General features: G+C 66.3%; 5 protein-coding genes, 1 long non-coding RNA gene and 1 pseudogene across 7 annotated transcripts; 2 read left to right on the top strand and 5 right to left on the bottom strand.

The window, feature by feature from the left end:
- The first annotated feature begins 24,699 nt into the window (after positions 1-24,699).
- On the top strand, positions 24,700-48,588 carry FOXK1 (forkhead box K1). The gene is given in 10 exon segments (XM_036423453.2): positions 24,700-25,253; positions 40,102-40,287; positions 43,225-43,381; positions 43,716-43,862; positions 44,536-44,729; positions 44,857-45,023; positions 45,449-45,486; positions 45,488-45,737; positions 47,441-47,665; positions 48,107-48,588. Coding segments are annotated over 10 exon segments (2,199 nt in total). The 5' UTR covers positions 24,700-24,720; the 3' UTR covers positions 48,409-48,588.
- Positions 48,589-48,695: 107 nt separating this feature from the next.
- Positions 48,696-63,548, top strand: AP5Z1 (adaptor related protein complex 5 subunit zeta 1). Of its 2 annotated transcripts, XM_036423452.2 has the most exons (18): positions 52,425-52,443; positions 55,021-55,074; positions 55,547-55,684; positions 55,850-56,036; positions 56,390-56,531; positions 56,717-56,823; positions 57,099-57,258; positions 57,358-57,495; positions 57,772-57,809; positions 57,906-58,068; positions 58,732-58,910; positions 59,272-59,414; positions 59,717-59,857; positions 60,528-60,639; positions 62,021-62,118; positions 62,432-62,564; positions 62,632-62,846; positions 63,018-63,548. In XM_036423452.2, exons 2-18 carry the CDS (start codon positions 55,034-55,036, stop codon positions 63,301-63,303), a joined length of 2,421 nt encoding a protein of 806 aa, XP_036279345.1. In that variant the 5' UTR covers positions 52,425-52,443; positions 55,021-55,033; the 3' UTR covers positions 63,304-63,548. The 2 variants fall into 2 exon arrangements, with proteins under 2 accessions (XP_045432728.1, XP_036279345.1); XM_045576772.1 differs by lacking the exons at positions 62,432-62,564; positions 63,018-63,548 and having other exon boundaries at positions 48,696-52,443; positions 62,632-62,813.
- LOC123651793 lies at positions 52,391-53,653 on the bottom strand. The gene is made up of 2 exons (XR_006740715.1): positions 52,695-53,653; positions 52,391-52,664 (listed from the first exon to the last, which is right to left on the bottom strand). It is a non-coding gene; the product is annotated as an uncharacterized LOC123651793 (long non-coding RNA).
- A 1,270-nt stretch (positions 63,549-64,818) lies between the features above and the next one.
- On the bottom strand, positions 64,819-101,369 carry RADIL (Rap associating with DIL domain). Its single transcript, XM_036423447.2, has 15 exons — positions 101,259-101,369; positions 97,006-97,597; positions 77,485-77,705; positions 76,562-77,167; positions 75,849-75,886; positions 73,903-74,063; positions 71,677-71,789; positions 71,216-71,453; positions 70,459-70,631; positions 67,356-67,506; positions 66,352-66,521; positions 65,900-66,212; positions 65,606-65,745; positions 65,248-65,387; positions 64,819-65,034 (listed from the first exon to the last, which is right to left on the bottom strand). Exons 2-15 carry the CDS (start codon positions 97,538-97,540, stop codon positions 64,929-64,931), a joined length of 3,105 nt encoding a protein of 1,034 aa, XP_036279340.1. The 5' UTR covers positions 97,541-97,597; positions 101,259-101,369; the 3' UTR covers positions 64,819-64,928.
- On the bottom strand, positions 91,333-94,282 carry PAPOLB (poly(A) polymerase beta). The gene has a single exon (XM_036423456.2). It carries the CDS (start codon positions 93,473-93,475, stop codon positions 91,550-91,552), a length of 1,926 nt encoding a protein of 641 aa, XP_036279349.1. The 5' UTR covers positions 93,476-94,282; the 3' UTR covers positions 91,333-91,549.
- Positions 101,370-108,427: 7,058 nt separating the features above from the next.
- MMD2 (monocyte to macrophage differentiation associated 2) lies at positions 108,428-112,505 on the bottom strand. The gene is given in 4 exon segments (XM_036424229.1): positions 108,428-108,761; positions 108,763-108,848; positions 111,732-111,801; positions 112,318-112,505. Coding segments are annotated over 4 exon segments (678 nt in total).
- A 10,903-nt stretch (positions 112,506-123,408) lies between these two features.
- Positions 123,409-124,794, bottom strand: LOC123651792 (annotated as a pseudogene).
- Between the last annotated feature and the right edge of the window lie 7,505 nt (positions 124,795-132,299).

Below are 132,299 nucleotides of genomic sequence, written 5' to 3' on the forward strand. Positions count from 1 at the left end.
TTTGTGCTCCACCAGGTTGCTCCTTGCACACCTGGCGCCGGTGCTTCCTCCGGGAAGGCGGCCGGGCCCAGGCTGCCTCCCCGCTGAGCTGTGCCTCCTGCCCAGGCCCCCTCCCAGGGGCGGCTGGCCCGGCTCTCAGCACTGTCCCCCGGCGGTCCCCCTCCCCCACCCCGCTGCCCAGGTCCCCTCCTGGGTGGGGCTGAGCTCAGGGACCAGCAGTCCGGCAGTGTGAGCGGGCAGCGTGGAACCGAGTGGACAGCACCCTTCTCAGCTCCCCTCCTCCCTGCCCCCGCAGGCCTCCCGGGCGCCCTCCCCTGGCAGCCCGAGGGGGCAGGGCCGGGCAGGTTCCTCCCCCCTAAGACGCCCCCTGCCCTGCAGGCCTCAGGGCGAAGGAGGCTGAGGGCAGGGCCTGGGGACGGACGTGGCCGACGAGGGCCAGGGCCACGGGGAGGGCGCCGGGCCGCCCAGGCCCCGTGGGCTCAGCTGCGCTGCGTCTGGGATCACGGGCGGCCTTTCAGCTGCGCCCGGCGCCCGTCAGCCTCCGCCCAGGCGCCGCGGGCAGTGGGGCCGGAGGCTCCGGGCGGCGCGGGGGGCGCGGGAGGGGGCGCGGGGCCTGGGGTGGCGCTCCGGACGCGGTGGCGCAGCGGCCAGGTAAGACCTGTCTGTCTCCCTCACTAGCTGAGCGTCAGTCTGCACCCCCCCACCTGGCGTGGCCCTGCGGGCGCCGAGGCCGAGAGCGGAGCCCGTGCCGGGGCCTCCGGGCGAGGAGCAGGTGCCGGAGGCGGCGGCCGGGCCCAGCCCGGAGTGGCCTCTGCACCGGCCTCCCCACTCAGCCGGCTCTGCCCTGGGCTCCGGCCGGCTCGCCGCCCGGTCTCCGCGTTCACGGGAGCCAGTGTGGTCCCCTGGCCGGGGCGTGCGCCCCGCATCGCCGGGACCGCCTGTGCTGGGAGGTTAACGGGGAGCCCCCTGCGCTGAGGCATGTACCCCGAAAAGAGGCCGCCCTGCCGCCCTGAGGCCGTTAGGTTTCCCCCCCTCCCCCCCGAAACACTCCCCCACCCCCCCCTCCCCCAGCTGTGCGGCTCCTCCTCTGGCTCCGCCCTGAGGCCCGGCAGGTGCTGCTGTGGCGCTGGCTGCGTTTTCAGCACCGGGGACAGCGCCCGGCGCCCGCTGTGCTCAGTGACCGTCCCCCTGAGGACAGGCCCCTGGTGGCCCCTCCTGTGACCGTCCCCCTGAGGACAGGCCCCTGGTGGCCCCTCCTGTGACCGTCCCCCTGAGGACAGGCCCCTGGTGGCCCCTCCTGTGACCGTCCCCCTGAGGACAGGCCCCTGGTGGCCCCTCCTGTGACCGTCCCCCTGAGGACAGGCCCCTGGTGGCCCCTCCTGTGACCGTCCCCCTGAGGACAGGCTCCTGGTGGCCCCTCCTGTGACCGTCCCCCTGAGGACAGGCCCCTGGTGGCCCCTCCTGTGACCGTCCCCCTGAGGACAGGCCCCTGGTGGCCCCTCCTGTGACCGCCCCCCTGAGGACAGGCCCCTGGTGGCCCCTCCTGTGACCGTCCCCCTGAGGACAGGCCCCTGGTGGCCCCTCCTGTGACTGTCCGCCCCCTGAGGACAGGCCCCTGGTGGCCACTCCTGTGACTGTCCGCCCCCTGAGGACAGGCCCCTGGTGGCCCCTCCTGTGACTGTCCCCCCCCCCTGAGGACAGGCCCCTGGTGGCCCCTCCTGTGACCGTCCCCCTGAGGACAGGCCCCTGGTGGCCCCTCCTGTGACCGTCCCCCTGAGGACAGGCCCCTGGTGGCCACTCCTGTGACCGTCCCCCTGAGGACAGGCCCCTGGTGGCCCCTCCTGTGACCGTCCCCCCTGAGGACAGGCTCCTGGTGGCCCCTCCTGTGACCGTCCCCCCCTGAGGACAGGCCCCTGGTGGCCCCTCCTGTGACCGCCCCCCTGAGGACAGGCCCCTGGTGGCCCCTCCTGTGACCGTCCCCCTGAGGACAGGCCCCTGGTGGCCCCTCCTGTGACCGTCCCCCTGAGGACAGGCCCCTGGTGGCCCCTCCTGTGACCGTCCCCCCCTGAGGACAGGCCCCTGGTGGCCCCTCCTGTGACCGTCCCCCTGAGGACAGGCCCCTGGTGGCCCCTCCTGTGACCGTCCCCCTGAGGACAGGCTCCTGGTGGCCCCTCCTGTGACCGTCCCCCTGAGGACAGGCCCCTGGTGGCCCCTCCTGTGACTGTCCCCCTGAGGACAGGCTCCTGGTGGCCCCTCGCTGGGGCGCACGATGCCTGGGTTCCTGGGTGCTGCGCTGGGTGCTCTGCCCTGTGCGTTTCCAGGCGGGGCCGTCGGGATTCGCTGGGGGTGGTGACAGTCTTGCTTCCTGCTCCCCGTGCGGGTGTCTCCCTGCGGGTCTGGGGGCTGTGGTGCCGTGTGCGGGTGGGCGGGGAAGTGGCCGCAGGCATCCTGGTTCTAAGGGGAATGGGTTCCCCCGTGGAGCGCCATGTTGGCTGGGGGTGGGTCACCAGGTGAGAAGGTGAAGGATTAGCCAAGACAACCTGCAGACAAACCACAGGACCCAGAGCGCGATGCAGGGACAGCGGGGAGGGGCCGGTGAGCGGGCACCGGGCGGGGGACGGGCACAGCGGGGAGGGGCCGGTGAGCGGGCACCGGGCGGGGGGCGGGCACAGCGGGGAGGGGCCGGTGAGCGGGCACCGGGCGGGGGGCGGGCACAGCGGGGAGGGGCCGGTGAGCGGGCACCGGGTGGGGACAGCGGGGAGGGGCCGGTGAGCGGGCGCCGGGCGGGCACAGCGGGGAGGGGCCGGTGAGCGGGCACCGGGCGGGCACAGCGGGGAGGGCCCGGTGAGCGGGCACCGGGCGGGCACAGCGGGGAGGGCCCGGTGAGCGGGCACCGGGCGGGCACAGCGGGGAGGGGCCGGTGAGCGGGTGCCGGGCGGGGGGCGGGCACAGCGGGGAGGGGCCGGTGAGCGGGCACCGGGCGGGGGACGGGCACAGTGGGGAGGGGCCGGTGAGCGGGCACTGGGCGGGGGACGGGCACAGCGGGGAGGGGCCGGTGAGCGGGTGCCGGGCGGGGGGCGGGGACAGCGGGGAGGGGCCGGTGAGCGGGCACTGGGCGGGGGACAGCGGGGAGAGGCCGGTGAGCGGGCGCCGGGCGGGGACGTGGACGAAGAGGCCCCGTGGGGCTGGGCGGGACGGTGCGGGTGATGTTCTCCGAGCGGCACTGGGCCTGCCGTCTTGGAGAGCCAGTGTCGCCCGCGCCCTCGCTGGGGGGCGAGCAGGCCCGCGGCCGGAGAAGCCGGAGCGGAACCGCGCGGCGTGAGGCGTGTGCGCTGCCCCCTGCCCCGTCCCCCCGGGAGGCGCTGGGGGAGGGCACCGCCCGGGGGGACGGCCCGGCAGCCTCTGAGACACGCGGGTCCGGCCTCCGGGCCAGGCCGCCGGCTCTCCAGGTCGGCGCCTCCTCTGGGCAAGAAGGCCCGGCCGGGCGCTCACGCGGCTTGTGTGTGAGAAATGAAAGCAGCTCGGCCTCCATCAGCCGTCTGCCCCTGGGCCTTGCCACGCGCACAGGCCCGGGACAAGCCCTCACTCCTGTCCGGCGTCTCCACACCGGCCGCCTGCGCGGGACCGCCGTCATCCACCACAACCGGCTTCCACGGCTCACAGCTCAGGGGCGGCCTGCGTCTGAGCGCCCCCCGCACACACACCCGCCTGCGTGGACGGGCCGGCCCGCACGGCCAGCGCTGGGCCGGCCGCCAGAGCGGCCACGGGCGGCCGGCTCGGCGGTGGGGCGTCGGGCATTTGTGCCGAGGACCCGGAGGGGCCGGGACGGGACGCCTGTGCGGCCTCAGGCAGCGGCGGGGGAGCCAGCTTTCCCGGGGGGCTCGGCCTCGGCGTCTCCGTCCGGAGTCCGTCCGCCATCTGTGCGCGCCCAGTCCCGCACTCGCTGTCCTCGCACAGCTCGTCCGGCGGCCGCAGGATTCAATCTGCACGTCAGCTGTAGGCGTCACTTTAAATGTCCTCGTGGCCACATTTCATTTTTTTCTGTGCTTTTTTTTTTTCTTTTTAATCCTCCCCCGAGGATATTTTCCCATTGATTTTTAGGGAGAGTGGAAGAGAGGGAAAGACAGAAACATCGATGTGAGAGAAACACATCCCTTGGTGCCTCCTGCATGGGCCCCGACCAGGCCTCAGGCCGGGGAGGAGCCTGCAGTTGAGGTATGTGCCCTTGACTGGAATCGAACCCAGGACCCTTTGGTCCGCAAGCCAATGCTCTGTCCACCGAGCCACACCGGCCAGGGCTGGGCCCACATTTTAGAAGGTGGACAGCAATTGGACTATCAATCCGTAGCTTAGTTGGCCATGAATGCAGACCCACCGGGTATTTGTATAATGAGCGGACACAGGGTGCTCCATCCTGAAACGTGGGTCACTAAAATGAAACACTGTAATTGTTCTCTGGCCACGTGGCGGAGCCAGCTGCTGCGGCATAAATAACACTGCCATTACCGCCTCCGTCCCTGGCTGCAGCCGGATCTGCCTTAGGAGCTGCCTTCTGGGCCGTTTCTCTTTGAATAAAGTGGGGCGTCCTGGCTTCACAGCAGGAGCAGCCCAGTGCGGGCGCCCAACCGGCTGTGTGAGCTCCCTACGCGCCTCCGGCCTGTCTGCTGAGCTCCTCAGTCCCTTTTTTGGGAATCGAGTGAGTCTGATGCGGCTTCAGTTTCATGTGACTCTCAAGATTGCGAACTGGACCTTTGAAAGGAGTTATTGTTTTTAAAATACACTGAGGGGCCAGATTCTGATGATCTTTGAATGCATAATAACCTGGCCACTCAGTGTGTGTGTGTGTGTGTGTGTGTGTGTGTGTGTAGGCTCGGTGCGTGGATTAGTACATGGGTGGGGTCTACCAGCCTGGCCGGGGGGAGGGGACATGGGCAGTTGGCCGGCTGCCTACTGGTCGAACTCTTGGTCAAGGGGACCATTTGCATATTAGCCTTTTATTATATAGGATGTACACTGAGTGGCCAGGTTATTGTGCGTTCAGAGATCATAATGATCTGGCCACTCAGAGTAGCATCCCTTCTGGCTGTTACTGTGTGTGTGTGTGTGTGTCTTCACCAAGGTTAAGGTCCACCGTGATTGCCTAGTTTTCCAGCTCTCTGAAATTCTGGGTAACAGACAGGTTCCTGTTTTCCACAAGGTATTTTGTTGCCGCAGATAAAGCAGTGCCTAGGCGGGGGTGGGGAACAGCCGGCCCATGGGCCATATGAGACCCGCAAACCCATTTGGCCTGTCCCTGCCGAGGCCTCTGGGGTGAGTTTATGAGATGTTGATCACATACAGCAGGCTGGTTTTCCAGTCGATAATTTTGTTCGGCCCTCAAATGTTCAGATGGCCCTCAGCAGAAAAGATTCCCCACCCCTGGCCTAGAGTGACCCCAGGAAATACGGGGAAGGGGCGTGAATGAAGAAAAAGGACCGAGGAACGACTCAGAAATTTAAACTATGAGGGTTTCAATTTAAAACTCAACAGATGGATACATGGCCGATAGAAGCAGCTAAACATGAACTATTTCCTGAAAAAGCAAGCCAGTCCACAGGCCATCCAGCATGAATTTCACACTAGAGAACTGAGCGGATAGAGGAGAGAAAAGCAATCTGAGAGTGAATTGCCCTGATTGAAGCAGAGACCCAGTATTGGGCGGATGAGCTCACTGAGAATTGGTCCGAAGGGATGCAACGGACCAGCACATACAGACACCACTGGGAAATTCCCAGTCGAGGATGAAGGGGGAATCCTAAAAGATTGCAAAGTGGGGGGGGGGGGGGGGGGGTGAGAACACATTTGCCCACAAAGAGACAAAAGCCTCACACCCTCGTCACTGGCAGCAGTGTTGCTAGGAATAATTTGGAACGTAGCTAACCTGTAAGTGTGAGGTCAAAACGAAGACACTTTCAGACTTTCATTTGAACAACTCAGTTAAAGGCTTATTCTAGCAAAACAAGCCAAAGTGATGAATCTGCCGAAACCGGTGTGGCTCAGTGGGTAGAGCTTTGGCCTGTGGACTGAAGGGTCCCGGGTTTGATTCCAGTCAAGGGCATGTACCTTGGTTGTGGGCACATCCCTGGTGGGGGGTGTGCAGGAGGCAGCTGATCGATGTTTCTAACTCTCTATCCCTCCCCCTTCCTCTCTGTAAAAAAATAAAAAAATGTATATTTTTAAAAAGTGACGAACCTAAGTAGACAACATGAGATGCAAGTGATCCCAATGTGGGGAAATGCAGTGGAGTCGTCATCTCACGAGTTTAGCGTGTAGAACACTGAGAATAGAGGGGAGGAAAACCGTGTCTAATAAATCAGGCTGCAGACTGTCTAACAACGGTTCCCGGGAGCCCGAAGCTAAAAAACCCGCGGCCCCAGCCTCGGGGTGCGGCCGGAAGCGGGAGTGACGTTAATCGGCCTCACCGTCCTCGTCCTTGGAGAAAATAAAGAGAAGGAAGAATTCCAGACATTGCAAAAAAAAAGGAAGGGTAATTTCTAGAAAAATACAAATAGGAGTATAACTTCCTGCTCGCAAACTGCTGGAGGGAAAAGCCGTAAAATGATAAAACGCTCAGTCCCGGGAGGGCGGGAGGAGCTGTAACCCGAGGCGAGGCCCGGTGTTAAAACACCCGATGATCGATCGGGTAAGCGTCCTGAGGGGCGGGAATGCAGCCTCTCTCCGCCCCTGCAGCTGCTCCTCTGGAACCGAAGCGGGAGTCTGAGCGTCAGGACGACGGAGGTGGCCCTGCTCGCCCGGAGGAGACGGAGGAGACGGGTGGGTGCGATGGGGTTCGAGGAGCCGGGCAGGGAGAGGCCGTCCATTACGTGGCGCCCTCAGTGTCTCCCCCAGAGCCCGTGGGACCCTGGCACGCCCTTTAAAAACCAAGCTCCTTCAGCTCTAAAGTAATTACAGACAAGGCGATGGATCTGGAAGGCAGAGCACACGGAGAGGGGGTGAAGGAAGGGAGAGTGGCCTCTAGGCAGAGGCCGGCGGCCGCTCCGCCCACCAGTCCCGTCCACGTCCACGTCCACGTCCATGTCCACGTCGGGCAGTGGCCGCGCCCACCAGGGTCCTCCTTGTGAACTCCAGCATCGCTCGCGGGGGAATGGTCCCTGCAACCTCAGAGCTCTGCTGGCTCTGCAAACATGAAGACAGAGCCCAGCCCGGAATCCCACGGCCCCACCCCACCCACCCCCACCCGCCCCCCCTTGCACACCTACCACCCCGCTGCACTCATAGCCCCGCCCACCCCCTCGCGCCTGCCCACCGCTGCCTGGAACCCAGACCCGCCGCGGCCACAGGACCATCAGTACATCTCCCGGTGACCGGTTGTTCGGCCGTCCTGGCATCCGGCCACGGCATCACTGCAAAGTGAGAACAGCTGGAGACACTGGGGCACTCTGACCGGTGCGGGAGAGGCAGCTGGGCTGCGGGAGCACATGTCCCCGTCGGGGGGCGGGTGGGAGCTCAGCTCCAGGAGCAGGAAGCACGGCCTCCCCGAGCCTCCATCAGCCACCTTTCCCGCAAACTGACCGGCTCAGTGGTTGTGTGTCGACCTATGATCCAGGAGGTCAGGGTTCGATTCCCGGTCAGGGCACAGGCCCAGGTTGTGGGCTCCGTCCACAGTGGAGGGTGTGCAGGAGGCAGCCCATCGATGATTCTCTCTCCTCTTGCATGTCTCTCTCCCCCTCTCCCTTCCTCTCTGGAATCAATAAAAATACGTTTTAAGAGTTGCAGCTGCCGTGAGAACTAAAGGCGGGAGGACTTGGGAACAGGCCCGGGGCAGAGGGAATGCACGAGAGACGGTCCCCGAACCAGAAAAACGGCCGCTCGCACGGCGGCCGCGGCTATAAAAGCCGACGTTGAGGGAGAGTGTTTACGATGCGAGGAGACTCCTGATGTATCGCCGAGAGAGGAGGAGGCCAGATTATGCTGATGAGCCTGCCACTAATTTTGTAAATCCGTGCGTTTTGTAATTTTACACAGCGATGTAATTTTAGAGCCGTCCATAAATCAGTGGCAGCCAGTAAGTGTGTGTAATTTATGGGCGTGTGGGTGTGGGCGTATTTCTTAAAACCGCAAGATGGTTATCAAGAAATTAGCAGCAGTTGTGTATCCCGAGAGCAGAGGCGGGAGGGGCAGTGCATCTATTTCCGAGGGCGGTTCTGGGTGTATTTTCCTTCCAGTCTCTGCATCGGGCGTGTGCGTGTGCGTGTGCGTGTGCGTGGGTGAGCGGCGAGGCGCGGGTGCCCGAGGTCGTGGGGCGGGGTGGGGCACCTGTCTTTGCCAGGGGCCGAGGGGAAGGTGGCCCTGCCTCCTCGCTCCGCTGTGAGCGTACAGAAACTCGGCGATCTGCTTTAATCCGAGCCAGGAGCTCCCGGACGCCGGGCTGCTGGACAGGGTGACAGGCGGCCGCCAGGCGGGACGCGGGCCGGGCCTGAGGCCGAGGGGAGGGGGCAGGTTGCGGGCGCAGCAGGCGGCTGTGTGGCTCTCGGGCTAGGCTCAGCCTGGCCTGGTGTGAAGGAGGCCCTGAGGGCCGGCTCCGCCTTGACGGGGTCTCGGAGTCCATGCCCCTGACTCCGCGGCCGCTTCCTGTGGAAACACGGGGGAGGGAGCGAGAGTGGCCCACAGCGTCCAGACTCCACGCGGCCAGATCCCGGTGCCCCCACTCCGCGGGCGAGCTACGGCCCAGCCCCCCGGGATCCCGAGGCCTCGGGCCCTGCCTGTGCTGTTCCCCCACCGAACACGCCTGCCCCCGTCTCGTCGGGCCCTTAGGACCCGTTTCCGGAAAAGTCCTGGCCCCGCCCGTCCCGGAAGCAGCGCTGGCTCTGCCCAGGTCTTTGTCCGGGCCTGGGTGCCACTCGGCCGCAGGGCCCCGGCCGGACCTTCCACGGACACGGCGGGCGCTCAGCAAACCATTCTGATGGGAGACCGGCCCGGGCAGCGCCCTCCGTCTTGTGCGAGGACACTGCCTCGTTCTCATGGCGCTGCTCCCACAGCCTCACCCTCCGTGGCCGGGGAGGAGCCACCCAGCCAGAGCCGAGCGGCGGAGCGGGTGGTCCCGGGAGCAGCAGGGTCAGCTCAGCGGGAGGAGCGGGAGGCCTGGGCGCGGGGCCCCAGGGGAGAGCAGCGCCCTCCCCCCGCCCCCCTCAGCTTCACCCGCAGCAGGTTCCCTGCCCGAGCCTTGCTTCTTTCTGAGCCCTTTCACACCGTCTTCCCTCTGAGCCTCACCACCGCGCCCTGGGGGCATGCACTGGGCTCCCCGAGCAGCAGGACACACGGGAAACCACGGGTGGACAAGCACTGCCAACCCCACACCCTGAGACGGCGTCTGCAGGGCGGCCTGGGGGCTCGCCTCTGTGGGGCTCTGCTCTGGCTGCTGGCCCGGCCTCTGAGCTCTATGGGCCTTCTGGGCCCCGCCCTCCCGTCGCCCCGTGTGTGCGTGGGGGCAGGTGGAGCGCCCTGGGCGCGGCTGCCAGGCTGGGTTGGAGGGGGACGCCCACCGGGGCACCAGCCTCAGCTCTGACTGTGTCATGCGCTTCCATGATCGCCCACCAGAGGGCAGTCACGTGTCACATGCCAACCAAGTCCGGTGTCTCAGACTCCCCGGGGGCAGGGCAGATCCCCAGTGGGGGGTGTGCAAGAGGCAGCTGATGGATGTTTCTCTCTCATCGATGTTTCTAACTCTCTATCCCTCTCTCGTCCTCTCCGTAAAAAGTCAATGAAATATATTTTAAAAAATAAAAATACATGTGACCAAATGACTGCATGAACATTCTCCCCAAAAAGGAACCGCCTGGGGGAAGACCGCCGGGGAGAGCTGCTGGGCGGCTCACACTCCCCCTTCCCCGGAGCCTGGGGGACCCCCGGGCAGGGAGGGCAGCTGCGTGTCCACCGCCGTCAACTCCCGTCCTGCGCTGCCCCCTCCAGGGCGCCCGCGCTCCAGGCGCAGACTCCGCCGCCCTCCGGCGGGGATCCGGATCCCACAAAGGCCAGCGCCGGAGCAGCTCTCACCGCTGACCCCCCAGCGGTGCGGGGGCGCCACCTGCTGCCCGTCCAGCTGGAGCTGCGGGACCAGGGAGCGCCCTGGCCGCCGGTGCCTGGGGGGAGGTGGCTACAGCCCCGCAGGCTGGGCCGGGCCTGGGGGTGCAGCTGGGCTGGTGCCGCGCAGGGCGGTGCTGGCATTCTGGGTGTGGCCACAGCTCCAGAGGAGGTTGTGCCCACGACACTCAGGTGGCAGCCCCGGCATCGCCTGCCTTCTGAAAGGTACAGGCTCAGCCGCCACCTCCCAGCCTAGGGTCTGTGCTTAAACCCTTTTCCCAGGGATGCGAGGCCCAGGAACAGCCGGTCCTCAGCCCGACGCCCACGTCCAAACACCTGCGGGCTTTAAAACTGCTGCCCTGGGGTCCCTGGGGGCCCCGTTTCCCTGCACTGCGTGCGACCTGCAGATCGGGGTGTCTGCTCCCCAGGCGAGCCCATCAACAGCTGGAGAGCTTGCTCATCAACATTCTATCGCGTTTTACTCGTCTCTATTAACATTTACTAGAGTTCTTTTCTCTGGGGAAGATATACAAACAGCCAGGAGCCTGTGAGCAGCGTCATTCGTCACCGGGGAAACGCAGACCCGACCTCGGGGAGCCCCGCCCGGATGGCACAATTGTAGAAACGGAGCCAAACTGGGGGTGGCACAGAGGGAACCCCAAGGTGCACATCCTCACACCGCTGCCCCTCACAGCCCGGGGGCTCCGCCATCTCCCAGCTCCAGGCAGGGCACGAGTCCCAGGAATTCCGGGACCAGGGGCTTGACCTGTCCGGTCCTCAGCACCCACGTCCCAACTGGACCTCCCAACCTGCCGCTGCGCTGAGGACACCTGTGGACACCCCCCTCACCTCCCCCAAAGGGCTCCGTCCTAAAGCCAGGTCCAGAAGGGGACGGGGCGCCACTCAAGGGCGGGCCCGCTGGTCCAGGCCACGGCCCCTCGGACCCGGGCAGGGCTCCATCCCCTCCTCGGCCCAGGAGTGGCCCCGGTGCCATCAGTGCTCTGGCCGTCGCCCTGGAGACGAGGTGAGGTGGACCAGCCGTTCCCCGAGGGCTCCTCACAGCTGGGGGCACCGACGGCGCCGGAGCCTGGCACTTCTCTCACCCTCGCCCCCGACGAGACGGGAGACCGTGGGAGGCACGGGCCGTGGACAACTCTGTCTGCAGCTCTGCGTCCACCTGAGACGTGGGCCTGGCGCCGTGAGGGCCGTGCTCACGTCCACGTGTATAAGGGTGTCACAGGGCTCAGCGAGCAGCAGGTGGGGAGACCGAGGTCACCCTGCCCAGTGAGCGCTGAGAAGGCCCACCGCCGCCCCCTGTGGGCTCGGCCCAGACAGGGCATTGAGGAGAGGAGCCCGGCTGGGTGTGGGCGAGGCCACCATGGGCGCAGCGGAGCGGAGGGCGAGCCAGCGGGAGGCCTGCAGGGTCTGGAGCAGAGGCTGGCGGTGCTTTAGGGAGCAGCGCCCCCTGGGCCTCTCTGAGGGGCTCTGGGCACCTCGAGCCCTCGGCGGGCCGGGCCGGGCTGGACAGGGGAGGGGAGGAAGGCCGTGGGCCGGGCTCTGGGCCACTCGGTCCCTCTCTGCCCGGACCCGGGGGCCATCCCTGGCCTTCACGCACCACCGTCTCCCTCTGCACCAAGACCCAGGTCCCTGCAGCGATTCTCACACACGGCTCCCCCCGAGGGCGGCCTGTGTCCCGTGTCCTTCACCTGCTGCTCACAAACATGGGTGTGGGACCGTGTGACCTTGAGGTGCGGTCCAAGGACCACGTAGTTTCTGCCTGGAGCCTCCGGCAGGTCCGCCCAGCGAGGCCATGGTGGGCGCTTCCCGCTGAGGGAGCATCGCCTGCCTGCCCAGTGCACGAGCCAACCGGGCGTCCAGCCCCCACCGGCCTCCGAGCGGCCGCCCCAGACCCCAGCTTGGCCGCGGAGCCTAAGCGGACCCTGGTGCACTGACGGCAGGCCAGCCCTGACTGTTGGCGCGAGGGCCCGTCTCTGCCCTCACCTTAAACCCGCCCGGACTTTTCTGCTCCTCAAACACCCCCTGCCCCTGGCCTCTGCCTGGTTCCCCGCTCCGTCCGCCTCCCAGTCTGCATGGCCGCTGGCTCCAGGGCCCTCAGCGCCCTCGGGGGTCGCCTGGGGTCAGACCCCCATCCCCACCGCCCAGGCCCCGTGGCTGGTTTGTGGCTCTGCCTATGCCAGACACGGAGCCTGGAGAGGGTCTCCGCCTGCCTGTCTCCCTTCCCCTTCCCCTGCGGAGCCTGGCGTGACGTCAGCGTGGGCACCCCCTGACCGCCTGCCCAGCCTGGCGTGACGTCAGCGGACGAAACCGCGCGGGACCCCTCAGGAAACGGAGGGACAGCAAGGGCCCCGCTGGTGCGCTCGGGGCCCAAGGGCAGGTCAGTGGAGAGTTCGGGGAGGCCGGCAGGGCGAGGGGCCGGCAGGGCCGGGCCTTCTGGGGGACCCTGCGGGGCCTCATTTCCGGGAGACGGCGTCCCCCCGGGCACTTCTGCTCCCCGCCTTCCAGGGCCAGGAGAAGGCCGCGCCCAGCGGACCCCCGCGCCCACTGCGGGTGCCCCGCCGGCACCGGGCTCAGGGCCTCCCGGGCAGGGGCGCGGCGGTCCCCGGGGACAGGGACAGGGACGGGGCGGCAGCTGGGGCGGGCCCCGGGGTCACAGGCCGGGAAGGGGAGGCCGGGCGGGCGGGCGGGCGGGCGGCGGGCCCACCGCATCCTGCCTTCGCGGCCGCCGCCCTTCCCGGCCCCTCCCGGCCGCGGCCCCGCCCTGGCCGCTGTGCGCACGCGCCGGAGCCGGCGGGGCGGGGCGCATGCGCGTTGGGAACCGGGCGCGGAAGACTCCGCTCCGACCGGGTGTGAGTCCGCGATCCGGGGTTTGGGCCCCGCCGGGGGTTCTGTTTATAAACACACAGCGAGGTCGCGGCGGCCTGAGGTAAACCCTAAGGTAGGGGGGTCGGAGGTCAGAGGTCAGCGGGGCCGCCGGCGGGGGGACCGAGCCCTTCGCCTTCGCGGCTGCTGACGGCGCGGCCAGGCCGGCCTGGCGGTCCCGCCGCGGTCCGGGCTGCCGGGCGCCACGTGGTGCGCACGTGGTCCGGCCCGGGCGGGCGGCCTCCCCTCCCCCACGGCCCCGGCGCCCCCTGGCGGCTCCCGGGCGCCGCGCCGCCCAGCGCGCCTGCGCACAGCGCGCCCGCCGGTCTTCCGGTCCGGGCGGCGCGGGCGGGGGGCGGGCGTCCTCGGGAAGCGGCGCCTCCGGGGTCCCGGCGGGCGGGGGGCCGGGCGGGCGGGCGGGCGGGCGGGGGTCCGGGCGGGCGGGCGGGGCCGGCGGGGCGGAGAGGGCGGGCAGGATGGGGGGCGGCCCGGGGCCTCCGGGCCCGAGGCCAGTTCCGGTTCCCGGTCCGCGCACGACGCTCGGCCGTTTCCGAGCGGCGGAGGGCGGCGGAGAGCCCGCCGGGCCGCTCCCCGGCTCTCGCCCCGCCCGCTCGGGCTGAGTCGCTGAGGTTCCGCCGGGAAACGGCGGAGCGCGGGGCGGGGGCCTGTGCGCCGCGCTCCTCCCTCTGCCCCGGCCGTTCCTGGAAGGACGGGGGCCTCCGCCCGGCCTGCCCTGCGGCCGCCCCGCGGGAGTGCGTGTCCGGGAAGCCGCGCTCCGGCCCCAGCGCTTCATCCGGTGGTCGGCAAACTGCGGCTCGCGGGTCACATGCGGCTCTTTGGCCCCTTGAGTTTTTAGCAAAGGCCAGCTTAGGAGGGCCCTAGTTACGTTAATAACAATGTACCTACCTACGTAGTTTAAGTTTACAAAGTTTGACTCTCCAAAGAAACTTCAGTCGTCCTGTTGATATTTGGCTCTGCTGATGATTGAGTTCGCCGACCACTGGCCTAAACCCCTGCAGGCCCGCGCTCGGGAACCCTGGAAGGGGTGACATCTTACATCGTCGGGGAAACCCCGGGGGCACCGACCTAAACCCCGGGCCGGCACCCAGACAGGCGTGTGCCCGCGGCAGACAGACCAGGCACCGCAGCTGTCCCAGGCCTTGCCTCCCGCGCACTGCGGTCAGTGGGTGGGTGTGTGATGAGAGAGGGAACCAAAGACAGATCTTCACTCTCAGGCCCCGCACAGGGAAAGGTTCCCCCGGGGCTGCTGGCTGTTTTCCTCCCATCCAACCCCCTGCGCCCCGGAGCCTGAGCCCAGCCCGTCACAGGCCAGCATCCTCCTCCCGGTCAGGGTCTCGGAGGCCCAGCGCCCTGGCGCCTGCTGGGAGGAGCCCTCCCTGGGGAGCCGTGTCCCCGTGCCTCAGCTCTTGTCTGCGACTTCTCAGAGGAAGACCGGGTCTCCGGGCCCCAGCCCAGCCCGGGCGCCTGCAGCCCCCGTCCCGGGATCTTCCCAGGCCCCTCCGGTGGGAGGGTGGCGGGCGAAGACCAGGCCCCGCAGGCCTGAGGGCTGGGTGCCGGCCAGCGGCCGGCGCTGTTAGGCTCCGTGTGCAGAACAGCCCGGCCGCCCGGCTCCCGCTGCTGCTGGACCTGGAGGCGGCGCCCATTACTCACTCCCCGTGGTGACTCGGAGGCCAGAACAGGAGTCAGACCAACCCTCTCCTCAGCAGGAAGGGGGGCCCGGGGCCGAGCAGAGAGCCCCCACCCCTGGCCAGTGTGACACTCAGGACGCTCGCCTCCCAGACTCAGTGAGAGCAGCTGCCGCCGCCCAGCGCCCAGCGGGCGAGCTGGGAGGGGCCCGGGGCCGTGAGCCCCAACGGGTTTACTTTAGACACCAAAGACCCAGGTGAGCGTGTGTGAAGGAGATGCTCACCAGGAGGCTGGGGGAGAAAGCAAAAAGCCCATTTCTCGTCCTCCTCAGACATAACCTTGAACCACAACCCCTTTGTCTCTTTCCCCCGTGTCGCTGCTGTGCATTAACCTGTGATACTGCGTTATCACTCATCTTCAAGGATGAGGTTTCTCTTTTCAAACAGAAGAGCCAGCCATCACTTCCCCGAAGACCTGTGCCCCGGGGCCCGCCGCTGTGGGCGGCCTGCTGGGATCCTTCAGGCACAAGGCTCGGTCTAGGTGGTTACAGCTCCACGTGGAAGCACATTCTCTTCCATGAACCCTTAATTTTTTTTAAACATTTTATTGATTTTTTACAGAGAGGAAGGGAGAGCTAGAAGCATCAATGAGAGAGAAACATTGATCGGCTGCCTCCTGCACCCCCCCCACTGGGGATGTGCCCACAGCCAAGGTACATGCCCTTGACTGGAATCGAACCTGGGACCTTTCAGTCCAGAGGCCGACCCTCTATCCAGTGAGCCACACTGGTTTCGCCGAACCCGTAATTTTTAACACAAGTAAGCAGGACATCCAAACCTGGGCAAAGCCTGAGCTTAGAGAGCAAGTGGACCCAGACCCGAGATTCGTCAAGAAGGCATCGTCCTTGGCCCAGCTGGAGGGGACGGCGGGAGGGCCTGTGCTCGGGTGCCTGGGGACACGGACGGGCACAGACACAGGAGGACGGGGCAGCAGCGTGTGTGTGTGTGTGTGTGTGTGTGTGTGTGTCCCCGGTGTCAGCGCGGTGCTCCAGCCCCAGAGCGCGCACTCGCCTCCCACCGAGAAGCAAACCCAAGGCACGAGCTTCAGGGCCTGACGTGAGGTTGGCACTGCCCGCTGCCCTCACGGGTTCGCAGAACTAAGTGCCTGGACTCGGCTTCAGGGGCAGGTATGCCCGCCCCTCACCCTGGTCAGACTGTCCCGCCCTGGCAGCCAGGAAGCACTCTGCAGGTGGGAGCTAGGTTTCTAAGTAAAATGGCGCTGGTGCCAGAGAGGACTCTAATCACAGCAGGGCTGCTTCCTGAGGTCTGTCACCGGGGAGGTAGGCAACTTGGGCACCGCTGCAGCCGCCCACTGCTGTTCCCGGAGTGCCAGGCAGCGGGCCAGGCTCGACCAAAAGGCCACCGAGAACTGCACTGCTGTGCCGTTTGCCTTACGGCCCATGTGTCAAACACAAGGCCCGCGGGCCAAATCTGTCCCGCCAGGCCTTGCAATGTGGCCCGCACCGCACTGTCATCACTGCACTCCGCTGCGTTTCCATCACAATGACAGTTTATGACTGTTCAGTAAACCATTCGGCCCGCGATTTAGGCTGGATTTTAGATTTTGGCCCCTTCTCTGATTGAGTTCGACACCCCTACTTACGGTTTGCAGCACAGGTCCGTGCGCAGGGCCCCCCAAAACAGTTCAGAGACACCCCCCCTTCCCACACGCACACCCCTCCCGCCACCACCCTCGTCTCTGCACGGACTTCCGTTCCCCGAGGATGCTGACCTCTGAGCCCACCCAGGACTCGGCCATGGGGTGTGAGGAAGGTGGGCCCGGGGGCTTGACGCCCCTGCCCGGAGCCCCCCGGAGCCGAAGCGCCAGTTCTGCCGGAGCAGCTGACACGGTGCCGCGTGCAGTGCTGTCCGCCCGGCTGTGACAGGACACACGTGTCACGGTGCCGTGTGTGCAGTGCTGTCCGCCCGGCTGTGACAGGACACACGTGTCACGGTGCCGTGTGTGCAGTGCTGTCCGCCCGGCTGTGACAGGACACACGTGTCACGGTGCCGTGTGTGCAGTGCTGTCCGCCCGGCTGTGACAGGACACACGTGTCACGGTGCCGTGTGCAGTGCTGTCCGCCCGGCTGTGACAGGACACACGTGTCACGGTGCTGTGTGCAGTGCTGTCCGCCCGGCTTTGACAGGACACACGTGTCACGGTGCCGTGTGCAGTGCTGTCCGCCCGGCTGTGACAGGACACACGTGTCACAGTGCCATGTGCAGTGCTGTCCGCCCGGCTGTGACAGGACACACGTGTCACGGAGCGGAGACGGGACACGAGCGGTGGCACCGGGCTAGTGGGAGCAGCTGGCGGGGATTCTGTGTGGATTCGATCCTTTCACTCGTTTCCTTCCTGGTTTCCTGCGCGGAGTGTGTGTGGCATTTCTAACCAAAAGTGTCCTTTTCAAAATGAACTTTAACAAATTGGAACCACCTCCGACACTCCCCCGTGCCACCGTTTTCTTTGTGATTTTGTGTCCAAATCCCAGTCGGGTGCATGCAGGAGGCAACCAGTGGATGAGTCCACACTGGTTTTTCTGTCTCTCCCCCTCCTTTCCTCTCTAAGGATCAGTGGGGAAATAGGATTAGAAAAAAAAGAAAAACAGCACCAGAGTTGGCCTCGGTTTCCCCCTGGGAGGGAATGATGGGGGCAGGGAAGGTGGTCCCTAAGGGGTTAGGGCCTCGGGCTCCCCACCCCCTCCAAAGCGGCTCTATGGTGTCAGGCTGGGCTTAGGAAGTGCCAGGAGGTGGCGCTAGACCCAGCCTGCGAGGCGGGAGGGGACTAGGGCTCCCCCAGTTCCTCCCCTTGGGGTCCCCACCTGCTCCAGTTCCTGTGAGCTCTCCCAGCCAGCATGGTCCCTGCGCCCGCCCGACAGCTGCTTTCCTAACAGACACGGCTCCCAGGCCCTCCAGCCCCGGCCGGCCAGCCCGGTCCTGTCCACAGGCCTCTCCTGTTGCTATGGCTCCAGCCTCACTGCCCCCTCCCAGCCCCAGGGTTCGCACCCACTTCATGTAGTTGCTGCCCCTACAGCTACCAGCTGACAGCTCGCTCAGTCCTTTCTGCTGAAATCTGCGGGCGGTGGTTGAGCGTTGGCCTCTGAACCAGGAGGTCACGGTTGGATTCCCGGTCAGGGCACAGGCCTGGGTTGCAGGTTCCATCCCCAGCGTGGGGCCTGCAGGGGGCAGCCGATCGATGCTTCTCATCACTGATGCTCTTCTCTCTCCCTCCTTCCTCCCTCTGCAATCAGTAAAAATACAAAGTGGAAAAGAAAAGGAGACCCAACTGGGAGTTCCCCGGGAATGGTCAGCGCCCCAGGGAACTCCCGGGGCAGGGCTGTCTCCCTTCTGCTCTAGTGTCAGCCAGCCCAGCCCAGCCCAGCCCAGCCCTGTCTCCAAGAGGGAGAGGGGAGCAGGCTCCCACTCGGTGGGAATCTGTATCCGGGGGAGGACGTGGGGTTTGAGGGGCGCTTGCAGCCGCCCCAGGCCGGGGGCGGGGGGTGGTCTCCAGCACACACGGGCTGCCCAGCGGACGCGGTGTGGGGGCCGCAGTATGCAGCCCACCCCCCTGCACAGCGGTGTTAACTCCTCACGGGAAAAGCTGGCTGGCCCGTCTTACAAGCTGTTAATCAAGAAGAGAAAAACCCAGAAGACATCATGTTACCTCTCTCTTTAAAAAAAAAAAATCCTTATCTAAGGATTGAGGATATTTTCCCCTTGATTTTAATTTTATTTTTATGTGCTTTTTATTGATGGCCGAGAGGAGGGAGAGAGGGATAGAAACATCAATGATGAGAGAGAACCATGGGTTGGCTGCCTCCTGCACGACCCACACTAGGAATGAGCCTGCACCCCGGGCCTGTGCCCAACCAGGAATTGAACCGTGAGCTCCTGGTTCGTAGGTCGACGCTCAGCCCCTGAGCCAAGCTGGCAGGGCCTCCCTTGGTTTTTACAGGGGGAGGAGGGGCGGGAGAATGAATGAGGGAAGAGAGAGACATTGATTGGTTGTCTCCCACATGTATCTCGGGTAGGGGCGGGATCGAGCCTGCAGCCAGGTGCGTGTCCTGGAGCATGGCTGGCGCTCACGGCTGAGCCACGGTGGCCTCTGCTCACGTGTCTCATGTCCATAAAGGGAGCAGCGAGCTGGGGGTTAGCGAGTCGGCATCCCAGCTTCGGGATTGGAAATCCTGCCTAGCCAGCGTTTGCCTAGCAGGCCGGTGGCAGAGGCAGCACCTAAGGGCAGGACCCCAGCAGCCTCCCCTGTCCACGCTGCTCCCCCATTCACTCAGCCCACCCCCCCTGCCCCCCATTCACTCAGCCTACCCACCCCTGCCCCCCATTCATTCAGCCCACCCCCCTGCCCCCCATTCACTCAGCCCACCCCCCCTGCCCCCCATTCACTCAGCCCATCCCCCTGCCCCCCATTCACTCAGCCCACCCCCCCCATTCACTCAGCCTACCCCCCTGCCCCCCATTCACTCAGCCTACCCACCCCTGCCCCCCATTCATTCAGCCCACCCCCCTGCCCCCCATTCACTCAGCCCATCCCCCTGCCCCCCATTCACTCAGCCTACCCCCCCGCCCCCCATTCACTCAGCCTACCCCCCCTGCCCCCCATTCACTCAGCCCACCCCCCCCGCCCCCCATTCACTCAGCCCCCCCACCCCCCCATTCACTCAGCCCACCCCCCCCGCCCCCCATTCACTCAGCCTACCCACCCCTGCCCCCCATTCACTCAGCCCACCCCCCCCGCCCCCCATTCACTCAGCCTACCCCCCTGCCCCCCATTCACTCAGCCCACCCCCCCTGCCTGGGAGGCGTTGAGCCTAGAGGACACTTCCAACAGGGGCTGTTTGTCCGCCTCCCGTGAGGTCACGGTGGCCGCGCCGTGACTGCTCCCCCCCCCCCCCCCCCGTGTGTGAGCGGAGGCCGCAGCTCAGGGTGACCACCCTCCCCGTTCGCCTGGACTTCCTGGGGCTCAGCCATGACGTCCTGCGTCCCGGGAGGCTCCTAGTCCCCAAGCACTGGGGACGCTGGCACGCTGGGAGAGGGCCCCGGCGGGGCACACGCGGCCGGCAGCGGCATGGCTGTGGGCTCAGGGTGAGGTGCCCATGAGCAGGCACGGAGACAGAGCCACCAGCGTGTTTTTAAAAATACACATTTTTTATTAATGTCGAAGAGGGAGAGGGAGAGAGAACCATGGATTGGCTGCCTCTGCACTCCCACACGGGATCGAACCCACAACCGGGGCATCCAGCTGGCCTCCTGGTCCGTGGGCCAGCGCTCAGCCGCGGAGCCACACGGGGTGGGCTGGTGGTACTTTAGGTTTTGGTCCTAAGTTAAGGTTAAATCTTCCGACCTCCGTGACCTTTGACCATCTGTGAGTGGCAGGGGGCGGAGCCAACGCAGCACCCAGTGTCCCGAGGTGGGGCCTGGCTCTCACCACGCCCTTCACGCCCACAGGCACGGTGCGTGCTGGGTAAACGTGGACTCGCACGGATGATGACACAGCAAACTGGGCAGAGGAGCGGCCTGGCTAATGTTTCACCAGCAGCTTCCGTGAGCTCAGACCCACACCGAGCCGCTGCGCCCACGGCAGCGCCGAACCAGGAGCGAGGCTCCCGAAAGTCATAAAGCCAGGCCTCGGGAGTGCGAGCCACCAGGCCACACCCTGCTGCCTGCCTGCCTGCCCGGGTGCGCTCCGTCCTCCCCGTCGGGGTTTCTGGAAGTGGGGGGGCTGAGGCTGCCGGCCTGAAGGCATTGTTTTCAGTGTGTGTGGGGGGTACCCCAGGGCCTCCGAGGGAAGGGGTGGCCCCGGCAGCCCCACGTGCCTTCTCCCCCCTGGCTCCCCTTTTCTGCCCTGGTCTCATGCCCCGAACGAGGGGCACCGGGTCCTGTGTGTCTGGCGCCTCTGGCCACGCACAGGCGTGGATTCATCTGTGCTGTGTCTGTCAGCAGGCCTTCCCCCGGCATCGCTGAGCGGGCTGCCCAGCCGGTGGGGCGCAGTGGTTGAGTGTCGACCTATGAACCAGGAAGACACGGTTCGATTCCCTGTTAGGACACATGCCCGTTTTGGGGTCCATCCCCCACAGAGAGCGTGCAGGAGGCAGCCGATCCGTGATTCTCTTCATAGATGTTTCTATGATATCTCTCCTCTCCCTTCCTCTTTGAAATCAATAAAGTACATTTAAACAAAATAAAATGTATATGTTTAAGAGAGAGAGAGCGCTTGACTGTGTGACTGTAACTCGGCTTTTTAAAATCAGTTTCACTAACCGACAGACGCGCAGATTGCTTCCCGCCCGGGTTTTGTGAATGAGTCTGCTGTCAACACACACGACGTGTCGTTGACGTGTGCTTTCATGTCTGGAGCAGATTCCTAGGGGCGCGATTGTTGGATCACACGGCCGGGAAGTGGAGCTCTAAGAAGTTCCTGGACTGTTTTCCCCGGTGAGGACCCACTAGCTGACAGGAGGGAACCCGGGGCGATGGGTGTTCTGAGTTATTCTACATCAGTAACTCTCTAACGCTGGCCGCGGTGACCGCTGAGCAGCTGTGTACACTAGGAAGCTGCGCGCTAGCGTCGTGTGAGTGTCAGGTACATCCCTCAGCAGAGCTGTTCGCAAGAAATATGTCAACTCCGGCCGGAAGCCTGACCGCTTAGGGCCTGTTAGGGTCTCACCGGGTGCCACGCGGCTGTGTTCTCCGATGCGCACTGAGTGGTGGGAGATGGGGAGGAGGGCTGAGATGTGCTTCGGGGGGCACCTGGACGGCCTCCAGATGGCCTGGCCTTGACCACCCTCGGCCGTCGCTCCAGCGGGCTGATGGGAACACGGAGGCTGCTGCCTTTTGTGTGTGTCCGCGCTCCGCGATGTGAAAGGGCTGAACGTCAGTCTTTCTGGGAAAGCTGAGCTGGCGTCCCCGCTGCTGCCTGCGGGAACCGGGCTGGACCGAGGGGCCTCTCTCTCCTGCCTGCCCCCTCCTCCCCTCCCCCACGGCCGCCACAGCCAGGCCTCTGCAGCCGCTTCCTGCCGCAAGCCCGGGCCTGGGCCTGGGCAGAGCCCTGCTGAGCCCATCGCTGCGCTCTCCTGGGGACCCAGCCTCGCGGGGAGCGGTGCACGGAGGGGAAAGCTGGAGTTTATTATTCCGGGGCGGGGGGGGGGGGGGGGGGGCACCCCAGCCGCCGCCCTGACGTTCCTCTCTGAAACCTGAGCCTCATGCCAGCGCGTCCCCGCGAGGGGCCAGGGGCGGTGCCTCTCCCTCCGGCTGGTGCAGCTCTCCGACCAGGCGACCATGGCCGTGACACCGCCCAAGGCCAAGTGCCGGCTGGAGGGGAGGGTGCACAGGGCCGAGGCTGCACCCTGAACATGCAGAGCCGCCCCGAGGCGGCCCTCGGCGCAGACACTCGGTGGGCGGGGCTGGGGGGACCAGTCCGGGATGAGGGCCGGGGAGCCCTCCAGGGTCCCACAGTCTGTGATTCACCCTGAGAAGCCCCCAGTGCTCAGGGTAAAGACTGGAAAAACGGTCCTGGCCTCCACCAGGAGGGAGCAGCCTCCTGCCACCGTCCAGGGCGTCTGCCCGGAGCCACGCTGAGCAGCCCGGTGGGGGCCTCTGGGGGGGCCCTCTGTGGGGAGTCCCTCTCTGGGGGGCCTTCGGGCTGACTCCTGTGTCCCTTACCCCAAGGCTGTCCTCACAAAACGGCCTCCAGAGGGGACAGAACGAGCTTCTCCGTGTCCAGGGCCCACGGCGTCTCTGCTGAGCCCTCGGCCCCGCCGGCTCTGCAGCCAGGAAACGGCCCGCCACGCCCCAGCCCCCCAGGGTCACCCCACCGGGCACCATGGCGCTGGAGGGCCCCGTCCACTGCACCTCATTCTGTTTTGACGGGCCCTTGGGGCTCAGAGAACTTTCCAGAAGACACAGTCTGCCGACATCTTGATGTGACTGCACAAGACTCCCCGGGGCCAGAAGCAGCAGCTGTCACCCCGAGGTGCATCTCACTGCAGCCGGTGCCCGAGCCACTCCGTGTGGAGCCGTTTGTCACCAGCACCGGAGGACTAACACACAATTTTTAAAATGTTTTTATTGATTTCCAAGAGGAAGGGAGGGGGAGAGAGAGAAACATCCATGAGAGAGAATCACAGATTGGCTGCCTCCTGGACACCCCACACAGTGGATGGAGCCCGAAACCCGGGCCTTTGTCCTGACCGGGAATCGAACCCTGACCTCCTGGGTCATAGGTCCACTATCAACCACTGAGGAGCCTGGGCGGGGAGTCTGCCTGTTGGTGGAGCACCCGGGGCAGCCCCACGGCTCCACGCTCAGGGTGACAGTGTCCGTGGCGGCGGAGACTTCCTGGCGTGACCGAGCTCTGAAGGCAGAGGCCGAGGCTGGGACGGAGGGCAAGCCGCCTGCCCCGGCCGCGCCCAGGGCCCACCCCTCCCGGTGCCTGGGGTCTCCCAGGCGGGCAGTGCTTCCGCGGCATCAGCCTGCCTGCCTGTCCTCGGCAGCGGTGACAGGCAGGCCTCTCGGGAAGGTCCCAGGCCCGGTCCCTGTGCGTGGGAACCCGGGACCCAGCAGGAAGGGGCCACAGGAAGGACCCGGGGAGGAGGCAGCAGCAGCAGCAGGAAGTGACGCTGTGACAGGAAAAGGAAGCTCGTGGTCCAATGCAGGGTGTCCCCAAACGTGCACACACCGACGGCTGCTGGCTGTTTTGAAAATGAGGTCCATTTTAATAGAGCCCGCCAGTACGGTTACTCAGAGTGTGCGGACATTTTGGGGGACAGCCTGCATCTTTTACCTCTAGGCCCTCAAGGTGCTCTGTGCGTGGACGCCCATGTGCGTGGACGCCCAGAGGCTCTCAGACATGGAGCTCCCCTCCTGGGCCCCTCACTCAGCCAGGACCAGGCTGGGGGTGTCCAGGAGGATCCTGTCCACAGGGCCCTCCCCGCCGCCACCGCCTTGAACGTCCCCACGGGGAATGAGTCCAGGCGAGGGCCCAGTCCGAAGGCCAACGCTCTATCCACTGAGCAACACAAGCCAGGGCTCGCCGCTCCTTTCTAACGGGCCTAAACGGGCATCTCCCAGGACAGCCCAGCGCCGGGCACCTGGAGCTAATTCTGTCCCTGTCGCTTCTGCACCAGCTTCAGGGGCTCCAGCCAGGCAGGAGCCATGCGGAGGCTCCTCCCAGCTTTCCCTTTCCTGTCCGGCGCCCTGGGAAGCAGCTCGGCTCGCCCTCCGGGCCTGCGGAGCGGGAAAATTCAGATTCTCCGGTCTTTGGTCCTCACCGCTGTCACTGCCCCTTCCCAGCCCTGTCTGGTGGAGCCGTCGCTGTGACCCACGATGGCTGCTTAGGAGCCAGGACTTGCAGACGGCCGGTGGGTGTCTACGTGTGGCCACCCTGTGTGCATCTGTGCACTCCAAGGGACAAGAACATGGAGGCCTGTGGTTTGGGCAGAAGCTTTCCCATTTCTGCTAAGGGAGGCCCGGGCCCGGCGCACACTGTGCGGGTCTGGAGGGCACAGTGGAGGGTAGGCGCCTCTGCCTCTGCTCTGCCTCACCCGGCCTGGCGCCCGCACGGCTCCGGGGGACTGGTTGGGTGAAGGGAATGCTCCAAAGGAACCCAGGGCACCGGGGTGGCCAGCACCTTCAGGCCAACACCATCTCAGCGGACAGCTCCCTGTGGGTGCTCTGTGCCCCCCACCGGGGGCTGAGGACGGGGTCAGGCCCAAGAGGGTCCAGGCCCAGCGACCGCTGAGGCCACCTGTTCCCGGACCCACACTTTCCAGTTAGACATCCGGGGGCGGGCGGGTTCGCCCTCCTGTCCCCGCGGACCGAGGACGGGGCGGCCCTGGGGCAGGCGCGGCGCCGGCCGGGTGCGCACAGCGCCTCCCGCTCCCCGCGAGCCCCGCGAGCCCCGGCGGACGGGTGGGCGTGCGGGCCGTGGCTCCGCTCCGCCGCGGCGCGATCCAGGCCGGGATTCCGCGCCCGCCGCCGCCCGCGGAGCCCCGCCCCCCGCGCCGCGCCGCCGCCGGAGGCCGCCCGGAGCTGCGCGAACATGGCCGAAGTCGGCGAGGACAGCGGGGCCCGCGCCCTGCTGGCGCTGCGCTCGGCGCCCTGCAGCCCCGCGCGGTGCGCCGCCGCCGCCGCCGCCGCCTTCCCGGCCGCCGCGGGCCCCGCCGCCCCCGCCCCCGCGCCGGCCGCCCCGTCGCCGCCGCCGCCCGCCCAGCCCCCGCCGCCGCCGCCGCCGGGCGCCGCCGCGGGGGGCGCGGGGGGCGCGGGCGCGCCGGGCGAGGCCCTGGTGGCCGCGGCGGCCGCCTCGGTGCGCCGGAGCCCGGGGCCGGTGCTGGCGCGCCTCGAGGGCCGCGAGTTCGAGTTCCTCATGCGGCAGCCGAGCGTCACCATCGGCCGCAACTCGTCGCAGGGCTCGGTGGACGTGAGCATGGGCCTGTCGAGCTTCATCTCGCGGCGCCACCTGCAGCTCACCTTCCAGGAGCCGCACTTCCTGCTGCGCTGCCTCGGCAAGAACGGCGTCTTCGTGGACGGGGCCTTCCAGCGGCGCGGCGCGCCCGCCCTGCAGCTGCCCCGGCAGTGAGTGCGCGACCCCGCCCGCCCGCCCCGCCCGGGGCCCCGACCCCACCGGCCTGGCCTCTGGCCCCGAGGGTCGCTCCGCCCGGCGTGGGTCCTGGCGGCCGCCCCCGGCCCCGCCCCGGTCCGGACGCCGGGTCGCCCCGCTCGCTCGGGTGGTGGCAGGAGGTGCGGGCCCCCTCCCCGCGGGAGGGATAGGTCACCGGCGGCGCCTTGGGCGGGAGGGGCCGCCCCGCCCGGGAGGACGGGGTGCCCTGGATGTGCGCGGAGAGGCGGCTCCGGACGCCCCGGGACGGACGGCCAGGGCCCGGCGGGGAGGGAGGCCGCGGGCTTGGGGCGCGGGCTCCGCCACCTCCCGGTATTCTTTCCTTCCGCCCCGGCTCACTTTCCCCGCTTCCGGTTCCCACGCGCGCCCGCCCCGGGGAGCCCCGCTCCGGGAGGAGAAGGCCGGTTACCGCCCATTCCCCCGCGCTCTCTCCGCTGCGGGGCTGGCGGCCGCCCGCCTGTGTGCCTCCTCTCCGCAGCCCGCCAGCTCTTCCCGGCCTTTCCCGGCGGAGCCGCCTCCGGCCGCGTGCTCGGCGGTAAACACGCTGCTGGACCGCCTGCGAGCGCAGCATCAGTGACTCACTGCGCTTTGCAAACACGAAAGGCATGCGCCGGGGAAGCCGGGCTGGGCGAATGGCTGGCGGGGCCGGGCCGGGCCGGGCCGGGATCGCGGCCCCTCTCTCCGGGAACCGGCGGGCCCGCTCCCGGGCCATTAGCCCCATCGGGGCGGCCACGCCTGTGGGAACCAGGTGAACAGCCCCGCCCTCCCCTGCGGCTCCTGCTGCGGCTCCGCGCTCTGACTCAGGCTGCCCAGGCGGCGGTCCTGGTTCCAGCTCCCGCCTGGCTGTGGGCAGGGCCTCGCACCTGGGTTTCGGGGTTTCCCTAGCCCAGGGGAGGACACGGTAGCCAGGGGGACCACGTCTGTGTCTGAGGTGGGCTTGGTGCTCACCTTGCTCTGCTGGGCTTCTCCGCGGGCGCATCCCTGGGCCTGTGGCCGCTGCGTGCCCCGCCCAGCCTGTGGCTGCTGGCCTGCCATCCTGCAGGCAGGGCGGGGACGGAGGGGCGTGAGGGACGCCTGTGTGTGCTCCTGGAGAGGGCTGTTCGCTCTGGAAGCCTCGCGGCTGATGGCAGTCTGCCGGCCGCAGTCTGGCAGTCTCTCCTCTTCAGAAACTCAGCCTGAGGCTCCTGGTACCCTCTGGGCTGTCAGAGCTCCTTCCCAGGGAAGTCCAGCCTCGGCCTGGAGGCGACCAGGGCGTTTTCGTGACTTGAGAGCCGGGGAGTGATGTGCACAGTTTCCTCTGAAACGAAAGCTTGTGACGACTTCCACGCGGGGTCTATGGCGCCGGTGCACAGCTTTGATGTCATGCGTGTCCTCATCACACGTTAGGGCCCTGACTGTGGGGAGTGTTCACTGCCCGTGGGCTGAGGTTGCATGAGACTCGGGCTCACCCCCACACACCGCCCCCCACATATGCCCCGGCTGCAGCAACTGGTGGGTTCCGGCCGAACTTGGTTTATCTTTGCCCCCACTCACCTTGTTCCCACCCGTCATTTGGGAGCAAATCACAGATGTCGTGGCGCCCTGCCTCAGAGATAAAGCTGCTCTCTCAGCCTAACCACAGGGTCACTATCGCACTCACAGCGGAGGATTTCTTCTGTCCCTGACGCCCAGGCAGGGTTTGGGCTCCCTTCCTGCCGGGGAAGGTTTGAAGGGTTTGGGTTGAACCTGGAAGGTCGGGTGGGCACTCGATTGGCTGGTGCCCACCGTCCGCCCGCTCCATCTGCCTCCTTTCCGCTGCGGCGAGGTCCCGGCCTGTAAGCGTCCGTCACCGTTGGGCTCCTGGTGCCCGTCACTCCTGTAAGTTGGCGGCTGGGCCTGGAGGCTGGGTCAGACGGGGTGTGACGTTTGGGCCAGACTTGCCTCAGAGGCAGTGGGTAGTGGCGTGCCTGTCAGGAAGCTGCTGCCGAGGTCGGCCTCGTATTGTCACCTGCGCGGCATAGCTCCTCTGCCTCCGCTCCCGGGGCTGGCACCCCCCCCCCCAGCATGCGGTGACTGGCGTGCTACGGATCACGGCCTCTGCACGTGTGCCGTGACGAGCAGTCGTTAATTGTAACCGCCAAAGCACGTTACTACATAAGTGTGACTGCGTAAGTGAAAACAGAACGTAGTTCGCGTTGCTGTTCCATCGCGCCGTTTGAAGATCACATTAGTCACTGGCCTTACCCGGCAGTTACTACAGCGGAGTTCACTGGAACGCGCCCAGACTGAGTGAAGACGGCAGGTGTCAGCCAGTGCCGGCACCCCAGGGACAGGGAGTGTATTCCGGCCCCCGCCCCTGTCAGGTGGCCGCCCCCGGGCCTTTCACACGTGTGGACATGGGTCACGGCCTGGGCGGTGCTGCCCAGGACTGGGCCTGTGTGCCTAGTTGGGTTTGTGCTTGGGACAAGAGAGGGAGTCGGGTCAGGGTAGCATGTTTGGGGGATAGCGTGTCGGTGGATGGCGTGTTTGGGAGTGGCGTGTCAGATGGGTAGCATGTTTGGGGTGGCATGTTGGACGGGTAGCATGTTTGGGGTGGCATGTTGGAAGGTGGCATGTTCAGGAGTGGCGTCTCGATGGGTGGCGTGTCAGTGGGTGGCGTGTTCAGACAGGTGGTGGTTGGGTAGAGGAGATGGTTTGAGGCTGCAGAACAGAGAGGCTGGTGCTGTGCCCGGACTGCTGGGACAAGACATGCAATGGCCTGGCCAGCAGCTGGGTTGGAGCATCATCCCATTGCCACCCCCCTTTGGGGCCTGTACGGGAGTCTGCCAGCTTGTGTCTGTCTCTCGTCCCCTCTCTCGTCAATAAAAATGTATTCTCAGATGAGTACTTTTTTTTAAAATCCTCACTCGAGGATATTTTCCATTGATTTTTAGAGAGAGGAGGAGAAAGGGAAAGACAGAAACATCGACGTGAGAGAGACACATCAACTGGCTGCCTCCTGCACAAGCCGGCCAGGGCCCGGGCAGGGGAGGGGCCTGTACCCGAGGCATGTGCCCTCGGCCAGAATCGAACCCGAGACCCTTCAGTCCATAGGCCTGGGCTCTATCCACTGAGCCAAATGGGCCAGGGCAGTTTTTTAAAACATAGAAATGTGGCGCCCACTCTGAATAACGGCTTTTCTGGCTTTCCTGCCGGTTAGGTGTCACTGTGTTGTAAACGTTTGCTCAGAGTCAGGCTGCCGTCTCCTTCGGACTCTGGAGGGCTCCCGGGCCGGGCAGGCGGGGCCAGCCGCCACCTCGGGGGGTTTAGAGAGGCACCCCTCTCTCCAGCCGCAGTTCCCCTGCAGCTGGGGCTGTCCCCTCAAGGACAGCATATTGTGTGTCAGAAATCAGTGCTGTCTGTCGGGTGTGTGCAGCGGTCCAGGAGCCTCTGTCACTGCGGGCGCAGACAGCCGTGCGGACAGGGTGTGGGGCTCTGCGTGTCCCGTTTGCCTTCGGAAAGGACGGCCACGTGGCCGCATGTGCGGGAGGAGAGGCACGGGGTCTGGGCGGGCAGCGTCCACTCTGCTGCCCGCAGGTCTCCTGAGCTCGGGCCAGACAACGCCAGCGACAGCGGCCTCGTTGCCATGGCACCTCCATCCTGGCGCCTCAGGGAGGGGCCGCTGGCCGGCTTCCTGGAAGCAGCCCTGGCGCTGGCTCCCGCGGCTGCGGGCGGAGCTCCTGCCTCCTGGCAGGGCGGGCGGAGGAACAGGCCACAGTGAGAGCGGCGTGTCCCTGTTTGCTGGGCGCCCGTGGTCAGGCCCTCAGGCTCCCGTGCGCGCTCTGCCCGTGGCCCGGGGCTGTTCGTGGCCGTGGTGGGTGAGCTGGGTGGCCCCCGGAGGCGGCGTGCCCAGGCCGTGTGAGGGTGTACCCGGCTCTGACCAGGAGCTTTGCCCGCTGTCCCCTGGGACCTGTCAGCCACACCGTCCTCTGTGTCCCCAGGACGCTCCTCCCGAGGCCCCTGTGCAGCACACGCTGCCCTGCCCGCAGCCCGGCGCGGTCCCCATGTGGTTCCCCAGCTCCAGGGGTTCGGGCCGGAGCGGGGCCCGAAGAGCCGGGCCGGGTGGGGTGTCTGTTCCTGTCAGCCTGGGAGCCCAGAGGCCGAGGTGTGTGAGCTGGTCCCGTTCGGGAACAGCAGTCACTGCGCCGATCCAGGCGGCTTCTTGTGAGCTAATGGCTGTGCCCCCAACAGAAGTGTCTGAGGGAGGTGGTCGCTTCCTGCTGGTCTGTGCGGCTGCACCTCGTCACTGCGCTGTCGTGTGTGTGTGTGTGTGTGTGTGTGTGTGTGTGTGTGTGTGTGTAGGGGGAGTCCCACCGGGGTAAGCATGTGTGTGTGTGTGTGTGTGTGTGTGTGTAGGGGGAGTCCCACCGGGGTAAGCATGTGTGTGTGTGTGTGTGTGTGTGTGTGTGGAGGGGGAGTCCCGCCCTGGTAAGCGTGCGTGTGTGTGTGTGTGTGTGTGTGTGTGCGTGCGTGTGTGGAGGGGGGAGAAGCCTGCCCGAGGACAACATCGCTGCTGCCGCCGGCCGCCCGCCTCCCTGTCCGCTGCTCACAGACCAGGGCTCCGGCCGGGACCACCGCTGTCTCAGAGCGGCCCTTTCTCTGTAGATGGGGGGACAGAGCTCCACCTGCCCCCCGGTCAGCCAGCCGGTCCGTGGAGAGCCGAGAGCCTGCGCCGTGGCGGGTGCTGCCAGCGCGGCCGGTCCGGGTCAGCCTGGGCGTGTGGATGGACTGAAGAACCCATCTTCCTTCAGTTTTCCGTTATCTGGTTTGGATAGCACGTGTGCTGCCCTGCGTGACTTTGGAGAGGGGCACGCATGTGGTTCCGGGCACACGTGTGGCCACCGCCTCGGATGACCCCGCCCCCTGGTGAGCACTGCTGCTGCAGCGTCCTGTCCCTCCAGTGAGGGAGACCGCGCGGCCGGTCTGGCCTGGGCCCGGCTGCCCACCCAGTGAGGTGGCTGCGGGTCCAGGCGCGGGAGGCACTGTGCCCGCCCTGGGACCAGTCAGGCCCTCGGCTGCTGCCGCGCCGGACGCAGGATGGGACTGCACGCCCGTGTGCTCCAGCACGGAGCTCCGGAGCCCGGGGACGTGGGCCTGGGAGTCCTGGGCGGCAGGGAGAGACGGCACCGGCTGGCGGGCCTGGGCCGCCGGTTACACGCGTGATGGTGCGGCTGCGGGAGCCAGCCCCTCGCAGGGTTGGTTTGTGTCCTTTCTAAGTGTGGCGTGCTGGTGTGCAGGGACGCTGTTCGCACCGGGGCCTTGCCAGCGTGCTGTCGCCGTCCGTGACTGGAGTGGTGTCGGCCCCTCGGGAAGCTGACTCCCGCGAGGACGCATCAGCTCCGAGCCAGCGCAGTGCCCGCGCTTGGAGCCTGCGGCTGCTGTGCAGCGGAAGTGCCAGCGCCAGGTCTCGCTCACGGGAGTTCCAGGAGGCATTGGTGTCGGTGTAGAGGGCGTCGGGACCAGCAGCACCAGCTGGTGACGGCGCCGGCGGCTGCACCGGGCCATGGCAGGGCCCAGAGGGCAGTGCTGGTGGGCGGACCCCGAGGTTGAGGCTCTCCCCCCACTCTTGTGCCAGCAGCCAGAGCTGGGTCCAGGCCACTGGGGCGGGGGTGGGGGGGCACGTGCCCAGGGAGAAGGGGGAACGTCTGGTGAACAGCTTGTCCAGCTCGGCCACGTTTAGATTCAGTCAGCAAACTACCGTCTGTGAGCCAAATGGTGCCAGATTCTTGTTTGTATAAATAAAGTTTTATTGGAACACAGCCATGTTTACATGCTGTTTGGCTGCTTCATTGAGAAATACCATGTGGCGTGAAAACAAAATATTTACAGGAACGGCGTCGTGTCCCCCCCCCCCCCGATCTGTACACCCTTTCTTTTCTGTCGACACTTCTGGCTGAGGTTGGTCAAGGCCTTCGTCTCCTTTTTGTCTAGTGCAGTGGTCGGCAAACTGCGGCTCCCCAGCCACATGCGGCTCTTTGGCCCCTTGAGCTTTTAGCAAAGGCCAGCTTAGGAGCGCCCTAATTAAGTTAATAACAATGTACCTACCTATGTAGTTTAAGTTTAAAAAATTTGATTCTCAAGAGAAATTTCCATCGTTGTCCTGCTGCTGTTTGGTCTGTTGACGAATGAGTTTGTCGACCACGGGTTTTGAAATGTGTTCTGTGTCACCCTGGGTTGTTTACATGTCGATTTGGGGGTGGCTACATGAGGGGTGTTCCCGTTTCTGAAGCTCAGAGCTCACGGGCAGGAGAGAGGGGCGGTGTGGGCTCACGCCCGTTTCCTTCCTTTTTTTGTTGTGATTTTTTTTTTTTTTTTTTTGGTCTGGACTTAGTAATTCTAATTATTTTTTAAACTTTCCATTTTGGAAAAATGTTAAGCTTCTAAAAAAAGTTGCAAGGCGAGTATGTACAAGGAACTCCTGTGCTTCCTCTGGCCAGACCCCGGTGCCCACTGTCCGCCACAGGGCTCTGCTGTCTGTGCTACTCCGGGGGGAGGGTGTTAGCCTCCCGCACCCCCTCCTGTCCCCGGCGGCTTCTGAGAGGACGTGTCCCCGCCCGCATCCCTCAGGACACCAGACAGTGCCCGCCGCCGCCGTGCTCCGCTGCCCACCCGTCCGGCACGGCGCCCGGCCCACTCCCACCCGCTCCGCACCGCGCGGCTCCTCCGCCTGCCTGTCCCGCTGACCGGCCCTGGAGAGAAAGGGTGTCGTCTTATCCGCATCACTCAGCGTGACCCGTCTTATGTGACAATCCCGGTCACGTCCGGGGTGCGCGGCGGCCAGGCCCTGGGAGGGGCCGCCCCGGGCCCGGGGGACCGCTCCGCTGCATCGGGCACAGGCTGTGTCCTGGCCGCGCGCTCCGCACGCGGGGGGCTTGTCTCGCTCCCACTGCCGCGTCGCATTCGTGTGGTTGTGGCTGCATCGCCGAGAGCCGCCCGGTGCCGCCCGGTGCCACCGGCTGGACCGGAGGGCTGCTGAGGCTCAGCACGGCGGCCTGAGCGCTCTCTTCGGGCCTCCGGAGCCTCTCGCGGTCCCGGCTCCCCTCTGGCGGGGGATTGCCGTGGGCACCGCGAACTGCTGGCGGGTCAGTCCACAGCAGATGGAAAGCAGTCCATTCAGCCCCGGGCGGCCTGGCCTCACCGCCTCCGGCCGGTGCCCTGAGCACAGCGGGCCTTCGAGCCCTGCCTCCTCATCTGGGGCCGGGGCACTGCCCGCCGGGGTAGCAGGAGAGACGGACACACTGCCCGCCGGGGTAGCCGGGAGAGACGGACACACTGCCCGCCGGGGTAGCCCGGAGAGATGGACACACTGCCCTCCGGGGTAGCCCGGAGAGACGGACACACTGCCCGCCGGGGTAGCAGGAGAGACGGACACACTGCCCGCCGGGGTAGCAGGAGAGACGGACACACTGCCCGCCGGGGTAGCCCGGAGAGACGGACACACTGCCCGCCGGGGTAGCAGGAGAGACGGACACACTGCCCGCCGGGGTAGCCCGGAGAGACGGACACACTGCCCGCCGGGGTAGCCCGGAGAGACGGACACACTGCCCTCCGGGGTAGCCCGGAGAGACGGACACACTGCCCTCCGGGGTAGCCGGGAGAGACGGACACACTGCCCGCCGGGGTAGCCGGGAGAGACGGACGCACTGCCCGCCGGGGTAGCAGGAGAGACGGACACACTGCCCGCCGGGGTAGCAGGAGAGACGGACACACTGCCCGCCGGGGTAGCCCGGAGAGAGACGGACACACTGCCCGCCGGGGTAGCCCGGAGAGATGGACACACTGCTCTCCGGGGTAGCCCGGAGAGACGGACACACTGCCCTCCGGGGTAGCCCGGAGAGATGGACACACTGCTCTCCGGGGTAGCAGGAGAGACGGACACACTGCCCGCCGGGGTAGCCCGGAGAGACGGACACACTGCCCGCCGGGGTAGCCGGGAGAGACGGACACACTGCCCGCCCGGATAGTGCGGAGAGACAGACACACTGCCCTCCGGGGTAGCAGGAGAAACGGACACACTGCCCCCCGGGGTAGCCCGGAGAGACGGACACACTGCCCGCCGGGGTAGCCCGGAGAGATGGACACACTGCCCGCCGGGGTAGCCGGGAGAGACGGACACACTGCCCGCCGGGGTAGCCGGGAGAGACGGACACACTGCCCGCCGGGGTAGCCGGGAGAGAGACGGACACACTGCCCGCCGGGGTAGCCCGGAGAGACGGACACACTGCCCGCCGGGGTAGCAGGAGAGACGGACACACTGCCCGCCGGGGTAGCAGGAGAGACGGACACACTGCCCGCCGGGGTAGCAGGAGAGACGGACACACTGCCCGCCGGGGTAGCCCGGAGAGATGGACACACTGCCCACCGGGGTAGCAGGAGAGACGGACACACTGCCCGCCGGGGTAGCAGGAGAGACGGACACACTGCCCGCCGGGGTAGCAGGAGAGACGGACACACTGCCCGCCGGGGTAGCAGGAGAGACGGACACACTGCCCGCCGGGGTAGCCCGGAGAGACGGACACACTGCCCGCCGGGGTAGTGCGGAGAGATGGACACACTGCCCGCCGGGGTAGCCCGGAGAGACGGACACACTGCCCGCCGGGGTAGCCCGGAGAGACGGACACACTGTGTGTGGGGTCAGCACTGCCTCAGAGCCGGGCGCAGAGGGACTCGCCAGCTCCCGTCGCCATCACTGCTGCCACGGGGCTTGGCGGAGAGGAACCCTGAGTGGGAGGGAAGCTGAGCCGGCGGGAGGCTTCGGTGCCGGGAGTGGTGAGCGGGAGGTGGCAGCGCAGCGCTGGGTGCGGAGCTCAGATGCGCCGGGCTGGCCCGGCACGGACACGCCCCGCAGGGATGAGCGTAGGTTCGCCCCTGGGACGCGCCGCGGGTCTGTGTGGATGGTGTCCGTGTGTCAGGAACACATGCCGCCATCTCCCGGCCCCCAGGGGGCTTCCCGCTGCTTCACGCAGGCGGCCACGCGGACGCTTGTCCACTGGCGTGGTGGGGGCGCAGCTCACACACAGGGCGTGGCGTGCAGTCTCCGTCTCACTGCGTGTGCTCCCACTTCCCGGGAAGGGCTTCGTGGCGCACCCCCAGACGGTCACCGACCGTCTTCACGGCCACACGGCCGTCCCACCTGCCCCGTCCTGACCGAGTGTCCCCTCGCGGTCCCAGCTGCAGCGTCGCCGAGTGCCCCGGCTTTGTGGGCCTGGAGGGAGCGGGCGGCGGCTCTCAGACCTGGGCCAGCCCAGGGGTCTGCGTGTGGGCGCCTCCCGCGTGCTGCTCCTCTGCGTCTGTCTGGGCCCGGCCCCCTCCTGCACACCTGCCCGGGCTGGGCCCCCGCCATGCCTGCAGCCGGCCGGCGGAGGGAGTGGACTGTGGTTCCGCATTGGGGGCTTGGTGCTTGTGTTTGCTTTTCCTTGTTCTTTGTTTGTTTGTCTTAATCCCCCCCCCCCCCCGACATTTCTTCCATTGGTTACTAGAGAGCCCCTGGGGAGGAAGGGAGGAGAGAGAGAAACATCAGCGATGAGAGAGAACCACCTTCCTTGGCAGGAGCACTCAGTGGACAAAGCCCGCTTCTCGGCACCGACCCTCCTGCCACATGGAAGTGGCCACGCCTGTCTGACGTGCTGTGCGCCGCCCGCCTCCTCCGCACAGCCTCCGTCCTCACTGCTCCCAGCTCCTCCCGCCCGTCCGTCCACTCAGGGTCTGTCCTCACTGCTCCCGGCTCCTCCCGCCCCATCCGCACTGCTCCCGGCGCCGCCCGCCCCGTCCGCACTGCTCCCGGCTCCTCCCGCCCGTCCGCTCAGGGTCTGTCCTCACTGCTCCCGGCTCCTCCCGCCCGTCCGTCCACTCAGGGTCTGTCCTCACTGCTGCCGGCTCCTCCCGCCCCATCCGCACTGCTCCCGGCGCCGCCCGCCCCGTCTGCACTGCTCCCGGTTCCTCCCGCCCATCCGCTCCGGGTCTGTCCTCACTGCTGCCGGCGCTGACCAGCGTGCAGGGCTGTGACGGGCTGAGGCCGCTGCTGACTCATCCCCGTGCTGAAGCTCCACTTGACGGACGGGAGGGCGCTTATTTTAAATTGTGCTCAGAGCTGTGACTTCGGCAGACGGAGCAGGATTTTATCTTAAAATTAGGCTAAAGCCCACCCCGGTCCTTCGCCTGGTAGCCGCCACCTGTTCGGTGCCGCATCCAAGGAGGCTGGCTTTCCCAGTCCCTCCCTGCGCGTTCGTGTGCTGGTCACTGAGCTCTAAGTAACCAACAGCGACGGCTCACCGGCCGGCAGCGTGGTGGAAGCTGCACTGGAGGAGACGGCCCGTCTGCGATGGCAGCTCTGTGTGCGGCCAGGAGGACCCCGCCGGGCTGGTGGCCTGCCCTTTGACCTCTTGCTCACCTGGAGGACGCTGGCACGGCTCCGTCCTGTCCCTTCCCGTGGGCGGGGCTCTGAGGGCCTGAGCCCGCTGGGACAGGGTCTGGGGGGGGCTCCTCCTGCTGGCTGCTCCGTTAAATGTCTCCCGGGGAGCGGCAGCTCCTCACGGTTCAGAACTCACCGGTGGGAGGGCGACCGCTGTTCCTGCCATGGCCGGCCCAGGCAGCCCCGTGTCTCATGCAGGAAGCGCATCGATGCAGTGACCCCACACGGCCTGCGTCGGGCTGCGGGCCTCGGGCTGCGGGCGCCCTGGCAGGTGCAGGCGGAGCAGGGCCAGCTGAGCGGGCGCAGAGGGCGCTGGGAGGCGCTGCTGCCGGGAGACCGGCTGTGGGGCCGACGGGACGCACGGGTCTTGCTGGTGGCCGTGTGGCCCGAGACCGGGCGAGGACTGGCCGCTGGCGCAGCGTTCCTCCAGGCGGCCCCTGGCGCTGCTCAGTGATCCTGGGGCAAGGCAGTGCCGCAGCGGGAGGCGGGGGACCCCTCCTGGCCCGTCGCCTGGGGCCGGGGACAGAGGGCCAGGTGGCTCTCGGCAGAGGTTGTGGGAACCGTGGTCCTCCTTCCCAGAGGGACAGACGGTGGGGGCCCAGCGGCCGGACCAGGGCGGGAGGAGGAGGGGCACCGTGTTCCTCCCGGACCAGGCCCCGGCCCCGGCCACACACTCCCTGCCAGGGCTGGCAGCCCGCACTGCTCCCAGAGGCCACGCTCACTCACCTGGGATTCGCTGGGATTGATGAATCGTTCTGAGCTCGTGGCTTGATTATTTATTTATTTACTTAAATACGTTTTTACTGATTTCAGAGAGGGAGGGAGAGATAGAAACATCAACGATGAGAGGAAATCATTAATCAGCTACTCCTGCATGCCCCCTAATGGGGATCCAGCCCGAAACCTGGGCACGTGCCCTTGACTGGAATGGAACCTGGGACCCTCCAGTCCGCAGGCCGATGCACTACCCACTGAGCCACCCCGGCCAGGGCATGGCTTGATTTTTTTTTAGTAAAAGTTAACGCTGGTTGCTGGCTGTGGGGGTGTTTGCAGCGAAGCACCCGTCCGGGCGAAGGGCGGTGAGCGCTGTGAGGGGGCACCTGGCTCCGAGCGCGGGGTCCTGGCCCACATCTGACCCCCGCCTGCCGGGCTGGCAGCCGCTTCCCCCAGGAACCTGGTCTTCGCTATAAAAGGAAGCTCTTCCTCCTGGGGCGTCCCGGCGGGTATTTTTAGCTGCGGCAGCAGTCCGTGCTCCGGGGCAGGCTGGCATTCCTCCGTGTGAGGACCCAGGCCTGGCGTTGGGGTCTGAGCCGTGAGCGCGCCTGGCCGAGCCGGGCAGCCGGGCCTGTGTGGGCGCGCCACCGGCGTCTTCTCCTCACCGCTGGTCCTGCCGCCTGCAGTCCTGCTGGGGGGTCACCGCAGGTCCCCTTCCCCGCCCCCTCACTGGGACAGCTCAGTGACCCTGGGGCCACGTCCAGACCAGGGCACTGCGTGTGGCTGCCCGTGACACCTGCAGACCTGCATTGCCACCCCCCGCTGCACCCGCCCCCTCCGCTGTCACACCAGCCGCCCCAGCCCTGACTGTCGTCCTGAGTGTTATCACGTGGACCAGCGTTCCTCTGAGTCTGCTCTTTCATTTTTTTTAAATATATTTTTGTGTGTGTGTGTGTGTGTGTGTTTGTGTTTACAGAGAGGAAGAGAGAGGGATAGAGTGAGAAGCATCGATGAGAGAGAATCATCGATCAGCTGCCTCCTGCACACCCCCCACTGGGGATGTGCCCACAACCAAGGTACATGCCCTTGACTAGAATCAAACCCCAGACCTTTTAGTCCGCAGGCCGACACTCTATCCACTGAGCCACACCGGCTTCGGCTGAGCTTGGCTCTTTCAGACGCCGCTTCCCGCCGCCTCTGCTGCGAGCTTGGTTGTCCGCGGGCGGGCGGGGCTCCACCGGGCTCTGCTCCTCTCGGGCTGTTCACATAGGGCTGCTGGGACCACGGGGCGGGTTCTGGTGGACACGGGGTGTCCCTTCTCTGGGACGCGCAGGGGACAGTGCGGAGCCGCGTCGGCCTCGTGCCGTCCATTCCCGCTCCGGCGCACGCGGACCGTCCTCGTTCCCTCGCACCGGGCCCTCCCGACAGGGCGGCAGCCTCGGGGCACCCTGGGGATGGGCGACGTGGCGTGTCTGGTGTGCGAGGCCGTGTCCTCGACTGTTCAACCCGAGTGCTCTTTGCCGTGGAGCTCTGAGTCCTCCGTGCTCCCGTGTGTGGTTTGGCAGACCCTCAGTGGGTCTGCGGCCTCTCGGCTCCCGGTGAAACGCGGTGAGCCCTCTGCGGCCCCACCGCTCCTAGCAGGATGGGCCGCCCTCACCTCTCTGGCCGCCTGCCCGCCCGCCCGGATGACTGTCGTCGGTTTCGGGGGGCGGTCTTGGGCCGTCCTGGGCCCTCCGCGCCTTCCTTCCTGCAGGGTTGCCTTGCTGCCAGGCCTGGACGTGGCAGCGAGTCCTTCCGGAGTGTTCTCACCCTCACTCGTGTCCTGGGCCACGGAGGGACAGGCCGCAGGCGGCCATGGAGCCGCCGCCTCACATGCAGCTCGTCCTGCCCGTCGGGGGGCGGCGCTGCACAGCGGCCAGGGGTTCGGAGCCCGCGTGCCTGGGGTGCCCGCGCTGCTCTCGTGTCTGAGACGGTTCCTGTGCCCAGGACACGCGGTTCCATGTTGGAAGCCTTTGGTCTGACTTCAGTCTTGTCCCATTAGCGCTTCCTGACACGGCCTGCTGGGCGGGGAGGGGACACCAGTGCGTCCTGGTGGCCGCCAGGTGCGGCCCGTGCCCTGTCCTCCTTGGGAAGGCCTTGGGGGCACACTGCGCTCTCGGGGGCTTGTCTGTGCCACAGCCCGGCCTCCCTGTCCGAGCCGTCCCTCCCGTGTGTGCCTGCTTCCTGAGGGCGACGGGCCGGTCACAGACGGTCTCACTGCGCTTCCCGCGTGAGATGGCGGCGTGTGTCTCCTTAGAGGCCGGGAGCGCCTCTGGGATGGTCTGTGTCTGTTTGGTTTTGTTTTGTTTTGTTTTGTTTTTGCCTTGTTGCCATCTCCATTGCGAAGAGCATTCCCGCTCAGAGAGCCCGTGCAGTGCGTGCCTGTGCTCGGAGGCCCCTCCGGTTAGAAGCCGTGCGGTGGGGGCGGGGGACGGCCTCAGAGGCTCGGCCGGGCCGCTTGCTCCGGCTGGAACCCGAGCTCAGATCCCCAGGCGCCAGCTCCGCCTTCACCGACACCGGCTCCCGCTGCCTGTGCCGCCGCAGCCGCCCCCGCCCCCGCCCCCTCTGGGCGGCCATGGGGAGTCACTCAGCACAGACTGCGGCGCGCCCTGGCAGGCCGGCAGGCACCGGGCTTGTTGGTTCCTCTGGAGCGGCCGAAGGAGAGACAAGCACATGGGACTGTCCTCAGGTGTTTGTCATTACGCTGCCTTCCTGTCTCACGCTGTGGGACAGGTGTGTGCGTGTGCGTGTGTGAGCGTGTGCGTGTGCATGTGCACGTGTGTGGAGGAGGTGGAGGGCGTCGGTGTGGCTTTAGCCGCGGCTAAAGGAGAAGCAGGCAGGATGGGTCCAGAGCCCGGGCGGCTCCAGGCAGAGCCGTGGGTGGTGCTGACCGTGACAGGCACCCCAGCCTGACCTCTGGGGTGCAGGTCAGCAGCGGGCGCGTCAGGGCCTTTGTCCGGTTTGGTTTGGAGCTAGAAACGCAGGGCCTGGGGTCGGCGGCGTCTGGGCCCCCTGCCGGCCCGGCGCCCCTCTGGGACCCTGCGGCCGTGCGCTCGGCCCCGGGAGAATCGGCGCCGGCCGGGCGAGCCCGGGGTCCCGGCTTTGTGCACGCAGAGCAGTGCCCGTCCGCGCCTCACGGCGTGGGAGCGGGTCTCCGGGCGGCCGGTTCCGTAGAACGGCTCTCCCAGAGCCAAGGGGACGGTGAGGGCCGTCTGCGTGCCCGGGTGCGGGGTGGCGGCTGCTCGGCTGCTGGAGCAGGGAGCGCGGGCGCGGCGGCAGCGGCTGGCGGCCCAGGCCGTGGCCGGAGGTGGCGCGTGCGTCCTCGGGCCACCGGTCACAGGAGCCGCTGGCCGGTCGCTGTGGGGCGGCCGCTTCGCCGGGTTCCCTTCACCACGCCGTGCCCGGCAGCTTGTGGGCAGCGTGTCGGCTGGACATGAGGGCCGCGGGGCCTCCGGGGGATGGGTCACCGGTGCCACCAGAGGAGCCGTGATGTCGGCATAGGAGGCCCCGCGGAGCACAGGACCGCTCCAAGGCTGTGCCTGCGGGGGCGGGGGGACAGGGCTCCCCTCCTGAGCAGGCTCGCTCCCCGGCTGCTCCCAGCTGACGCCCTCCCCCTCCCGCAGGTGCACCCTGCGCTTCCCCAGCACGGCCATCAAGATCCAGTTCACGGCGCTCTACCACCAGGAGGAGGCGCCCGCCTCGCCGCTGCGGCCGCTCTACCCCCAGATCTCCCCGCTGAGGATCCACATCCCGGAGCCGGACCTCCGGAGCCTGGTCAGCCCCATCCCCTCCCCGACCGGCACCATCAGGTGAGCTCACCGGAGGGGGCCGGGCCCAGGGGTGCTGGGGGGGCGGGCGGCGCAGCTGGAGGTGCCCCGGGCGGCGTGCTGAGGCTGCGGAGCCCCGGGCCTGGCTCCTGGCACAGCCTCTGAGATTCCCTCAAAGCCAAGACCGCCCAGCGCGTCACGCTGCAGCCTGAAGCGCCTTCGGGAGCAGCGCAGGCTTTCTGGAGACAGCGCGTTCGCACAGCCTCCCCCGGCCCAGCCTCTCCCGGCCCAGCCCCTCCCGGCCCAGCCCCTCCCGGCCCAGCCTCTCCCCGACCCCCAGCCTATCCCGGCCCAGCCTCTCCCCGACCCAGCCTCTCCCCGACCCAGCCTCTCCCCGACCCAGCCTCTCCCCGGCCCAGCCTCTCCCCGACCCCCAGCCTCTCCCGGCCCAGCCCCTCCCGGCCCAGCCTCTCCCCGACCCCCAGCCTACCCCGGCCCAGCCCCTCCCGGCCCAGCCTCTCCCGGCCCAGCCCCTCCCGGCCCAGCCTCTCCCGGCCCAGCCTCTCCCCGACCCCCAGCCTATCCCGGCCCAGCCTCTCCCCGACCCAGCCTCTCCCGGCCCAGCCTCTCCCCGACCCAGCCTCTCCCCGGCCCAGCCTCTCCCCGGCCCCAGCCTCTCCCGACCCCCAGCCTCTCCCCGATCCAAGCCTCTCCTGGCCCAGCCTCTCCCCGGCCCCCAGCCTCTCCCGGCCCAGCCTCTCCCGACCCAGCCTCTCCCCGGCCCAGCCTCTCCCTGACCCCCAGCCTCTCCCTGACCCCCAGCCTCTCCTGACCCCCAGCCTCTCCCGACCCCCAGCTTCTCCCGACCCCCAGCCTCTCCCCGGCCCAGCCTCTCCCCGGCCCAGCCTCTCCCCGACCCCCAGCCTCTCCCCGGCCCCAGCCTCTCCCCAACCCAGCCTCTCCCCGACCCCCAGCCTCTCCCCGGCCCAGCCTCTCCCCGACCCCCAGCCTCTCCCGACCCCCAGCCTCTCCCCGGCCCAGCCTCTCCCCGACCCCCAGCCTCTCCCGACCCCCAGCCTCTCCCGACCCCCAGCCTCTCCCGACCCCCAGCCTCTCCCCGACCCCCAGCCTCTCCCCAACCCCCAGCCTCTCCCGACCCCCAGCCTCTCCCGACCCCCAGCCTCTCCCCGGCCCCAGCCTCTCCCGACCCCCAGCCTCTCCCCGACCTCAGCCTCTCCCCGATCCAAGCCTCTCCCCGACCCCAGCCTCACCCCATTCCCAGCTTCACCCCAGTCCCAGCCTCTCCCTGGACGGCATGATTAACAACTAGAGGCCTGGTGCATGAAATCTGTGCATAGCAGGGTCCCTAGGCTTGGCCGGCAGTCAGGGCTGATCAGGGCCTTCCTTCCCTGGCTACAGGCTGCTGGCTGGAGCCTTTCTTTGTTCTGGTGGTCAGTGCAGGTCATAGCGAGCGATCGATCAGTCTCCCGGTTGCACTCCCGTGGGGACACATTGGGCTTTTAGAGAGAGATGAGTTTATAATCCGCCATTCGTCTGGGTTCGTACCTGGAGAGTTTTGTAGTAAACGTACTCCCAGTCCTGCTCCCAGTAACGGCGTCTGGGGAGAGACTGGGAGCTGTGGGAGCTGCTGTTGGGCAGAGGCCAGGCCTGGGCGGGGGGCAGGGGCGGGCAGGGGGCAGGCCCTGTCGCTGGGCCGTGTCCTGGGACCGCTGCTCTGAGCGTCAGGCGGCGTCTGTCCCCGCGGCGTCATTTATATGTAACTGAGTTTAGGGTCCAAGTCGGTCAGGGGCTGCGTCTCCATCCCGCTTGTCCCCACTCGGTCCTCTTATCTGCGCCGCACCCAGGCCCAGCTTCCTGTCTTCACTGGTGAAACGTGAGCAGGGAGCGGAACCGGGACTGGGACGGTTTGTGTTGTGTGACACCGTCTGTCTATGTGGCTCTGGAAGGCAGCTGAGCGGCTGAGGCCTCGGAGGCTCTGCGGGAGGCGCCGTGTTTACAAACAGCCTGGGCCCTCCCCTCCCGGGCTCCTCCCCTTCTCTCCCTGCTGGAACCGGCCTCCCGGAGGAAGTGGCCGGGGAGCTGGCAGCCCAGCCCTTTCTAGGAAGCAGCCTGCCCGGCCCCTCCCCTCGCCGTCTCCTAATTTGGTGAGGCCGCCGCCCGCCCGCCCCATTGGCTGCTGGCCCTGCCGTGTGGGGCCTCCTGTTCCGTTTAGGTTTGAACAGCCCCCGCTGCTCTGGGATTTGGGGCGTGGCGGTACCTGTGAGGACTCGGGTAAACAGCCGGCCCGCCCTCTGGCTTCCCCCGGTTTCCAGGGTTTTGCTGAGGCTGCCAGGCTACAGGGAGTGGCTGCCAGGCTGGGGGAGTGCCGGCGGTTGGTGTTTGTCTCCGCCAGAAGGTGAAGCAGCGCCCCCTGAAGGAAGCTGCTGTGAAGCGGCGGCCTCTGTGTGGAGCAGAGGGTTTGAGAAAAGGGAAGTGGCCTTGTTCGCGGGCCCACAGACACGCGGTCGGGGAGCTCCTGTGATCGGGTCTGGGGGACACGGCCGTCATGCCCAGAACACATCACCGGCCCCTCCGTGCGCTCGGAGCCGGGGGCGGCCGCGGAGGAGGGCACAGCCTGCGCACACTGGCTGTCCCCGCGGCCAGGAGGGAGCCGGTGGCTGCGGCCGCAGGCGGTGGCCCTCCTGGAACGGCGAGCAGCAGCACCGCCCCGACCTCACTGAGTGCCACCGTGTGGACAGCGGGCCCCGCGGCCACCCTGCCCGGCCGGCCGCCTCCCGGAGCCAGTGTGTGCTGAGGACATGACGGTGCTCCGTGGCCTCGGTCCGCCTTCACCGGTGGGCGCGATGCCATCTGATCGCGGAGCAGGAAGCGCGGGCGCTGTGTCCCCGTGCCGTCAGGGCCCCGGCCGCTCCTGCACCGAGGCCTCCAGGACGTGACCAGAGCGTCCTCTCTCCGCAGTGTTCCCAACTCCTGCCCCGCCAGCCCCCGCGGGGCCGGCTCCTCCGGCTACCGGTTCGTCCAGAACGTGACCTCGGACCTGCAGCTGGCCGCGGAGTTCGCCGCCAAGGCCGCCTCGGAGCAGCAGGCCGACGCGTCCGGAGGGGACAGCCCCAAGGTGCCCGCCCGCCCGCCCCTCCTCCGCACCCGCCCCTCCTCCGCACCCGCCCCGCCTCTGGGGCCGGCCTCGGTGTCAGTCAGTCCTGAGAGCAGGAAGGGTTAGCCTTGCAGCTTCCTCTGGGTCCCCCGCCCCCCAGCCGGAGGAGAGGAGGGCGGGGTCAGCAAATCGTGGCGAGAGCCCTCCCCGCCGGGCCGAGGGCGCTTCCTGGAGGAGCCGGTGGCCGGGCGGGCGGCCGGTCCGGCTGGAGGAGACACAGGACCTGTCCCGCGGGCGCTGCTGCGGGGAGGGCGTGGGCGGGAGGGGGCCGCACTCACACCCCCTCCGCTCCCAGGACGAGTCGAAGCCGCCCTACTCGTACGCGCAGCTCATCGTGCAGGCCATCTCGTCGGCCCAGGACCGGCAGCTGACGCTGAGCGGCATCTACGCCCACATCACCAAGCATTACCCCTACTACCGCACGGCCGACAAGGGCTGGCAGGTGAGGCGCCGCTGGGACGGCCCGCCTCGGAGGGGAGCTGAGGAGGGCTCCGAGTCACTCCACGTGGCCGTCACGGGCGCTTCCTCCACGCGGGCTCTGAGACGGGTCTGCGCCGGGCGTAACCAGCGTGTCCCCTCACCGTGTCTCCTGGTTTCTTTCCTTTGCCAGCGACTCACGCAGGCTTTTCTTGGTTTGTCTGTCTTATAGATCCTCACCAGAGGACGTTTTTCCATGGGTTCTTTGAGAGCGTGCAAGTGGGGGAAGAGAGAGAGAGAGAGAGCGAGAGAGAGAGAGCGCGCGCGCACACCCAATTGGTTGCCTCCTGCACACACCTCGACCAGGGATTGGGCCTGCACCGGTGGCATGTGCCCTTGCCTGGAATTGAGACTGGTGCTCTAACCACTGAGCACCCCGCCGGGCTCCGTGCTGGCTTAGCCTGGACACCTTTTCCTGCCTCACGCTTGCACTAAAGAATGGGGGCGATGGGGCCCTGGGTTTTGACCGGAAAAACCCCCCGCGCCTTTGCCCTGTCCCATAAAACAGCCTGCCAGCCCGCAGGAGCTGCCACCGGTGTGACCCCTGAGCTCGCCCCGTCACCTCGTCCCGTGTCCCTGCGTGGGGGGGGGGCCGTGTGGCTTCCCGATTGGCCAGCGCGGTGCCATCTCTGCCGCAGAACTCCATCCGCCACAACCTGTCCCTGAACCGCTACTTCATCAAAGTGCCGCGCTCGCAGGAGGAGCCGGGCAAGGGGTCCTTCTGGCGCATCGACCCGGCCTCCGAGGCCAAGCTGGTGGAGCAGGCCTTCCGGAAGCGCCGGCAGAGGGGCGTGTCCTGCTTCCGCACGCCCTTCGGGCCGCTGTCCTCCAGGTGAGCCGCCCGCTCCCCGCCCCTCGCGCCGCTCCGAGAGGCTGCGCCAGGGAAGGGGCAGGCCCGCGGGCCGCGTCCTGGCGCCTCCGCTGTGCTCAGTGGCTCCCGCGTGGCCCTCCCTCCTCAGGAGCGCTCCGGCCTCGCCCACCCACCCCGGGCTGATGTCCCCTCGCTCCAGCGGCCTGCAGACCCCGGAGTGCCTGTCCCGGGAGGGCTCCCCCATCCCACACGACCCGGACTTTGGGTCGAAGCTGGCGTCTGTCCCCGAGTACCGCTACTCGCAGAGCGCGCCCGGTAAGAGCGGCCCTGCCGGCCGGGGGGGGGGCCGCGGCGGAGGACGCAGACCGGGGGGGGGGGGGGCCGCGGCGGAGGACGCAGACCCGGGGGGCGGGGGGGGCCGCGGCGGAGGACGCAGACCCGGGGGGGGGGGGGCCGCGGCGGAGGACGCAGACCCGGGGGGGGGGGGGGGCCGCGGCGGAGGACGCAGACCCGGGGGGGGGGGGGGGGGCCGCGGCGGAGGACGCAGACCCGGGGGGGGGGGGGGCCCGCGGCGGAGGACGCAGACCCGGGGCGGGGGGGGGGCCGCGGCGGAGGACGCAGACCCGGGGGGCGGGGGGGCCGCGGCGGAGGACGCAGACCGGGGGGGGGGGGGGGGGGGCCGCGGCGGAGGACGCAGACCGGGGGGGGGGGGCCCACTGACCTCGCGTCCTTCTCTGCAGGCTCTCCGGTCAGCGCCCAGCCCGTGATCATGGCCGTGCCCCCCCCGGCCTCCTAGTCTAGTGGCCAAGCCCGTGGCCTACATGCCTGCGTCCATCGTGGCGGCACAGCAGCCCCCGGGCCACGCCATCCACGTGGTGCAGCAGGCGCCCCCTGTCACCATGCTCCGAGTGGTCACCTCCTCTGCCAGCTCCGCCAACGGCTACATCCTCACCACCAACCAGGCCTCGGCAGGGGGCACCCATGAAGCAGCAGGCACTGCGGTGCTGGACCTGGGCAGCGAGGCAAGAGGTGAGAGCATGGGGTCCTTCTGGGGCTCCAGGGCGTAGAGCTGTCAGCCTTGGCCTCGGGGCACAGCACACAGGGGTCAGGGGCACAGAGCACAGGGGTCAGGGGCACAGAGCACAGGGGTCAGGGGCACAGAGCACAGGGGTCAGGCACAGAGCACAGGGGTCAGGCACAGAGCACAGGGGTCAGGGGCACAGAGCACAGGGGTCAGGGGCTCAGAGCACAGGGGTCAGGGGCACAGAGCACAGGGGTCAGGCACAGAGCACAGGGGTCAGGGGCACAGAGCACAGGGGTCAGGGGCTCAGAGCACAGGGGTCGGGCTCAGAGCACAGGGGTCAGGGGCACAGAGCACAGGGGTCGGGCTCAGAGCACAGGGGTCAGGGGCACAGAGCACAGGGGTCAGGGGCTCAGAGCACAGGGGTCGGGCTCAGAGCACAGGGGTCAGGGGCACAGAGCACAGGGGTCGGGCTCAGAGCACAGGGGTCAGGAGCACAGAGCACAGGGGTCAGGGGCTCAGAGCACAGGTCAGGGGCACAGAGCACAGGGGTCAGGGGCACAGAGCACAGGGGTCAGGGGCACAGGGCACAGGGGTCAGGGGCACAGAGCACAGGGGTCAGGGGCACAGAGCACAGGGGTCAGGGGCACAGAGCACAGGGGTCAGGGGCACAGGGCACAGGGGTCAGGGGCACAGAGCACAGGGGTCAGGCACAGGGCACAGGGGTCAGGGGCACAGGGCACAGGGGTCAGGGGCACAGAGCACAGGGGTCAGGGGCACAGAGCACAGGGGTCAGGCACAGAGCACAGGGGTCAGGCACAGGCAGTCTCTGAGCCAATCACTATCGGCCTCCTGCCCCCACTCCCTGCTACCTGTGTTTTGGGGAGCCCACCCTGTGCAGTCAGCAGGGTCACCCCAGAGCACGCCCTCCCGTGAGGAGCAGCCAGGCCACCCTGTTCGGGGGGCCGGGACCAAGGACGAGGAGTCCTTAGAGGCCGTCTAAAGTGAACACGCGTTACACGGGCCTGGCTGGCCCGGGGCCCCGTCTCTAACGGTGATCCCAGCAGTGGGTCCGGGGGTCTGCATGGAGGTCAGCCATTCCCAGGAGCAGTCCTGCTCCTCGGTCACGCTGGCTGTCAGTGTGACCATTACACACGTGTTTAACGGTCCTGTTACACACGTGTTGATCGGTCCCATTCCTCAGTCACCTGGCTGTGTGACCATTACACACGTGTTTAACAATCCTGTTACACATGTGTTTAATGGTCCTGTTACACACGTGCTGAACAGTCCCATTTCTCAGTCACCTGGCTGTGTGACCATTACACGTGTGTTAAACGGTCCTATTACACACATGCTGAACGGTCCCATTCCTCGGTCACCTGGCTGTAAGTCTGACTGTTACACGCGTGTTTAACGGTGCTGTTACACACATGTTGATTGGTCCCATTCCTCGGTCACTGGCTGTAAGTCTGACTGTTACATGCGTGTTTAACGGTGCTGTTACACACATGTTGATCGGTCCCATTCCTCGGTCACCTGGCTGTAAGTGTGACCTTTACACGTGTGTTGAACGTCCTGCTCCTCGGTCACCTGGCTGCGCCTCCCCGGTGCCGTGTTTTTTGAGAAGCGGTGGTTTCCCAGCATGGCACAGAACACGCAGCTCAGGGCGGCGCCCGGCGAGGGGTCGCTGACGCGCACTCTCCCCTAGGCCTGGAGGAGAAGCCCACCATCGCCTTCGCCACCATCCCCGCCGCCACCCGCGTCATCCAGACGGTGGCCAGCCAGATGGCCCCCGGCGTCCCTGGGCACACGGTCACCATCCTGCAGCCGGCCACGCCCGTGAGCATCGGGCAGCACCCCCTCCCGGTCCGGGCCGTCACGCAGAACGGAAGGCACGCGGTCCCCACCAACAGTGTAGCCAGCAGCGCTTACGGTGAGTGCCGCACAGTCAGGGCCCGGGGGACCGTCTGCCAGGCCGTCGGCAGCCGGTCAGGCATCCACCGGCTGAGCAGTGCTAAGCGCCAGGCACTGTGACCCCGAGCCATCTGGGCAGGGCGTCGGACGGCACACGGCCTGGGACCCCACACGTCCTGGGACCGCCATGTCCTAGGACCAGGGCTGAGGCTGAGGGCACATCCGGGGCTGGGGCTGAGGCTGAGGGCTTTGGCACTCAGCCAGGTGCTCGGGAGGGCAGCGGAGGGGGCAGGGCAGGCGCTGGGGCAGACAGGGACAGTGCACCCCTTGGGTGGAGAGGGAACCAGGTCACGGTGGGTGGCTCACGGGAAAGCGGGTCCAGATGAGGTGGGAGCAGGTGGGTGGCTGGCCGCGGGGCTGCTGGGAGCGGGTCCCTCGTAACCTCGCTCCCTCCCTGCAGCCCTCACAAGCCCCCTGCAGCTCCTGGCGGCCCAGGCCAGCTCGTCCACGCCCGTGGTGGTCGCCCGGGTGTGCGAGGTGGGGCCCGAGGAGCCGGCAGCTGCCACCACCATGCCCACCACCACCACACCAGCCACAGCCACGCCCGCCACCACCACGCCGGCCACCGCCGTCCCCTCTGCGGCAGCCTCCGGGGAGCCGGAGGCGAAGAGGTCGCGGCTGGAGGAGCCCAGTGGGACTGTGAGTGCGCAGGCCGGGGTCATCGCGGCCGCCGGCCCGCAGGGGCCCGGGACGGGGGAGTGACGCCCGGGAGGCGGAGTGGACGCACGCCAGAGGGAACGGGCTGGACACGACGCCCACATTGCCGCCTGGGACCGAGCACGCCGCACGGACAGGCCGCCCACCGCCTGCTCCTGCCACACGTCCCCCACCGGCACCTGCCCCTGCCATCGTCGAAACCAAACATAAACGCGTTCAGACAGCGTATGGTTCTGGGATTCTTTGTTTTCCTCCGAGCACGGCTTGTCCGCAGGCCCGTCGGGGCGTGGGGAGGCCGCGCCCGAGGACCAGACCCCAGGCCCGGCCGCTAGCAGAGCAGGCCCGGCAGCCTTCGAGGAGGACGGCACTCCGCTCCGCGCCCGCATCGGAACCGCGAGAAGGCGGCCGTCCGACTTCCAGCTGCTCTGACGTCTGCCGCCGGACCTGGCCCGGAGCTCCGCTGGCATTAACGGGGGGTTCGGGGGGCTGTGGACTGAGGAGTCCATGTCCGCGTGCAGCGTGGAAACCGGGCTCCCCACATCTGAGGCCAGAGGGATCGTCTGGTTCCGAGTCCCACCTGCAGACGCCGTGGCCACCCTGGGAGTGACCCCTCACCTCTGCCCCTTCGGGGGGCGTCCGCGGCGAGAGCCACGTGGACGACCCCAGCGCGGCCCGCAGCGGCAGCACGGCGTGCTCGGGAGGCTCCTGCGGACCAGCCGGGAGCCAACGCCACGAGACCCATTTCGACAGCCAGCTCGATGGGGTGCTCCCACCCCAAGCGCCAGGACAGTGCGGGGCCTGGGCCCTCCCGTGCACGAACCTCGCGAGGGGATGCCCCTCCTGGGAGGGGACGCCAGAGAAGCGGGCGGTGAGCGCTGGCGCCGCCCCCGGGCCCCCCGAACCCCTCCGAGCCGATCTGCCGTGGTGGCGGGCGCGGACGACGGGCTGGCGGAGGCCTGGCTGCGGGTCTGAGCGGGTCCCTGCGCTGCTTCCCTCCTTCGGGACGTGCCACCCGACACGCCACCTCTGGCGACAGGACCCACGGGCGTGCCTCTGGGCCCGGCGCCGCAGCCACAGGCACGGCCGGCTCGCCTGACCGGTCTGCTCCAACCCTTTCTCATGGCTTTTGAGATGTCTGGTTTTTCCGTCCATTTCCAGTGAGGATCCTCCTCGGCAGCCAGAGGTGGAGGGGGTGGAGGGGGGCGAGGGGGGACAAGGTCCGCCGGTGACCTGTGCCCCGTGAGGGCCGAGGAAGGACCGAGCGGCCAGCGCGGCGCGGGGAGCGGAGGCCGGGGCTGGAGGGGCTGCCCCTCGGGCACGGACCTGCGTCCGGGCCTGACCAGAGTGCCTGGCTCGGGCGGCAGGTGTCCGAGGCCCGTCAGCCAGGGGCCCGGGCATGGCTGCCCGGTGCCCTCAGAGCTGGCCGAGCGCACCGAGTCGGTGGCCTGTGGCCTGTGTCCGTGCAGGGTGGGCCGGCGCCAGCCCAGGCTGGGAAAGCGAGAAGTCTGCTGGCCGATCGCCGTGCCCCTGCAGCCTCGGACGGAGACCCTTCGCTGTGGTCACCAGGGGCCAGGGCACCGGCTTCGGGCACTCGGGCCCCTGCTGCTGCTGCTGCTGCTGCTGCTGCTGCTGCTGAGAGCCCCGCGCGGGGAGGCGTCACGGGAGTAGCCAGGCCGAGGGGCGCGTCCCTGAGGCGGAAAGCGAGGAGTGGGGAGTGACCGTGTCCCCACGGAGCTCTCCCGGGACGCTGCGTGAAGGCAGTCTGCAAGGCCTGGGGGGCTCGGCCAGGCCCCCTCACCCCCTCCGACCGCAGGCGCAGGCATCACGGCCCATGCAAGCCTTGTCCCTGCCGGGCTGCTCGGCTCACACTTGCGGGTGGCTGGCTCTGGGTGTTTCCTTTTCCTGTTTCAGAGCCAAGCCCGGGGAAAGTGAGTTCCTGAGACGCCAGAGGAGGGTCTGCTGGTCATTCTGTGCCCCCGGCCCCAGCCCCAGAGGGTGTGAGGCCCTGGTGTCGCTCAGCCACGCTGCTGCTTCCTCTGCGCAGGTCTCCAGCTCCAGGGGGCGCGCTGCCCTCGCCGTGCCTCAGGCCCAGGGGGAAGGCACTGGCTCTGGGCTAGGGGGCTCATGTGACAGACAGTGCAGCCTCACAGGACGACGCTCGGTGGGAGGGTGGGCGGAGGAGGGCCCGGAGCCGCCGTGCAGGCGGCCTCAGCTCTGCTCTGCCCTGGAGGCCGTCACCGTCTCTGGGCTCACACCCTCATGGGCCTAGAGCACAGCCTCCCCAGACGGGCTTCGGGGCGCGGCGCACACTGCCCCTGCCCCACGCTGGACAGCACACTACTCGTTCTCAATAAGTCACCAAGCGACCAGGCTCTGCTGGAGAGCCGGGGCGCCGCAGCCCGGCCCTGTGGACCGGACACACCTGGCCCTCCATGGCTCCGCCAGGGCCACGCATGTCCTCACGGCCCACGCGCTACCTCTGCCCGGGTGCACCCCCTGAGGACAGTCCCGCACACGTGCTGCTGGGCGAGTGGGCGGGCAGCCTGCAGACCGGCCCGCGGGCGGGAGGGAGGACGCAGCCCACGGCCCTCGCTGCCTCTGCCGTCTCTCTCGGTGGGTTCCTGTGTTTTGCAAATTCCCGTCGTGACGGTGTCGTCCTCCAGGCCTGGCTCCCACGTCAGGGCCTCGGTGTCAGCCGGCCCTGCCTTCGCCGCCCGCCTCTCCTCGCACCAAAGCTGCTACCCTGGCCCAGGGAGGTCTGGGCGGCCCTGCGGGCAGCGGTCCCCTCGGCCCTGGTCCAGGCCGCCGGCTGTGCAGGCGCGGGTGCGAGCCGGCACCACCGTGTCTCCACCCCCTGCCCCCTCTGGCCCGTCACCCACTCGTTACTGCTTCAGAGAACATGGGGCACCCGAGCGCCTCGGGACTGAAGTGAGAAACAGGCCCTTTGACTAAGTGAAAAGGAGAAAGGCCGCCTGCTGGGCTGTTCACCGCGGGCTTCCGGCCTGTCGGGCGTCCCTGGGAGGGTTGTCCTTTCCGGCCTGGCCCGGCCCCTCCCCCGCGGGGCCACACGCAGCTCGTCAGCCAGCTGAGCGGTTCCGGGGCAGTGAGGGGGTCCTGGGGTCGGAGGTTATCGGCGGGAGAGGTCAGCAGGCCCAGCGCCCTGGGGGACGCCTCCCTGTAAGGCCGCGGCAGCTGTGGGGAGCTAGCCTGGCTGGGGGTGCCCGCCTCTGCCCACAGGGCCTGCCCGGAGCTGAGTGGACGCATGGAGGCCTGGCTCACGCTCTGCCGGCCAGGCCTGCAGGTCTGCACTCCCAGTGGCAGCTTTGGCTGATCGTGTCAGAAGACAGTGAGGGGCCGTGGCTCTGTGCCAGGCACCTCGCTCCCCAGGGCACCCCTCCCAGGACCCTCTCCCTGCGCCTCTGCTCCCTGTGGCAGCGGAGAAACGGGGAGCTGCAAGCTCGGTTCTTCACCAGGTTCGCGGGCGATGCCGGCACAGCCCCGGCCGCTCGGCCCTGCACCAGCGCCTGCAGGGCAGCGGGAAGCCGGTCACCGGCTGGCCGGCCGCAGAGAGGAGGGTGCTCGGCCTCTGCAGCTCGCTGGTTCGATCCAGACGCTCACTGGCATTTACTCTCCGTCAGAAACAAAGGGAGGTCGGAGGTGGCGCCGGGAGCCGTGGTCCACGCTGTAACCTGAACCTGGCTGAGCTGGGTCCCCAGGAGCGTGCCCGGCTGGAGCGGTCCCTCGCGGCCTGAAGGCTGTGAGACAGCCCGCGGCCTCGTAAGCCCCGCCTCTGAGGCCGGGTCACCTGGCCCAGGTCTTTTTTAACCTGTAAAATGAGTTTTAAATCCGACAAGTTCAGCTTGGCTCTCCCTTCTCCTGGTCCCGGTTACTGGGCTCGCGTTCTAACAGGACGGTGGGGTGGGGGGCGGCGATGGGGACAGGGTCCCAAAGCCTCACTCAGATCTGCCGAGTGCTGACCCCGCAGCTGGGCCCAGGAGGGAGCGTTGAGCCTATACTGAGGTGTTTTAATCTGACGGATGATTCTGTAACGGCGGGGCGGGGCGGGGCGGGGCGGGCGCCGTTAGGGCTGGGTGTGTGTGTGTGTGAGCGTGTTTTTACGGTGGCTGTCTAAAGTATTTTTACAACATGTTTAACAATCAGTGCTTTAAAAGCAGTGGTTTCCTACAAGGTGGAAATTAAGGCCTAAGCCTGGGAGAGGCAGAGGTCACGTGGCGGTGCCCCTGCCTGCGGGTGAAGTCTGGCCTGGGGAGCCGGGGCGGCTTGCGGTGCCGGGGCGCCCGCTGTGGGGGCGGGCCAGGCCTGGGAGGGACCCTGCGCCGCGGCCGGCCTGCCTCCATTTCTAATGGGATACAGTACTTTTTTAAAAAGGAGCCATACTTTTTTTTTTAAAGTTTGAGAAATGAATGTGATTTCTAATTGTATCAGACATTAATGTTTTAAAGCTATAACAAAGTTTAAAATTTCTACATTTGGTTTTTCATTTATTGTAACTGTTCTTTTATCTATTAAATTGTATGTGGATGGAGAAGTCCTGTTTCTCCTCTTAGCATTTGTTTCTATAACCAGAAATAAAGTTATATATTAAAGAAGCGACCCTGGCCCCGGGGTGGTCCGTGAGTGGCCTGAGGGACATGGGGGGCAGGCGGCCGGGCCCCCGACCGGAGGGCCCTCCAGACGTGCTGCCTCTGCCCTCACGCTGCTCCGGGAGGAGCACACTGGGAGGGCCTCGGTCTGGGAGGTGCCCAGGCCCGGGGAGTCCCCGGAGGGGCTGTCTCTGCAGCTTCAGGGACGAGGATGAGCGGGAGCCGCCCCACTCCCAGCCCACAGTGCCCACAACGGCCCCCTGGGTGCGCGCCCGCCCCTCTGCCTGTTGTCATCGGGGCTGAGCGGGGCGCGGGCTCTGCGGTCAGACCGGCTGGGTGCCGTCCGGCGGGCACCCGGCCTCAGGGAGCACCTCACCGTGGGGAGGCCCCCCGCAGGCCGCCTGGGCCAGGGGAGTGAGTCACAGACACTCAGGGCTCGGACAGCCCCCTCCACCACAGCGTCACCGCGCCCCCGGCCTTGGCGCCCTGCAGTCCATCCTCCAAATCCTGGGGTGTCTGCCTGGCTGGGTGAGTCCTCCAGCCCGGTGCTGCCGCCGCCCGGCCGGGGGACTGTCACCCGGATTGTCCCAGCTGTCGCCGGGCCGGCCTGCGGGAGGACGGAGCCGGCTCGCCTGCCGGCGGCGCTGGAGGCGGCGTCAGGGAACCGGGCAGCCCGCTCCGCCCGCCCGCACCTCCCGCTCAGCCCGCCCGCCCGCCCGCCCGCCCGCCCCGCGGGGCTTGTGCGGTGTTTCCGGGCCCCGGCCCGCCGCGCCCGACACATCACCGCGTCCTCCGAACCCCACATCAGGCTGGGTCCACCGGGAGCCGGCAGTGCGGGGCGCGAGGTGCCGGGGTGTCCGGGTGTCAGGATGCTGGGTGCCGGGGTGTCGGGGTGCCGGGGAATCCGGGAAGTCCAGGTGCCGGGGTGTCCGGGTGCCGGGGTGTCCGGGTGTCAGGATGCTGGGTGCCGGGGTGTCCGGGTGCCGGGGAGTCTGGGTGTCGGGGTGCCGGGGTGTCCAGGTGCCGGGGTGCCGGGGTGCCGGGGAGTCCGGGTGTCGGGGTGCCGGGGTGTCCGGGTGCCGGGGTGTCGGGGAGTCCGGGTGTCCGGGTGCCGGGGTGTCGGGGAGTCTGGGTGCCGGGGTGTCGGGGTGCCAGGGAGTCCGGGTGTCGGGGTGCCGGGGTGTCCGGGTGCCGGGGTGCCGAGGTGTCGGGGAGTCCGGGTGTCGGGGTGTCGGGGAGTCCGGGTGTCCGGGTGCCGGGGTGTCCGGGGTGTCGGGGAGTCCGGGTGTCCGGGTGTCGGGGAGTCCGGGTGTCCGGGTGCCGGGGTGCCGGGGTGTCGGGGAGTCCGGGTGCCCGGGTGTCCGGGTGTCCGGGTGCCGGGGTGTCCGGGGTGTCGGGGAGTCCGGGTGTCCGGGTGCCGGGGTGTCCGGGTGCCGGGGTGTCCGGTTGTCCGGGTGTCCGGGTGTCCGGGTGTCGGGGAGTCCGGGAGTCCGGGTGTCCGGGTGTCCGGGTGCCGGGGTGTCCGGTTGTCCGGGTGTCCGGGTGTCCGGGTGCCGGGGAGTCCGGGTGTCCGGGTGCCGGGGTGCCGGGGTGCCGGGGTGTCGGGGAGTCCGGTGTCCGGGTGCCGGGGTGTCGGGGAGTCCGGGTGTCCGGGTGCCGGGGTGTCGGGGAGTCCGGGTGTCCGGGTGTCCGGGTGCCGGGGTGCCGGGGTGTCGGGGAGTCCGGGTGTCCGGGTGTCCGGGTGCCGGGGTGTCCGGGTGCCGGGGTGCCGGGGAGTCCGGGTGTCCGGGTGCCGGGGTGCCGGGGTGTCCGGGTGTCCGGGTGTCCGTGTGTCCGGGTGTCCGGGTGTCAGGGTGCGGGGAGCTGAGGTGCTGAGAGCCAGGACTCGAATCAAAGGCGCCCACGAACCAACCAGGCCCCGCGGCCGGCGCACAGGCCCCGCCCCGCGAAGCTCCGCCAAAGCCCATTGGCCAGCGGCTTGTCCGCCTCGTCACGTGACGTAGCACGTGCCGCCACCCGGAAGCCGGCGGGGCTGGGACCGGCGGAGGGCGAGCGGCGGCGGCGGGATGGCGGCGGCGGGGACGGAGCGCCTGCTCCGCCAGGCCAGGTGCCGCCTCCCTCGGGGCGGGGGCGGGGGCCGGCGCGAGGGCGGGGCGGGGCGGGCGCGGAGGCGGCGGCGGGGACGCTGCTCGGCGGAGGGGCCGGAGGGGCCGGCAGAGGCGCGGGGGTCTCCGCTGCTCCGGGGTCCAAAGCGCAGCCCGGAGCCCGGCCCCGTCCGAGGCCTGGGTGTCCCCCCGGGCCGGCCGGTGTGTTCCCCTTGCAGCGCCCGGCCAGTGTGTCCCCCGGGCAGCACCCAGGCCGGCCGGCGTGTCCCCCGGGCAGCACCCAGGCCGGCCGGCGTGTCCCCGGGCAGCACCCAGGCTGGCCGGCGTGTCCCCGGGCAGCACCCAGGCCGGCCGGTGTGTGTCCCCGGGCAGCACCCAGGCCGGCCGGTGTGTGTCCCCGGCAGCGCCCAGGCCGGCCGGCGTGTCCCCGGGCAGCGCCCGGCCCGGCTCGGCAGTGCTGCCGCCGCTCCGCAGGGAGGTGCGGGACGAGGAGCTGGGGCAGTTCTGCGCCCGGGCCAGCGCGCTGCTGCGTACCGAGGAGCCGGGACCCGAGGCCGTGGACGCCCTGCGCAGGCTCTTCCTCATCGTGGCGGCCACCAAGTACGGCAGGAAGTGAGTGCCGGGGGGTGGGGGGGCCTCTGGAGTCTGTCCGCTTACACCGGCTCGGGGGCCTCCCGTGTAAGGGCCTCTCCCTGCCCCGGCCTCTTGGCGGGGGGCCCCAGAGCCGTGCTCTGCGCGGTGTGACCCGCTGCCCGTGGTGTGACCCCCCTCCCCCAGGCTGGAGGACGAGTGCGTGGACCTGCTGCAGACCGCCCTGGGCCCGCCCCCGCGCCCGGAGCCGCTGCAGCTGCTCTGCGCCGCCATCCTGCGGGAGACCGCGCCCCGCCCGGGCCTCAGCCTGTCCTGCGACTGCGTCCAGAGCCCGCGGCAGCTGAGCCTGGTGGCCTCGGTGCTCCTGGCCCAGGTAGCGCGGCTCCCGCGGGCTGGCCGCCGCCCCCGGTGCCCTGGGCCCCCCTCCGTTCACCGGTCCTCCCAGGGCCTCGGGCGGGGAGGTGGGGAGGTGGGGAGGTGGGGAGGTGGGGAGGGGCAGCACGTGGATGCTGGGCCGGCAGAACGCCTGCCCTGCCTCCCCAGCTCCCCGTCCCCGTGTCCCTCTCCCGGTTCCTGGACGGGGCGTGGCCGGCCGTGGTGGAGGCTGACTCTGGCCAGGGCTGCCATGGGGACGTGGAGAGTCCCTGGGAGGCGGCCTCCAGCGAGACGCTGCCCACGTGGCCGCCTGCGGAGTGGACGGTCATGCCCACCTGGTCTGCTCGGCAGGGCGACAGGAGGCAGGTCCGAAGCGTGGGCCAGCGTGTCTTCCAAGTCCTGGAGAGCCGGCAGCCCGAGGGGCCGAGTGCGAGGCCTCTCCTCCCCGTCGTGTCCAAGGTCGCCAGCCTGGCCCCGGGCAGCTTCCGTGAAGGTAGCTTCCTGGACAAGCACCTTCTGCCCCCCGCCCCTGCCCTCCAGGCCCAGAGCAGAGGACAGGGGTGAGCCCAGGCGGGGAGGGAGGGGGTGGGCTAGGGCTGCTCGCCTTCCAGCAAGACCAGCAGCGCCCTGGGCCTGAGTGGGGTTCACCTGCTCCCCTCGCCTGTCCCCGCCCCGCAGACCAGGCCAACCTGCTCAGCAAGAGGCTGGCGGACTGGCTGCGCTACGCCAGTGTCCCGCAGGGCCCCGCCCCCTCCGGGGGCTTCTTCACGCCCCGGGCCCGGCAGGTGAGTGCGGGCTGAGCCCCCGGCCCCGGCCCCCCCCCGCCCGCCGGGTCCCGCCTTCCCGCCCTCCACTGCCCCGGCTCCGCGGGGGGGGGGGGGGGGGGAGCGGGGGTCACAGGGCACAGCCCCGGCCACGGCGCTGGCGAGGGTCACGTGCCTGATGGAGGCCGTGGCCCTGGCTCCAAGCCGGCGGGTGCCCCGGCAGAGGGGTGCGCCAGGGGCCCGGAGGCGGGTGTGTGGGCCGGCCTCGGCCTCAGCGCCCCCCCTCGCACCCGCAGCCGGGTCCTGTCACCGAGGTCGACGGGGCGGTGGCCACGGACTTCTTCACGGTGCTGTCCACGGCGCAGCGCGCCACGGAGGACCAGTGGCTGAACGTGCAGGCCTTCTCCATGCTGCGGGCCTGGCTGCAGCTCGGAGGCCCGGGCGCCCCGGACACAGGTGGGCCTGCAGGGCCGAGCCCCGGGGGCGGCCGGCTGCCCCGGGCGCGGGAGTCCGGTGCCCTCTGGGCCTCGCCCCTGAGCGCCTCGTCCCCTCCAGATGACCGGTCGGAGCAGGAGGGCTCCTCCCTGTCCGTGCTGTCGGCCGCCGCCTCCACCGGCCGCCTGCTGCCGCCGGAGCGCCTGCGGGAGAAGGCCTTCCAGTACTGCCAGCGCCTCGTCGAGCAGAGCACCCGGCGTGAGTTGGGGAGCGGCCCCCCCGCCGGGCCCTACGTGGCTCACGGGCGGCCGGCCCAGCCGCCGTGTCCAGGGGCACGGACCCGGGGCTGGGCCCTTCACAGGCCCCGGCCCGGCTCTCGGGCTGCGTCCCCAGCACCCACCACGCCTCCCCTGGGTGGCTCTCTGCCGAGCTCCGCCTGCTCCTCACTCCCGGGGGAACCGAGCTTCCGGGACACGTGCGCCTCCTGCTGGGCGCCCGATGCTGGTGCAGAGGCCAGCGCCTTTCTCCCCCCAGGAGCCCTGCGGAGGGCGGACGCGGACCTGCAGAAAGCGGTGAGTGCCGCGGCGGGGGCGGGGGCGGGGGCGGTCTCCCCTCCCCCCCCCCTCCCCCCTCCCCCCTCCCCCTCTGACGGCGGCCCCGGCCCGCAGTGCCTGGTGGAGGCCGTGCTGGTGCTGGACGTGCTATGCAGGCAGGACCCCTCCTTCCTGTACCGCACGCTCTCCTGCCTGAAGGCGCTGCAGGCGCGGCTGAACGGGGACCCGGCCTGCGTGCGGGTGCTGCTGCCCCTCGCCCAGTTCTTCCTCGGCCACGGTGAGCGGGGTCCGCACGCAAGGCTGCCCGGCTCCCGGAGAAAGGGCCGGTGTGCTCAGTGGATAGACCGTCGGCCTGTGGGCCGAAGGGTCTCGGGTTCGAGTCCAGTCAAGGGCACGTACCTCGGTTGTGGGCTCCTCCCTGGTCAGGGCTCCTGCAGGAGGCCGCCCGTCCATGTCTCTCTGTCCCCCTCTCCCCCCTGCTCCCTAAAAGCCAACGGGAAACGCCCTCGGATGAGGACTCAGGAGGAAGGGCAGGACGGGGTGGTGGTTCCCCTCGCTCCCCCGCCTGTGGTCCCCCGCCTGTGGGAGCGTCGCAGCGGCGGCCGGAGTCAGGGGCCGTGTGGGGGTTCAGAGGGGCCAGCTCCACGGGCGGGCGGGGTCAGGGGCCGTGTGGGGGTTCAGAGCGGCCGGCCCTCGGGGGCGGGGTCGGGCCGTGTGGGGGTTCAGAGCGGCCGGCCCAGGGGCGGGGTCAGGGGCCGTGTGGGGGTTCAGAGCGGCCGGCCCTCGGGGGCGGGGTCAGGGGCCGTGTGGGGGTTCAGAGGGCCGGCCCTCGGGGGCGGGGGCGGGCCGTGTGGGGGTTCAGAGCGGCCATCCCTTGGGGGCGGGGGTGTCTCTGAAGGGGCGGCGGCCTCTGTCCGTCCCCCTGACCCGGTGCCCGCAGGGGAGGCGGCCGCCGTGGACGCCGAGGCCGTGTGCCGGCAGGTGTTCGGCAGGGTCCCGGCCGAGCACTTCCACAGCCCGATGCTGGCCTTCGAGTTTGTGCAGTTCTGCAGGGACAGCCTGCCCCTGCTGGGCCGCCACCTCGGCCTCCTCCGCCGCAGCTTCCCCGGCCTCCTCCAGGCACGTGCGGGCCGGGCGGGGCGGGCGGGGCGGGGCGGGCGGGCCCAGGGGAGGCCTGTCCCAGGCCTGGAATGCAGGGCGGGGGGCGGGGGGCGGGGGCGGCGGGGCCCCGGGTGTCTGGGCCCCTCGGGAGGGGAAGGCCAGCGGGAGGGGAAGGCCAGCGGGCGGGTTTAGCTCTCGTAGAATCTGGCCAGCCCTGTGGGGCCAATGGTACAGAGTGACTGCAGAAGCCGGGAATAGTGACAGACTGTGGGAGTATTTCCAGATGCCGGGTCCCAGGGAAGCGAGGGTGGGGGTGGGGGTTGCACTCCTGCCCTGCGCAGCGCCCACGACAGCAGTGACGAGGGCCCGCCCCCCTCAGCTGCTGGCCTGGAACAGCCCGGCCCTCACGGCCGAGTTCGTGGCGCTCCTGCCCGCGCTGGTGGACGCCAGCACGGCCGTGGAGCTGCTGCACGCGCTGCTGGACCTGCCGTGTCTGACCGCGGCCCTGGACCTGCAGCTCCGGTGAGCCTGCCCCGCCCGTCCGCGGGCCGTCCCTCCCCGCCCCGGCCCCCCTGCTGCCTGCTGCTCTGTTCTGCCCTGAGCCCCTCCCACACACAGTGCCTCCTGCTCCTGGCAGCCCTGCCTGCAGGCTCCCCCCCTCCACGTGCTGGGTCCCCCAGACCTTTCTCGTCACCCCAAGGCTGCGCACTGGGCCGGGGTGCTGTGATGTCACAGCGGCCTCTGCGTCTCTCCCCGGCCAGTGGGTGCCCGTGAGGGTGTGCCCAGAGCCACACCCGATCCCGCCTCGGGCGTCTGTCCCTCAGGTTGTCACCTGCTGCGTCCGAGAGGCCACTCTGGGACGCCTCCCTCCGGACCGCCAGCTGCCCCGACGCCTCCCAGGACCCGCAGCTCCAGGGCCGCCTCCAGCACCTGCTGCGCACCGAGGCCAGCGGGGCCCCCGAGAGGTAGGGCCAGGCCGGGGGGTAGGGCCAGGCCGGGGGCCCCCGAGAGGTAGGGCCAGGCCGGGAGGTAGAGCCAGGCCGGGGGGCCCGGAGGTAGGGCCAGGCCGGGGGGTAGGGCCAGGCCGGGGGGCCCGGAGGTAGGGCCAGGCCGGGGGCCCCGGAGGTAGGGCCAGGCCGGGGGCCCCGGAGGTAGGGCCAGGCCGGGGGCCCCGGAGGTAGGGACCTCGGGCCAGGAGCGCCGGGCCGGCCCGGAAAGCACTGTGTGGCCCTCCCAGCAGGCGGCAGCCACGAGGCCGGGCTGGGCTGTTACCACGTGCCAGTTCTGCGCGGTGGGCACTCTGGTGACGCCATTACACAGATGGAGAAACTGAGGCTTAGGGCCCAGGCGGGGAGCCCTAGAGCGGTGCGGGGCCTCTTACCCAGACGCCAGCTTCCCGGGTCCGGGGGCCGGTGCCAGGCGGAGCTGGGCACAGGCAGCGTGGTGACGGGTGAGCTCCCAGTGAGCCGGGGAGTGGTTTCTGACGCGGTCCACGCACCCGGACCCCTGCCTTCCAGCCGCACCGGCGGGGGGGGGGGGGGGGGGGTCGTCTCATGGGCTCCCGTGCTCAGAGCCTGTCCCTGGGCACCAGGCGGTGGGGCCTGGGCGGGCACCCAGCGGCTGTCCCGTCCCCAGGCTGGCGCCACTCTACCCGCTGCTGCAGCCCATGGCCGGCTGCGCCCGGGTGCTGCAGTGCGCGGAGGCGGTGCCCACCCTGCTGCGGGCCTTCTTCTCGGCGGTGACCCAGGTGAGCCCCTGCCCGCCCCCTGCCCGGCCTCTGTCCCCCCGGAGGGCCCCCTGCCCGGCCTCTGTCCCCCCGGAGGGCCCCCTGCCCGCCCCCTGCCCGGCCTCTGTCCCCCTGAGGGCCCCCTGCCCGGCCTCTGTCCCCCCGGAGGGCCCTGCCCGGCCTCTGTCCCCCCGGAGGGCCCTGCCCGGCCTCTGTCCCCCCGGAGGGCCCTGCCCGGCCTCTGTCCCCCCGGAGGGCCCTTCCCGGCCTCTGTCCCCCCGGAGGGCCCTGCCCGGCCTCTGTCCCCCCGGAGGGCCCCCTGCCCGCCCCCTGCCCGGCCTCTGTCCCCCCAGAGGGCCCTGCCCGCCCCCTGCCCGGCCTCTGTCCCCCCGGAGGGCCCCCTGCCCGCCCCCTGCCCGGCCTCTGTCCCCCGGAGGGCCCCCTGCCCGGCCTCTGTCCCCCCGGAGGGCCCTGCCCGGCCTCTGTCCCCCCGGAGGGCCCTGCCCGGCCTCTGCCCCCCCGGAGGGCCCTTCCCGGCCTCTGTCCCCCCGGAGGGCCCCCTGCCCGCCCCCTGCCCGGCCTCTGTCCCCCCGGAGGGCCCTGCCCGGCCTCTGTCCCCCCGGAGGGCCCTGCCCGGCCTCTGTCCCCCCGGAGGGCCCTGCCCGGCCTCTGTCCCCCCGCAGGGTCCTTCCCGGCCTCTGTCCCCCGGAGGGCCCCCTGCCCGGCCTCTGTCCCCCCGGAGGGCCCCCTGCCCGCCCCCTGCCCGGCCTCTGTCCCCCGGAGGGCCCCCTGCCCGGCCTCTGTCCCCCCGGAGGGCCCTGCCCGGCCTCTGTCCCCCCGGAGGGCCCTGCCCGGCCTCTGTCCCCCCGGAGGGTCCTTCCCGGCCTCTGTCCCCCCGGAGGGCCCCCTGCCCGCCCCCTGCCCGGCCTCTGTCCCCCCGGAGGGCCCTGCCCGGCCTCTGTCCCCCCGGAGGGCCCCCTGCCCGGCCTCTGTCCCCCCGGAGGGCCCCCTGCCCGGCCTCTGTCCCCCCGGAGGGCCCCCTGCCCGGCCTCTGTCCCCCCGGAGGGCCCCCTGCCCGGCCTCTGTCCCCCCGGAGGGCCCTGCCCGGCCTCTGTCCCCCCGGAGGGCCCTGCCCGGCCTCTGTCCCCCCGGAGGGCCCCCTGCCCGGCCTCTGTCCCCCCGGAGGGCCCTGCCCGGCCTCTGTCCCCCCGGAGGGCCCTGCCCGGCCTCTGTCCCCCCGGAGGGCCCTGCCCGGCCTCTGTCCCCCCGGAGGGCCCCCTGCAGCAGGGACCGAGGTCAGCCAGAGGCCCCGCCAGCCCCCCCGGCCGTCCCTCGCCCGGCCCCTCCTGGACGGGGCTGGGACCCGGGGACACAGCCGCCTGCCTCTCGCTCTCGACCTCAGTTCGCTGACGGGGCCCTGACCAACCAGCTGGCACGGCTGCTCCTGGAGAGAAGCGACTCGCTTTACCCGGTGCCAGGCTACGAGGCCCGCGTGCACCAGTGAGTCTTCCTGCAGCCAGGCTCCACCCGCCCGCCCCACCGGCCCCCCAGTCCCCTCCCCCCGGCTGCTGCAGCGGCCCGGCCCGGCCCCCAGACCTCAGCCTCCCGCCTCCCACACATCTGTCACCCTCGCCGGAGGCCTGACCCTGCGCTGCACTCAGCACCGAGGACAGCTGTCCGGCTCCTCCCGGGGCGAGAGGTTCTTCAGGGGCCCGAGCTGCTGTCCCGCCCGCCTCCCGGCCGCCTGGGTGGGCTGGGGCTGGGCTGGGCTGGGCTGCGCGGCGTCTGAGCCACGGAGCCCTGTGCCCTGCAGGGTGCTGAGCGCCCAGTTCCTGGGCCTGTGCCAGCAGAGGCCCTGCCTGGTGGTGGAGCTGGCGAAGGAGCTGCTGGCGTTGGTGGGCAGCGGGGGCGGCCTGCGCAGCGGCGGGAGCGTGCTCACCTCCGCGGTAAGGCGCCGGCGGCCCCCCCCCCCCAGCGCGGGGGCCTGGCCGGGGCTGAGCGTGCTCCCCGCAGGTGTGGGCTGTCGGCGAGTACCTGGCGGTGAGCTGGGACCGGCGCTGCACCGCGGACCAGATCAACAAGTTCTTCGAGGTCCTGGAGGCCCTGCTGTTCGAGGTCACCCAGTCCCGCCCCTCAGCCACCCTCCCCCAGTGTCCCCCGCAGCTGGTCACGGCACTGATGACCACGCTGACCAAGCTGGCCTCCCGCAGCCAAGACCTGATCCCCAGGTACGGGGAGGGGGAGGGGGAGGGGGAGGGGGAGGGGAGGGAGAAAGGAAGGTGGCTGGGCAGGCGTCCGTGCCAGGGGCCGCACAGCTCAGACCTCCCGGCGGCGTGGACTGCACTGCCACCTCCTCCCCCGGTGCCTCCGCTGACGGCCGTCCCCGTCCCCGTCCCCAGGGTCTCTCTGTTCCTGTCCAAGATGAGGACCCCGGCCCAGAGCGCGGCCGGGGGCGCCCTTTGCTGCCGGGAGGACGAGGGCGTGGGCACGCGGGCCACCGAGCTGCTGAACCTGCTGAAGATGCCCAGCGTGGCCCAGTTCGTGCTCACGCCCGGCCTGGAGGTGGCCGCGCCCCGCTACCACCGGGACACCAACACGGCACTGCCGCTGGCCCTGCGCGCCGTCAGCCGGCTGGTGGAGAGGGAGGCGGGCCTCCTGCCGGCCGAGGGCCGGCCACCAGGCTGACGCCAGCGGCCGCAGATTCGGACGAGCCTGGGACTCGGGCAGCCAGGCCCTCGTGGTCAGGAGGAAACCGGGAGGAAGCCCGTGGGCCCGGCCGGCGGTGGGGTGGGCTGCCCGGTCTCACCTGCGTTGTCGGTCCGACCTCTCCCACGGGACTGCTGAGCTCTGCAGACGTCCTGACGGCGCTAGGCCGGGGGCGGGCCTGGGGCTGCAGGACGTTCAGCCCCAATAAACCCGCTGGGAAGTCACTGGACAAAACAGGCTGTTCCCTCCGCGCCCCTGCCCTGGAGGGCCGGGTGCCGCACCCCCTCGGCAGCCCTGTGGGCGCCTCCTGCTGTGCAGAGCGGCCCAGACACTCGCCCTCGGTGGCCGTGGGGCGGGTGGCCCAGGCGTAAAGCTCATGGACACGCAGCCGGGAGCGCGTGTCTTCAGGGCTGGCTGTGGGCTGTGGGCCGTGCGCCTGGGGTGGGCGCACCTGCCGCTGGGAGGGTGGCCCACCTGGCAGGGCGCCCACGCCGGCTCCCAGGGACCGGCACCTGCTCTGGACCTGGGCTCCGCAAACCCGGGGCCCCCAGGAGACAAGCTGGGCGTGGCGGGTCAGGGGACGGTCCAGCCCCCGTGACACACACACACACACCCATTCAGGTCGGAGGCTCGGCCTGTAGGTCAGCTCTCAGGCCGCGAGGTGGCGCTGCTGCCCCGGAGCCTGGCCCGGCCCCGCCCCGGCCGGTGGCCTCGGGCGCCCAAAGCGGGTGCGGGCTGCGGGCTGCGGGCCGGGCGGCGTCCGGCCTCGGGAGGCGCAGGTGCGCGCCCCGGACCCGGGCCGCGCCAAGCCGGGCGGCCTCTGGGCGCTCCGCGGGGCATCCCCATCGGCTCGCTCCGCGTTTACCGGGTTTAATGACGGACCCGGCGGCGGGGACGGCGGGAGGCCGCCCTCAGGCGGGGTCCGGGCTCACACGACCCGAGCCGCCAGGGGGCGGCGTGGAGCGCAGGCTGGGGCTCGCCCACCGCGCCCTCCCGGCGGCGGCGGGGCCTCGTCCCCCGGACGGTCCCCGGGGCCTCCGTCCCCGTCCCGGGCTCCGCGCTGCGCGCCACGGGGCGGGGCGGGGCAGGGAGGGCGGCCGCCGGGGCGGCGGGGCTGACTCCCCGTGTCCCTGCCGCTCCTGGTTCACCCGCCATCGCGGCCCCTCTCCCGCGGTCTCCGGAGTGGGCGGCCTCCCCGCAGCCCCTGACCCCACGCACCGCGCTGACCCCACGCACCACGCCGACCCCCGCGTACACACCGCCCTGACCGACCCCACGCACCACGCCGACCCCACGCACACCGACCCCCGCACACACCGCCCTGACCCTGACCCCACGCACCACGCCGACCCCACGCACACCGACCCCCGCGCACACACCGCCCTGACGCTGACCCCACGCACCACGCCGACCCCCGCACACACACTGCCCTGACCCTGACCCCACGCGCCACGCGGACCCCACGCACCACGCTGACCCCACGCACCGCTGCTCTCCAAGAATACGAAAGATAGTTTATTGCATCTGTGTCTCCGATAAAGTCTCCAAACATAAAGCTCTGTGGCCCGCGGGCCGCCATATAAACACGCGCTCAGCCCGCAGCCCTAGGGAGGGGGCGAGCGGAAGCGGATCTTCTGGGCCGTGTCCGCGTCGCACTTGGCCACCAGGAACCGCATCTTCTTCCCGCCGTGGCGGATCAGGTCCACGGCCCTGGAGCGGACGGTGACAGCGAGTCGGGGGGGTGGGGGGGGCGCGAGCCTCCTGGGGCGCGGGGTGCGGGGCCTGGCCCAGCCTGTGCTGCCCACCCCTCCGGGGGCGGCCCTGGTCCCTGAAGTGGGGTGAGAGCGGCCCCCTCGGGCGCAGGGAGCACACCCTGCTGCCGAGGCCGGGCCGTGGCTCCCGCCCCTGGGGTGCGCTGGGTACCTCAGGTAGCCGACGCCATCCAGGCTGCTGCCGTTCACCTCCAGGATGCGGTCCCCCAGCGACAGCCGGCCGTCCGCGGCCGCGGGGCTGCCGGGGAGCAGCGTCTGGATGTAGAGGCCGGGCGCGCCCAGGGGCGTGTGCTGCGGGAGCAGAGGCCTCAGCTCCGCGGACAGGCAGGGCCGCGGTGGCACCCAGCCCGCCCTCGGGAGGCCCGGCCAGGCCATGGCTGTCTGCGGACAGCACGCCCCGTCCCGGCCCTCGGGCCCAGGCCAGGCCGGAGGCCAGGCCACCGCAGGCCCTGCCCTGCCCTGCTCCACGGAGATGCCCGCCAGGCCCAGCAGAGCCCAGGGCCACTCACCATCCCGTCGATCAGGCCCATCCCCAGCCCCGAGGGGCCTCGCTCCAGCTCCACCTGGAAGACGGAGCAGAAGTCCTCGGCGCTGGAGCTGCGGCTGGAGGGGGCCAGCGGGGGCTCATCCTCGGGGGCCACGCCGTCTCCTGCGGGACAGGAACGGGGCAGGTGAGGCCTGCGGGGCTGAGTGCCCGGCTGAGGTGCGTGGGCAGGAACTGAACAGCCAGGACGCGCTGACCACAGGGACGGGGTGTGTGACCCAGAGCCTGTGGGCACAGCAGAGCCGGAGCCTCGTCTCACCGTCCAGCGCCGCCCCCCGGGGGCCGCCCGGTCCGGGCCTCCTCTCTTCTGAGTGCGCCTTGCCCCGGGGGCCGCCGGGGGGGTGCCATTCAGGGCCAGGGGGCTCGAGGGGGGTGCCGGGCGGCGTGAGCAGGCAGGAGGAGTCTGTGTGCGGGGGCCCAGCCGGGGGGCCCCCGTGGTTCCTGTGGCCCCGCGGTCTTCCTGGAGGACCCGGTGTGCCCGGAGCCCCGGCCGAGGGAGGAGGGTGCGCTGGGCCGGCCACGGGGCAGCTCTGGCCCTCGGGGTGCCCCTCAGGGCTGCGGGGGTGCTGGCCCTGGAGGAGAAAGACAGCTCAGGCACCAGCTCCTGTCTGGAGGAAAACCAAGGGACCAGCTCTCCCTCCCACTTCATGCCCCGTGTCCACCCCACTGTCAAAGCCGGAGCCTTGGGCCCAGCCTGGCAGCTGGCGGTACCTCGAGGCCCTGGGGCTGGGGCTTGTTCCGCAGGCCCCACAGGAAGTGGCGCACGTGGAGAAGGTGCTGGTAGATGCTGTCGTCCGGGCAGTCCGCCTCCAGGTCCACCTGGAAGCCCTCACTGGGCAGGACGATGGGCGGGGGGTTCTCATAGGACTCCAGCACGTCCTCTGCGGGGAGAGCACCCGCCTCAGCGCCGAGGGGCCGCCGCCCCCCACATGGGGCCTGGGACCGCTGGCGGGGGGCGCCGGGCAGGGTGACCGCCCAAAATGCACTCTGGTTCCTTCTGGAGCCCAGTGACCACCCAGGATGAACAAGGCCCCGCCCCCTGGAGCTTTGGCCACACCCCCAGCCTGCACCCCACCAGCCCCTCTGGGAGCTGAGCATCAGCCTACAAGTCTGCAGCCCTGGCTGACACCTGCTCCTCCCGGCTCCCGGCCCACGCTGACCACAGCCCCAGGGCACCGGGACCGAGAGGGCCCATTGCTCGTTGGCCTGAACTTGAACCTGAGCCCTTTCCAGCAGGAAAGGCTCTGCTCCCACATGGGCCTTGGTCGTGACCCAGAACGAGACACGCATCCCATGGAGCCGGGGCCCTGCCTCCACGCCCGCCGAGGGAAGCGGGCGCGTGCTCACCATCCTTCCTTCCGCCCTTGTTATGACACAGGTGATGCTAATGGAGAGTGCATGTCTGTCTACAGTGGCTAATCTATAAAAACACACATAGGTGCATCTGTATGTACGCTGTGTGTGAACATGCGTGATCGGGAGCGTTCCACGGTGGTGTGGCGGTGCCCAGCATGGGGTGCTCTCTTCCTGGTGGGCCGGGCACTGGGTGAGGGCAGGGGGCACCTTGGCCTGAGCTTGGAGTTTACAACTGGGCCGTAGGTGTGGGCTCCTTGACCCCAGCTGTGGAGGTCCCCAGGTGGCCCAGGTGCCCTGCGGCTCCCCCAGGGAAGGCCCGGAGGCCCCGCCCCCAGCGGTCCTGGCACGGAGGGGCTCACCTGAGTTGAAGGCCTCGGGGCGGTCCTGGGCGCCCGGCTCCCAGACGCTCATGGGGCCCGTGGCCGAGGCCAGCTGGTACTGGGTGAGGAGCCGGTGCAGCTGCGCGGGGCTCAGGGCAGGGAACGCGGCCTGCAGGCTTGCCCAGCTCATCTAAGGCACAAGGAGGCAGGTGCTCGAGGTCAGGGCCGATGGCAGCGGCACGGCAGGACCCGCCCGGGGACGTCTGCCTCTGGGTCCTCGGAAGCACCGGGAAGGGTGTCCCCAGCAGCTGCAGGCCTCCGGGCCATGTGCACGGGCAGTCCGCCCTGGCCCGCTCGCAGGCAGAGCCGCTGGGTGTGTCTTTCTTGTGTTCCTCCCGGAGCTGGCTCCACCAGGGGGAACCCCAGGGGCCGGTGCGAGGCTGGTGGGCCGGCCTCGCCTGTTCGCTCGCGGCCAGTTCTCCCTCTGCCTGGGCTCCTGCTGTGAGCACGTCGGGCCTTTCCTTTGCCTTCCTGCCTTGCTTGCTCTCTCGCTCGGTTTTACTGCCAACATCAAGAGGCCCAGGCTGTGGCCATGCAGTGTCCATGCTGTCCTCTGCCGACACCCGGGCCACACCAGCTCGGCAGCAGTTGGCCGAGGTGATTCTTGATGGCTTCCCAGCTCCTGGGATCCCCGCTGCCCTGAGGCCTTCTCCGCTGCAGCCCCGAGCACCCCGCTTCCAGCTCCCCGCTCTGCTTCCTGGTGATTCCCCAACTTCCTCTTCCGCTCTGCTGCTGAGACTCCGCTTCCCACGGATCCTTCCTTCTCTTTCTCAGAGCCCAGTCCGTTAGCTGTGCTGCCCGCTCCTTGTGAGGACGAGGGCTTTTCGAAGATGTTCTTCTCCCTGAACAGTCCGGCCAATGGGGCCCGAGGCTGCAGTGCACAGCCCTCCGCTGCGAGTGGTTCCCACGTCTCTGAAGGCTTAAAAGATGATAACCTGGGCCTTCAGTGTCAGTGGCCGCAGAGCCTGGACCTGTGCCACCTGCCAGCCGACCCATCTCCGACCTCACGCCCACCTCTGCCTCCGCCCTCCTGCTGTGGCGCGGCTGCTGGCACCTGCCTTGCAGCCAGGGGAGCACTGGCCTGGCCACCAGGCCCACTCGGATCAGCCATATCCGCAGCCTCTGCTGCAGAGCCGGCACCTCCCGCTCGGAGGACGCTGAGCCACGGGGGCCCGTGTGGGGCCCCAGCACTCATGGGCACTCACTCTAGGAAGGCCTTGTCAGGAGAGACCCTGGTCCCGGGCAGGAGGCCCCTGGTTTTAAAGGGCCCACGGGTGAACAGTCTCTGCCAGAGGGAAGGGGTCAGGGGAGGCGGAAAGCTGGCACCCCTGCCGCCTCTCTGTGCATTCTGTGCCGAAGGACAACACACCCTGGGACGATGCTCACCGGGGGCACGGGGGACGGCCAGGCCAGGAGGGGCACTGTGCACTGCACACCCAGCACCTGCCGGGTGTCCGCCGTCTCCAGGACAGGCTCCGTCCCAAGGTCTTGGGCCCTGCACCTTGGGAACCAGAATGTGCCTCTGGGCTCTGCTTCTCCCTCCTCGTCGGCCCTGCCGTGGGCAGGCTGTCTGCAGTGCTGTCCCTGCTCGGGGCAGTGACCTGCACACCGCGCTCCCCCTCACGCTGCGCATGGCTTTCTGTTTTAACTCTTACAGGTTTGCTGCTGTTTCACTGATTTTAGCGCTCTGTGATTCCCTTCTACTTGCTCTGCGTTTGACTTGTTTCTCTTGCTTCATGGTTATCACCCAGCCTTCCGTTTTCTGACATGGATCCTTAAGGCTATTGTTTTGCTTGTTGGCACTGCTTTAACTGCACCCACCAGTTTGGTATATGCATCTTCATTGTCAGTGATCACCTGACCCAGTGGAGGTCAAACTACCACCAGATCCACGTGGCTTTTCAGAGTTTCTGCTGTTTAAAGCCCTTCCCACCCACCCCCTGGAGCTTCACAACTTTGTCAGATGTCCTGGGGGAAAAGCTCTGATCCTTTCAGGCTCTTCTCCCAGGCTGTAAGACGGCCAGGCTGCTCTGATCTTCTTCCCAGCTCTGGCCCCATCTGGACAAAGCCTAGATTTCTTATCTCACAAGACCCTGATCCCTGCTGAGGCCAATGCCCTGGAAAGCACCAGCAGAACAGCTTGTGCTTCTCCCTGTAGAAATGCTACTCCTCAGTCCAGGTGGTTTCCTGGGCCTTTAAACAGAGGCTGTGTGTGGCATGCTGGCTGCGCTCTGCAGGCGCAGCTGTGCCCTCTCACAGCCGGGGGCAGTGCCTCTGGAGGCTACTCGGTCTGGATCTCTGGGAAGAGGTGGATTGCTCCATTTTCACACCAAACTGAAGTCCCCGCACGCATATCGTGCTGTGCTGGCTGTGCTGACGCAGCTCAGGGCTCGGCCTGGAGATGGCAAGTAGCCCATCACCTCCTTGGTTTACACGTTCCCCCAGGCGGCCCTGTGCACGAGCTCACAGTCACTCCGGGCGCGCTGGGTGCTGCCAGGCAGGCAGCGAGCACCACTGCCTGGCTTCCTGGTGGCCTGTGGCACTAGTGTCGGCAGCTGGTGCAGGAGGAGGGGGAGGGGTGTGACAGTGGCCACTCCGTCGCAGACAGAGCCACAGGAACACACACTCTTACACTCCGGGGGTCACTCTGGCTCACGTCCAGGCTGGCAGGGCTGCGTTCCTTCCGGAGGCCCAGGGAGGCGGTCAGAAAGCAGAGCCTGGGGCGCGGCCCTTCCAGCTCCGGGAGGCGCTGCAGCCTCCACCCCGGCCAGCACACAGGGCCGGTCCGTTTCCCTCTGTCCTGCCTCCGATCCGACACGGCTACCCAGGCACTCTCCCTCTCGGGTCCTTAGCGGCAGCCCCTCTGCAGAGCCCAGGCCGTGTGGGGCACTAGTCAGGTCAGGTCCGGGTCCCGGCCCTGCAGACCCGCCCACAGACGTGGGGCTGTTGTCCTGCTCACAGGGCGGCTGTGGGCGGGGACAGCTCTCGCCACCTGGTTCTCGGGCTGGCGACTCAGTGACAGCACATGGCTGTGCCCACCCATCCACTGACTCGCTGCCTCTCGCTCTCTCCTCGCCCCTACCTGGATGAGCTGGGCGCGGGGCGTGGCCAGCAGGTTGAGGGTGCAGGAGAGCTTCCGGAAGAAGTGCTCCCCGGCCTCCCCGAAGCCCGCGGCCCGGGTCCAGTCCAGGAGCTGCTGCAGGCGGGCACAGGCCTGCACGCCTCGGGGCCAGTGGAAGCAGCTCAGAGAGGGGCCTGGGAGGAGAGCGGGGTGAGGCCCAGGCTGCCCGCCCGCCCCAGAGGGAGCCGGGCCCCATGGTCCCCTGTGCCTGGCTGCCCCCCTCCCCCGCCCCCCGGCCTCAGAGGACAAAGGTGAGACCCACATGGGTTCTGAGGCACTGCCTGCGGTGGGCCCCTCTGGAAGGGGTGGGTGAGCAGGGAGTGAGGGGTGAAGATGGAGGGGGGCTATGACAGTCATTGAGGGGACAGGGTCCACATCTACAGCGAGCCCCGCGCTCCCACCCAACCCCTGAGCCTGGGAAGCCCATGACAGTGACCCCAACTGCTGGGGCTTGTCCCTGTTCGTGTCCCCATGTCCACAGTGCCCTGAGCCTCTGGGAACATCTGCAGTGAGGACTGTGGGGGGCAGGGCGATGTAGCCAAGATCACTTCACAGCCTGTTCCCTCCTAGCTCCCAGGGGCAGGGGGCTGCCGGGGGGGGGGGGGCATGCAGACACTGGCAGAGCGCCCGCCCCAGAGGACAGCTGTGCGGCACCCCTGCTCCCCGGCCTCTCCCTCGGAACCCGCGCACCGCGCAGACGGGGGTCAGGACGCCTCACCCTTGTCCAGGAGCTGGTTGAAGAGCAGCGTGCTGGAGAAGAAGAAGAGGTAGGCCAGCACCTGGGCCACGATCTCGGGGTGCACCTGGGCCTGCCGCAGCAGGTCCAGCGCCGCCTGGTAGATGGACACCACGCGGCGCAGCTCCTCAGGCAGCTGGGGGGCCTGGCACCAGCTCTCCCGCGGCTCCGTCTGGAAAGGGGGGCACTCCAGCAGGGCCGGGAGGCAGACGTACAGGGACTGGGGGAGAAGACACAGCAGCGTTGGCAGGGCCTGGGGTGCCGGGGGCGGGGGGGGGGGCGTGCAGTGTTCCCGGGCTCCCACAAGAGCTGCTGGGCCTCTGGGGGCTCCGTACCAGCTCCCGTGAAAGGTGCAGTGACAACCCCACAAGGGGCTGCAGAGCCCTGAGCGCCGGGAGGGGGAGGGGAAGGGGGCACAGTGAGGGCGGGCGGGGCAGGCACACCTTGGAGATGTAGTACACGCACTGCTGGAAGGCGTACAGGATCACCTCCTCCAGCTCCGCCATGGCCTCCTCGCTGGCCGAAAGCGCGCAGGAGAACACGGACTCCATGGAGCCTGCGGGACAGGAGCTCAGTTACCACAGGGGCTCCCCGCACAGCGGCCTCCGGGAGCACAGGCCCTCACGCACCGGACAACACGCGGCCACGCGGTCTTGCTGTTCGTGGCCCTTCCCCTTGGAGTCTAGGCCTCCCGCCCCCGGCTCACCCCAGGAGCCGCTCCCCCGGGGTCTCCCCAGAGCCGGGCCTCCCGGTCTCGTTGGGGACTTGGGGGTCTGGGTGCTCCCTCGGCCTCCCAGGCAGCGCGAGGGCCGGATCCGGGCAGCAGAGGCTCTCGGAGCTGCCGGCCGCCGTGCTCGTTCCCCAGAGGCTCAGGCTCTCCTCCCGCTGCCGCCCGAGCACTCGCAGACCAGCGTGTTCCAGCCACTGCAGCCAGCGGGGCCCGCCTCCTGCCGGCCCACCCCTCCCGTGCACCTGGGCTCCGGCGGGAGGCGGCGGCAGCGGTACCCCGAGCACAGCACTCAGCTCCCCGCAGACGCCGCTGACCCCGGCCCCGCCCCGCCCGGCACCCAGACCTGAACACGCGGCTGCGGCGGGCTCTGCTGGGGCTTCTCCCCTCGAGCCCGTGAGCTGTCCCGAGGACCCAGGCCGCCGTCCCTCCCCCCGTGCTGGTTCCCAGGCCCAGGGCGGAGGCCCCTCTGCGCACCTGGCCCCCCCCCCAGATCTCCTGGCGCCGGAGGGTGAGTGGGCGGCACAGACACCCGCTGGGCGCCTGCGGGGACCAGGGCTCCGGTGAGAGCTCTGACACGGACGGTGGGAACGAAGGACAGGACGTCCCTGCTCAGAGCCCTTCCCGCAGGCGTTTCCGCCGAGGCCGAGGCCGAGGCCGGGCCCTCGCCTGCCCTCGCCCTGTGCCTGACGCGGTTTTTCCTCCGAGCGCTCCAGCACACGGGATGCTCTCTTCCCGCCAGCCCCGTGTCCCCGGGTGCACAAGGCAACCGCTCCCAGCCTCCACCAGGCCACCCGACCAAAACTACAACAACTTCCTCTGAGGCAGGAGCGGCTAAGCAAGCAGGGCCGTCACCCCGCTTCCCAGGAGAACCAGCCGACGGGGCCGGCCCAGGCCCAGACTGCAGCTCCACGGCAGCGTCCCCTGGACACTGAGCTGAGTCACCGCCCAGCTGACTTCCTGGGGAGCCAGAGCCGGGGTGCCCCGCACGGAGCAGGCAGGGCCCAGGCACTCGCTGGCCAAGGCCGAGTCCAGGGGAGCCCCCCCGGGCCACTGCAGCACCCGCCTCGCTGGTCCTGGGGCTGGGGGCCTCGAGGGCCCGGGGGCTTTGAGGGGGTGACCAGAGGCTTTGTGGGAGGCCAGGCGGGCACAGGGGAGGCCCTGGCGGGGCAGGTGAGCACGTCACACCAAAGGGGGCCGGAAAGTAGCCCGTGAGCCTCCGACACCCCCACAGCCCCACCCCCGGGAGCGGGCAGAGGCAGCAGCCAGTGAGCGGACTTTATCAGCTCTTCCTCTCGGGAGACAGCTGAGCACTCGCAGGCCCTGTGCCGTGTCCGGCTGGCCCAGTTCACGGGAGCCCTGGCCACCCCGTCCCCCTGCCTGGCCCCTCCCAGCCCGAGTGCCCCTCCTGGCTGCAGCCCGGGCCCCCCATGCAGGGCCCCTCCAGTTTCGGTGCAGCCGGGACAGGCTGAGGTCCCGACGCCAGGGAAGGGCGAGCCTTGTTTTTGCCGAGGCCGAGAGAGGCTGTGGGCGCCCCAGCCCCCGGTGCCCGCTGTCAACCCTGTCCCCTGCAGACGGCCCTGCGCGCCTGCGCAGCTCCGGCTCCGGCCCCGCACAGTCCTCGTCAGACACACACCCTGAAATCCCACGCGGCCCCGGGGCCTCCCAGGCCCCCCGCCGAGTTCTCAGCACCTCGTCCCCGCATCGAGCTCTGAGCTCGACGTGCCCGCACGGCTCTCATGCTCCTGCCTTCTCTCTGGAGCTGCCAAGGCCGTGGGCAGGGACCCGTGTCCCCGGACAGGGAGCCTGAGGTCCCCGTGGCCCCGGGCACTCTTCACAGCGGTGGGCAGCGGTGCAGACAGACAGACAGTGCTCGGGGCGGCAGGTCCAGGGGCCCACAGGTCTGTGTGTCCCGAGACCACGGCCCCGCCGCGCGGCCTACCTGAGGCGCCGGGCCCCTGCTCCAGGCCCTGCATGTACACGGGGCCCTGCTGCTGCACGAAGTACAGGAGCTCCACGGCGTTGGCCATCCACAGCAGCACGTGCCGCAGCTCGGGCAGCAGGCCGGCCAGGCCGCTGCCGGCCGCCGTCACGGGCTCCTGGCTGCGGGAGAGACGCGGTCAGCGGGCACCGCCTTCCCGGGGGCGCGCCTTCGGCGGGACACTAGCAACAACTGCGACTGTCAGCGAGCGAGGCTGGGGAACCAGAGGAAGATGCATGCCTGTCTACAGCGCCGGCCAGGCCGCCGCCAGCCTCAGCGGAAGGGGCCGGTGGCTGCCCTGAGCAGGGACTGGTGAGCCATCTCCCACCCCGGAGGTCGGTGTGTGCGATGGGCGTGTGCACCAGAGGGAGATCTCTGACCGCCCGCAGCGACCGGCTCCTGCAGAGCGAGGCCGAGGCGTGCCCAGAGGCCGGGCTGGCCGCCCTGTGGGGTCCTTGCTGAGCAGCGGGTGGCCACGGGGACCTCGGGCTCTCTGTCCCCCACCCCCCTCTCCTGTGCACCAGGGTCTCCTTCTCCTGACGTCATTCCACTCTCTGTCCACGAGGGGCCTGCGCCTCCCGGAGGAAGGACTGGCTCCGTGTCTCCGTGTCACTCTGCGCAGCAGGCACAGCTCGCGCCACCGTCCAGGGGCCGGGTGCTCCCTCCCGGCGCTACTCACGCTGGGCTGAGGGCATGCATGTGCGCACGGGCACGGGGTGTGTCATTAGAAAAGGGTTAACCTGGCTCTTCCGTCGCCTCTCCCATTTCACCAGAACCCCAAGGCCCAGGCAGCCCTCCTGAGAGCCTGGCCCAGGTGTGGCCAGTGGCGCTCGGGCCAATTCCAGCGAGGTCAGCATCCAGGGCACAGACGCTATGGGCACAGGCTGGGCAGCACGCAGTGGCCGATGTCATGGCTGTGACCCCAGAGGAAAACAGACAAGCAGGCCGTCCACTGCTCAGCGAGGCCCCACCGGGAGGGCCCGCGAACAGGAGGTGTTTGCAGAGCAGTCGGTACGGCTCACTCCGAGTAAAGGAGCCGCTGCCGCTCACACAGACACCCATCCTCCAGCTCAAAGACAGCGAGCGTCTCAGTGCACGGCTCCCCGAGGACCCACAGACGCCGGAAGGCAGGCACAAAAGGTGCTCACAGGAGCCAGAGCCTGTCAGGGTGGCTGCCATGGAGAGAGGCGGGAAGGTGCTGGCCAGGATGGGGCGGGAGCCTGCGCACTGCTGGGGGGCGTGCCATGGGGGGGCCACTTTGGAAAACGTCCTCACAGATTAGAGCTGCTGGGTGTCTATCCAGACCTCAAGAGGGTGCCCGTGGCTCTGCCCGCAGCGACCACGGTGTGCGGTCAGTGTGGGGTCAGGCGCAGCGCCAGCGATGGGGGGGTGGTGCCTGGTGTGCGTGCGACAGGGATGTTGCTCCGCCCTCAGGAGGGAAGGGCCTCCTGCAAGACTCCGCAGCAGGTGGGGCCCAAACACACGGCGCAGGCGAAATGAGCCGATCCCAGCCGGACCGGCTCTGCCCGGTTCCACGGGGAGTCTGGCCCAGCGGTCGCCAGCCAGTGGCCCGTGGACGACTGGTGGTCGGTGGGTGGGGTCCGAAAGGCTGGCGGCCGCTGGTCTAGAGAGCCCAGCCTGACTCAGAGCGGAAAGGGGGGCGGCTCGTCAGTGAGCGATGCACCCATCACTGCCCGCACCAGAGCTCCGTGCGTCACGGCCGTGCCAGCGTGCGCACCGCACACTGAAAGGGTCCTCACCGCAAAGGTCAGGGCAGCGTTAAGGGGCAGAAAGGCCGCTCGGGCGGGGACAGTGTGCCGGCACACGGCTGGCCCGGGCCGGCGGGCCGGACGCACTGGTCCACCTGGGCCGGCGGCCGCGTGGGGGAGACGCAGGGAGGTACTTACAGGGGCGCCTGCTTCTCCGCCAGCTCCTTGGTCTTCTCCTGCGATCACAAAGCACAGAGCGTGAGCACCCGGAGCCGGCATGGCCAGGACGTCCGCCTGGAAACGCGCGCTCAGACGCGGCTCTGCACCCAGGCCTGGGGCAGGAGCGCATTTCCCCCGGGATCTCACGCCTCCCGTCCGTCACCGAGTGTGACCTCGCCTTTCCCACCAAGGACTGCCTCCGCCGCCGGCTCCCTGGCCTCCGGCCGGGTCAGGACGTCACGCGTGCGGAGGAGACTCTGCTTAACATCAGCCCCAGCGTCAACGCGGCATCGCGGGGCCTGAAGGTTCATGCTGTTTGCACATCCCAGCCGGGCCAGCCAGCTCTTCCTGGGAGGCTCAGGGGCGCAGCCCAGGGGCCGCCCTGGGGGTTTCCATGCCCAGAGGGACTGGCCGGTCCTGTTGCCCCCCCCCCGCCCCCGCAGTGGGGTCGGCAGGAAGCACGGGCACCCAGGCCGCATGGGGCTCCGGCTCCCGGCACCTTGTTCCCAGGCCGTGGGGGCCAGGCAGGGCCGGGGAGGACACGGGACCAAAGCTCAGGAAGTGCGGCCGCCCCGGAGGGTGCAGGGCCACAGCGCGCCCGGCTGGAGGCTGGACAGGCCCGAGGTGGGGCTCGGGGCGTCCTCCTGCAGCCACTGCCCCCCGGGGCCCCTGGCTGCCCGGCCCAGACTGACCCAGACGGTGTCACGGATCGCCTTGGCGATCTTGAGCAGGAGCTGGCCGAAGGAGCCGGGCGGGAGGCGGGTGGCGGAGTGCTGCACGCAGAGGCAGAGCAGGAAGGCGGGCGTCAGCTTGTGGTCGGCGCCGCCCGGCTCCACCAGCGTCATGATGCGCTGCAGCAGCGCGTCCTCCGCGCCGGGCTCGAACTCCAGGCACAGCTGCCGCGGCCGCGCGTCCTGGGCGCGGAGCTGGGCGCCGCACACGCGGCAGCTGTGGGGCAGGGCCTGCAGGCGGGCCAGGGCGGGCGCGGGCAGCGGCTGGGCCTGCGCGGGCTCCTTGAACAGCAGCAGGTAGTAGAGGCCCAGCGACAGCAGGTCCCCGTGGCGCAGGACCACGGTGCGGCCCCCCACCGCCGCGAAGTTGACGGCTACGGGCGCGCCCGGCAGCGGCTCCAGGACCAGCAGGCCCCCCGGCGGCTCGCGGCCGGAGGGGCGGCGCCGGCGGAGGGTGCAGTGCAGCGGCAGGATGTCGGGCGCCGAGAGGCTGATGCTGGGCTTGCTGGAGGGCGTCCTCTGGCCCACGGTGTGCCGCTCCCGGTTCAGCACGTACACCAGGCTGTCCTGGAAGGCAAGCACCGCCTGTCCGTCGGCCCGCCCCGGACACCCTTCCCAACGGCTGCTCCCGCCTGCCCTCACGGTGCCCCCGTCCCGGGAGGAGCTTTCCCAGGGCAGCTGGTGGCCCCAGGCCCAGCGAGGGCCCGAGCAGGAGAGGAGAGGCCGGACGCGGGCCCAGCCCCCAGCCGGTCCAGCTTTGCCGCCAGTGTGACCGAGCGCTGGCAGCAGGGGGAGCGTGCTCAGCCGCACAGGCGGGAACAGCTTGGGGGGGGAGGGGGGGCCGGGGCGGCGGGCGGGCCTCGGGGCAGCTCGGGGTGGCTCACATGCTGCTGGCTGTAGCCCTGCAGGAGCAGCAGGTGGGGCGACTCGTACAGGGAGTAGCGCATGGCGTCCTGGCCGGGCTCCTGGGCGGCAGGGCCCAGGCTGGTCTCACTGGCCGAGCGGCGGAGCAGGGGTGCAGGGGGGCTCCGGGCGTCCCCCGAGGCCAAGGTTGGGGTGCCCTTGGCGCGGCTCCGCTGCAGCCTCCGGGCTTGGGCGTTTATCCCTGAAACAGAAGCCACACAGGTGAGCAGCCAGAGCCATGGAGGCTGGGCCCCGGCCCTGACTCCCCGCTCAGGAGCCGCCTCTCCTAACGGGCACGGCGCTGCCGCCTGTCCGGGCCCCCAGGATCCGCCCCCTCGGTCCTCCCACCAGGCCGGGCACCCCCGCCCCAGAGCCAGGAGCCCCGCTGTCCTGCCCCTGGCACTGCCAGAGCCTGGCGCCCTCCCCTCGAGCCAAGCCCACCGCAGCATCAGCCGCTGGTCACATGCAGGTGTCACACCGGCCCAGAGCCTGCCCGCCCTCCTGGCCCTCCTACGGGCGTGTGTGTGTGCGCGCGCGCAGGCGTGTGCACTGTGATGATGAGAGGCCGTTGGTTCCCCGCTTTACAAGGAGAAGCGGTGAGCCAGCTGGTCTCCTAGGACAGCTTGGCTGCTCCTTCCCGAGGCTGCCCCCGTACTGCCCAGTCAGCACACACGTACATGCATGCATGTGTGCGCACACATACGTGTGCACACACACCCCATGAGACAGCCTTCTCCACCAGGAAGCGGCCGCCGGATCGCTGAACAGCCCGAGCCCAGCTCCCCACCTGCCCCGCTGCCCGCTCATCCTGAGCCCCTCCCGTGCCCTCCCGTGCCCTCCCGTCCCCTCTCCCATCCCCCCCAGACCTCCGCTACACCAGATGAAGCAAAGGCAGAGGACGGAGGGCAGGCGAGCGGCCGAACCGGAGCGGGGAGAGCGGGGGGGAGCGGGGGGAGCGGGGGAGCGGGGGGGAGCAGGGGGAGCGGGGGGAGTGGGAGCCCAGCAAGCGCGAGGAGGACCTGCCTCGGGAGGAGCCTGCCGCCGCAGCCCAGGAGGCAGGAGGCCGCGGTGCGCGCTGCCAGTGGCGCAGCTGCTCCGTCTGCGTCTGCCGCAGAGCCGGCCGGCCGGCAGCCGCAGGAGGGGCAGCCGGGCAGGAGGGGCTGGGAGGAGCCAGCAGGGGGGGGCAAGGAGGGGCAGCCAGGCAGGAGGGGCCTGCGGGATAGGGGCAAGGAGGGGCCAGGAGGGGTGCAAGGGGAGCAGGTAGGAGCAGGTGGAGGCGGGGGAGTAGGTGGGGGCAGGGGGAGCAGCTGGGGGCAGAAGGAGAAGGGGGAGAAGGTGGGGGCAGGAGGAGGAGGGGGAGCAGGGGGAGAAGGTGGGGGGAGGGGAGCAGGCAGGGGCAAGGGGAGTAGGTGGGGGCAGGGGGAGCAGGTGGAGGGGCAGGGGGAGCAGGATGGGGCAAGGGGAGTAGGTGGGGGCAGGGGGAGCAGGCGGGGGCAGGAGCAGGGGGAGCAGGAGGAGCAGGAGGAGCAGGTGGGGTAGGGGAGCAGTGAGCACAGAGGGCTTGGGGCCGCGCACAGACCCTGGGCCGTACCGAAGCGAAGCAAAGCGAAGCGACATTGAAAACCAGCCACGACGTGCTCCAGCGCCCCAGCCCTTCCCCAGGTGGCCTCAGTCGCAGCGGGAGGTCCGGGGCCCTACCCCAGGGCCCCACTCCTGCAGCTGGGGTCCCGCACCCATGGCGAGCGGCCCAGCCCCACTCAGAACCACGGAGTCTCAGACGCCGCTCGGTCCAGCCCAGTGTCCTGGTGTCCTGGCCGCCGGGGGCGGAGGGGGCGGGAGCCACTCCAGGGGTCTCAGACGTAACCCCTCTGCGTACGCATTTCGCTCGTGTTATCTTAACTCCTGTGGTCAGGAGCTTTACGTCACCTCTGGCGGGTCGTCCCAATGTCCGAGGCACCCTTCTCCCCTCTACTGAAGGAATCGGGGTGACAGGGCCTGGGAGGCCCGAGCTGCGAAGGCATACCGGGAGGCACAGCAAGCGGGCGGCGAGGACCACGGCCTGGCATCCCGCCCCGTCGCCTCCTCGTGGCCGGAGCGAGCCCTCCGAGCGCCAGGCTCCGGGGCAGGACCCCTCCAGAAGCAGTGGGTGGCACCCGAGCCACGAGACTCTCTGCGCCCCCCTCTAGCGCCCCCCCCCCTGTCTCCCCACAGGAAGTTGCGCAGACGCCCTTGCTGCTGGGGAGAGGCCTCTGCACCCTCCGGAAGCAGCCGCTGCTGGGGGACAGCGCTGGGAAGAGAAGCAGCTTCCCAGGAGCTCAGGCCGGGAGTCCACCTGCCGTGCCACCGCCACTGCCACCGCCGGGCCTGCCTGCCCGCTGCTCCTGCTGCTCCCCCACTCCGGACGGAGGCCTCAGGCCCGGCTGCGGGGGCTGGCGGGTCGGAATTGGCTCCTGCAGCCTGACGGGGCCCCGACCCCTCCCTGGCCGACCTCTCTCTTCCAGAGCACGCGAGGCAGGCTCACACCCCTTGGGGGGGACCGGGGCTCCACAGCCGTGTTCTCAGGGCCGGCCGGTCCCGGCGCACACATCGCTGGTAAGTACCTGCACCCGTGTTCCTGCGCTCAGCCTCAGACACAGAGTGGACACAGGCTCAGAGCGGGGAGAGGAAACACCACGCTCCAAGGCCACAGGACACAAACCGAAACACGTTCTTCCTGTCCGACAGCAGAGGGCTGAGTGCCGGGTCACGGCCACCAGGGTGAGGGGGGACTCTCAGAAAGTGCCGGTGGGATGTGCACTGGCCGTGGTCCCCCCAAAGTAAAGACAGCCATCCAGATGCTGGCGGCAACGCCAACCTCCTCTCTATAAAAGGCTAATCTGCAGTGTCCCCTCAGGAGTTTAACGAGGAGAATGGGAGTCAATCGCTCGCTATGACGTGCACTGACCACCAGGGGGCGGCACAGAACATGGCCGGTGACCAGCGGTGCTGAGGTAGTGAGTGAGGGAGGAGGCGGGAGGCCCTGATCACCAGCCAGGCCTAGGGACCCTCCCCATGCACCAATTTTGTGCACCGGGCTCCAGGATTAAGATACAAGTCTCTCTGTGTCCACAGTGTCTCCCTCCTCCCCGGGAATGTGCATGTCAGCTCCGTCCTGCAGAAACCATCAGGAGGAGCCCAGCATTTCTGGGAAGTGATGTGGGTGAGCATCACTCAGAGAACACGGAAAACCGTCCGCCAGCGCAGGGACACGCCGGGCACACGCCTGCACGGGGAGTGCACATGGTGAGGACGTCAGTGGTGAGGGAACAGGCGTGGGCGGGCGGGTCAGTGATGAAGGAATAAGCAGCACTGAGAGGAGGCCCGGGTGGAGGCACCGCCACACAGGAATCATCCTCTCCAGGAGACCTGCTCTCCTTCCTCCTCCTCTCCCGATTCGCATGGCGCCGGGCCACAGTGAGCACTGACCAGGGGGGTCACGTGTGAAGGGTGAGCGCTCACCGCGGGAAGCCACACGTGAAGGGTGAGCACTGACCAGGGGAGTCACATGTGAAGGGTGAGCACTGACCAGGGGAGTCATGTGTGAAGGGTGAGCACTGACCAGGGGAGTCACGTGTGAAGGGTGAGCACTGGCCGAGGGGAGTCACACGTGTAAAGGATGAGCACTGGCCAGGGGAGTCACACATGAAGGGTCAGCGCTGGCCGCAGTGAGTCACACGTGAAGGATGAGCACTGGCCAGGGGAGTCACACATGAAGGGTCAGCGCTGGCCACAGGGAGTCACATGTGAAGGGTGAGCGCTGACCGCGGGGAATCATGTGTGAAGGGTGAGCACTGATCGTGGGGAGTCATATGTGAAGGGTGAGCGCTGACCGCGGGGAGTCACATGTGAAGGGTGAGCACTGGCCAGGGGAGTCACACGTGAAGGGTCAGCGCTGGCCGCGGGGAGTCACGTGTGAAGGGTGAGCGCTCACCGCGAGGAGTCATGTGTGAAGGGTGAGCACTGATCATGGGGAGTCACACGTGAAGGATGAGCACTGGCCAGGGGAGTCACACGTGAAGGGTCAGCGCTGGCCGCGGGGAGTCACGTGTGAAGGGTGGAGGAGCCCCGTGTCCAGGGCCCCACAGGAGCCCTCACCCTCCTCCTGGGAGGAGCCAGGCACCTAGGAGGAGAGCGGAACCTGAGCAGATAACACGCTGACGCAGGAGTCAGCGGAACCGGAGCAGATAACGTGCTGAAGCCGTGAGTCAGCGCGGGGACACGGAGCTCCCGGGCCGGGCGGGAAGGGCGGTGCGGCCGAGCAGGGATGGTCTGGGCTCACACCGCAGGCCGGTCTGCTCCCGGATGCCGCTGAGCCCTCCTCCAGGGACATGGGGTGGGGTGGGCTCCTCCTCCGCACGCCAGCAAGCTCAGGGCAAGGCCGCCCCCACTCTGCCCGGCGCGCTCCTGGGCCCAGCCGGGAGCCGGGAGCCGGGAGCCGGAGCCGGAGCCGGAGCCGGGAGCCGGGAGCCGGAGCCGGGAGCCGGAGCCGGAGCCGGAGCCGGAGCCGGCCTCGTCCAGAGCCACCCGCGGCCACGGGGGCCACCTGCTAGCTTTCTTCCCTCCCTGCCCCGGCCGGGCTCCCACGCTCACTGCAGGCTGGAGGAGAGCTGGGAGAGCCCTGACAGCAGAGCAGACACTGGGAGAGGAGGGCCAGAGAGCCGCTCAGGCCGGGAGGACCAGCTCCGGGCGGAGGAAGGAGGCAGGCGAGGGGCCGGTCAGCTCTGCCCCGCCCGCCGGAGGGCTCAAAGGCGGAGACGGAGAAAGTGGCCAGCGGGCGCGGTCCAATGATCTCAGTAAACACTTCGGGAGACACGTGAATAGGATCGTGCGACAACTGATTTTAAAGTGAAAGCTGGGCACAGGGAAAACGCACCTTTCAGAGCGAGGCTGTGGCGCAGCGGGAGCACACGTGCTTAGGGGGTGGAGGGGCCGGCAGCGGCCGGGGGCGGGCTCAGGCTGGAAGCTGGGAGAACGGACTCGGCCTCAGAATTCCGGGAAGAAAAGTGCTTTCGCTCTAAAATGCCACGCGTGGCTCTGGGCGGCAGCAGCTGGAGCCGGGAAGGCGGGAAGATCGCTGGCAGAGCGAGTGCGGGGTTAGTGGGAGGAGCTGAGAAAAGAGCGAACACGTGACAGCAACGGCAACAGCTGACGTCACAGAACCAAAAGCTGGGTGTGCAGGCAAGGACCTGCACCACCTCCCGCTGTGCGGGCTGAACCCAGCTCCTCCCCAAACCAGGTCTCTGGGCAGGGGGCGGGCTGGCATGGGAGGGGGAGAGCGGCACTCCAGAGGAAGGCACAGCGCTGACGGGAGGGCAGAGCGGCCGGGCCATGCTGAGGAGCCACGCCAAAGAGCGGCAGTCCACGCCGCACGGAGTCCCTGGGCGGGGGGCGCCGGCCGCGGACCGCTGAGGACGGGCTTCAGCCGTGCGCGGACCTCCCTCCGGTGAAAATGAGCTGCGTGTTACATGTCACACTCCGCAGCCCGGAGCGATGCCCGCTCTGCCTCTGGGACGGGAGCGGCCTGTGTCCGGGACCGCCCGGCAGGCAGCAGCGAGGTGTGAGGGCCTAGTGGTTGGGGGGGAAGGGGGCGCGGGGATGGAGCAGACACATTTCGCCTCCTTGGGGTTCCGGAAGGACCGCTGTGAGTCTGCATGAGCTGGGAGAAGCCGGGAGAAGCCAGCAGCAGCCGGAAAGAGACGGAGGCCAGCGGAGCCGGGTGGAGCGGCCCTCGCCTGCAGGAAGGCCCGGCCTGCCGGGCGGACGCAGACTCCTGAGCCCCGGGACCCCGCGGGCTGGGCGCTGTTCCAGCCACGGGTGTGCGGCTGTGACACAGAACGCCACGCTGCCTACACCTGCCCACCCCGTGCCGGCCGGGCGCTCCCTCCCGGCACAGCTGCTTCCCCTTACTTCCACGCCAGGGTCTGGAGGAGACTCCGGGAGCCGGGAGGGGATACGAATGTGGACACGAGCCTGGGGCCGGAGGGCAGACTGGTGGCCAGATGATGGCCCTGACCGCCCCGGAGCAGGCCCTGCCCAGCGCGCTGCGTGAGCCCGGGCGCCCTGCGCCAGGAGGCGCGCAGGTGGGACTAGTCCTGCTCCCGCTCCGGCTGGCCAGGTGGGCCTGACCCCGCGCCTGGAGAAGCAGAGGCGGCGCTCCCAGCAGGCCGCGGCGGGGGCCTGGGACCCCCGCAGCCCGCAGCCCGCAGCCCAGGCCCTGCGGCCACGGAACGAGTCCCGCCAGCAGCAGAGGGAGCGCAGCCCTTCCTCCGCGCCTCCGCCTCCGCCACCGGCCTGAAGGTAGGGTCTCCCCAGCACTTGCGCCCTGAAAGCACTGCCTGTTTCAGGGGCCCAGTGGTGCAGCCAGAAAGCAAAGCCCATCCCCCACCCCACCCGTGTGGGGGGCCCTCCCCCGCGGAGGGGCCAGGCGGGAGGGAGCTGCTGGGATGTGTGTCCGGTGGAGTGAGGATGGCTCTCCGTCAGGCCCGGCTCCGGCCCGGCAGCACTGGGGCTGCCATCCTGTTTGGTCAGCTGCTCGGAAGCCACCGCCTGCTCTGAGGGCCAGGGTGCGGGGCGCGGGATTCGGTGCCTTCCCCTCCCTCTGTGTGAGGCGCCCTCCTTTAAGGCGAACCAGCGCTAATGCAGCCAGAGGGCCGCCCAGGCCTCTCCCACCCCCGAGGTGGGCTCTTCTGATGGCGAGGACGCCAGCAGCTTGGTGTGCCCAGCCCACCCCCCTCTACCCCCACCCCGAGTTCCCCCTCCTGTCAGCCACCTGCGTCTGACCTCCCCCCCCATCGGTATAGCCCGAGGCCTCCCAGGCACCCACAGGCGTGCCTCAGCAGGACGTGCCGGGCGGGGAGAGGGAAGGCCGTCCTCGCCCACCAGGGAGAAGGGGGCTGCCGGGGCTCCCACGCGAGCATTCGTGCACACGCTCAGGTCCGACTGCGATCGGACACACCTGAAGCACCTCTGGAAAGTACCGGTGCATTCTGTAAGTTTTTTAAACTCTGATGAAATGGGACCACGGGGTATGTATCCTTCTCCAGCTTGTTTTTTGTTTTGTTTTTTATATTTTTATTGATTTCAGAGAGGAAGGGAGAGGGAGGGAGGTAGAAACATCAGTGATGAGAGGATCACTGGTAAGCTGCCTCCTGCACGCCCCCCACTGAGGATCGAGCCCAAAACCGGGGCATGTGCCCTAGACCTGATCAAACACAGGCCAATGCTCTACCCACTGAGCAACACTGGCCAGTGCTCCAGCTTGCCCTTTTAATCAGATCACGTTGGTGCTCATTCCTGCTCACTGCAGGGCATTCCATGGAGAAACGGGGGGATGTGTGGAATGGCGGGTGCCACTGCCACAGCTGGGTCACGGACGATGCCGGGACTGAGGTCACGTGCACGGGGTTAAGTCCTCGCCGGGGGTGAGGACACACAGTGCACCCTGAGCAGAGGCGCTGAGGCCATGCCATGGCCAGCTTTTCAGGGGTAAGTCACCTGCCTTCCAGGCCGCCCACCTGGCGGCGGTGTGGACACACGTCCGGTCCGGGTTCGGTTCTCATGCCCGCATGCGGAAGTGACCGTGGCCGGTCCTCTTCTCTGAGACCCCCGGCTCTGGCTCGGTGCGGGCGGCGCTGTTCCGCAGAGGCTGCTTCTCTGTGTCCTGGGAAGCGGGACAGAGCTGGCCGGTCACCCTAGGGCTGTCTCTGCGGCTTCGCTTCCTCTGGTTCTGGTCGGCTGTTTTCACGCGGCTCCCGTGGCTCCCGCAGGGCTGCTCGGCTCCGGGTGGCGAGTGGCGCTGGTGGGGAGCTCTCCTGGGAGAATCCACGCGTGGAGCGTGCTGACTGCTGGCCCGGGGTCCACAGTCCTGTCAGCCTGCCCTGTGCTCGCAGCTCTGCTCACCGGCTCCGGAGACTGTCCCGTCTTCTGTCCCTGCGCCAGCCTGGCCGCTCCCACCATCCGCCAGCTGCTCCCTCCCCGGCCTCCCCGCTGTGCCGTCTGCGCCGGGTCAGGCTGTTCCTTGCACTGGTGATGCAGGCAGGGCCCGGTTTCTCGTGTGCGTTACAGCTGCGGCCCTCCTGTCGTGCTGACCCCGACCCACGGTGCCTTTCCGTGGCCGCGCGTGGGGTGGGAGAGTCTGGGCATCTAGCTGTGGGCGCTGTGTCCGGCCCTCTCTCTGCCTTGCTGTCCCCGCCGCGCCCCCCGGCCCCCCCGCAGACGGTGAGTGGCGGTGAGGTGAGGGCCCTGCAGCACATGCAGCTCCGGGGCCACGTCCCGGGCAGGGGAGGGGAGGGGCGTCCCTGCGGGGACTTCCGGGCTCAGGGAAGGAGGGCGGCGTGCAGGGATGCCTTTGCCGGACCCTCCCTTCTCCCACAGTAAGTGGCCCTGCAATCACCCTGCATCCTGAGGTGACCTCGGGGTGACCTGAGGATGGTGGGGCCGAACGTCGAGGAAGCCGGGTCTGTGGGTACCAGCAGGGGCATCGGTCAGTGCTGACCACGCCCTCCGTGCGAGGCAGAAGCCGAGTGTGCTCAGCTACTGCTTCCGACCAGGTGTGATTCCTAACGGTACCAATTTTTTACAAATACATACTTATTTCAGAGAGGAAGGGAGAGGGAGGGAGGGACAGAAACATCGATGATGAGAGAGAATCACTGATCAGCTGCCTCCTGTACGCCCCCTACTGGGGATTGAACCCACAACCCAGGCATGTGCCCTTGACTGGAATCGAACCCCGGACTCTTCAGTCCACAGACTGATGCTCTATCCACTGAGCCAAACCAGCTAGAGCCTGATACCACTTTTAAGGTATCACTTGGATTTATAAATTACAAAGTAGTTCACACACACGAACACATATGTAACTCAGTCTAAGGATAAAACAAACACCATTTCACCCCCTCACACCTCCAAGAGAGCGGCCACTGCAGTCTGGCTGCATGCTCATAACTGCACCTCTGGCTCCCCCTCCCCCTCCGAGGGTCCCGGGCTGGAGCCGGGTGTCACATCCCCTTGCTTTGCAGCCACGGCTGCACCACATGTCTGTAACCTGAGTTAAACCGCGTGTGAATTATACTCACACTCTTCCCTGTCATTTCCCGTACCTTCCACATTATGGCTGACTACGTCCATCATGTAACTATGGTCCTTCAATCTCGCCGCTCTCCTCTGTCGACTGCATGCCACCCGTGTGTCAGCCCGTGTGCATCTGTGGGTACTGCCGCTTTAACCACTACAGAACACGCTGCAGACTCTCCTGGTGACCCAGGCGGCAGTCCCCCTGTCTGACACCGTGACGTAGGGGGGAGCTGTGACGTCTACATGGCACACTGGAGGGCGTGTAGGGTTACAGACAGGCCACCCAGGTGACCCACACACTCGGCCAGCTCGAGGAAAAAGGGACCAGTGAGACGAAGCCCCTCAGACCTCACAGCCAGAGCAGAGACCTGCTGGCAGAGTAAACGGAACTCAGGCCATGGGCATGTCACCGGCACCAGACAGCACCCAGTGTCTCCCAAAAGGATCAGAATGACGGGCACCCTGGTCATCACCATGTCAGCGTCCCCACCGCTCCGCAGCCTCCCACGCGATCCCTGTGAACTTGATTTCTAAGAAACGCCTCTGCATCTTAGTTCAGTTTCTCCACTACGAACGCAGCAGACCGTCTCCTGTTGATTATTTGACACAATGAAGAGACTCGTCCCTCGGCCTCTTTCTTCATGAGGAGCTTTGTTGTGTCTCCTGGACGGTGGCCTCTGTGCCGTTCCTGACTTCTCACTCTGTCCTGGGATCGCAGAACAAGCTTGTGAAGCTAACAGTTTGAAAGGTGTTGTCTACTTTCTGATCTAGCACAGGGTTAGTTTTTGCACATGCCCAGTGCTTATCTATATATATAAAACCCTAATATGCAAATAGACCAAGGGTGGAACAACCGGTCGCTATGACGTGCGCTGACCACCAGGGAGTGCACATAGAACATGGCGGATGTCGATCTTGTTGGGATGGCGGAAGGAACAGGTGAGCAGGGGCACCAGACCAACATGGGGTGCTGGCTGCTGTCATCGGGCGAGCCTCTGGTGGTTACTGGAAATGCTTTGCTCCTATGCCCTGTGGTCCCACCCAGCACTCACACCCACTACCAGCACTGGGTGCCAGTCCTGATAGCTTGGCACTGGCCCCACTCGCACCCACTGCTGGTGGCAGCCCCAGTGGCCGTGCCATCAGTGCGCGGGAACAGTGGCGGCGGCGGTGGCGGCAGTGGGAGCAGAGCTGCCAGCAAAAAGGAGACCGGGGGCCGCAGCCAGAGAGGCTGGGCAGGGGCACAGAGAATAGGCCAAGACCCACCCTTGCTCACCACAGCCTCACGGCCCACAGTTCCTTTCAAGGTGCACGTATTCGTGCACTGGGGCCCCAGTTTGAGAATAATATGCACTTCCCATTGTTGGGTGGCAGGCGCTACCATAACTGTCCACTAGGGTGTCTCCAGCCAGAGGTGGGAGACACCCAGCCTGGCCGCCCGGCTGCATCCTGTCCGGCTGCCTCCCCCGCAGCGGCAGGCAGTAGTTGAGACTGACCGAGTGCCTCACAGAGCACAAGGTGCTCACTCTCCGCTGGCGCTACAGAAAAGGTTTGCCAATCACGGCTGAGCTCCAAACGGGCTCCCTTTTTGTCATTTTGATGCCATTAATGCAAGTGTTTTAAAATCCTCTACGGCGATGACAATTTCTATTTATCTTTGTTACCTTATGTTGAGGCTAATGAGATGCAAACCGGTTTTGAATCACTCTGTTTTCCTGCTGTGTTTTCTTCTTTCATTAATGCACTGGTCCTTTTGTCCCTCATAATTATTTTTGCTTTGAAATCTGTTTGGATGATATTGTTATGTAACAATTTCTTTTCATCAATATTTCTTCTTTCCATTCTTTTTAAAAAAATATTTTATTGATTGTTTTTTGTTTGTTTGTTTGTTTGTTTTACAGAGAGGAAGGGAGAGAAATAGAGAGTCAGAAACATTGATGAGAGAGAAACATAGATCAGCTGCCTCCTGCACACCTCCCACTGGGGATGTGCCTAAAACCAAGGTACATGCCCTTGACTGGAATCAAACCTGGGACCCTTTAGTCCACAGGCTGACACTCTATCCACTGAGCCAAACCAGTTAGGGCTTCTTTCTATTCTTTTATGTATTACGTATTACATTTTGGGTGTGTCTCTCATTAAAAAACAAAAAACAAATAAAAACCCCCAGCATGCAGCTGGTTTGTTTTTCCATGGAATCTGACCATCTCCTTTTAGTTAGGAAGTTTGGTCCATTATTATACATGGTGATAGATATATTTGGTTTCATTTCCACCATCTTAGATGGTATTCTTTTTATACTATGTTTTATGTGACCCCTTTCTTTCCTGCCTTCTTTTGGATTAAGACTTTTAAATTCCAATTTTTACCTGTATGGATTTGAAGTTTCGGCCTTTTCATAATTTCCCCTGATAGTATAACATGGATTCTATAGCTCACAGTCAGAGCGGTCCGCAGCGGCTTCACCTCCTCCGGAGCAATGTAGAACATCCGCACCGGTAACGCCAGGCTTCGGTCCCTTCACTAACTCCTCCGCTGTTGGGTTTTGTTGTTTTAGTGGAGAAATGCAGCATCTGTTTTCAAAATAGCGCTTGAAACAATACAAGTGCAGGTGCTCTCGGACAAAGCAAACTCCCGTCACGAGACACTACACGCATCAGATGAGAAAAAGAGTCTGATACTCAGGTAATGAAACTAGGATTTAACAGTTCCCGGCTTAGTAAGACAATGTGTAAACACAGAGACAAGACTCAATGCGTGCCTGGCGATGTCCACCCGATGCCACAGCTGCTGCCAACACTGGGCACCGGGCACACCTGACTCAGGACTGCACAGGCGGTCGGGGACTGCACAGCTGGGCTGTGGGGAAGGCCCACTGTGTGCTGAAAAGAAGGCTCAGTTACCGCACACAAACTTCTCATGTGTGGAGATCAAGTGGCCACCCAAGACTAACATTTCATTGGCATTACTTTCAGTCAAGTTTTACTAAAGTATTAGCCCAAAAGAAGGGGATTACAGTCAACGGTGGGAAAATTAGCCCCAAGGATAGAGAAAGGGCTTATGGAATTGCAGTTTAATGTGGAAACTGCACCTGCGGTAGAGAGACGGATGAGACGGATGCAGGGAGAGGGGAGGAGACAGAGTGGACTAACGGAGAGCCTGGCAGGGTGCTGTGTTCAGGCTATGACGGCTTTCAGTCCCTGTGTCTGTTGTCATTCACGTTTCTGAACATGGATGTTCTGCGTAATCATGAGTGGTGTTTTCTTGAAAAGTATTCCTAGTAGCCGAAACCAGTTTGGCTCAATGGATAGAGCGTCAGCTTGGGGACTGAAAGGTCCGGGGTTCGATTCCGGTCAAGGGCATGTACCTTGGTTGCGGGCATATCCCAGTAGGAGGTGTGCAAGAGGCAGCTGATCGATGACTCTCTCTCATCGATGTTTCTAACTCTCTATCACTCCCTTCCTCTCTGTACAAAATCAATAAAATATATTTTTAAAAAAAAATTTTTTTTAAAGAAAAGTATTCCTAGTAGTTTGTCGGATAAAACAAAAGAGTAGAAAGCCAACTAGATGTCAAGGCCTTGCTAGAAATTATTATTTTTTAGATGTAAAATTTACTGATGAATTTTAGTAAACAAAAACTGGCATAAAATTCTTGGAGAAAAGCTCTTTCTGCTTACCTGTTTAAACTGGACGTGAATGCCCCACACACAGGTATTCTGGGAAGTACACAAACTTCTCCTGTGTGGAGATCAAGTGGCCACCCGAGACTAACATTTCACTGGCATTACTTTCAGTCAAGTGTTACCGAAGTATTAGCCCTGGCACCAAAATGTCCTGTTTTGTGCCTCGCGGCCACAGACTTGATTTCATATCATGTTAAGAAAATACTAGCATTCTGGGTTTTCTGTGAAACAACATACAAGCACGCCTGTGCATACAAGCAAAGCAAAGCAGCGGGAGACACAAGGCTACCTTGTCATAAGACAAACGATTAAGGACAACAGAACACGGAGCTGTGAGCTCCAAGACAAGGTTAGCTGTTTGATCGCCGATTGTGTGCTATCAGAAAAAACAATGTCACTTCTTGACCACATCCCATCAAAGCCAGAGGATTACTAACCACTGTTTTGATGTCAAATATATAGCATAAGAGCTACCATTTAATTTCAGAGGGTTACAGCTGCCTCCCAGGAACTGCGCTAGATGAACTTGTCTGCACGGGGTATCCAATGTGGAGCTTAATAATGAAAACGCTTCAGGAAAAAACTAAAACAAGCTGAAACCTCTAAAATTAGTTCTCACCTCTAATCATACACATAAAGTGCATCATCAATGTAAGGATATCTGATACCAATTTGTATGGCAAATTTCCCTCAACAATGCATCAAACATAAACGTAGGCCAGTAGTCAGTCACGGGTGCAAAGACAGCTGGAGTTTTTTTCTCATTTTCTCTTTAAGGGAAGCAGTCCTTTGAAATAGTTAATGTAACTGTTGCTGCCACATAATCATCTACATAATGACAGCAGCACTTCTAGCTTCATGTACTAACCTGGACTTCTGACCAAGATTAGCCCAGCAAAGGGAGTTACCACGTCAGCCTAAATCTCTTTGGAGTCTGCTCTAGTGTGGCACCCTTCCTTCTCCTCCTTTAGCATTGAAGACAACAGATCGAGTTGGCAGATATTATTTATGGAAGCTTGAGGTTGTTTTGATCAGTTCAATCTGTTTTATTGAAGTCTTGTTAACAGGAATAGGATGTGCAGGGAGAGCAGGGGTATTGGAAAGGTTGCTACTGGATGTCTCCTGCCAGGCCAACAGCGAAGCTGCCGTCTGAATACTCCGATGGAGGGTACTGTCTCTTCACAAGATCGCTCCTCTTCTATCTCAGCGTCCTCGGTGCTTCCGTCTCTGTGCGGTGAGAACGTCCTCTAGACTCCTACTATGGGGTTAGCTATGTTTGTGGCCGTGGCCCCGGAAGGCCTGGGCGGGTGGTTTACCAGAAGTGTGGAAGAAACAAGTCTAGTGATCGTGGGCTTTGGAGGCGGAGAAATGGCTACCTGTGGGGCAGTCGGAGGAATGCTCTCACTCACACCCCCCGAGCTCTCGCTGGGGTTCGCCTGCTGCAAGGTGACCTCAGTAACCTGTACGCTGGTCGCAGACGCCGCCATTACAGCCAGAGCAGGGCTGTGTCTGCCCTGAGAGGCACCGGTCACCGGGCCAGTCTTCACCGTGCTGGTAGGCGAAGGCACAGACACGCTGCTCTCACTGTCTGCGGACGAGTCGAGACTGCTGTCATTCAGAGCTGTCAATCGGACATCTTCCATCGAATGCGTTTTATTCTTCTGCAGCACGTGATTAGGCAGCAGTTGGTGAAGCTCCTTTCTTCTTAAATGCATTGCATCGATTTTCATATCCATCTCAAACATCTTACTATTTATTGCTTGCCTATAAACTGTGTCTGTGAAAGACTGGATGTCATAGGTGAGGTCAATACTGAGAACTTCAGAATTTTCTGGCTTTTTTAACACTAACCCAATCACCCACATGGTGCAAAACTCTTCCTTGTCGGGGTTCTCTTTGGGCGCGGGGAATGACTGAGGGTTCACGTGAGCCAGTGTAATGAACTCGTTCTTCTCCAAGCTTCCCACCAGGATTCGGATTTTTGATTCTACCAAGCCCACCCACTCCAGCCGCTGCTTTTCTGTTGGTGCGCTTGCCAGAAGGACAATGTAATGCTTATACTTTTGAAAGAAGCTTGGAGCTTCAAAAAGTTTGGACCACTCTGCCTTACTCAGCAGAATCTCATGTGTGATAGCGAGGCCCTGCTTAAACTCCTCGATCATGACCATCCTTGTGGAGACAGACACGTTGTACGTGGAGTTCTGTTGCGGGTATGCCGGCGTGATGATAGGCATGAGGTGGTACCTGTCGCTGGGGTTCACTCTCGGGTCCCATACAGGCAAGTTAAGGTTTTGTTCTTCGGGCTCCTTCAGGAGCACCGGGTTTGGCCACTCCCACTCAGAAAACACTAAGAAAAACTTACGCACAAGAGTTGACGCCACCGCGTTTGGATAAAGCTGGCAAGTTCTTGCCACCAGCATGGCCCAGGAAACGCCTCCCAGGAAGCCCAGTATATTGGAGTAGATGTTGTGGCATTTCGCCCACAGTTTGATAGCTCTGAGCGTTAACCTGAAGTTGTCAATGTTTGGTACTAGATGTAAGATTTCATCGGTTACCCGGCAACCATTAAGGCTTCTTATGCATCTAATATCTAAATTTTTAAGCAGACTGTCATCTCTTAGGTCCAGATCTTCTGGAATAGTCTGCAATGCTAATCTTGCAAACAAAATATCAATCTCTATCCCATCAAAACACAGTCTGATAACTGGCACAAATGCCTCCTCAACAGCCCTTAAGTCTTTTACTTCTTCGTGTAGTTTCAACTTAGCATAGAAAGAAGTGAAGAAGTCACTTCGGTCGACGTGTCTTGGTGCAACGCACAGCGCGTCTATGTCGGCCCCTTTCGTGTGCACCCCCAATCTGTACGAGCCGAATGTAAAGATTTTGCCTCCAACGTTTTCAATTATAGCGGGTGGAAGACTTTTGCTTTCACTGATTTCTCTTATCCATTCCTTTACCAGATTATTTAATTTTTCCAAAATTAAAATCCTGCGCTGCAGTTCCTCTTCCTCTTCCAAAACCCCAAAGGGCTTCAGGGTTTCAATTAATTTCTGGGTAAGTATGCAGTCTGTCTCCTTGGGGGCGGCTAAACTGATGGGGGAGGAGATGCCATAGAGCTTGGGTGGCGGCGGGGTCCGCTGTGATCCCAGGGTTGTCACCGGAAACGGCATCATCTCTAGCGCTGGCCCGGCCACGCCACGTTCCCCGCCACCGCGACCGCCGTGGCCGCTGCCCGGGTCATGATCCGCTGAGGCGGGAGGGGCGGGGCTCCTACCAGCCCAGGTCTGACCCGCTCCCGCTCCGCTCCCGCCGCTTCAAGCGTCTCTCCGCTATCCCCTGGGCCCCAACATGGCGCCCGGGCCCTCCACCCGCCGCGCCGTTCTAGAACTGCCACACGCCGCGTATGCCAGGGCGCATGCGTGCCGCGCAGAGCCTCACGGGAGTTGTAGTTTCCAGGGGTCCGCGGTGGAATTCAGGCTTCACGCTTGGGGGGGGGGGGGGCGCGCTCGGTTTTTGGCTTTTTTACTATTTTCTACGTTTGCCCTGACCTACCATCTATTGCCTTGCTCACCATTTCTTAGACCTCAGATCTACTTCCTCCGTCTCGGAGGCCCAACAAGCCACCGGGAAAGGCATGCCCCCTCACCCTTCTCAGGACACTGGCGTCCGCGGCTCCCCCAGGAGTGCCTGGGGCGGGGGGGGGGGCGGGTAGCATGGCCCCAGGCGCGGCCTGGGAGGGCTGACAGCTCATCGAAACCCGCGGCTCCCAGTCCAGGGCCAGGCCCCGGGTCGCTGCCCATAGACACTGTGGGTTGCCACAGGGGTAGGCGTGCAGCCGGCTTAGGGAGAGGCGGGAGGTGCTGCTAGACGCCCTCCATGCCTGAGACCTGGCGCCCACACTGTCAGCGGGCGCTCCCCGCCCTGGAAACACAAACAGCCTGGCTGCCCTGCAGGCCGCTGGCGGAAACCACAGGGCCCGGCCCGCACCCCTGGGGGCTGATGGCCTCTATCACAGGAGCCGAGCCCCACCGCCTCCGGGGCTGCTGGGGAGCCGCTCGCAGCCCCCTCACCCCCCACGCCACGGCACCCCCAGAACTGACACACACTGGATGCTCTGGACACCGGGAAGCGCTGTGAAAGGCGGCGTTTAAGGACAGCACACAGCACAGCGCCTGAACGGGACACCAGCCCACTGGGGGTGGGGAGTGGATTCTGCTTCCCCTCCACTGTTTGGCACACCCGCTTTCCCACGTGACTTCCCGGGGAGCCAGACCGCGTGCAGGAGACGGGATGCAGGGGCCTCCCCCTCTCTCTCTCTCTCTCTCTCTCTCTCTCTCTCTCACACACACACACACACACACACACACACACACACGCACGCACAGGCAGTCCCTCCCTTTCCACCACTGCTCACTGGGGAACTCGCCGGCAGGTGGGAGAAGTGGGGCAAAGGCCCCTCCCAGGGCAGACGGACCAGCCCAGATCCTTTCTCATCAAACGTAGCCCAGTTTCCAGCCCTGGGCCGACACCCTTTCATTCCTCACTCCACTCACAGTGGCTTTGGGTGTTTTGTCTTGTTATCAATTTTAGAGAGGAAGAGGGAAGAGAGCCAGAGACAGACACTGACTTGTTGTCCCACTTATCTGTGCATTCATTGGTTGATTCTTGTATGTTCCCTGACCCAGGATCGAACCCACAACCTTGGGGTATGTATGGGGTAATGCTCTAACCCAGTGGTCGGCAAACTGCGGCTCTGGAGCCGCATGCCCCTCTCAAGGCACGGTTTGCCGCTCTGTTGACTAATGAGTTTGTCAACCTCTGACCTAGACTCTCGATTCCAATAATTACAGGCGGTTGTTGTTCCTTGTGATTAAGCCCCTATCCCAGGGATCGGCAAACTTATAAGTCAACAGAGCGGCAAGCCGCGGCTCCTGAGCGGCACATGGCTCGAGAGCCGCAGTTTGCCGACCCCTGCTCTAACCAACTGAGCTGCCCGCCAGGCCCACTTCCCAGTGGCTCTGAGTCTCTCTGTGGTTCCCACTGCAGGTGCGGATGCAGGGGCCCCGGGCCACTCAGCTGCACCGATGGGTCTCGGGAAGGGGCTGGGTCACGCCTCGCTCCCTCGGGGCCAGAGGACAGTGAGCAGACTCCACAGGGTGGTGAAGGGCTGCTGGCGGCACCTGCGAGGCCGCAGAAGCTGCAGCATCCCTGCACAGGGAGCCGTTCAGAGTGTATGTGCCACGCGTGCACATGTGTGAGCGCACACACAGTCCTGTGTCCACGTAGCCATGCAGCACGGGGATAGCCAAACGAAGACGCTCACTCAAAGGTCTGACCCTGGTCAAGTGTGGGCAGGGTCTGTCCCAGGCCGCCGTCCTGGCCGGCCCTCCCATCTTTCTAAGGACGCCATCCCCATGGCCACGCTGTCTTTACTGCCACCGGCAATGGGGGTGGCAAGGTCAGGAGGCACTGACTGCCCAGACCACACCCCGAGTGGAAGACCAGCAAGGAAGGCCGCCTCCCTGGGGTCTGAAGGCCTGCACCGGGCCGGTAACACAACCCGCTTCCGCAGAGAAGTGTGTCAGTGAGACCGGCCGGCTCAATGGGCTCTTTATTTGAAAGGTTCTGCAGAGCCACCACCACGCTGAATAGGCTGTGGGCAGCAGCCTCGGACAGGAACGGGTCCGAGGGGCAGTGCGCGAAGATCAAGGCCGCCCTGCAGGTGTTGTCCGCCCCGGGCCCACCAGGAACACAGGAAAGCTGCGACACAGAGCAGCTTTCCCACACCGACCACAGGGCCTGGGGCCGTGACCTTCAGGACAGGCCGAGCTGGCTGCGTCCACACGCTCCTCGCAGTGGGAAAACACCGCGGGACAGCGCCTGGAGCGGAACCTGGCCCCGCACCCACCCCCAGCCTGGCCTCCTGGACGTCTTCTAGGAGGAGGGTCAGGATGAGACGTAAACCCAGGACGCCCGGCCATGGGGGTGGCCATCAGGGGCTGTCTGAGGCTTAAGACCTAAACGACCATCACATCCTCCACGTTGGCCTCTATGTGTGGCCTCCCTTGCGGAACCCTGCGCATCAGTGGTAAAGGCCTGCGCCCGTCCGAGGCCCTCCCCACCCGTCTGGGCAGCCCGGCCCGTGAGCCCGGAGCACCCTGCTCGCAGGGGCAGGAAGTGTTAACAGCAGCGACGACACCACACCACGGGCACTTCCCGAGGCCGGGCTCAGGGCTGTACGCACATCACTTCCGAACCCGTTCTCCAGGTCAGAAAACTGAGGCCCACAGAGGTGAAGCGATTTGCCTAGGGCAGTGGTCGGCAAGCTCATTAGTCAGCAGAGCCAATATCAACAGGACAACGATCGAAATTTCTTTTGAGAGACACATTTTTTAAACTTAAACTTCTGATGCCACTTCTTCCACATACTCGCCCAGGCTGTTGTGTTTTGTGGAAGAGCCACACTCAAGGGGCCAAAGAGCCACCTGTGGCTCTCGAGCTGCAGTTTGCCGACCACTGGCTTAAGGTAACAGCTCCCCTACACCACTCAGCGCTCCGCAGGCCCTGCACATAGACAGCTGCGCTCTCCAAGCCACCACCGCGAAGCCCGCAGCACGCAACAGAGGTCCGACGGTCCCGTCAGCAAACACGCCTGCCCCCAGGCCGCACCCCGGCCTCCACCTGCCCTCCCGGAGCGGCTCACCTGCCGTCACGGTGTCCACGTCCTGGGCCGCCAGCTCCTCCACGTCGGCCCTCCTCCTCAGCTCAAACCGCCGGGACAAGCCCTCGCGCGGCTTCCACAGCTCCTGCACCAGCAGCGGCTTCTCGTTGTCCCCGAACACCCGCACGCACTGCGCCTGCCACGGCCGCTCCGCGTCGCCGGCCTGGCCCACCACGTCGCACAGCACGTACTGGCCGGCGCCGTCCGGGCTCAGGGAGTAGCGCTCCAGCGCCTCCCGCACCAGCTCGCGGGCGCTGGAGCGGCAGGTGGCCAGCACGCTCTTGTAGTGGGCGCCCGTGCACACGCTGTCCCCGAACACCTTGAGCACCCCGGGGGCCGACAGCCGCGTGGAGAGCTCCGCCGGGTCGTCGCTGGCGCCCAGCTCGGCAAAGGTGGCGTCCAGGTCGCGGTACTTGTAGCTCAGCGTGCGGGACAGCACGCTCGACAGCAGCTGGCCCTGCCGCTTCAGCTTGTTCTTGGCGGGCGGAGACATGATAAAGTGGGTCCCATAGAACATGGTGGGCCCGTCTTCACGGGCGAGGCTGCGCTCACAGCGCAGGGGGGGCTCCGCGTCCTGGAGAAGACAGGGAGGTCAGCATCGGCCAAAGGGGCAGCGAAGGCAAGCGAGGCCCCGTGAGCTGAACAGACACGACAGCCACCTGAGCCACGTGCCCGCAGTGGCGGCCTGGGGAAAGCACGCATGTGATGTGCAGGCACCCTGCAGGGAGAACTCCGCCAGGAGGCACGGCGCCGCCACGGAGAGGAGGCCACGCCCTGCTGCGTGGTCCTCGCGGGGCAGCCGGGACACAGCCGTGCCGTGGCCATGTGTGTGCAGGGCCATGGCCTGTCTCCCTAAGTGCCCCCGCCCACCACATGGCGGTGCAGAGCACGGGAGTGGGAACTGCCTGGCCTCCCTCTCCCACACCACAGCCTGGGACAGAGTGGGCAGGGAAAGCAGGCCTGGCACGGAGCGGGGGGGCCTGGGACGGAGCAGGACAGGGAAGCGGGCCTGGGACAGAGTGGGGGGAGAGGGGAGGGAGCGGGCCTGGGACGGCTGCACTGGGATGTCCGTGTGACCCCGAGACACAGAAGGGCTCTCCAGCACCAGAGGCATGCTGGGAATGCAGGCAATCCTCCCACCGCGTCCGCCTGGTGCTCGGCCCCGGCCAGGCCACAGCTGCCCTTGGAGGGGTCAGTGCACACTCCTGGGAGCTCTGGTGTGACAGCCGGCCATCAGTCCAGTGCACCCAGTGTCATCCCAGTGCACCCAGTGCTCCAGCTGACATCTCAGTGCTCCCAGTGCTCCCAGCTGTCAGCCCAGTGCTCCCAGCCATCAGCCCAGTGAACCCAGTATTCCCAGCCGTCAGCCCAGTGCTCCCAGTGCTCAAGCTGTCATCCCAGGGCTCCCAGCCATCAGCCCACTTCTCCCAGTCATCAGCCCAGTGCTCCCAGCCATCAGCCCAGTGCTCCCAGTGTCATCCCAGTGCTCCCAGCCATCAGCCCAGAGCTCCCAGTATCAGCCCAGTGCTCCCAGTGTCATCCCAATGCTCCCAGCTGTCAGCCCAGTGCTCCCAGTGCTCCCAGGTGTCGTCAGCCCAGTGCACCCAGTGCTCCCAGCCGTCATCCCAGTGCTCCCAGCCGTCATCCCAGTGCTCCCAGCCATCAGCCCAGAACTCCCAGCGTCACCCTAGTGCTCCCAGCATTCCTAGTGCTCCCAGTGCTCCAGCCGTCAGCCCGGTGCTCACAGTGCTCCCAGGGCTGGCTCTAAGAGTGCCCGGGGCTCGCCGGGGCCCTGGGAGCAGGGGGTGGCTGAGGGCATCTCCACACACAAACACGAAGCTCAGCACCACATCAGCGAGGACGGGCCCACTTCCGTGCTCATGCCCTCACCAGAGACAAGAACAGGCAGGCCAGAGAAGCTCATTTTCTAGAAGCTTCTAGAAACAGTGTCCAGGTCCCAGTAAGGACCTGGTGGCATTGGGCACCTGTGACAAATGGCAAGCGCTAAACTCAGCGGAAGCCGAAGCCCTCAGTCCTGCTCCCTCCCGGCTCCAGGGGCGGTGGGAGAGCTGGGGCACCCACCCGCAGCCGCGGCTCCCTCACGGTGGCGCCTGCCCTGGGGTCACGCGTCACGGCCCGAGGCTCTCTAGGCCTCACGTGAGGAGGCCACACGGAGGAGGACGCTGAGGCTTCGCTTCTCCCCAGGAGCGAGGTGGTGTGGCTGGTCCCGCCAGCCCCCAGGGAGCCCGCTGGCCATGGCTCCCCCAGCCCGGGCCGCCCGAGGCTGGAGTTTACAGCCCAGCATGGCCGAGCGCACCGGACACGGCCCGGACACCCCCTCCGAGGGCCTCCTCCTCCAGGCAGAGCTCCGTGTTGACCACACCCGAGCGGTGGCTTGTGGCCAGACGCCTGGCCTTGGAGGTGTGTGTGGTTGTGCGTGCGACGCTGAAAACGCAGACACTGCGGCTAAGCAGAAAGGCCCCAGGTGCAGTGGGGGTGGGCTGCTATTTTTCTGTTTTGACATTTTCTCCATCGATTTCCAGAGAGAGTGGAAGGAAGGGGAAAGGTGAGGAGGGAGAGGGAGAGAGAAGCATCAATGTGAGAGAGACACGCCGATCGGCCGCCTCCCACACACCCCAACAGGGACCGGGAACCGGACCCGAGACCCTTCGGTCCGAGGGCCAGTGCTCTAACCATTGAGCAGCACCAGCGAGGGCATGAGTTGCTATTTTTCGCTGGGGTGGATCTAGGCTCTGTAACATCTAAGTCCAGTGCAATTCTGTTTTCATAAAAAAATAACAAATTATATCGTCCGTGCCAGGGCCTTGGGAGCCAGCGCCCTCCCTCCTTCCAGCAGTTTCCGGGCGCACGAAGGAGAACGTGGTTCCTGCCTCTCCGCTCGCTCCTTCCGAGGCATGGCAGGCGGGGACCCAGGGGCCCTCGTCCTTCACCAGGAGGCTCCGCTCGCTCCGTGGCTTTGCAGAGGGCAGCCACGGATGCCACTGTTTCCTCGCCACCTCCCCTCCCACCCCCGAGGCACAGTGCAGCCTGTCGGTCAGGACGGGGCGGGCGGACTCTTTCCCAGGACGAGGCGCCCGGTCGGGCTGGGGGACAGGGGAGCCTCAACCTGCCTTTCCCGTTTCTGCTCCCGCCCTCGGCCCGTCTGGCGTCTGGTCCGTCATACTGAGCCGGGGACACGGCCCAGGGGTGCAGGACTCCGCTTCTGCTTCTGCTTCTCCGAGGGAAGGTTTCGGTCTCGTCCTCGGGGAAGAGGCCAAGTTCTGATGAAAACAAGCCCGAGTCGCCCCAGCGGGAGCCGCGAGCGAGGTCAGGACGAGGATGACGACATGGGCGGGGGACACGCAATGTGGAATGCATTAGCGTTCCCACCAGGACGGCCGGACAGGAAGAGAGGGCAGGGCGCCGGCCGCGCTATCCCCTCCATCCGTCCGTCCAGTCCGTCTGTCCACAAACCCATCCCGCAGCCGGGCCAGAGCGACGCTTTTACACGGAATCATTTAATCGGTTCGGGTGACGCCAGCCTCCCGCCGGCCTGAGGGCTGGCTCCGCTCTGGAATGCACGGAGGTGGCGGCTCCGGGGACACCTGTGATCGGGCTGGGAACATTCCTCCCGGCAATCCACATTCACCGGGCACTTGACAGGCTGGGCGGGAGCGGCCGGGCTGCCTCTGCCGCCGGCCTCCGGGGGAAACAGCGGCCCCCGCGGCCCGCAAACCCCCTCCCCGGCTCCGGTCCCCGGCCCCCGGCCCGGCCCGGCCAGGCCCGGTTCTGTGGCCCCGGTTCTGTTCGGTCAGGTGCGGAATGGCCGAGGGCGGGAAGCCGCACAGGAATCGCCCGAGGCCGCGCTGGGGGCCGCCGGGCCGGTGACCGGGAAAACCGGGCCGGCGGGTGGGGGATGTCAGCCCCTGAGGAGGCTGGACCCCGCCGCCTCCCCGAACTCCCCAGCCGGGCGGGGGGTCCTCCCGGGCTGGGCCGCCCTCGCCCGCCGGCCGGCCTTCAGGACCCGAACCCCGGGCGGCGAGGGGCCCCGGAGCCGCCGGTTGCCATGGCAACGGGACAAGCCCCGCTTCAGGGCCCCGGAGATGTCCCGTGAGGGCCCGCCGCCGAGCGCGCGCCCCGCGGCCTCCCGCCCGCCGCCGCGCCCCCGCGCAGCCCCCGCCTCGGCGGCGCGCCCGCCGCCTCCGCCTCGCCTCGCGCCCGCTGCCCGCACTCACCTCCAGCCCGGCCCGCCGCCGCCCTCCGCGTGGCGCACACACCCGCGGCCGCCGCGGCCCGAGCCGAGCGGCGCCTCCTGCCGGCCGCTCAACGGACGGGGCGGGGCCTCGGGGGCGGGGCCTCGGGCGGGGCTAGCCAAGACTGAGGCCGGCCTCCCGCGAGCCACCAATGGACGGGCCGAGACCTCGAGGGGGCGGGGCCTCGAGGGGAAGGGCGGGGCGGGTGATCGGTTGAGCTGGGCGCCAGCGCCACCTGCCGGCCGGTTGTATGGGCGTGGCCTAGAGCGCGGGGGCGTGGCTTCCAGGACAGAGGCGGGAATGGGGCTGTGCCTGCACCCATATAGAGTCTATAGGGTTCCGGGGCAGGGCCTGGGCACGAGGGGCGGAGCCAGGGAACTGCGGCCTGAGGCTCTGGGGATAAGTGGACGGTGTTCTGTCCCCGCCTGTGAGTCCTGCAGTGGACCGGGCCAAGGAGAGAAGGGAGCGGGCAGGCTGATATAGGAATATCTAAGACACGGAAAGGGGATGAGAGTGCTGGTTCTGTCTCCCCTACAATCTGTCCCCCCAACCCTTAAGCCATAATGTTAAATGCCACATCAGATCAAGAAACTCTTCTGCTTATGTCAATGCAAAAGAGGGTCAGGGCAGATCCGGGCTCTGGCCCAACCACCCTCCTTGAGTGACCGTGTTTTTTTGTTTTTGTTGTTTTTTTAAAATATATTTTATTGATTTTTTACAGAGAGGAAGAGAGATGAATAGAGAGTTAGAAACATCAATGAGAGAGAATCATCAATCAGCTGCCTCTTGCACACCCCCTCCTGGGGATGTGCCTACAACCAAGGTACATGCCCTTGACCAGAATCGAACCCGGGACTTCTCAGTCCGCAGGCCGACGCTCTATCCACTGAGCCAAACTGGTTCCAGCTGGATGACCGTGTTTTAAAAGAAACGTGTCCTTACAGCTCACTTTGGCACCAGCCCTCCAGCTGCAGTTTCACCTTGGAGAAAGGCGCCTCACAGACGGGCATCAGGTAGCCTTGGATGCAAAGATGCAGGATTCTCACCCTGGGAGTGAACCTTTGGGTCGGCAGCTGTTGCAGGATGAACCCCAAATTTGCTAAGGAAAGGTGGAAAGAGGGAACAAGCACTGATTGACCACCTACTGTACTCCCCATCCTATGTGAGGGGCTTTGCTTAGGTCACACATGGAGAGCTCACAGCAACCTTGGTGAGGAAATTGTTGCTCCCATTTTACAGGTGAGGAAGTAGAGGCTTAGAGGAGTCAGACAGCCAGAGAGAATCAAAGATTGAGCTTGGAACACTCCCATACACCCCCCCACACACACACACACAGGAATCCCATATCCATGCACAACCTCCCCTCACCCAGACCCTGAAGGGGCAAATCGCAGGACCGGAAGGAGAGCCTATGTTGAGGCCCGTGTTTTCCTTGTAAAGAATTTCTGGCTCTGATCAGGGCCCTCAGCCATCCCTCCCCACACTCTTCTTCAGCAGGGGTGTGCAGACCACGGCCTGTGAGCCGCGCCTGAACAGCTGTGTTGATAAAGTTTTATTGGAGCACAGCTACGCCTGTTTGTTAGCCTGTTGTTTACCACTGTCTTCATGCAACAGGCTCGATAGGCCGAACAGTCTAACACACTTACCACGGGGCTCTTGCCAAAAGCCTTTGCTCCCCGCCTTTAGGGTCTCGTCTTGCTAGCTATTTGGGGTCCCCCCGCTGTTGCACTCTCTGCATCTTTGCCGGGATCATTCCCTCGACCTTGAAACTCCCTTGCCAATTCGTTGGCTCAGGCCGCCGTGAGGACATAGCTCAGCCTGGGGGGCTTCAATAGTGGGGTTTTATTGTCTCGCAGTCTGGCTGGAAGTCCAAGGTCAAGGTGCCATCGGGTAGGGACATGGAGGCCTCTCCCCTTGGCTGTAGATGGCTGTCTTCTCCCTGTGCTCACATGGCCATCCCTCTGTGCCCTCCTCTTCTTGTAAGGCACATGTGTCAAACACAAGGCCCGCGGGCCAAATCCGTCCCGCCAGGCCTTGCAATGTGGCCCGCACCGTGCTGTCATCACTGCACTCCGCTGCGTTTCCATCACAATGACAGTTTATGACTGTTCAGTAAACCATTCGGCCCGCGATTTAGGCTGGATTTTAGATTTTGGCCCCTTCTCTGATTGAGTTCGACACCCCTATTGTAAGGTAAGGTGACCAGACGTCCCGCTTTTGGGGGGACAGTCCCGATTTTTAACAATTTGTCCTGTGTCCTGCAGCATTTTAAAAAACTCCCGCTTTTATCTTTTCAAAAATTGGGACTTTTAAAAACACCGCGGGACGCGGGACAAGTCGTTAAAATCGGGACTGTCCCGCCAAAAGCGGGACGTCTGGTCACCTTATCGAAAGACACCGGTCATAATGAATGAGGACCCAGCTAACGACTCAGTCTAACCCAGTCCTCTCTCTAGAGGCCCCATCGCAAAATAGTCGCCTCCTGCAGTGTCCGGAGCTGGAGCTTCAACACGTGACTCTCAGGGGCACGCAGCTCAGCCCACCACACGTGCGTCACCGCCTGGCCAGTGCCTTTAGGACTCGGACCCGGGCTCCTTATACGGCCGCCAGCCTGTGAGATGGTCCCGTGACTCACACCCTCTCGGCGTCAGGCCCCGTGTGGGGTCCCTGGCCTTGTTGAATGAGGCTGGCCTGTGTAATAATAGGATGTTCTCAAAACGGCCATGTGACTTCTGGATCTGAATGGTGAGAGATGTGGCGTCTGCCCTTGCTCGCTGTTGGGTTGCTCATTCTGGGGGAAGCCACCGGCCGCAGAGAGAAATGCAGGCCTCCTGCCAGCAGCCCGCACCCAGCACCAAGTCCCCGTCCACAGGAGGGAGCTAGCCGGCTGGGGTGAGGTCCCGGCCCAGAAGACGGTGTAGGAACGAATGCAGCTTTCCCCTCCCGGCTGCCTCCGGTGAGGGACCTGTGCCAGAACCACCCAGCGCCCCTGCCCCACACTCCCGGCCTCAGAAACCACGTGAGAGGGGAGATGTTCGTGATGGGCTCAGGCCATGGCGTTTGGGGTGGTTTGCTGTGCAGCCATAGATCCGTGCCTGATACAGCCTCTTGGGACGGCCTCCCGGGCCGGGCGAGGCTCCGCGCCCCTCCTCCACTGCCACACCCCGTGTCTTAAACCTTCTCCTGCACCACGTCCATGTACAGAGTGGCCGGATGGTGATGATCTCTGAACGCATAACCATCTGGCCACTCAGTGTAGGTCCTATAGAATAATAGGCTAATATGCAAATTGCCCCCTAGACCAGGAGTTCGACCAGCAGGCAGGCTGGCCAACCACCCATGTCCCCTCCCCCTGGCCAGGCTGGCCGGACCCCACATACACACACACACACACACACACACACACACACGCTGAGTGGCCAGATTATTATGCGTTCAGAGACCACCATCATCTGGCCCCTCAGTGTACATCGAACTACATTCCTTAAATACAAATGAGGTGTCCTCCTCGCCTGTAATCCTCCGTCACTGCACTTGGGTAAAGTAGGGCCTGCAAAGCCCCACCAGGGCCGCTCCAGCTGCTCTCTCCTCTGCCACAGGCTCCCGCCCGGCCCATGTCTTCAGACGCGGAGCCCCTCGCCGCCCCCGAACCACGTCCCCCTCTCCGCTCAGCTCCCTACACCTGGTCCTGCCGTCCGCACCGGGCAGCCCCGTGCGCCCTGACCCTGGTCTTCACGGTCAGCTCCAGCTCAGGACCTCGCCTCAGGGACGTGTCACGTCCGTATGTTCCACACACACCGGAACGCGTGCTCCCCGGGGGCAGGTGTGCCCTTGGCCGCGGGTGAGTGCTTGTTCCATGAGCAAACGAAGGAATGAACATATTTCATCTCACCTCTCACCGGCCCCCTCAGTGGGGAGCTCCCCCCGGGCAAGGGCTGTCTCTTATTTTTGTATCTGGCCCTGGGCCCTTGGGCGGGTGAGCAAAAGACGTTTTTTGAGCTTTGGGGTTGAGTCTCCTTTGAAAAGTCACAGGACAAAAATAAAGTGTTGCGCTGCCCTCTGCGGCCACCAGGGGGCGGCGGAGTCCTGGGACTCTTTTCTGGAAAGGCCCATCCTCTGAGCCCCAAGGAGGCGCCTCGGGTTGAGGTCAGGGTGCACGTTCCAGGGGCCCGGAAACACGGAGCCGGCTTTGGGGCTTGCAGGGAGAGGCGCCCCTCCCAAGCACCTAACGGCCCGGGTTTTCGGAGCGTCGGCAGCTTGTTTTAAAGTTGCATTTCCACCTGCAGCAGCATTAGGGTCAGCTTCCTCAGCGGAAAGCAGCCGGGTGATCCGGTCAAACGTAAGGTCACACCTGTGGGCACGGGGCCTGGGAATGGCAGGACCGCGTGTGCGTGGCGGGGCCCACGTTCCCGCGGAGCCTGCTTCTGGGTTGTTCCCGTGACACGTTGCCCGTGAGCATCCTGAGACGGCACCACGTGAACGTGTGTGTGTGTGTGTGTGTGAAAATGAGGAAGGCTGAGGCAATATGCCATGACTCATTCTTTTTTTTTTTTTTTTTTTGGTATTATTATTTTTTAATATATTTTATTGATTTTTTACAGAGAGGAAGGGAGAGAGATAGAAACATCAACGAGAGAGAAACATCGACCAGCTGCCTCTTGCACACTCTCTACCACTGAGCCAAACCGGCTTTGGCCCGTGACTTTTTCTTAACCTGACCACCCTCTCTCTCTGTTTGAACCGTGAAACAGGGACGGGCCCAGAGTGCGAGGCGAGGGGCAGGGGCAGGGGGTGAGCCGAGGCCGGCCGCCTTGCTCACGAAGATGTCAGAAGAAAGGGGGCCCAGGGCAGGGGCTGCTGGGACGAGCTGCCGCGCTTTCCGAATGTGGGGTGGAAGGGCGTGGTCCGGCCAGAGACCTGCTTTCCGGCTCCGGAGGAGGAGAATGTGTGAGCACCCCTAACCTAACCTGAGCCCAAGGGGCCGAAGCACGTGCACCCCACCCCTCTCCACCCCCCCTCCCGCTCTCTCGCTGCCCTCGGCTGGTGGGAGGTGTGTGCCTCCCCCGGGGGCCTGAGGAGGGAGGGCCTTTGGGCTGAGTTGAGCAACATAAGTGACGATGCATGATTTCCGTGTGTCCCACCTGGCACGCTCTTTCCCTTGGGGCCCAGCGGCCACACTGTAAGGAAGCGCGGTTACGTGGGGAAGTCACTAGTGGGTGTGGGGGAAGCAGGTCTTCCCATGTTTGTCCTCTGGGCCTGACAGCTGGGCGACTGCCCTGCCCGCCGCCCCTCCTGGAGACGTGAACGGCTCACTGTGAGCCTCTTGGGTGCAAACCTTCCACCTGGCCATCCCGCCTCCCCATCGGGCACTCCCACTCCCGCTGGCATCCCCTGTTCGTCACCACAGAACCAGAAACCACAAAACTAGGGACACCCCTGTACCCGAGCCCTTGGGATCATCCGGCCTGCCCTAAGCCTGCTCACCCTGCCTTGCCCGCCCCTTCCCCCAGAAACCCCAATTCCCCGCCCCGTGCCTCCCCACGTGGCCCGGGGGCCGCCGACGCCCCTTCTTGGGGAGCCGTGAGAAGCAAAGGAACTCCAACGGCTGCCATCTTCCTCTGCGGGCCTCGCCTGCCGGGCTGGGCCGGAGCCCACTCTGTGCTTACTGACTGACTGAGAGACGCCGGACTGCTGCTGCCCGTGTCCGTTCACTGTCTGGTAGATGGGGGTCTGCGCCCCGACCGGATGGAGCCCGCGCCTTGGCTGATGGGGACACGCTCTACCCCTGAGCCCCGGCCAGGGCCCAGCAGCTTCCTGAGCCCAGGGGCTGGGGAGGGGCAGCTTCCCCCTGGAGGCCCAGGCGGCGGCCAGCACCAGCTACCAGGCTCTGAGTGACAGCCTCCCGTCGGTCACCCATGGACTGAGACAGTGGTCGGCAAACTCATTCAGGGACGGGCCCAAGGTGCGAGGCGTGGGGCGGTGTGGGGGGTCCACAGAGCCAAATATCAACAGGACAACGATTGACATTTCTTTGGAGAGCCACATTTTTTAAACTTAAACTTCTTTTAAATATATTTTATTAATTTTTTACAGAAAGGAAGGGAGAGGAGAGAGTTAGAAACGTCGATGAGAGAGAAACATCAATCAGTTGCCTCCCGCACACCCTCCACTGGGGATGTGCCGGCAACCAAGGTCCATGCCCTTGACCGGAATCGAACTTGGGACCTTTCAGTCCGCAGGCTGACGCTCTATCCACTGAGCCACACCGGTCAGGACTAAACTTAAACTTCTTCTAATGCCACTTCTTCAAAACAGACTCTTCCAGGCCGTGGTATTTTTTGTGGAAGAGCCACACTCAAGGGGCCAAAGAGCCGCATGTGGCTCGTGAGCCACGGTTTGCCAACCGAGGGTCTAAGAGGCCGCTCGTCAAGGCCAGGCCTGTCCACTGAGCGTGTGCGTGGGAGCGGGGCGGGTGAGAGCCCGCTGAGTGCCGCTCCCGGTGCCCGCCTGTGTGCCAGGTATGCAGACTGGCGCTGCCCCCGGCTCTGAGGCTGGGCTGCTCGGGCCTCCAGAGTCGGGGTGCCCTCCCTCTGTGCTGGGGGGAGGAGGGGCTCCCAGGGCCACTGGTTTCAGCTGGCGAGGCCCTGAGTGTTAGTGTCATGAGCCCTGGTCCGCGGCGGGCAGGCCAGGGTGTGGCTCAGGCCCCGGCTTCTGGGCGTGAGACGACATGGCCCGTCACGGCCCAGCCGCTCCCTCCACACCGAGGGCCAGGGCGGCTGGGTGGCCCCGCGTCCTACCCGCTGCTCTGCCGGCTCCGGAGCTCCCGGAAAGGGACCAGGGCGTGGAGGTGCACAGCCAGCCCCACACGGGGACATGGAACAGCCTGGTCCTGTGCCCACCAGGGCCCCCTGCAGGCACCGCGAGGAGGTGCAAACTGAGTGCCAGCCGGCTCACCCAAGGCAGCGCTGGCCCGGCTCTGCCATCGGCAGGGCAGCCGCTCCCTCCCGGGGGCGCTACCGTCCAGGGTGTCAGAAGACGCCCGTCTGGAGGAGATGCCTCAGGGGCCGTCTCCGAGGCAGCCCTGACCGACGCTTCCTTCCCCCCCGGGGGCCCGAGGGCGGGGGCGGCTGCCCTGGGAGTGGCCTCGGGCCTCACCGTCCCGGAGGGCGGCTGTGCCCGCGGGGGCGGCTGTGCCCGCGGGGGGCGGCTGTGCCCGCAAGGGGCGGCTGTGCCCGCGGGGGGCGGCTGTGCCCGCAAGGGGCGGCTGTGCCCGCGGGGGGCGGCTGTGCCCGCAAGGGGCGGCTGTGCCCGCGGGGGGCGGCTGTGCCCGCGGGGGGCGGCGGGAGGGCGGTGGGAGGGCAGCGGCAGGGCCCTCGCTTGGCCACCTCGGCCGGCAGGGCGCCGGGCAGGTGGAGGTACCTCCGGACGGCGTAGCAGTGGGTGCGGGCGCCGAGCGCCACAAAGAGGTGCCAGATGGCGGGGCGAAGGGCACCCGCCGTCGCTCTGGAAGAACACGGTGCCCAGGCAGAAGGCCCCTCCGGTCAGCAGCTCCCAGAGGCCCTCCCCGTTGGGCTGTCGGCAAGGATGGGGTGCGAGGGGGGGTCAGAGGAGCGGCCGGCCATTCCCCCCGAAAATGAAGAGACCTGGCAAGCCGCCCGGGGTCCCGGGCGGGGCCTCTCAACACCGGGCTGTCACCCCTCCTCCCGAGTCAGTTCTCCCGTGTGACGCGTTTCTACTGAAACCTCCAGGGATGTCTCAGCCTTTACCCTGCCTCCCGTCACCCCCGGCCCCGCCCAGCGGCCGAGGGGGCAGGAGTGAGCCCACCGCCACCTCCGGGCTCCCCGAGCATCGTCCCCCCGCCCACCGCGGAGCAGCCCCGCTGTTGGCCAAACAAAATGGCATTTGTGCCCTGGCTGCTCAGGGGTTAGAGCATCAACCTGTGAACTGAAGGGTCCCGGGTAATTCCAGTCAAGGGCACATCCCCAGTAGTGGGTGTGCAGGAGGCAGCTGATTGATGATTCTAACTCTCTATCCCTCTCTCTTCCTCTCTGTAAAAAAAATCAATATATATATATATATATATTTTTATATATATTTTCCCCACGTGGCAGCCCTGACCAACTTTTAAATCATTTTTCACGAGAATTTTCAGCCGAAAATATTCAAGAACATCCGAATTGTAATATATTTATTGTAGGGACGGCTATAGGATTAAGCCTCGGACTGATTTGTTGGCAAAGCCACAAACACACACCAGCCTAGAGGGCACAGCCCTTTAAGCATCATTAAGCTTGACCTTATGGCACGCCCTAGATCCGTAGTAGGCAAACTGCGGCTCTCTAGCCACAAGCGGCTCTTTGGCCCCTTGAGTGTGGCTCTTCCACAAAATAACACGGCCTGGGCGAGTCTAATTCAAAGAAATGGCATTAGAAGGAGTTTAAATTTAAAAAATTTGGCTCTCTAAAGAAATTTCAGTCATACTGTTGATGTTTGGCTCTGTTGACTAATGAGTTTGCCCACCAGTAGATCCTGGGTCGCTAATGAGCTGTGGGAGGTGCAGCAAGTGCCGCCAAAACAAGTGAAACTCACCGAAGATTGTAACCACTGCCTTGTTTGCCTCTGGCTGTAAAGTAAAGGCTCAGCGTGCGGTCTGGAAGTCCCTCTCTGTGGTCTCAGCCAGGCACAGGAGATCCTGGAGCCCCAGCTTATTCTCTTTGTCTGTCTTTTCTTCATCCTTCACCGCCCTCCCCCCTGCCCCCGCCCCCCTTCAGGCTCACCGAACCCTTGGCTGTGCTGGCCTGGCACAATTTATTTTTATAATATTTATTGCAAGTTGATTTTCTAATTAAATTCAAACTATCGTGGCATGTGGGATGGTTTCCGTGTTGGACGCGAGGTATTAACTGGTTAAATAAAAATAAACTTGGGAAAAGCTAACCTATAAAAATGAAAACAGATCACAGTGACAACAATGGGACAGGCCTTCACTGCCAAGGACTCAAATGCGATTAGAGCTACAAGAGGGGACGGCTTGGTATTAGTATAAAAACAGGCGGCCGGGTGCTCAGTGGTTGAGTGTCGACCCAAGACCCAGGAGGCTCCCCTGTTCAATTCCAGCGCAGGGCACATACCCAGGTTGCGGGCTGATACCCACTAGGGGGCATGCAGGAGGCAGCTGATGGATGTTTCTCTTCCCTGTTTCTATATCTCTCCCTCTCCCTCCCTCTTTCTCAAATCAATAAAACATTAAAAACAAAAAACGAGCCCTAACCGGTTTGGCTCAGTGGATACAGCATCAGCCTGCGGACTGAAGGGTCTCAGGTTCGATTCCGGTCAAGGGCATGTACCTTGGTTGTGGGTATATCCCCAGTGGGAGCTGTGCAGGAGGCAGCTGATCAATGTTTCTTTCTCATCTATGTTTCTAATTCTCTATCCCTCTCTCTTCCTCTTTGTAAAAAATCAGTAAAAAATTTTTTAAAATATATATTTAAAATACACACAAAAAAATGGCCCATCGCTGGAACATAATTGGAATTTGAGAAACAGAGAGCGTTCTAAATGGCTGACCCCCTGGGGGGACTCACCATCTACTAGACGATCAGCAGTGAGAACGAGTTAGAAATGAGAAGTCAGCCATAACAGAAATGTAAGGAAACATGGGTAAATATTTACAAAAACGTGAGAAGAGGGAGACCTTCGTTAAAAGCCATAAAACTAATTAGATTTTCCTTCATACAAATTTAACATCTACCAATAATAATAATTTAAAAATAATACTCTTCTCTGGCCTGGCCAGTGTGGCTCGTTGGTTGCAGCACTGAAAGGTAGTGGGTTCGATTCCCAGCCAGGTTCAATTTCCAGCCAGGGCGCACAGGGGAGGCAACCGGCCGATGTTTCTCTCACATTGATGTCTCTCTCTCTCTCTCTCTCTCCCTCTCTCCCTCCCCCCTCCCTCTAAAGTCAATCAGCATGACCTTGGGTGAGGATGACTAATAATAACAGCAGTAACACCACTCTGTGGCCTAGGTAAGAGGTAACGGGCAGGCTGAGTTTACTGTGTCCATTTAGCACACATGTGTCAAACACAAGGCCCGCGGGCCAAATCCGTCCTGCCAGGCCTTGCAGTGTGGCCCACACCGCGCTGTCATCACTGCACTCTGCTGCGTTTCCATCACAATGACAGTTTATGACTGTTCAGTAAACCATTCGGCCCGCGATTTAGGCTGGATTTTAGATTTTGGCCCCTTCTCTGATTGAGTTCGACACCCCTAATTTAGCAGATGGGGCAGCTGAGGCTCAGAGCGGAGAGGCCCTGTTCTAGCGCCTCCTCAAGGGGGTCGTGTGGATACCCTGAGCCTCGGTTTCCCCTCCTGCCCAAGGAGCGGGCTCCAGGGGGCAGTCCGGGTCAGTGTGGGTGCTCCCGGGCGGCGGAGGCCCCACGCCAGGCGGACTCACCATGGACAGGATGACCACGGCGGGGAAGAAGCCCATGATCACGTAGCACAGCAGCTCCAGCAGCTTGTACCTGCGGAGGAGCGGCCGCCCTGGGCGCAGCTGGCACCCGCCCCGCCCCACCCCGGGGAGGTCTCCTTCCCTCCCCGAGACGCGGTGCCCACGCCATTATCGGGCCTGGGGCAAACGCGACCATGGACCCGGCGCCCTGGCCCATGGGCCCGAGCCCTGCCCTCCAAGGACGGAGCGGCGGCACCAGCCGACCCTAGGCCATCCTGGAGGTCGGCGTCTGTGGCTCCGTCTGCTTCCATAGCCCCGTCTGTCCCTCACCGAACGGCTCCGCCCTGTCGCTGGGCTGACGGAAGCACACGGGGCCCGGGGGCTCCGAGCTGCCGCTCCGGGTCAGCCAGCACGGCCGAGGGACGGCAGGCGGCACGGGACGCCCGCAGCGGGTCTTTTTAAAAAACGCTCACGCTGACGCCGGGGGCTGTGGGCCTGTGGCTGTGCCCTCAAGCTCCCGGGCATCCTGGGTGTCCTCTCTCCAGGGGCAGGAGGGAGGCCCCTCCCCCAATAGCCCCCCCAGGCTTACCGCTCACGGAAGAAGAAGACATAGACGGTGCCCACGGAGGCCATGACCCAGACCGGCCAGCGCATGTGGGCGGCCCAGGGGCCCAGCTCCCGGAGGTTCAGCCTGCGGAGACCCGAGGGCACAGTGTGAGGGCCCGGCCGGCCCTGCGGGGCCCGGGGGTTGGCCAGCCCGGGAGCACGTCCCCGCATCTGCCCGCTGTGGCTGCAGCGGTGAGCTGTGGCCTCTCATGGGAGACGTGTGGAGAGACACAGAGAGAGTCACACGTGAGCAATCAGCAGAGGGAAATGAGCCGCACGGATGTCTGGGCGTGGGGGCGGGTAGGAGTCTAGCCAGCTGGTGAGGGTGGCGTCCTGAAATGCCAAGGTCGCAGGTTCAATCCCCCATCGGGGCACATCCAAGAAACAACCAGTAAACAAACAAACAAACAGAGGAAACAACCAATAAATGCATAGGTAAGTGGAACAACAAATCAGTATTTCTCTTTCCCTCTCTCTCTCCCTTTCTCTCTCCCACTCTTCCTTCTTCCTTTTCTCTCTCACTCTCTTTCTTAAAAAAAAGAAAAAAAAAAAGTCAATCAATCAATGAACGGGTTGCCTGCTGGGACGGCCGCCGGGCGCATCTGCCAGGCTTTGCCGAGCGCCCACACGTGGCCCTGCCGGTGCAGTGCCAGGGCCTGGCCGGGACATGCCGTGTGGCACCATTCACTCCATGCCCTTTCTACCACGCCAGAGCCTCCGGTCTCCTAGCACCACACTCTCTAAGTCAAGGTTGTATCCAGGAAGCTTCTATGGAAGTCCAATCTGTTGAGGATAAAATAAAAGCAAACAAAAACGGGGGTTTTCTGATTGGAGCCGCCGTCCACCCGGTGTGGTCCGGGGCCCTCACGCTCTCAGAGGACAGCTGGAAAACCAGAGCACCACAGAAAACTCACCTACCGCGCCCGTGCCCGCCCTTCCACATGCACCGCCTGCCTCCGGGAAGCTGGTCACCATGGAGCCTCGGGCTCTCTCGTCCCCCAGCCATCAACCCCCAGCTCTGCTGATTCCTTCTCCTGAGCAGCTCACAGACCTCACCCCGTAGCCCTGCTGCATGGCCTTCAGCTGTGCCAGCCCAGGGACCTTCAGCCCCAAGTCCCGGAGGAGTTATGGCCGTGCCCTCGGCCACCAGCAGGGGCAGCACAGAGCGCTGCCGTGGTCAATGCAGGCATAAGTAATGGAAGCCAGATGCCCACCCGCACAGAGGCGGAGAGCGGGATCGCTCCAGAGACCTGTCTGCCACGGCAGCTGAGCACAGATCAGCTGGACACGCGTCCGCACCCAAACAGGCAGTGGAGCTACCGGCTCCGGACCCGCAGGCGCTGCCCGGGGGCTCAGGCCAATGAGAAGCCACTGGCGGATGCAGCCCCTCGTGGCCTCCCGCCTACCCACACACCTGCACCCTCACCAGGGCCTTCTAGGCGTCCAGAAGTCTCCGTCCGCCTGCCTCCCTGGCCCTTGGCAGCCTAAACCCCGAGGTTTCAGGAGAGAAGCCCAGGCCGGGCAAGTCTGATGGCGCCAACAGGCGGGTAAACAGACAGAGGACAGACAGACAGCCAGCAGGAATGGCACACCGCCATCCCACGTGTCTGGAAAACAAACGCTCTGTGTGTGCGCGCAGAGCCTGTTTACGGGAAGGCGCCCGCACGCAGCAGCCAGAGCACAGTGGCTGCTGTGAGAGAGAGAGAGGGCATCCCCCACGTGTGGCGTGGACAGACGACCTGGTGACGCACTGAGGGAAGGAAAAAGCCAACTGCGGGGCGGCCGGCACCACGTCCTCCTGCCGTGTTCGAGGCGGAGAGAAGCAGTGTAAACGTTCACTTACACGTATACACATATACACACACGGTGGGTGTGCACGTGTGCACTGTCTGCATGGATAGTCACACACACACGTGTACACACACACACACACACACACACTCTCACACACTCCGTTTCGTGCGGGAAACTGCTGGGCGCACTGGGCAGCTGGCGCTGAGAGCCGGTGAGGCGGCGGCCGCCTCTCTCTGTGCCGTCGGCGTGGTGTGCCCGGTCCCTGTCCCAGCCTTGCCAAGGGCTCAGCGTTCTGGAGAAAGGGGCTGCGCATAGCTGGTTAAAGGGCCCGGAGAGGAGAGTTAATTCTGAAAGGCGTTGGGGGTCAGAGGAGCTTCAGCTAAAGGAACTGAAGACTCCGTGGCGGGTACCGCTTGTGGACAGGCACCCGGCGGTTCCTGAACCTGGAGGAGAGGCACCTGCTGGGCTCGGCCCTGCGGTGGGGAGGGGGGTCTCCCCGCCCTCGTTACACGTCTGTACTCTCCGTGCCTGGCCCGGGGGGTCCCGGAGCGTGGCAGAATGTCGGGGTGCTGTCCTGCTCTTCTTTCCTGTCGCTGACGGACAGCACGGCTCCCCACGGGCTCGCTGGAAGAAGGGTTATGTGGGCGACCACCTCCCGGGAGACAGAGCTCGTTCCCACCCTCCAGCCCCTCCCGGGGGCCTGCCCCCCAGGAAACCCCCCCCCGGCCCTCAGGACGCGGTCCCGCACGGCCTCACCCCCGCCCCCAACCCAGTCATCTCTGCAAAGACCCACAAAAACGGACGAGAGTACAGGGCTCAGAAACAGGGCTCCATGCAGGGCAGTGCACGGAGCGTTTATCGAGCGCCTTCTGTGTGCTGGGCCGGGCCAGCACAGTGCACAGAGCACTTATCCAGCGCCTTCTGTGTGCTGGGCCGGGCCAGCACAGTGCACGGAGCATTTATCCAGCGCCTTCTGTGTGCTGGGCCGGGCCAGCACAGTGCACGGAGTGTTTATCCAGCGCCTTCTGTGTGCTGGGCCGGGCCAGCACAGTGCACGGAGTGTTTATCCAGCGCCTTCTGTGTGCTGGGCCGGGCCAGCACAGTGCACGGAGCACTCATGCTGTCCGCGGCGTCCTGTTCTCCCGCTGACTGCGTGAGGAGGGCTTCCCGAACGGGCCCAGGGAGCGATAGCTGAGCACCTGCCACGTGCGGGCGGAGGTGGGTGGCTCGGAGCCAGAGGGAGGACAGACAGCGCTCCTCCCCCGTCCGAGCACCATGCAGGGGCGGGTTAAACACTGGGCTCATGGTCACAGAGAAGGTGGGGACCCCCCGGGAGTGGGGAGCCCGCAGAAGCACAGCCTCCAGGAAGCCAGGCCGCCAGCCCATCGGCCCATCTTCGCGGTGGCCCTGGAGGGCGCCCGTGGCCACCGCTGGCTTATCAGTGGTACGTATGGACCACAAGACCAGTGCCACACAGCGGGCGGCGTCCCCCAGAACTCCGCGTCCCAGTCTGAACCCCCAGAGCCGGAGTGGGGCCCGACGTGGACTCAGGGCTGCTACGGGTATAAGGTCACCGCAGGGCGGGTCCTGCTCATAGAAGAGGGAGACGGAGCCGGGGGCCACGTGGCGCGGGGCAGAGATTGGCATGATTCACCCACAAGCTGGTGGTCGGCCCGCCAGAGGCTGGGGAGCAGCCCTGCGGACCCCCCACACCCAGGGAACCGGCTGCCCACACCCTGCTCTCTGCCCTCGGAGCCGGGAGTGGAGTTCTGCTGTTGTGTTTTTAATATATTTTTATTGATGCCAGAGAGGGAGGGAGAGGGAGGGAGAGAGAAACATCAATGATGAGAGAGAATCACTGATCGGCTGCCTCCTGAATGCCCCACACTGGGGACTGAGCCTGCACCCCAGGCATGTGCCCTTGACGGAACTCGAACCCAGGTCTTACACCGTTACCAGGCCGGGCCTGGCTGTCCTCTCTCCGTCCGGCCCTTTAACCAACACCACCCAAGCCCCCACCGTGCCAGCCACCTGGTTCGAGGGTGATGACACGGTTGCCGTGGCAGCCAGGGTGGATGGGCAGTCGCTCCTTTATTTCTGGGCCCCACAAACTTTCCTTGTCTCCCACTCACCCCACCCCGCGCATGTGCAGCCCCCGAATGCCCGGGGAGACCAAGGCGGCGGGAGGCAGCCAGGCCCGGAGGCAGGGCCGGGCAGATGCCCAAGAATCCGGTTCCCACAGCCCAGAGCCAGCTCTGCTCCTCCCTGGCCTGGTCTCCCTCTGTGACCTCTGCCAGGCTCTCTCAGAGGACAGTGAATTCATCTTTGTTTTCCTCTTCCTCCTGATTTACATATGGAATTCTCTCTTTTCTCTTTTGCTAGCGCTGATGTAGCCACCACCACCCTCAGGATCCCTCCCCAAAGCCCTCCTGTCCCTGGTCCCTGGCCCGTCCCCACGGCTCCGTCCCCACGGCTCCGTCCCCACAGCTCCCTGCTCCGTCCCCACAGCTCCCTGCTCCGTCCCCACGGCTCCCTGCTCCGTCCCACGGCTCCCTGCTCTGCTTTTCCAGAAGGTCCCATGGGAAACGGAGCCATGCAGGAGTCCTAAGCCTTTTTTTATTATTATTATTATTTTAACGTCTAAGGAGGATTTATTGTATCAAGTCCAAGTGCATTCTTAGGAGAGAGAAAACGCTTTGAATGCCACACGGGGATTTTCTCATTTTTCTGTTCAGACACGTGTGGAAGACAAACGTGTAAGGAAATGCCCCTCACTGTGACTGCCAGCCCCATCCAGTGGCTCCTCCGTGGGCTCCTGGGTGCAGGTTCGTGGAGCTGTGAGCGTGGTCCCCCTTCCCTGTGGGAACGTGGCATCGTGCGCAGGGGTGACGGCCTGTGTATCCGCCCAGCAGGCCCGGGGGGGGGGGCACGGCCCTCCCATAACCTGCCCCCTGGACCTGCCCTTGTCAGTCCCCCCGACCTTGGAAAGTCCACACCCACCAAGACTCCCAGGTCCCAGAGGCCAAGGCGAAGCCCAGGAGGACCCGAGCACAAGTGCCGGTGCCAAGACCAAGAGCAAAAACGCCGGCTGCTTCGGCGTGGGCGGGAAGGCAGAGTGTCCAGGAGGGAGGCCGGGGACCGGGCCTTCACCGGGGTTCTGTGCGCAAGTCCCTGCCCCTCTTCCCAGCAGGACCACCGGTCCTCACGGTGCAGGTCCAGAGGCCCCTCAGAGCGCTCCCTGATCCCTGCCCTCACCCCATGCACACAGGGGGCCCCGCCCTCTCCCCCTCCTCCTCCGCTCATCCCTCCTCCTCCGCTCATCCCTCCCCCTCCGCTCACCCCTCCTCCTCCGCTCATCCCTCCCCCTCCGCTCACCCCTCCCCCTCCGCTCATCCCTCCTCCTCCGCTCACCCCTCCTCCTCCGCTCATCCCTCCTCCTCCGCTCATCCCTCCTCCTCCGCTCACCCCTCCTCCTCCGCTCATCCCTCCTCCTCGCTCATCCCTCCTCCTCCGCTCATCCCTCCCCCTCCGCTCATCCCTCCCCCTCCGCTCACCCCTCCCCCTCCGCTCACCCCTCCCCCTCCGCTCACCCCTCCCCCTCCGCTCACCCCTCCCCCTCCGCTCATCCCTCCCCCTCCGCTCATCCCTCCCCCTCCGCTCATCCCTCCCCCTCCGCTCATCCCTCCCCCTCCGCTCACCCCTCCCCCTCCGCTCATCCCTCCCCCTCCGTTCATCCCTCCCCCTCCGCTCGTCCCTCCCCCTCCGCTCATCCCTCCCCCTCCGCTCATCCCTCCCCCTCCGCTCATCCCTCCCCCTCCGCTCATCCCTCCTCCTCCGCTCATCCCTCCCCCTCCGCTCATCCCTCCCCCTCCGCTCATCCCTCCTCCTCCGCTCATCCCTCCCCCTCTGCTCACCCCTCCTCCTCCGCTCACCCCTCCTCCTCCGCTCATCCCTCCTCCTCCGTGGAGTGGCCTCGCTGTGGCTCCTCCCCCTCCCCCCCCAGGTGCCGGTGAGACCCCATCCCAGAGCACGTGGTGTGTCCGTGGGTGCTCCGGGTGTGCCTCCACCCACTGCGCACGGGACAGGCCTGTCTCGTCTCCGTCTTCCCGTCCCTTGCGGGGCCAGCTGTGCCCGGCGACTCGGGCACGGAAGCCCATCACCCGTCCTCTCCAGCATCGCTTAAGCCGAGATTAATCCGTCCTCTCGAGCATCGACTAAGCCGTGCAAACTGCAGAGGACGCGAGGGAACAGTCCGGCCTTCTAACCCCTCTAGGATTCCGGGAACCGGCTCCCAGGACAGAGGGATCCAGCCAGGACAGAGGTTTGCCCAAGGCCCCACCATCTCAGCCGACCCGGAGAAGCAGGAGGTGTGACAGGGAGCACCGGAGAGGGGGGAGGGGAAGTGTCATTCTTACTGAGCACAGAAACTTCCAGAAGAGGAGGCTGGGAGGATAAAGCCAGGACCGCGTCTACCCCTGGGCGCGGCGGTGGCGACGGGGGACGTGAAGGGGTTCCTGCGATGGGTTTGGGCACAGGCAGCATCGAGCGTCCGGTCCGGGGCACCGAGCTGAGGGCTGCGGGGCAGGCTGCCTCCCTGGGCGCGGGCGGGTGTCAGGGTGAGGGACGGAGCAGCCCCCCGCCGTCCCTCTGGCCCCGGGAAGGCCAATCTGCTGACCCCTGTCCAGGCCTGTCCACGCCCAGCGCCTCCCTCCGGCCGGGGCCGAGCCCGGCTGCCCTCCTCTCCCGTCCCAGCGTCCCAGCGGCCAGGCCCGGCCTCGGAGCTGCGGCCGCTCCCTGCCCTCCGGCCTGGGCCGGGGGCCGGAGCCCCCGAGAGAAGCCGGCTCCTGTCCGAGGGGAGCCGGCCCGGGAAGCTGCGGCCGCTCCTCCCGGCGGGACGGTGCCTGGTGGCGGCAGCCGCGTCCCAGCACAGAGGACCCACAGAGCTGTGTCCGGCAGACAGCGGTCTGTCTGTCTGTCTGTCTCCCAAGGCGGGGGCAGCCCGGGGCCACGCTGGTCCCAGCGCCCAGCCCCCCTCTGCCCGGCCCGGGGCCTCTGTGTCCATTCAGGAGCCCAGGCTCCGGGAGGCAGGCGGCATCTTGGCTGGGTCCCTGGGAAACAGGACCGCGGAGACACAGCGCCTGGGCCGGCGCCACCTCCAAACTGACAGGAGAGAGCCGGACAGGAAGGGGAAACGGAGCGAGGGGCGGGGAGGGCCACGGCGGGGCGGCCAGGCCAGGCCCGAGGGACGCGGGCACAGCATGACAGGCCTCGGGGCTGGAGCAGCCAGCCGCCCACCCCTGCTCCGCCCGCCCAGGGCGTGCCGGGCTGGGACCCCGGCAGGCGGACTGTCTGTGGGCGCGAGGGTGCGTGTCTGCACTGCGGCTGGCGGGCTCCCGGGCTACCCGCCCCCTGTCCGCCCTGCACCTGCCAGCGTGGGTCTGCAGCCAGGAGGGCAGCCAGCGGCCCACCGCTGTGCCAGCCTTCACGGGCACCGGCTGGCAGTCCCCACACTGCTCCTCCCAGCGTCCTCCCAAGTCCCGGGGGAAGCCCCTTCCTCCTCCGCAGGGGTCTGCCCACACGTCCCAATGGGCACACACCTGGGCGCACAGCCCAGCACTCAGCCCAGCCTCAAAGGCAGCCGTGAGCTCGGAGAGGGCAGGGGAATGGCATCAGTCAGCTCTATGCCCAGCGCCCGGCACCGCTGGCCTCGGCGATGGCGACCGCCTGAGGCAGTGCCGCCACGGGCCCCGGTGACGGGGTGCATGTTCCTGGCTTGGCCCCGGACAAGGGGAGCCCCGCCATCCCCACGGCCCTCCTGCTGGGCCCCGCCCGAGGACTTTAGCGGACAGTTACCATCTCATCAGGGCCGGGGTCCTCCCGCCTCCCGCTGCCGGTGCCCCGCTCGGTGACAGAGGCGTAGGAGGCCTGAGGAGTGGGCTGAGGGCGCGGTACTGAGCCCAGGACGAGTCCCTCTGGGTACAGACCCGTCCCGGTCTGGGGGACCGGGGTCCGGGGTACTTCCTCCAGCCTGACAGCATCGCTCCTGGGCCCACCAGACAGCAGGCAGCCCGGCAGCCGGGCACAGGGGGGGTAGGGGATGGGCGGGCAGCACCTACAGAAGCTAAGTAACCGGCTCAAGGGCGCCTCACAGGGGCCACACAGACATAGCATTTCCATCCTGCAGAAATCTCTCTTAAAGAATTAAAAGGAAAATAGTAATTAAATTATGAATGTAATTTATGAATGTAAATTAAAGAAAACGTTAGTGCCCTAGCCAGTTTGGCTCAGAGATAGAACACCCGCCTGCCTCGGCTTCCCAATCCCGTGCCCGCCGCCGCCTGGGAGTGGGGTTCGGGGCGGTGCAGGGACGCGCCTCGGGGCACCGGCGCCCGGGGCGCTGGGGACCCCGCTCCGAGCCCGGGGCGCGGAGACGGGGGCTCCGGGGTGGGGGACCCCGCCGCTCGCCTGGCCAGCCCGCTCCCCTGGAGGCCCAGCAGCCGCCGCGGCATCGCGGCCCGGGCCGGCTCCGGGGAGGGAATCCGCGGGGCGCGGGGCGCGGGGCGCGGGCAGAGGGCGCGGGCAGAGGGCGCGGGCAGAGGGCGCGGGGCGCGGGCAGAGGGCGCGGGCAGAGGGCGCGGGCAGAGGGCGCGGGGCGCGGGCAGAGGGCGCGGGCAGAGGGCGCGGGGCGCACACCGGGCAGAGGGCGCGGGCGGGCCGGGGTCCGGCCAATGGCCGGGGCGCCTCCCCCCGGGGCGGGCCTGGGAGATGGGGCCGCGGGCGGGCGGGGGCCCGGGCCGGTCCGCGCCGCCCAGAGGCGGCCCTGGCAGCGGGGCCCCTGCGCGCGGCGTCCCCCCCCCCCCCCCCGGGGACCTGTAGCTCCCGCTTCCCGCCAGCGCCCCGCCCGGTCTCTTCAGGGCGCGCCGACCCCAAAGGACCCGGGGACCCCCACCGTGAGGCTGTGACCCCGAGACTCTACGCACGCATTTGGCTGCCGGAACCGGGGCACCGGGAGCTGCCCGCGCCCTCGTCTCCCCGAAACCCGGCTTCTCCCATGGGAGCCCCTGCCGGGGCGGTGGGGGGTGCGGAGGCGGGCTGCTGGGCGGAATCAAAGGGCGAGTCCCCCTCCCCGCCCCCTCCCCCTCCCCAGCCCCTCCTCCTCCCCAGCCCCTCCCCCTCCCCCTCCCCGCCTCCTCCCCCTCCCCGCCTCCTCCCCCTCCCCCTCCCCTCCCCCTCCCCCTCCCCGCCTCCTCCCCCTCCCCCCCCCCTCCCCCTCCCCGCCCCCGCCCCCTCCCCTCCCCCTCCCCGCCCCCTCCCCCTCCCCGCCCCCGCCCCCTCCCCTCCCCCTCCCCGCCTCCTCCCCCTCCCCGCCTCCTCCCCCTCCCCGCCTCCTCCCCCTCCCCGCCCCCCCCCCCTCCCCCCCTCCTCCCCCTCCCCGCCCCCGCCCCCTCCCCTCCCCCTCCCAGCCTCCTCCCCCTCCCCTCCCCCTCCCCCTCCCCAGCCTCCTCCCCAGCCCCTCCCCCACCCCCTCCCCCCCTCCCCCTCCCCCTCCCCGCCCCCGCCCCCTCCCCTCCCCCACCCCCCCTCCCCCTCCCCCTCCCCAGCCCCCGCTCCCGCTGCTGTGGGTGCAGCGCGGAGTCCTGCACGTCCGGATCCCGCTCACACCTGCCCCCGGGCCGAACAGGAGGGGGGGACAGACCCCCCAGCGCAGCTCCGCAGCCCCATGTGGGCCCAGGGAGGGGAGCGCACACACCTGTTCTCCAGCAGGGCTGGGGGGAGGGCTGGGGGCTGGGGGGAGGGCTGGTTACTGGGGAGGGCTGGGGAGGAGAGCTGGGGGGCTGGTGGGAGGGCTGGGGAGATCTGGGGACTGGGGGGAGGGCTGGGGGGAGAGCTGGGGTCTGGGGGGAGATCTGGGTGCTGGGGGGAGATCTGGGAACTGGGGGGAGGGCTGGGGGGAGAGCTGGGGGCTGGTGGGAGGGCTGGGAACTGGGGGGAGGGCAGGGGACTGGGGAGGGCTGGGGAGGAGAGCTGGGGGGGCTGGTGGGAGGGCGGGGGAGGAGAGCTGGGGGGCTGGGGAGATCTGGGGGCTGGGGGGAGGGCTGGGGGCTGGTGGAGGGCTGGGGAGGAGAGCTGGGGGGCTGGTGGGAGGGCTGGGGAGGAGAGCTGGGGGGCTGGGGGGAGGGCTGGGGAGATCTGGGGGCTGGGGGGAGGGCTGGGGTGGCTGGAGGGAGGGCTGGGTGCTGGGGGAGGGATGGGGGGAGGGCTGGGGGCTGGAGTGGAGACCAGAGGGGGGGATCCAGGATGGTCACAGTGAACCCACAGACCCTGTGGATGGATTAGAAGTGGCCGATGGCCCTCACTGGTGTGGCTCAGTGGACAGAGCGACAGCCTGAGGACTGAAGGGTCCCAGGTTCAATTCCCGGTCAGGGCACAGGCCCAGGTTTCTGCCTCCATCCCCACTGAGGGGTTGCAGGAGGCAGCTGGTCCATGATTCTCTCTCATCACTGATGGTTCTCTCTCTCCCTCTCCCTGCCTCTCTGAAATCAATAAAAAATGTATTTTTAAAAAGTGGCGGGTGAAGGGGACAGAGTGTCAGGAATGACCCCTGAGACTGCCCCTTGGGAGGAGGGGAGGGGAGGAGACCAGGGGCGGAGCAGCAGGAGGTGGGAGGTGCCTGGTGAGCATGAGGGGAAGTTCAGGGGAGAGGGTGGGCGAGGGTCTGGCAGGAGGAGGGGGGTGGAGGCAGGAAGAGGAGGGTGGGGGCAGGAGGGGGGGCAGGAGGAGGGGGGTGGGGGCAGGAGGAGGGGGGTGGGGGCAGGAGGAGAGGGGTGGGGGCAGGAGGAGGGGTTGGAGGACAGGAGGAGGGGGGTGGGGGGCAGGAGGAGGGGTTGGGGGGCAGGAGGAGGGGGGTGGGGGGCAGGAGGAGGGGGGTGGGGGGCAGGAGGAGGGGGGTGGGGGGCAGGAGGAGAGGGGTGGGGCAGAAGGAGGGGTGGGGGGGGCAGGAGAAGGGGGGTAGGGGCAGGAGGAGGGGGGTGGGGGCAGGAGGAGGGGGGTGGGGGCAGGAGGAGGGGGGTGGGGGCAGGAGGAGGAGGGTGGGGGCAGGAGGAGGGGGGTGGGGGCAGGAGGAGGAGGGTGGGGGCAGGAGGAGGGGGGTGGGGGCAGGAGGAGGGGGGTGGGGGCAGGAGGAGGGGGGGGGGGGCAGGAGGAGGGGAGTGGGGGGCAGAAGGAGGGGGGGGGCAGGAGGAGGGGTTGGGGGGCAGGAGGAGGGGGTGGTTGCAGGAGGAGGGGGGTGGGGGCAGGAGGAGGGGGGTGGGGGAGGAGGAGGGGGGTGGGGGGCAGGAGGAGGGGGTGGGGGGCAGGAGGAGGGGTTGGAGGGCAGGAGGAGGGGGTTGGGGGCAGGAGGAGGGGGTGGTTGCAGGAGGAGGGGGGTGGGGGCAGGAGGAGGGGGGTGGGGGCAGGAGGAAGGGGGTGGGGGAGGAGGAGGGGGTTGGGGGACAGGAGGAGGGGGGTGGGGGCAGGAGGAGGGGGGTGGGGGCAGGAGGAGGGGGGTGGGGGCAGGAGGAGGGGGGTGGGGGGCAGGAGGAGCGGGGTGGGGGCAGGAGGAGCGGGGTGGGGGCCGGAGGAGGGGGGGGGGGGCCGGAGGAGGGGGGTGGGGGCCGGAGGAGGGGGGTGGGGGCGGAGGAGGGGGTGGGGGAGGAGGAGGGGGGTGGGGGGCAGGAGGAGGGGGGTGGGGGCGGAGGAGGGGGTGGGGGCCGGAGGAGGGGGGGTGGGGGCGGAGGAGGGGGTGGGGGAGGAGGAGGGGGGTGGGGGGCAGGAGGAGGGGGTGGGGGGGCAGGAGGAGGGGGTGGGGGCAGGAGGGGGGGGGTGGGGGAGGAGGAGGGGGTTGGGGGCAGGAGGAGGGGTTGGGGGGCAGGAAGAGGGGGTGGGGCAGGAGGAGGGGTGGGGGGCCGGAGGAGGGGGGTGGGGGCCGGAGGAGGGGGGTGGGGGAGGAGGAGGGGGGTGGGGGGCAGGAGGAGGGGGTGGGGGCAGGAGGAGGGGGGGGGGGCAGGAGGAGGGCTGTGGGGGGCAGGAGGAGGGGGGTGGGGGCAGGAGGAGGGGGGTGGGGGCAGGAGGAGGGGGGTGGGGGCAGGAGGAGGGGGTGGGGGCGGAGGAGGGGGTGGGGGGCAGGAGGAGGGGGTGGGGGGCAGGAGGAGGGGGTGGGGGGCAGGAGGAGGGGGTGGGGGCAGGAGGAGGGGGTGGGGGGCAGGAGGAGGGGGTGGGGGCAGGAGGAGGGGGGTGGGGGCAGGAGGAGGGGGTGGGGGGCAGGAGGAGGGGGGTGGGGGCAGGAGGAGGGGGTGGGGGCAGGAGGAGGGGGTGGGGGGCAGGAGGAGGGGGGTGGGGGCAGGAGGAGGGGGTGGGGGCAGGAGGAGGGGGGTGGGGGGCAGGAGGAGGGGGTGGGGGGCAGGAGGAGGGGGGTGGGGGCAGGAGGAGGGGGGGGGGGCAGGAGGAGGGGGGTGGGGGGCAGGAGGAGGGGGTGGGGGCCGGAGGAGGGGGTGGGGGCGGAGGAGGGGGGGGGGGGGCAGGAGGAGGGGGGGGGGCAGGAGGAGGGGGGGTGGGGGCAGGAGGAGGGGGGTGGGGGCAGGAGGAGGGGGGTGGGGGAGGAGGAGGGGGGTGGGGGAGGAGGAGGGGGTGGGGGCAGGAGGAGGGGGGTGGGGGAGGAGGAGGGGGGTGGGGGAGGAGGAGGGGGTGGGGGCAGGAGGAGGGGGTGGGGGGCAGGAGGAGGGGTTGGGGGGCAGGAGGAGGGGTTGGGGGGCAGGAGGAGGGGTTGGGGGGCAGGAGGAGGGGGGTAGCGGCAGGAGGAGGGGGTGGGGGAGGAGGAGGGGGGTGAGGGCAGGAGGAGGGGGGTGGGGGCCGGAGGAGGGGGGTGGGGGGCAGGAGGAGGGGGGTGGGGGCCGGAGGAGGGGGGTGGGGGGCAGGAGGGCGAGGCTGTAAGGGTCCGGAGCCCTGGGTCCAGATTGCCCTCCGGACCTCGGAGAGCCGTGGTGCTAGGGTCCTGCCAGCCGTCGCCAGTCCGATAGTAAAATGAAACACCACGACTGCAGGGCCAGGTCCTCACAGCCGCACGTGGCCAGGGGCCCCTCGGGGACCCTCCCCAGGTCGCAGGGTCAGGCAGAGGGGGTCTGATTTCCAGGCCGGGTGGGGCCCACAGGTCGCGGAGTGGCACTGGGGAAGCTGGTCTCAGGGCTGTAGGCTGAGTCCTGAGGGAGGGGACTGCCTCACGGGGAGTCGCGTCGAGCACGGGGAGGCCCACGGCTGCGGTGGCAGCGCCTCCTGTCCCCTCAGGTGGAGGGAGAGGGGCTGAGAGGGACCAGGGGGCCGTCCCGGGACCCGCCCTGCAGCCCAGCACTCCACCCCAGGACTCAGGCCCAGGAGCCGAGCCCTGGCTTCCCTGCCTCCTCCTGCCTCCCTCCTGCAGCTGCCCGACCCCACCCACCCCACCCAGCCTCACTGCCAGCCCCCCTCCCCAGGACACCCCGTCCCGGGCCAGCCACACCGCCTCCTCGGCCCCCAGCCTCTGTCCCTAAAGGCCCCGCTGGCTTTGCAAAGGTCAGCGCCCCCCCTGCCCCCGGGCCCACGGCGCCGCGGCCCCCGAAGGCGGAGGCGCCTCGGGTTTGGGCCAGGCCTCCCGGGCTCTGGGCGCCGTGGCAGCGGGCGCGGCAGGACCAGAGGAGATCCTGAAAGGAAACACAGGCTGGAAATGGATCTTATTTTCTCCCAGAGCAGAAGTTGACTGAGAAGCAGGTTGCTATTTTTGCTGCCAGCATCCAGTTGTTATGGCAACCAAGGCCTGCCTCCCGCACCAGGAGTTAGGGTTGGGCGGTTGGTGCCCAGGGCCGGGGGCTCCGCACTCCAGCCTCAGTGCCCTGCTCGGGTTTGGCAGTCTGCTGCTTATAAAACAGGGGTGACAGTCGCTATCCCGCAGGATGGCCCAAGGAATCCGACACCATCACTGAGAGTGTGTTTCCCCTTAATCCTCTTTGTGACTGTCCAGCCAGCCACACGGGGCTGGAGGTCAGACCCTAACCCTGCGCCTGGCACTGCTGAGCTCCTGGTGAGATAGCCCTCCCACCCTCCTGGCTTCGCCCCACGCCCTGGAGCCCTCCGCCCATCGCAGCCCCTCCGTGAGGCCAGCCTCTGCTGTCCGTCCCCAGGACCGGCACCTTCTGACGGTTCTCCTCCCCCTCCCTCTTGGTGGCTTTAATCAAAGCCACCCACGGGGGGGGGGGGTGAGTGTGAGGGGGGAGGCAGGAAGGGGCTGGGCTGTGGGCGCTGTGGACAGTGGCCTCAGCAGGTCCAGAGGGACTTCGGGAGCTGGGAGGCCCTTCGAGGTTCCCCACAGGTAGTGAGTCGGGCCTTCACACGCCCACCTCTCAGTCACTGGTGCAGAGGCAGGAGCGGGCGCCGGGTGGGGGAGGCGGTCCTGGAGGGGCTGACAGCTGGAGGGACCTCATTCCTGATCAGGGCTTCCTCTGACAGGGCCTGACTGCTCTGAAAGGCCGGGTCCCCTGCCCTCCCTCCCCAGCCTCCCTCCCACCTTCTCCAAACAAGCTTCTCACTCTGCTCCCTCCTGACTGGAACCCAGAACTTCCAAAGCAGCAGAGATGAGGCAGGAAGCAGCTGAGTGAGGGGCCTGGGGCCAGATCCTGGGCCTTTGGTGTTTGTCTTCCAGGCGCCCCATCTCAGCCTGGGGTTACTGTCCAAACCGCAGGAGGGGGCTGAGGTCACACTGCTTTGGCCAAGTACCCAAGGGCATCATTCAAAGGAATCAGACGCATTTTCTTATTAATTTCAGAGAGGACCAGAGAGAGAGAGAGAGAAACATCAGTGATGAGAGAGAATCATTGATCGGCTGCCTCCTGCACACCCACTACTGGGGATCCAGCCCGAAATCCCGGGCGTATGCCCTTCACCCAAATTGATCCCGGGACCCTTCAGTCCATAGGCCAATCTCTATCCACTGGGCCACACCAGCCAGGGCCAGACTCCTTTTCTAAGGGGACACCGGGGCTGAGAGACCTTAGAGGATGAAGCCAAATTCAAGTCCAGACTCTCCATGGGCGTGGGGGCTTGGATTCAAACAAACAAACAACAAACAGCAGGCGCTAGAGAAAACAGGCAGGTGGCATCAGTAAGAACCGAGCTGTTGGAATCTGCTGGGGTGAGGTGACTTCCCGCAGGGGAAAACCCGCCATGTCTGCGTTTAAAGGACAGAAGGTCACGTGGAAACTCTCCCCGCCTGGCGTGGGGCGGTCAGCAGGCACTTTGGTTCTGTGAGTGTGAGAAACGCCAGATGCCGTGTTATCTAGACAGGTCCAGACCGCCGGCTTTTCTCAGCGCCGATCCTGACCCGGGGGATGGGGGGGGGGGGGGGGGGGGAGGGGAGAGAGGCCGGGGCCCGCCCGCCAGTCCAGCCGCTGGCAGTGTGTTTTCTCAAACAGCGCACCGTCTGTCTGGGCCTCAGGATCGTTTCTAAAACTGTTACACTAAAGCAGAGCCACAGCACAAGAGCAGAGCGGGAGTAGTCGTTCTCCCTCAGCTCTGACTGGCCCTCAATCCTGGCCTCACTCACATGCCAGCCCTGGCCCATCCGCCCCAGGGACCCGTCTCCTGGTTACTGGACAGCCCTCATCCCAGGCCCCCAAGACAGGAGTGGAAGCCCTGATCCAGCCTTGGAGGGTGCCCGTGGGTCTAATTGCTGGGCCTTGCTGCCCTCTGGTGGTCAGAAGTAGAATGATCACTGTTTAAAAAACAAAAAACGGGAGGGACCAGGCAACTGGCTCTGGTGGGGTTGAGGGTGGGGGACGGGCGGGGGGGGGGGGGGGGGGGCGGGCGCTTTTCTAATGAACACTCAGGGAGTTCCGCTCCAGACCTGCCTGAAACGTGGGGAGCGAGTGGGCCGGTGCCTGCAGAGGTGACGGTGGGAAAGGGAGAGAGATCTGAAGACCCAGGGGCTGGAGCGAGGCCGGCCCAGGCGGGATGGGGAGGTGAACACAGTACAGGCAGGCCCTGGCAGGCCTGGGGAGGAGCTGGCTTTGATGGAAAGGGGGGGTGGAGGGTGTCCATACCCCATCCCTCAGGATCCCTCCCAGCCATGCTCCCATGGGGGCTCCGTGGCCGGTTATGGAGGAGGTGCCGGACCTGGGGAGCGGGGGGAGAGGCCAGGTGGCTGGTTTCTAACTGGATCTGGGAAGTGGAATCTGCCTGTTTGCTGAGGCTGCGGAGACAAACGTGCAATGGCCAGTGCAAACAGCAGGGCAGAACCTACCCCTCCCCCCGCAGTGACCAGCCCGCAGGCCGAGGCCACCGCCATCGGCCCAAGGTCAGCAGCTTTCCCGTTGTCCTCTGCTGCCGAGGACTGACTGGAGAAGCCAGGCATGCTCCTCCTCGGCCCTGGTCCTTGTCCTCGGCCTCAGGGCCCATGAGGCCCTCTCCCCTGCTGGAAGCTTCGCCCGCCTCCCACCCCGAGCCCCCAGGCGGCACACTGCGGGGAGGGGTGGCCCAGCGCTGGGCGGGGCTTTGGGGAAACTCCAAGCCCATCGCACGGTCCGTCCAGTGGCCGCTGGCTGCAGGCACAGGCGTCACAGGAGCAAGGCCGGTCCCCAGGCTCACGCGGAGCGCACAGAAAGCGACAGGATTCGGGCCAATGGCAGCGCCCCAGCTCAGTATGTTGACGGCAACTTCGCTGCTTCACGTGGGAAAGACCTCTCAGGCTGTTGCAAGCCTCTAGTTACTGTCCAGGGTTCCAGGAGAGCCGACCGGGGTCCCTTTTCCGGGTTCTCTTTCGCCTGATGATGGGCGAGCAGGACAGGGAGGCTGTGCAGGGGCAGCAGAGAGCGCGCCCCCGTGTGGCGGAGCCGGGTCCCGCATGGCGGAGCGGCATGCGCTCCGGGGCCTGCCGGCTGTGCTGGAAGTGCTCCCTCCCTCCCGGCATCTTCCCGGGTGTAACCCTGGTTCTTGCCAGGAACCCCGCGCTCAGAGAGGTGAGGTGACCTACCTGGGACACACACCTTGGAGCACCTGAGCGAGGCTGTGGACTCAGTGCCCTCTGGGTGCCATGTGGCCTGGCCTGGCCTCTCTCCCATGCCTCCCTCGGGCATGTGCCTCCCCCTTTCACTCCAGCCCTCGGCCTCCTCCCTCCCCCCTGCCCCAGTGGCCTGGAGTTGAGGTAGGGAGGTGAGAGCCCCCGGGAGCGGTTCCCATCTCGGAATGGTGCCCACGAGAAGGGCACCTGCCAGGATGGCACTGCTGTAACGGCAGCAGGAGGGAGGCACCGCCTCTCTCTGGGGTTGGCACCCGGCCAGGCACCTGGGGAATCCGGATGCGATGACAGAGGCTCCTGAGCATCCTTCCGCCCTCCACAGGCCTGCAGGAACTGAGCTCAGCTGTCTGTCCTCAAGGTGAGCTGGGGCAAGGGTCATTCAGGAGTCACACACATAGGTCCAGCATGCTCTCCGACAGCACTTGTCCATGCTTCCCAACGAAACCCAGAGAATAAAGCCGTAAAACAAAATCTGAGAGCGGGGCAGCAGCCCTCCGGCCCAGCCCAGCCCCCACCGAGGGCAGAGGCCGGAGCTCAGTGCTTCAGTTCCCGTTATTCTAGGCCCGGGGGCAGGGTGAGAAAGGGAGGGTGCCGTGGTCTCTGGGAAGGTGAGAAGCAGAGCGAGGAGGGGGCCGGGGATGTGAGACAGCGTGGAGCTTGCCATTTTTAATGGCCAGGAGTCTGTGCCAATTCTCTTCCAACCGAGACATTGACGTGCTGGTGAAGGGAGTCTGGCCATGGGCTCATGCCCTTGGGATTTGAAAGATGAGACAGAGGGCTGGAGACCAGGACTACAGGCCTTATTAGAGGAGAAGGACCCTGCCAGGCTGCCTCCCAAAGGGAGAGAGCACATGTGCAGGGTGGAGGCGCCTTTTGAGGAGAGGAACGGGAAGGGATGGGGCTTGGGTACTCGGTGCGCGCTGATCGGTGGATTCATGTAAGGCACATGGTTAGGCACTTAGGGACTTAGGAATCGGGGCTTAGGAAATTTGGCAGGTGCTGATTGTACAGTGCATATGAGGTGCCTGGTTAGGCGCTCAGGAATGTCCGGGCCACAGGTGCAGGTTATGTCATACTCCGTCCACCGGTTGGGGGAAGGGAGGAGGTATCAGAATTCACCTCCTCATGCACCCGGTGACTCAGATGGATGGCAGGATGGCCTACCAAAGACTCATCGTGGCTCCAGGGAACACAGCACACCCCGTGAGTGAAATATGGTAGCAATCACACTTGGGTAAAAACTGCTGTTTGAATTTTAACCTTGCTATCTGACTTCGAGACCTTCGATTACTTGCTTAAACAATAGGGTAGTTACAGGAGATTGACTCCCACTGACTCAGTAGCTTCAGGGGTAGAAATTATAGATAACCTTTAGTTCTGCTTTTGTATTATGGGCAAGATAGGGCCATATTCCAATGTTCAGCAGGGTGTGACTGGGAACCAACCCTGTGCGCTGCCCCCAGTCTTTAGAATTTAGTCTTTAGGATTTAGGAACAGATAAGGACGGCCAGTTCTTTGTCCTGAGGGGCCAATCAGGGTTAGCTGAGGCAGTGACATCACCAACCTGAGTAAAACCCCTGGACTGGGTGAAATTCGCTCTCTTCCGCCATGCTGCCGGCGTGAGTGGGACAGCCCATGCTAGCATGGAGATGGCTCTTTTGTTTATTGCATCAGACTCGGCTTCCTGGTGGTCCTTGGGGATCACGAATTCGTCTGGGATCCCCAGCCAGGACCATGAGGGACCCCAATCCGGAGAGCCTGACTGGCCGCGGTAGGTGTGTGTTTGTCTGTGTTTTTGTGTGAGCGCTCTGGAGGGACTGCCCCTCCATCGGGGCTCTCACCTGGGTGTTTGCCAGCTGCTGCGTCACCAAGGTTTGAGTCCAGATTCGAATCTGTAATAAACTCTAGCATGCTTAATCAAATTGGCTCCGGTGGTTCATCTCTTGGGGACTCGCTCCGTAACAGTGAGTTGGGGGTGTCATTCTGCAATAGACAGCCTGTGCCTGCCACCTAGGGATGGTGGTGTTTCCTTGCATATGTGAACGAAAGGAGCCACAAGCTGACCTGACCAGCTCAGGGGAGGCCTGCATGGCAGTCCTGCAAACTCAGAGACCTACAATAACCACAAAAGATGGTTTGGAAATTAAATTTTTAAACTACAAACAGGTTATAATGGGTAGTCATGTCCTAGTCTGATATTTTCCCAGAGGAAGATCAACTTAGATCTTTACCAAGCCCATTTGCCTTTTCACCACTAAGATAACATATCTGTGAGGTGTCTGGTTAACTTATAACTTCCCTTTTTCTGGAGCCTCTAGGGCACAACCGAAAGTGCTGGTTGCCAGGACAAATGCCTTAAATTCCTTCGTTATCACGTTAATTGTTCCTGCACTCACTTAAGTATGCACTGCACTCACTTAAGTATGCTCGTCCATCATTTAACTTTTTATCCAACCCCAAGGGTTTCCCACCGCTTTGCTTTCTCCCGCCTCCATCACCAATGAATTTCATGTAACCCACCTATGTCCCTCCTCTGATGGCAATGTATAAACAGAAACATAACCCGCCATTTTTTTTTATTAACTTATTATCTGTGTACATATTTTAACATTACCCCCCCCTCCCATACATACCCTCCCTCCCCAGAGTTTTGTGTCCTTTGGTTGTACTTATATGCATGTATACAAGTCCTTCGGTTGATCTCTTATCTCCCCCAGATCTCCCTACTCTCCCCGCTGTAATTTTACAGTCTGCTTGTTGCTTTACTGTCTTTATATCTACCTTTTGGTTGTCAGTTTATAATGTTCTTTAATATCCATAAATGAGTGAGGCCATGTGGTATTTCTCTCATTGACTGGCTTATTTCACTCAGCATGATGTTCTCCAGTTCTATCCAGGTTGCTGAAAATGATGAGAATTCCTTCTTTTTTATGAAAGCATAGTATTCCATTGTGTATCATAGTTTTTTGATCCAATCATCTGCTGACGGGCACCTAGGCTGTTTCCAGATTCTAGCTATTATAGATTGTGCTGCTATGAACATAGGGGTGCATATATCCTTTCTGATTGGTGTTTCTAGTTTCTTGGGATATATT

This window comes from Pipistrellus kuhlii, unplaced genomic scaffold (genome assembly GCF_014108245.1).
Source record: "Pipistrellus kuhlii isolate mPipKuh1 unplaced genomic scaffold, mPipKuh1.p scaffold_m20_p_8, whole genome shotgun sequence".
Lineage (NCBI taxonomy): Eukaryota > Metazoa > Chordata > Mammalia > Chiroptera > Vespertilionidae > Pipistrellus > Pipistrellus kuhlii.

What these genes read in the sequence shown, in the direction of transcription:
- PAPOLB (XM_036423456.2), bottom strand. Translation starts at nt 93,475, where the DNA reads ATGATGCCGTTTCCGGTGACAACCCTGGGATCACAGCGGACCCCGCCG.
- AP5Z1 (XM_036423452.2), top strand. Translation starts at nt 55,034, where the DNA reads ATGGCGGCGGCGGGGACGGAGCGCCTGCTCCGCCAGGCCAG. An exon ending in CGTCGAGCAGAGCACCCGGC is followed by an intron (nt 57,496 to 57,771) that starts GTGAGTTGGGGA and finishes TTCTCCCCCCAG; the next exon opens with GAGCCCTGCGGAGGGCGGAC. An exon ending in TACGAGGCCCGCGTGCACCA is followed by an intron (nt 62,119 to 62,431) that starts GTGAGTCTTCCT and finishes TGTGCCCTGCAG; the next exon opens with GGTGCTGAGCGCCCAGTTCC.
- RADIL (XM_036423447.2), bottom strand. Translation starts at nt 97,540, where the DNA reads ATGTTCTATGGGACCCACTTTATCATGTCTCCGCCCGCCAAGAACAAG. An exon ending in CCCGCGCCCAGCTCATCCAG is followed by an intron (nt 67,507 to 70,458) that starts GTAGGGGCGAGG and finishes CTTGTGCCTTAG; the next exon opens with ATGAGCTGGGCAAGCCTGCA. An exon ending in GATGGCGTCGGCTACCTGAG is followed by an intron (nt 65,035 to 65,247) that starts GTACCCAGCGCA and finishes CGTCCGCTCCAG; the next exon opens with GGCCGTGGACCTGATCCGCC.